The following is a 134510-nucleotide window of genomic DNA, read 5'->3' as shown; positions in this document are numbered from 1 at the left end:
GATCTGCTCCCGTACATGTGCAAGCAGGTGGAGGCGCTGGTCTAACAGGGATCTACCCACTCGGGCTGCAGCGTCATTCTCCCTCTGCAGCTGTTCCAGGCGTCTCTGGGCATCCCGGTGGTCTTGTTCTACCCGCTCCACAAGACGGCGCTCCTCCCTCCGTGCGCCAAGCACAGCCCGCTCTAGCCCGCGGCTCACCATCTCAGCCTCGTCCACCAGACGTTCCCGCAGGCGTTGCAGCTCCCGCTCAGCCTTATCCAGTGCAGCAAGAGCCTTCGCAGACCAGCAGACTGGTGTGCAAGGTGGGACAGTGACCCTGGGGTGCAGAACAGCAGCACGTGCTGGTCGAGGGGAGGCTGAGGCCTCACGAGGGGAGGATCCATCACTCAGACGTAATCCTGCCAACATCATGGTGGAATGAAAGGCAGCCTTTTCGGTATCTCCCGTTCCACACCTCCACTGTCTTTCTCTAGGTGGTTTTAAGGTAAAAGAAGAAAAATCCAAAGTTACAGTAGTGTAAGATGTAGGATATCATAGTGGCAACACTTCACACATAAGCCCGGTCCCTGTGGTAAACTGTTGGTTTTGTCATATATTTCCACTGGCTTTTGGAGTACATGTTGATAAGATGCCCGACACCTGGTATTGGCACAAGTTCATTTTCTAAATGGCCACAGAAAATGGTCATTGCATACAATAAAGCAATAAAACCATTTAAGAGAATCTAAAAGAGCACGACAAGTGTTTTGGCTGTTTGAAAACTCTTTTAAAGAACCTGAGGTGGTGGGATGGGTGCCACTAACAATAGCAGCCTTATGTTTGCTGAAAGTGGTCTGATGTTGGGAGACCTGCAGCAAAACCAACCATCCACTGTAGATGCAGACATTGCTCTGTTTGCTAATGGCAGTACAGTGTCCCAGAGCTACAGTGTAAGCAACCCTTTCCTGTACACATGGACACCTATTTCACTCTCATGTTACAGCCTGAATTTTGAATGAAGACCTTGTGTGCAATGCATTGTGTGGCTCGCACGGTGTCATCTGTCAAAGGCAGGGAAGAGGCAGCTGAATTCTATTAACATGACAAACACCAGCTGCACAAGATCCTTTTTTAAAATATATAAACTGCAAAATTCTTAAATCTCTCATTTTTGCAGAGACAAAAAATTACATAATACAAAGGCTTATTCAAATTCTACCAACATTTCATTATTCAAGGCACAGCAGTACCATATAAATGATATTTTTCAACATACTTACTGATTCAAGGTCTTTCCATTCATTTATTTAGACTTTAACAAGCACAGTATGGTTTATACATAAGAACCTCTAACTAATAAGCAAAAAGTCTTACCTGTCCTCAGGTATCCACACCTGCTATACCCTAGAGACTCTGCTCAGAATGCCTCATCTACCCTTCCCTGCCTCTTCCTCCCTTTTCCCTCCTCCCCCCATCTCATGGTTTGTTCTGTCTTGATACCATTTCTCTGGTCGCTAATAAACTCTTTTCTACACTCGTTCAACAAAAGCTAATGATGGTGCTGGACTTACTCTGGTCCTCTCATTTTAATTTACTATGATTAAATCAGTGATGCTGAATTATACCGTCTTGGAAAAAGGTTAAGGAAATTATTCACCTGTTATTAAATAAGTAATGTATTATTACAATACACAAAGATGAATTTCAAAGTTTAATAGATTTAAAACTTTTACTGTTCTTTTTAATAAAGCCAGGAGCACAGTAATTAGGCAATCAACGTCATTTATAAATCTTGAACGTGACATAAGACGTGTAACAGCTTAATTATGAAGAATAGACTACAATGATAGCTAAAGTGGAGAAGCACTTGACCTTTCTGGAGAGTTTCAGGGGCACACTATCCACATTATGCATTTACATTTATTCATTTAGCAGATGGTTTCTCCAAAGCGACGTACATCTTATAGAAAATACAATGTGTGCATTACGTTAGCAGAGAGAGAGACTTAGATCCGGACGTGTGATGCTTAAGCAGAGTTAGTTTATTTCCACAAAATACATCACATGAATAGCTGCACAAAACTTTACCCATGTTCTTCTAGCTGTTCTAGCAGGTATTGGTACTTTTTCCTTATAATGCACTGAGGATTCAGGCTTTCCGCTTGTGCTACAGTTTTCTCTAACACTTCTCTTAGTACTCAAGAAGGAAACCTTCCATAGCAGGCAGCACTGTGCCAACCGACTAAGAAAGGCGAACTAATGTACATGGTGCCAGATCAATAGACCAAGCAGTGTGCTGGCTGGGGAAACCGGTGTCGACGCACGTGCCACGCTGCTCAGGTGATACGTTTCAATGCAGAGTGGAAACTTGGGAAGGTAACATAACACAGGCCAGGGAGAGTGAGTGCGCCAGCGTGCAGGTGTACAGTATCGGTGTCCTCCTTCCGCTGACTAATCTTCCTGCTCTCCATACACACACATCAGCCGCAGAGATGTAGTGAAGGAAGCTTCTTCATTTTGCCTTTGGTGTCGGTGACCTTACCGGCAGGATACCACATTACCTGACGGACGTGCGCCATTACAGCTCAAGGAGAGTCGGCCGAGTCGGGCACGCAGCAAATTCTTCCTCGGACGCCTGGCAAAGTTGCCTGAACTACAGGATACGTGCGTTTGTCTCCGTGGAGGTCTCTACGGAGTAGAAAAACATCTCCCTGCGGATCCCCAGCTCAACCAGTTGGGATGGCAGGGAACTGACGGGACCTCAAAGCATGGTGGGCAACACGTATGACGCTGCCCAAGCCAATGAGGCATCTGTCCAACCCATACATGTGTTCGTCAGCTTGGCCACATTCTGCCTCAAGCTATTTTATGTGCCACTGATGATGAACTAGTGTTTAGAAACACCCTCCAATCAATGGACTCCAGATAGCTGTAGTACCTTACCCAGCCACTTTCTACACTGTTCGTGAAACATATGTACGGCCCCATCCTCCGTAGTACAGCAATTACAGTTATCCTGTGCTGCTGCCCACTCTCTCCTGCCAGGCACATGGACATGACTGCTCAGAGCATAAAGAGGATAGCTCTTTGTCACCGCTGTAAGACGAGGGGAGCATTTAAGATCACCGAGTAAAATCCACCTTCTCGTCCAAAATGTAGTACTGGAGTTCAAAAACAAACATGGTAGCAAATATGTTGTTTTATTCAATCAGTCCTGGACTGCTTTACTTACAAGCTGGTAGAGCCTGTGCCTCTTCTGTCTTTTGAGAATGCATACATTTATAATTCATCTATCTTTGGAACACTTTGTTATTACCCTAACGGAGCTAATTTTGCCACATTGATTAGAACTGCTTTATAAGCAGAATTAGAAAATGTGAACACAACATGAGCCTCCAGGGACAGAGGAAGGTACTTGGAGAACATTTTCAACAATGGTAGACAGGTAGAATAAAATGGAAATCTATCTTTGGTTCATAACTTGTACTGATGAGTCTAGGTCGTCATGGTTACTATATCCCCTCTATCTTTGTAACCGCACATATTACCACCCACAGCTGAAGGCTGAACCTCTGTGGAGCCTACATGCGTTTGTGCAGGCAGCACAGACAGACTTGCAAATCATGCAACCGCAGGCCACCCCACACACACACACACACACACACACACACACACACACACACACACACACACACAGAGTTTATGTTGGTGGCTGAAGGCTACTGCGTCAGCCAGAAATGACTTATGCATGAACACCGGAGCTCACAACCATAGCCCCCTACACCTTTTCTCCTATCTATATGAAGTCATACAGTACCGTGCAAAAGTTTTAGGCACTTCGGGGAAAAAAAAGCTGTAAAGTGAGAATGATTCCAGAAACAATGCTCTTAATAAACTTCCTACGAAGCTCAGTAACCATCCATCGTCAATGAGCGCTTGTCTCGAGGATGACCACCTTGTGTCTTGTTGCTAGACCCACTCTTGCCACGGTTTAAGATCTGAGAGTTAAACTGCCACATCTGATAAAACCTCATTTTCAGTATGGTTGTCCCTCACCCAGTTTTATTACCTCTATACAGCTGTTTCTGCTTCAGTTAATCGGTGTGCCATACAAAGACCTCAAGTTCTCTATTTGGAAAGTGGTTTATTACTGTTTTACTTTGACACACGAAACCCTTACTGTGTAATACGGTAACTTTTTGCAAAAGGAATTCTTGAAAATCTAAAATATGCTCTTTCCCATTGACACTAATGCAGAAGACATTAAATAACCATCTAAAACAAATATTTCTGTGAAACATCGAAGTGCCTAAGACTTCTGCGCAGTACTATACATGTGATGCTCAAATTGAGTCAGTACTATCAAATAGGCACAATGTGCGAGGAAGCATCAGATGCTGGAGATGTTCTACCACCACAGAATATTGCAACTAATCAGCTGCCTCCAGCAGACCAGTATCTGGTTGGAGTACCTGGTTTGATGTCCATCTCCCAGCGACAGAAGTCATTAGTGAGAGCGGAAGGTCAGACAGCCAGCCTGTGTCCGACACCACCAGTTAAACTCTACCGGCCCATATAATGCAATGCAGAAACCCGCAGGCATGTCGTCGCAAACAATCCAGGCACTGATCTCTCTATCCTGTTCAGCTGCAACAACTAGGTCATACATAGTGACGAATATCAGCAACGCACCCACACAGCCAGCATGCTCTTACATACCACACAAACAAGAACACAGGCCTGCGGGAGAGAGAAAAACACACCAGGACGCAGGCAATATTGCTAAGTCAAACATTTATAAATTAATAAAAACATTCCCTTTTTATTACAGCTTTTCCCACAAGTTGTTTTTGTATTTTTTTTCCCAGTTTTAAATATAGAAAAATATTTCCAACAACATTCTTCATTTTCCAAGTTTCATTCAGTTCTGTTGATTCATTTCCCATTGGATTGTTCTTTAATCCACTTGTTTACACATTATGTACAATTTCCATAGCCATCCAATGCATCAGCATAGATGGAGAAACAAAAACAAAAGTTGTTGCATAGATTTCAGGGGAGACACTAAGGAACAAAGAATCTCCTCTATATAAAATGGAAAAAAAAAATACTGGAACTAAAAATGCAAAAAATGGAAACAAAAAAACCATGCAAGCCCACCATCTTTTCTCCTGAAACACATACACCACATGTAGGTCTCAGCAAATCCTGTTTTCTCCCAATGAAGACCTCTGGTGGACCATGAGGACCAGCCACACCCACAGCATAAACAACCTGCCTGTGGCTGACACCTGGTGCCGACCCCTCCTGGTACATGGCCCGGTATCAGAAAAGCACAATGCAGCTGCCCTGCTCCAGCAGTGGTACAGTACATGGTACGGACAAGGTACACTCTGCACACTGGTGCTTGCATTGGCGTTCGAGTCTTGAGCACACATTGAGGTTTGTTGAGCTATGAAACAGCTTTTGACCAAGGCCATTTCCCTCAAATTTCAAGACCAGGAGATTTCAATGTTATGCTGTATTAAATAATAATTAAAAAAAGCAAAAATGCAACTGAACATAGGCAGTGAGGTAGGTGGTCACCTCCTGGTGGGACGGCCATGAAATTTTTTTTGGGACGGGAGTGCTGTGTACAAACAGCTGGGTGACCACTGACAAGCCTGAGGGGGGAAAAAAAAAACAATCCCACTAAAAAAAAAAAAAAAAGCCTTTCTGCTGTAATTTTCACTTACAGCCACACACACACACACACACACACACACACACACACACACACACCTTTACATTTCCCTTGCTCACTGGTTCATTCCTCACTGAAGTACTCACAGCAAACAATCTTCCCCAGAAATGTCATTTGAATATACTGTAATTCACATATGCATGTTCGTACAAGTGGGGAGAGCAGCTACAGAAGTGTGTTATTTACTGCATGTCTGTGTACTTGTTTACTTGTTTCTAAAACCTTCAGCACACGAACACCCCCATACCCCCCAATCCCAGCAGAATAACTCCAAAGAACACCTACTGTAAACCCATACAAAGTCAGACATCTTTTTCTCATCTCCACTGGATAACCAACAACTCCTGGGGCTCAACAGGTGCAGGGGACTGCTGTAACCGATGGCAGTGTTTCATGGTGTATGCGATGGGGGCACACCACCAAAATGAGTCATACAACTACGTTAATTTAAACATGATTACAAAAATCATTTAACAATCTGGCACATACAACAATCTGACACAAAAAAAAAAAAAAAAAATCATCCTTAAAATGTGAACAAATGAAAATCAAGTCTAAAAAAAAAAAAACAACTTAGTAATCAGTTCTATGTTGGTTTTGGACACACAAAGACCATTTCCTGTTCCTAGCCATGATCATCATTTGTTTTTACTTAGCCACTGGATCCATGTACTCTATAGACTCGCATCCTTCAGTAATTCATCCAAGGCGTCCAATCAAAACTCTTGAGGTGTCACCCAGATGGGTGACGGACATTTTCAGTTGGAACCTTAACATTATGTACAACTGAAGGAAGGACCAGTAGCGAAAATGTTTAACTTTATAAGACAGCACAAGAAAAATCATTATCTAAAAATGCCTAATTAATAATAAAGAAAAAACAAAATGATAATGATGAGCTGCTGGGTGTCTGATTAACTGTCTGTTCAAACATTTTGGCTGAGAGGTACAGTAAATATTAAAAAATGAAGGAGCAGGGTCAAAACGGCAACAAAAAAAAATTGTTCAACAACCTAACGCTGTAGAGCAGTTATATGACGATGTAGTGCAAATGTGTTCAGCAAAAATGAGCACTGAAGTGTCTTGGCACATCATAACACTGCTCAGGTGTGCAAAAAAGGGGGAAATAATGACACACAGGGACAGAAAAACAACCCCAGCGTCCTTTTTGGTGACTTGTGTAAGAGCTCAGCACAGACTGAGCTGCAGACTACCCATGAAACAAGCCTGGAGAGGGTACCTGTTCCCAGTCTAGCAGGTCTAAAAAGAAAAAGAAAAAAAACCTTGTGTGGGGGGAAGGGGTAGCTTTCTCTTCAGGCACAACACAGTTACAGTAATGGCATGACAGGTCACTTTAAAGCACACGTTCACTAGCTGTTTTCATTAGATACTTTCTCAGTGAGCACTTAAGAGTTTCTGATTGACAGTCAGTACCTGTAAGTGGGACAACGACAATGGCTGCAGCTCAAAATTGAGAAAGTCACCGAGTTGGACTTCAGTGGCACTGGACAGAATTTAAAGACGACTAGAAAGAAGGAAAAATATCAATGGGGAATCCATAACCCCTCAGCAACATCAAGTCCATATAGCCAGCTGTCCTCAAAAACAGACTGCAACCAGGAGGGTGCAATTTACAACAAAAATGTGCAATGTGATGCAAGCAATTCTAAGTCACCTTTAACAGAAAGTCAAAGGCAAAGAAAGAAACAGATACTAAATCCTTAACCGGCAACAATGTCCGTCTCCTTTATCTGTGTAAAATGAGTCATTGGAACTAAACAGCAGCACAGGCCGGGAGGCAGACAAAAGCCAGGGCTGCGGTGTCCTTCACGCCGCCCATCAGACATGCTCTCCAGGGCAAGCAGCATCAGGTAGCTGGTTGTCTGACACCACTAGCTAACAAACTGGGAAGACTCAGATTCCTGCACCCAGTTTATCTTCCTTGGTGTTGATATGTATTAAAATTTCTCACTAAAATGGTAAAAACACAAGCGAGACCTAAAAACAGGTTAAAAAGCCAACAATACTAAACACATTTTCCAGTCCCAGTCCTAAGGACCAGACAGTCAGCGTGAGGTCGAGATGATGGGGGAGGTAAATCCTCCCTACGTGAACACTAACTGCCAGTTTACAGCCATCCGAGTGTTTCGGCCCTCGTCCTAACCACGTGGTCTGCCATGTTATTACATTCATCCTCTCTCTTAAGAGTTGTTCGGCAGATTCCCTTAAATCGGAACCCAAAAAGACCCACCTCAACACCGGTCTGCCTGAGAACTGTATTCCTCACAGGACATGAGAGAACCCTCAGGTATGGTCAAAAAGGCCAACTGGAGTGGGCTGGACCTTTGACTGAGGCACTGAAGGCCTGGCTTGTGTGGAGAGTGTGTGCGTAGACATCTAAGCAAATTACACAATGCTGCCTTGCTTAAGCCTAGGATGTGGCTTCACAAAATCATTATCCTACTTTGACAATGATAGGTGAATATACAGGACTGTTTCCCTAACTCTGTATCTACTAAGCTCCAGTGTGTACTATGGACACACAAATATTTACACGATATGCAGAATTTCCCCAAATTGTAGTTTACCCACTCCACATAACGCATACTACCACCAGTCTCTCCTCCGAGGCAGAGACTTTTCTCAGCGCTCCATGCTGCTCTTCTCATGGAGCACCACGGCAGCACCTGTCTCACTCTTCTGCCCCCTGGCTGCGGGGAAAGGGCATGGCGACTGCATGTTCCTGTGCAATAGCAGCCAGCTCCTTGAGGAATTCTGGGAAGATGACGGCACAGTACACGGCATTCTTCACACGCAGTGCCTCGGCCTGCTTCTCAATACCCGTGCTTGTGCCTGCTCCGCCCCGGAAAAGCGCGCTGTGCAGCGATTGGCCGCCATCACGCACATGGGCCAGAGCAAGCTGGGCAGCCTGCCGTGCCCTAGTGGGGCTGTTGGTGTGGCGGAGGATGAGGTCACCTAGTGATGGCTTGCGGCTCTTGACTGCAACACAGGAACGCAGAGGTGGTTAGGACACACATCTTGCTACAGCTCACTCTTCCTTTCTTAAAGACACACACTGCTCAGAGAAAGCTCAAATCTGCTGACACGAGTATATACTGTCCGTAACATCTTCACGCTCGCTGACAGACACTGAAAAAACGCCATGCTCACAGCACACCCCTACATACACGGACACTCACGCATACACACTCACTATGCTGCTACATGCACTCTAATCAAGACCACTGATGTAGATGAGTTACACTGATGTCTAAGATGACATCTAACCACTAGTTAACCTCCATCTACGCTCTACTCACACACAATCAATGCTCTGCCAACCTCCCAATTACCAGCAATACTGCACCCACCGAGGGAGTCAGAACGGCGCAGGCTGGGTACACTCATGGGCGAGTCGCTCCAGTCTAGCTTCCCCCGAGCAACCAGGTATCGTCGAGCCTTTCTCAACATTCCTGGGAAGTCCTCTTGGTTGGATGCAAATGCTTCAATGCGGTTCTTCACAGTCCCCAGAACCTATGGGGCACAAACATAGCTCAATACCGGCTACTGATAATGGTCTAAGAGAGGGAAACACCAGGAGTTTGTACCTGGATGAGCGACTTCACACTTGGTTGGAAGACCATGTTGGTGTTGAGGAGGAAGGATCTCAGCAGTGGCTGGGGGTAGTAGGCCAGTTGGGCCAGGATGCCTGTCAGCAGAATGTTTACGTACAGCGAGTTCTGCAGCATGTTCTCCAGCTTTGCAAACAGCACCGCAATGAAGGGTCCTGTGGTGGGGGACACATGGGGTGAAAGGTGACATCATCGAGAGATTAAACTGATAAAAAGAATTACTAAATACAAATTACATGTAAGATTTGAAAAGAGGAAAGCGTGCTCTGACAAGCCCCTCGTCCTGTATTCACCTGTGTATGGCTGTGGGAGGGGCTGGCCGATGAGGCGGTGAGAGCTGAACGTTGCCTGACTCGAGCTCTCAGCCTTGGGCTCAGTCATATCAAGCTCTGCCTCAGTAGGGGAAGGTGGCCGAGCAGGAGGATCGGGTGGGTCTCGAGGGAGTTCTCCCTGGCGGTCCCGCACCCTGGCCTCCAGTTCACGCAGCTCCTGATGGAAGGCCTCAATGCTGATGCCTTGACCTCCAGTCTCCTCAGCCTGAGCCGCAGCCGGGGCACGCTCCAGCAGCTCATCAATCAGGCTTTCCACCGACTCCAGCCTCTGTTCAAGAGGACCCGAGACATCAGGTGGTTCCCGGCCTTGATTCGAATTCAGTCCCCGCACATCTAATGGCGGTGCTGGTGGGGGGTTACAACCCTGTGACAAAGTTCTTTTCTGAATCTCTCCCACTGATGCCACCATCTCTGCATGGCCAGGTGGATGGACCTCAGAGCAATAGATGCCCACCCCATCTGCAGCAAACACAGCTTCATTTGAGTCTCTCCTAACCTTCTTCACCTCCATTCCTCCTTCCTGACCTGCCCCATTGTACAGGATCTGCTGCAGCCCCTGAGGACCAGGGCAGGGGAGTGGCTGGATGCTGGTTGAAGAAGGGGGGCGAGGACAGGGAGGGGGTGGGGGCATGGGGGTGGGAAGTTCCTCTCGCTGCAGGCTACGCTTCTTGGTGCGGGGAGTGAGGCTGATGCAGTTCTTGCTGATAGTTACATCCCACTCGCCGCTGTCCCTCTCCGAGCTGCCCCATTCTGCTCGGGCTATGCCTGCCCTGTGCTGGACAGGGACAGGGGCACTGCTCTGAGAAGGTGGTGGTGGTGGCGGGCAGGGGGCATTATGTGGTGAAGGGTCCTCTCCATCATATGGAGCAGACCAGTCCCGACAAGCCCAGGCACATAGCTCAATGCCCCGCCGTGCATCTCGCAAGTATTCCAGGTAGCTAGACTCCCAGTCTCGCCCCTCCCCCACATGGTGTGCAGGGCTCTCTGGGGACAGGGGCGTACTTGGGCCCCCACGGGGAGACAAGGGAGCTGCCTCGGAAGCAGACGAAGAGGACGTGCCCCCTCCACTGCTCTGCTGCCGAATGAAGAGTGCCAGACGTGATGGTGTGCTGGGTTTGGGGTGTAGAGGGGATTCCGTGCTGGGGCTCCCGGGACCTGGAAGACAGAGACTCACAAGTTCACTGTCACTGCTGATGCCAACAAATGTATGTCTGCAATTTAAACAATTTAGTCTTTTTAAAGAATATGACAAACTTAAACACAAGCTATCAGCTTTGAAGTCTTTCACAATTAGGCTCAAGTCTCAACCTGAATACTGATCTAAGCCTTCATGAGTTAAACTAACAACAGACCTTCATGGGAAGTAGGAAAATAGTCTTTTTCTAGGATCACGTCTGCATTCTGGATTCTCACCTTTCTCCCAGAATGTAGAGTCATCCTCCCGGTCCCCTGATGGCGCTGTGTCAATGTGGCAACACTCCGGGATGAGGGAGAGGAACTTTTCAGCTGACTTGCCATAGAGGTCGGTTTCCCTGACAGCTCGCCTCTGACTCAGCATGACGTGGGTGCAAGGGAGCAAGTACCTGAAATGCATAACATGACATATTGCATTATGCTCATGGCAGACAAGATTCATGTTTGCTGGGACTGACTTCTGAGATCAGACCATGAGCCAGGGGAGGGTTCTAGTGGACAACCCCAGACCTGTTAGCAGGAGCAAATGACATTTTTGGGTATACAAAAGCAATCTGATGGAGCAGTTTAGAATGGTAAACTGCCCATTTGCGTTGTATTAAAGAACAATTTCTTAAACTGACAAGCATTACACTCTATGAACTATTCTCGAATCTAATCGTTTTCACCAATCAGTGCCAAAAACTTGTATTGCTATCTTCTTGATTCTGACCTTCAGATAAAGAGACTTACAGTAACTGACACAATTATACAGCTGGGTACTGAAGCAATTCAGGGTAAGAACCTTGCTGAAGGACAGGGAGGTCTGCTTAAAATAACTAACTTAGAAGTGCATCTCATTAACTAGTGTAGTACTGCCCCATTAAAGTAATCACAACATGCATTAAATGGCACTTTCCAAATGGAAAAAGGGTGTTAAATATATTTTTTCCCCCTCAAATGCCAAAAACTTAATTCACTGTATGCCAGTGACTACTTTTGGCCTATACAGTGATGCCTAAAGAGCACCAAGTCAGCATACACCTCTTAAACTTTAATGTATTGTGTTCGGGAAACATGTTGGGATCCTGCAACCGGAGAAACATACCTGAGAACAAGCTGCAGCATGAGGTCTTCACAGTTGAGGGAAAGCAGAGTCCGAAACAGGCCTAGGGACACCATGCACAGCTGTGCGGAGGAAAAGCGCCAGTGCATTACACAGATAAGCATCAGTCACATTCCCCAGAACATTCAAAAGATGTACATCAAAGCAATGAGGTCTAGCACCTCCAGCACCCCCTGGCACCCACTCACCCTCGAATTGCTGCTAATGCGAGTGAGCAATGTGTCCAGAATGGTGTCATTATCATGGCGATGCAGCAACACGAAACGCAGGAAGGTCTTAAGCAAGGCAGTTTCTGTGATGCTGCGGAGGAACAGGTCTAGGTAGGCTGTGCTGGCGATCATCTCCTCGACAGATGACTAGAACATGCAAACACAGTCAGTCATGCTTGTACGTTCACCTCTGATCAGATGATCACATTCAGGATGCTGCAGCAAGCTGTACCTTGTGCAGGGCTGGGCCCATCACTGGCACCAGAAAGCCATTGTGCACATAGTCCAGCAGCTGGCTGCGCACCAGTGGATGGGCCACTTGTACCACGGCATTGCAGAACTCCAGGGAGTTCATGAAGAGCACCAGAGAGGACACGCCCACCCAGTCCTCAGGCCGCAGTGCGTGCCAGTCGTCTCCCCGCACCTCAATCTTCCGCGGCAGTGATGAGTACAGTGCACTCAGACCCGTGGCTAGCACCTGCGTAGGGAGTCAGAGGGCAGGGGTCAGGGAATAAGGGATGCAGGCTTGGAGACATCACTGATGTGTTTCATTCTAGCAGATCATTTCCTCCACTGGATGGCAAACCTCCAGGGGTACTATGAGAAACCAAGCACTGGCACTGCAAAAGGAAAAGGAGATGTCTGAGAAGCCTCCCAGAAATCAAGGCAGCCCTAGGCTAAAATGAAGGCCATGGTGTGGTCAGAGACTGGTATTCATGACAAAATTAGTACAAGGCCACTCTCAGAATTAGACTCCACCTTCAGAGCTTTTCAGAGATTATGTGTTTGATTGGTTTGAAACACATTCAACGGGAGAACAGAACAGACTGAGGAAAACAGCAGTTACTGCATCTGCACACAGCCGTGGGCGTAGAGGTACAGCATCGTATGGCAGCGTTAATATTCCTCTTCCGCTCACCAGCTGGCCACGTTTTTCAGTATCGATTTCTGCTCTCGCAGCTACGTGGGCGTTACAGCGCAGAGGGCAAACTCTCCATGCGAGAACAGTGTCTGAGGGAACAATAAACATTCTGGATACGCCTTTGGCTTGGGATTCATAGTTATGCAAGAAGCCGAGCTTGTGTTTAGCGTGCCTTTTGAGGGCCAACTACGCTCCTTTGGAGATTAGTTTCGTAAAAACAACAAGAACTAGGCAAAGTGAGTCAGAGACTGGAACAAAAAAACAATCCATGCAAAAAAAATTAAAATATGCAAAAGATGGGAACACACACCCAAGATGCCTTTTTTCAAAAACCCAGTTTGCTTCTTCGAAACAGCAATTGCATCAGGAGCAGTTCTCACTCCAAACAGCATGAGTCACTCTCACTTCCATTCCCAAGAATGGACAGGAGAGTCACATACCGACCAGACAGTCACTCACTCATAAAGCAGGACCTCCTCTTTCGATCATTCACCACAAGGAGTCATGCATGCCCTTGAGGAGCAGTTACTCTCAGTTACTCTCACATTCACTCCAAGAGCAGCTTCTCTCATTGAAACAACAGGGGAACACAACAGAAAAACAAACCAATGTGGTAGGAGACAGAAAGCAACAACAAGTTGAGAGAGCCAGAAGCATGAAAAACACATTTTTCACCGACACACATGGTATGCAGTCATGGGATTGCACAGGCACAGAGACAGACCAGCTGAGAGAGGTAAGCAAAAGTACTTGAGGACAGACAGTTCTTCAGCTGAAACCTTTTGCATTAAAACAAGAGAATTGGGGGAGGAGACAACACAACGGAGACAATTCAATCAAACTGTTGAAACATTAGCTGCGCAATGCAAGAAGCCATTCTTCAGTCCCTCTGCTATACACAGATCCCCTCTTACCTGGAGCACACTGTTGTACAACAACTCTGCACTTTCTTCACTTTAATGATGCTCTGAGCTCAGATGAGTCACATCATTCAGGATGTTCAGACAGAGGTCACTCAAATACCTGTCTGAAAGTGTATAACCTCTCCACTGGGAATCACCAAGACTGTGTTGGGCCCTCATTGCTCTTTGGATCTCTTCACTCAGCCCCTCATTATTTCTCTGAATGGTTTCTCCTACCACTTATGTTGATGATGCCAATATCTACATCTACTGCCCTTCCATAAATAGATGGTCCTCCCAGAACCTACATCTACTGCCCTTCCATAAATAGATGGTCCTCCCAGAACTTAGATGGGCTCCGTAACATCTTGGTACAGACAAAATCGACACCACCATCAAGTTAAGCTCTCCAGAAGCACTGCTTTACATCTCAGCCAAGTCACCACTGCACTGCAAGCTCACCATAACCCTGAGAACTACAATACTGACCAGATATAAAACTTTCAAGAATAACAGACAGGTGCCTTTCACCCACAACTTAATTCCTTCTACCAGGACTCCTAGACTGTGCCACAAATGTACATCAGTGCACTCAAAATACAGAGGCTCAGCTAATCTCCATTACACCCCTTTGTCATGATCTCCCTTAAACTGGCCTCTCATCACAGTACCATTGTGATACCAGACCCAAGTGCTGGTGTGTAAAGGGGCTGGGCAACTACACAATCCCTCAAAGGCATTTTTTTGAGTCCTCAGGCAGGGGTTTGTTATTGCTTCTCTACTCTGGCCGGCCACTGGTGAAATCACCTTTCAACCCATGTGAAGAACTGCCAAGTACACAAATGGGTACTAGAAAAGTAAAAGGCGCAAAAAAAAAGTAATGCAACACCAACGAAATTATTTAAATCGACAGCGACTAGATGTTACAAGTGTTTCAACAGAGAGTTAAGCAGGTATGTTACATACTGTTTACAAGCATTTTAAAATTAAAATACACAGGCATACATAGGAGAAACAAAAAACAGGCAAAAAAACACAAACACACACCTACACAGTCACACTTACACTGTCACTCACCGGGCAGAAGTAGGAGTTCTCTGTGATATAGCGTGCTACACCATCATTGCTGGCAGAGGTTGCCATGACGAGCAGAAGTGCATCACGGGCTTGCTGGCCCAGGGGGCCGTCGCGGTGTATGAACGGCACCAGCAGAGAGAAGATAAGCAGATTGGTGGGGCCTTGGGGCTGGGCAGCCTGGAATAGCAGTTCCAGCACTGCTGGCTGCTGTGCCATACATACACACACCTGGTTGAGCAGCAGCACCAGACTGGGCTCCAACGCAGGGGGGCAGCCTGTGGAGGGATCTGCACAGGCCCCCAGCAAGCTCAGCAGTGGCTGCAGCACTGCCTTATGCTGAAGTAGGGACTGCTGGGAGCGGCCGATCAGCATCTCAAACAGCTTGAGCAGTGCCCCTTGGCTATCAGGGTCAAGCCCTCGTCGCAGGTGCCACTGTACCAGCCGCTCCAAGATGTTCTGTGTGGTCACCAGTTCTAGGATGGGGCCCATAACAGGGCCGGACCCCTTCTCATCCTCACCCGGGCGCTCCTCTGCGAGAAGGCACAGCATCTGGTCCGTGTGGTTCCGAACAGCGGTCAGATCATCCCCTGCGGCTGAGCCCGAGTCACCACGCTGCTCCAGCACCCACGACACCTGAGGGCATAGCAAGGCAAGTACTGCTCAGGACTATGAGGGAAAAGGGTAACTACAGATGTGTAGTGAGAACCTCACTTTGAAGAGCACCAACTCCATACTTGTGTAATTGTACATGTTCGTCACATATCATGCTGCTGTCTTTACATTCCATACTGATTCACTCCAATGACAGCATGGACAGTGAGTCTCAGTCTGTGCATCTATGTCTAATTTAGGAAAGGTGGGTAGTGCTCTTACCTGCCTCCAGTGGTTCTCAAACACCATTAGGCACGTCTCGGGGTCAGCCATCAAAGGGGGTGGGGCCACCGTGTTACGACCACTCCTGCCTCCCGAACCCCGGGGATTCAATCGACTGAGCCAGCTCATGGTCCAGATGGGTGCAATGTCAAGGGTCAGAGGCTACAAATACTGGCACAAGGAAGGGATAAAACCAGGGGACAGTGGGAATGGCAAGAAGTGGGGGAAGAGGGAAAGGGGAGGAAAGGATGGGGGAGGGGTGGAAAGGGAGGAGGAACCCAAGAAAGGTGTTGACAGGCGGTAGCGGTGCTCTCAGGCAGGAAACTGGAAGCAAACGGTTGAAGCCCTCCTGCTGTCTCGCTGTCAGCAGCTCACAATCCTGCCAGCACAGTCAGTCAGGTGTCCCACACACAGCGGCCACTCGTCAGCTCTCCGGGTAGTCCCTGTCATCCAGTTTGCAGCCGACACCACTCCATGCCCAGCTTTGGGATCCACGGCACTGCAAACGGATAACTCGGATGAGCAACAGCTGCAGCCAGAACCAGACACGCAAAGGGAGCCTGGGTAAGAAATGGAGGCAAAGCACAGCTGTGTTTCCACAGATCATGACACTAAGCACAGCAGTGCACACAGAGTACCAAGCCTCACAGGGGCAGTCTCTGAAGTCAGGCCCAGCAGCACTCTCATACACCTGGCAGAGGGACTGGAGGGCTTTAATCCTCTGAGCTGAGCATGAAATAATAGCACAGCCCACAGCAATCTCCTCTTTAATGTTGTTCAGAGAGAAACACACACTATGTAAGCAGTAAGCAGGTCCATCTAAAGTGAAGAGTTAAAGCAAACACTTTAAGGTGAATCCCTACGCCCCTTCGGTCCAATGGCAAAAGATTTAACATCATACTAGGCACTTTTTTGTTGTGGTATTTTTATCATGATCCAAGACAGCCCTTTATGTATTATTATTAACCAGGGTCAGCAGGGAGCATAGCAGTTAGGGCTGTTGCCCTCTAACTGAAAGATCTGGGTTTGACCTTGGATTAAATCCCACACCTGCTGCAGTACCCTTGGAAAAGGTACTTACCTTGAATTGTTCCAGTGACAGTTACCCTGATAATTAGGTGAGTTTTTATAAATCTCTTAGTGTACAAACCTGACACTGCATTGGACGAAAGCATCAGCCAAAAGAATAAGTAATAACCATTATTTAGCTTATGGTTTTAACCAAGGGAACTTACAATGTTAAGTAATGGTATAAGATACTTAAAATTACTTCATACAGCTCAAGCAGGGATTTGAACCCGAGTCTTTGATTGCAAGGCAACGGCCGTAACCGTTACACTAGATGATGTCCCATGTTGTCTTACATAGAATTTAAAACATCTGAGTATTTAAAAAAAATCTGAAGGAAATGTATGATTAAGGTTCATTACTTTCTCTATATTCCACAAAAAAAATAAAGAAATATTTTGCTGCGAACGGCAACATCTTTATCGACTGTGACAAACAGAGATCTCCACCTGTCCCGTTACGTTCCCAAGGAGGTCCTCGCGCATCGTAGGGCCCCAGCAGCGATGGACTCATTTCTGTGCTTCTTTAAAGATCTGCTTCAGCTTGCTCAGCCATAAGAAACTGGCTGCTCAGGAACAAAAGGTGGTTTTGTTTTGCATAGAAACATCACTTTTGGATTACACATTAAAAAAAAAAAAAAAAAAAAACTGCTAGACTTAACACAAAGCATTTTACTTTTGTATGTGCCTCACAAGCACTTTCATCGGCAGGTGTTCGCCTGCTGTTTGTTTCATGCTTTTTCTATTTATACAGAGAGCGATTTAGAAAACTAAATAAAGGAAGGTTAAATACCTGGGTTACCCAGTCTGGAACACAGTCCACCAGGTTTTTGCTCATATTGAGAATTCCTTGGCAAGTATCCCATTTACTTATTGGCTAGTTTGCCCTTTGTTTAACATTCCCATACGAAAGGATTTCCAGTTTATGCTTTGGTCAGCAGCAGGGAGTTTATTCATTAGCCAAAATGTGGTCAGATCTACACTACTATAATACCCAAAATTGGTTTCTAATGCGGCAGTGGCAACAGTTGGCATCTGGGTTTGAAAGGAGTCTGCACGGAACATCTTTAGATTGTGTCTCCACCTGCTGGCAATGTCCCCCCTACACGAGCAGTCTCAGAACTACAGTCCACAGCAGCGGCACCGGAGCTAGCGAACAGCACTCGCGCAACCCGCCCTTCTGCTACGTCTTAGAGCGCTTCTCCTCTTACACCTACCGTGCCGAAACAAATGGCACTCATTCACTTTGCAAGTGTCTCCATCATCACAGAAGCTCCCGAGTCTCCTTATGAAGCAGGCTAAATGTGGTCAAGATGACACAGTTATACATTATCCTTTTCACGGTCGCATTTCAACATGGCAGTTACATCACAAGAAGACCACAGAGACTTCTAGCAGAACATGAGTGATATTAAACACTGGAAAATGACATTGTAAATGACTGTAGTGAAGCATCGTCAAGTGTGGGCTGACACAGGAACTGCCGTTACGCCCCAATGAAATTAACAAGTGTTGAGGTCAGTTATGATAGGTGAAAGTCAAACACTGATTTCTTGAAAAAGAAAAACAAACAGAACAGGGCCAGATCGGGGGGGGGGGGATTAGAAAAATGAAAAACCCTAACATGGAGCCATGAAAAATATGTACCTCTAAACAATATTAGCATGGAACACAAAGCTAAAATTAAATTTTATAATGAATGAGAAAGAGCTATACGGTGTACATTGTTATATCAGTTTAAACTGCTAAGCACCTGCTCAATGTTTATATCACAAAATATTTAAAATAAAGCCTTCGGAAGCAAATGCATTCCAGCCAAAATTAGTATACTTCGTATATTCTGAATTGTATAGCAAAGGTTGCACAAGTTTTATTCAGCACAGAAGAATAAATAAATGGCAATTTCTATGTGTTTAACAAGAAAAAACATAACACCTGGTTAAAGTAGATCTACTCATCAAATGCAAATAGCCAACACCCAGAGAGCAAAAAACCTCCAAGACGAGAGGACTAAGCTGGGGTGCCATGGTACAGGGTGACCCAAGGGAACTGGACATACGTAAATAGGCGATCTCCCCCCTCACCGAAGTAGACGTGGTATGAAACCAATTAACATTCACACTAACAAGCAATGCAACCAAATGAACAGCACATGGTGGGAGTTCGTTCTGGCAGATGCCCCCTCCTCAGAGGGACGCACTTTGCTGGCTGATGTGCCTTCAGCACCTCTTCAAAGCCCTGGTACACGGCAGCAACACACCCAAGCTCTTCTGGGCTCCCGGGTCCACACACACTTATTGGTATAGTGGTAAAACAGAACCCAGGCTGCCCTGCTCATCAGATTATTGTGACTACCTGAGTCACACTGTTTATTAAATGCTCATCCTCTCATTCATCAGAGATGTGCAGGACTTCATGCAGTATTCAACATAGTATTGTATTATGGGTGTATAACTGTGGATGTGACAAATAAAATCTTGAATCTTAACGTTCTTCCAGTATACACACTGAATAACCACTTGGCTACTGCTGTGTATCTGCACTCCACTAAGAGGACATAAATACTATAAATGAATGAAAGATTTACATTTTATGTTATTCAAACCCAACCGTAAGATACAGACCAGCTACCCGATTCTGCTGAAATCACATAGCGGGGGGAAAACTATCCCACTTAAAATATCTCCTTTCAGATGAAATCAGCATTGAGCTCAGAAGAAAAACAGTTCCATGTTATATAACGGAGAGAGATGACAAGACAACGGACAATAAATCTGAACCAGTGGTCAGGAGACATCTAATGTCACTTCCACTTTATTCCCCAGGATCCAACCAGTCCTAGACCATGACAGGTCTGCACCCTAATGATTCACTTTATTGAGCTCCTGTGCCAACCTAGCCTGCCTCCCAACAAAAAGTACACCTGTAAAAATGAGGGCACTGCAGAGCTTGCAGTGTCTTCAGCAAAGAAAAGCCACTGGTAGGACCCACTGGGAGAACAGTCCCCACATTGACCTGCAAGGACACTGGGCTTTTTAACTCTTTCTAAAGGGCTGCTGCAGTACAGAGCCACTGTTGAATTTCACACCATTTGGAACACATTTGTACCACTTTCATGAATAAAACAGCTTGTACATGTGTCTTGTCCTAAAATGTGGATTACATGTTACATTAGGGGTAATCGTACTGTCCCTCAGTCTCACTGAAGCTGAAATCATTGCTTTTCTGCAATTACTGTCTCACAGTCACAGAAAGCACATTATTTAACGAAAACAACGCTGACGTATACGCTGCTTATGCATTTTCATTGATATAGATATTGGAACTCGGTCAGAACTCTGAAAATGTTACTTCTGTAAATTAACTAAAATATTATATTATATTTACTCACTTAAAATTCCCAGACTTAAGTTACTGGGCTAAGTTCTCCAATGACCGCAGACTTTGAAGTGTAGAATTCTGAAGTTCTCTAACCATCGTATCAAAGCAGCCCACGTCAACATATAAACTCAAAGTAAAAGCATTCTGAAATGCCTTGCGATCAGGGCAGCAGAGCTGGAAAACAGGATAAAGGAGACTCTTTGAGAATGCATCTGAGAGGAGCTGTGTAGGAGCGGAAGTGGATTTCAGTCTTCCTAACAATTATTACTGGAGGCAGCATTACATCATCCTGATGATGATTTACATGTTATATCACCACATTAGCACATCGTCCATGGAGAGCATTCGATTTCCTAAGCTAATACAGGAACAGGACACTCTCACCATGATCTGGTGAAGCAGAGAGGATGATGCATCATTATCCAGAACAGAGGCATGTTTAACTAGAGTTGGATGCATTTTTTTCCCCGAAATCTGTACTTTTGCAAGACCTCCCATGTGTGATCTGAGGGAGAAGGTTTTGCTGACAGGAAGCCATCAACTACCGCCTTTACAGGGTGCTACCAAGCCTGCGTTTCAGCGCCATCATTAGGAAGGGTGTCATGGTACTCTACCTACACCGCGAAGCTCACCGACTGCCACCTAGTGACTTGGATGATTCACCATCACACTGAGAACGTTCCAGAACTAGAACAAACAAGAGGTACTTAGTGACCTGCTCAGCTGCAACTACAATTTCCTCAGGGAGCTGAAATAATCACACGTCTATTAGTGCTTAAAAACACACCGCGTAAACTACCAGGGGTCAAAACCTTGGTTAATTACTGAAAAAAAAAGGGACGCTTTCTTTGGTCACGTTCACTCCTGCTTCATCAATCATCAATTCTCTGCAACGGTAAGAACTTAGGGTGAAGTTAGATTGAAATGCAGTGAACTTCAGACACAGGAGCGCAGAGGTGCACGCGCGTATCCTAGGTGACGCGCGCTTGTGAAGTTAGGAGGAGCCGTCTATGACACTTCACTGAGGAAGTGAGCCTGTGTGCACAGACAGAAGCCAACTGGCAGCACACAGCTGCGGAAAGAACATGGGTGGCTGGCATGATGGCAGGTAACGAAGCACACGGCAGCCTTTCTCGTTGACCTATGCACAGCCCTGACACGGATCACAAGCGCTCTGGCACATTATCATCGGCAGGGCACTGCACCTGTTTTACACTCCACCTGTCCTGTGTCACACCGGTCAGACGGATCCTTCAGAGGGACGTGGCACCTTGTCTGAATACACACAACACAGTGAATGTATGCATTGCACACACAACTATCCGCTACAGATTTTAATAGTTTATTTTTTTTGTACTGTGGGTGTGTCTTTTCACTGATTTTTTTTAATCATTTACCAATTAAAGCTATAAAATGCCATACGAATAGATCGTTCATGTCTATTGTTATATTTTAAAAAAGTTGTCTGTTTTTATAGTTATTGAGCTGACTTTTCTCTCAAAGCAACTTACAATGATTTAACCATTGATGCATCTGGGTAATTTTTACTGGAGCAATTTAGGAAAAATGCTTTGCTCAAGGGTACTATGGTGGGATGCAGGGTATGAGCCCAAGTCTTATGAATGTAAGGTGGCAGCCCTGATCACCACACCATCTGCTTTTAGGCAAACGCACTTCAGAAAGTAATTACCAAGGCACACGCACCACAGATAGATAAGGAATTTGTAAGGCTATACTATAATGAAGAAAAATGTCCAAAGCATCATATTTCGCTTTTGTCTGCTTAATGTACATATTACTGATACAAATGTGTACATCAGGGCAGAAAACATTTCGTAATTATTGTCATTAATTCGCAGATTACAAGATCTAAATACGGCTGGCTGGTTTTAAAACATCTTTTAGTAAAGAGGCACAATTTCTCCAGCAGATGAAGCATTAAGGAGCTTTTCACGTAACCGGGAACCACGTGCAGTTTGCGAGGGCCGTGGATAACCTAGGCCGCACGGAAGATGCTACTCTTGTCACGGACCTCAGAATTCCAACAGAAGGTACGGTTCCTTGCCATTCAAGTTCAAGCCAACTGGTAGCTATGCCTTTTAACTGGGCCATGTTGTCTCCACGTGCAGCTGTTCCAGTAGTAACACTCTGCGCCAGCAATGCTTCGGGTCTTCACGTCGCCAAGCGAGGATGATGCCTGCACAGCAGCACGAGACCCAAGGAGATGAGTGCGATATCCTCCATGCCATTTACTCAGACCTGACAGGGCCGGAGGCTCGCAGGAGAACACCTAGATCGTGGATCAGTCCATTTGGAGGAGGACGCCTGTCCACTGAGACAAGCAGCGACTTGTGGGAAACCTTGTTAGTGCTACACATATAATATGTGCATCCCCCATTCTCTGAATAGCAAACCACAGCACTGAACCATGATCCAAACGAGGTCCGTCCTCTCGTACCCCCTCTCCTGGGACTACCAAAGATGAAGCCATGAGTTCTCCCGTCTGTACGCCGATGTCTCCAGATGCGATCGCCTGGGCGTGCCACGTCCACGCACCGCGGCGACCGGGCAGCGGCTCCACACGGCGCTCGCGCACCTCCATCGTGACCTTGCTGAACTCCCACCAAGAGCACAGCGCACCGTGGGCAGGGGTGTCACGACACAACCACAAGGTTTCTAAATCACACACCCGGGCCCTGCTTTACGCACTCTCGCCGGAAAAGGCATCCTTTTTGCTGACGCCGGTGCTGAGCTATTGACAGAACCTGGGGAAGACCGCAGAATGGACCAGCAGCCAGAAGGTGAGCACACTCCCACCTTCCTGTTCATACCGGCGATGAGTGCAGTCCTGGTCCACGTCCCCATGATCCACGTCGCGCAATGTGGCGCTGAAGGATGCAGCTCTCAGGTGACAGCTGTGCTATGTGGGCTGAGGGGGATGTCACATGGTGCTGCTGCGCTACAGCACAGCGCGAGGTGGATCGGGTCAGATCGGAAAATAAGAAGGAACATGATGATGAGAATCGTTCAGCACGAACAGTGAGGGAACATCGGCCCACACAGGGCCTGGACACGGAGCACATCCATCGCTGCTCGGATCACGTTCATAAACACACACAGCGCTGCGTCGATGTGCAGCAGAAACAGGCCCGAAAAGAGCAGAACTGGTTACCAAAACGGCACCCAGCGGACCCGATCGGCCGCGGTTCGGTTCGACTGAGTGAGTGAGACGCCACCGCGCGCGCCCGTGGTGGCGTTTAATTAATCATTAACCTGCTGGGCTTCCTCTCCGGGACACGACGGAAGCGGCCCCGTTCCGTCGTCTATGTCAAAGTCGAGGGTGACCGTAACTTACGCCTTACCGTAAGGGTTGGAAAGACAGCACAGCCCCACCGCGTGACCAGAACGGCGCGGCTGAGCCGAGGACCGTTAGATAGATGCGCACTGTGTGACACCCAGGCAGGCAGCAGCAGCAACCCGCACGCACTGACTGGTCTGGAGTAAGTAAACAACGGAGCCGAACGCGGGTCGCTCCTGAAGTGAAGAACGCCGGGCGCTACAACAACCAACAATGTCGGCGACACCGCTGTCTGAGGTTACTCACCTGGCAGAGCTGCGGGCTTTTTTATTTTTATTATTTTCCCCAGATGGTGAGAGACACTGATTTTTCATGCCACAACACTCATTTTCGCGCTAAGGCGTTCGGCAGGTTCTCGTCATAAAACACGCGACATTACAAGGCTGACCAACCGCAGGTGGATAATACCATCCTTCGTCGTCTCGCCTAGATGATTTGGCTCGCATGCAGACGGACGCTTTTTCTCCATATAAGATCACTTTGACTCCGAGCAGCCATCTTACTCGCATTCCTCGCGCACACGCCCTCGCGCAAGGGACGCTGTGACGTCTTGCAGGAGCCTCGGTCTTCAAGCGCCGCACCGCCCCGCGCCGCCGCACATCGCGCGCTGCTCCCGCCCGCGGCGAAGCTCTGTGGGACAACACGTCTCGACTTGTTGGGCTCGCCGAGCGCCTTTCTGACGTTCATATTCGCATAAATTTTGCAGAAATGTGTGTAACGGACCACGGGCTCATGATAATGACACTACTGTTACTTTAAGCACTGTTCCCTTCGTGTCCAACCACTTCCTTTCCCGCCCTCATTTGCAACTAAGACTGGTGGTGGTTCTCAGCAAATTTTACTCACGGGAAGTTGCATTAATTAAATATGAATTTCCCTTGCAAACATACTAATGTACCATATATATATCATAATAAAGGTTGTTTCAGAAAATGCAGGTGGCTGTGTGTTGTTTTTTTGTTGGTGCCTTTGCTTCGGATGTATGAGGAGCACTCCGGGGGCCTGGGATTATACCCTGGTTTGTTCCCCCCGAGGGGCTCACCTGTGCTGGAGATTCACTGCCATGGAGACAGCGCTCCGCAGGTGAACGGGTGAGATGCGCTGTTGTCATGCGCACCCACGTATGAGGACAAACATCCTCCAGGCAAAGCGAGCATTGCCTACCAGGATCACCCCGGAACGGCGAGGCCCGCTGGCACACAGGTGTGGCGGTTAAGGGGTCACCACGGTGCATTTGCGAGAGGACCCCAGCAGGGATGAGTCGCTGGGCTGGGTTACTTCAGCGCGTGCAGAAGGAGGAGGTCGTGAAAAATGAAGCAAAGAGTGGGAAGAGTGTAGCGGAGGTGAAGAAGAAACTAAAGTGAGTGGCCAAAACTATCTGCGTCTGGCCCCTGTTTTTTAACGCACTCTATTAGCACGGTGGCTTCATGAAAAGAGTTCACCGTGAATATAGAAGCCCTTTTTGCTTTTGAATACCCTCTGGTTTTATGGTACGTTTCTCTTCCTCTTTGTCTCGCTTGCTCTGGTCAAACAGGCTCTCCGGGAACAACAGGCCAGCGTTTATCACACAGAAATATTTCACCACAACTGCAATGTATTGGTTTACGAGGAAAAAATCAGAAGCAGTGAACAGACAGTGATTGTTTATATCTCTCTCTGACTAGCTGGAAGGAGTGGATTGTGGACCCATCGGAGGAGTTTTATTACACGTGGTTGCAGCTGATGGTCTTCCCTGTGCTCTACAACTGGGTGATGATCATCTGCAGGTAGATGGAGTACAGAGTCCAGCGAGTCATTTACAGTACAGCTGTCACATGGGCACTACAGTCCTGTTCACAATATGTAGCTACATTTGACCGTTATGGTAAAGTTCTTTGAAAATCATAGTAATTTAATACATATCAACATTTTTGTTACATTTCTTTTACACTTCGTCTTATGGGGAAACAACAGCCAGAGGTAGTGTAAACGTCATGCTTTGCAGTAAGCATTCAGCAACAAATCTGAAAGAGATTGACTAACACTGGTATTTAATTTTGCTGCCCAGGACCTGTTTCTACGATACTGAGAAAAACTATCTGGTGCTGTGGCTTACCATTGACTACATCTCAGACCTTCTCTATGTAGTTGATATTATAATCAGGTTTCGCACAGGTAAGAGGCCATCCCGCATATAGTATTCATGTGTGTCTTTCTACATTAAGTAGGGATTGGTGGCAGATTTTAACAATAGCTTCTCTATGAAATAGACGTGCAGTTAGCGACCTTATGTTATTAATCCATTACATTTTATGTAGTTAAAACAGTAACAAGCCAATATATCTCTAACCAGGAAACTGCCATCTCGCTATTCAACACATGGGCCATAGTGTCTATGGTTGAATTCATCAGCCTGCTGTTGTACAAAATTTTTCATTTTTGCAAATATTCTTTTCATTTATCTTCATGAAAAGTAATGCCTATAGCCCTATTTGCATAATTATTCATTTGTCATGATCTGGTACAAGATTATTAGATATGATTATTATTGTTGTTGTTGCTATTATTACAGAAAATGTATTTTCTCAGCCGTAGGGCAGTAACCTTGGTAACCGTGAAAGCTGATGGGTGGACACAGAAGCGCACTGTAACAGCAGTAATAAGCCATACATGGACAGGGACAGGGAGAAACAGCATGTGGGGTTACACCAGGAGGCACTGGACTGGAGTTGAGGAACGAGCTGTAGCCTCCCCATGGTGCTGGACAATGTCCCAGTCCCCAGCAACCTGGTCGAGCATGTGGTGGAGGCCAGCATGGGTTACCAGTCACCCATCTCTCCAGTACCAGCATTTATGTGGACGTGCTCATCAGGCCTAGATTACATGTGGGGTCAAAGTATAACACTATGCTAACATATGCTAACACTACCCCTGGTAGGTTTTCTGGAGCAGGGCATCCTGGTGCGAGACCCTGCTCTTCTGCGACAACGCTACCTGTGGTCCTCCCAGTTCCTGTGGGACGTTGTGTCCGTCCTGCCCACAGATCTATTATACCTGTGGCTTGGAATCCACTGCCCGCTGGTGCGTGTCAACCGCTTCCTGCGTGCCCCACGGTTGGGAGAGGCCTTCGACCGCATGGAAACCCGCACCTCTTATCCCAACACCTTTCGTATTTCAAAACTCATGCTCTACATCTTTGTTCTCATCCACTGGAACTCCTGCCTCTTCTTTGCACTCTCGGGCTACATCGGCTTTGGTTCAGATGAATGGGTTTACCCCAACATCTCTGACCCTAATTTTGCTTCGGAGCGTCGGCAGTATTTCTACTGCTTCTGGTTTTCCACACTCATCCTGACCACAGTGGGGGACACACCGACCCCAGAAAAGGAGGAGGAGTTCCTGTTCATGGTTGCTGACATGCTGATTGCCGTACTGGTGTTTGCCTCTGTGGTGGGCAATGTGGGAAGTGTGATCAACAACCTGCGGGACCGCGATAATGTATTCTTTCCCAACCACGAGCTGGTCAGGAGTTACCTAAGAAGCCGATGGATTGACAGGGCCCTGCGTGCACGAGTCGACGGCTGGTACCAGCACCTGCACATCAACAAGAAGATCACCCGAGAGAACGAGATCCTGCAACAACTTCCTACCCGGCTCCGCACCACCATTGCTGTCAGTGTGCACCTTCCCACCCTCTCCAAGGTCACCATTTTTCAGAACTGCGAGACCAGTCTCCTGGAGGAATTGGTCCTGAAGCTCACACCACAGGTAGGAGGAGGTGCACCTCCAGAAAACACCTTCTGGTGATAGTTGTACTAGTGACCCTGTGTGATGTGCGCTGTGTCACTGACATAATGCATCACATAGCAGGTCACATAGCTATTAAAGACATGCATTTGTCACCTAAGTGCCCTTTAGCAATGTTCTAATTTTAAGTTGTTCGGGTGAAAATTCCCAGTCTTATAAACAGATAAAAATTTGAGTTGCTTTCAACAAAGCTATTAGTAGTACATTTAGCTGACACTTTTCTCCAAGGTGACTTACAATGTTAGGTTTGTATAAGAAGGTACTTGCTATGACTTCTCTGTTTATGCAGTTGTGTAATTTTTTTCTAGAATTTTTCCAGGTAAGTACTTTCCTAAAGGGTACTGCAGTTGAGTGGGGATTTGAACTCTGTGAATTCAAGGTGATGACTCTAACCACTATGCCACTGGCTGCCCTTGTACTAGCTATCATTAACAGATCAGATGGGACATGACATCTAACATGACACTGGCAGTAGATGGCCCTACTCATATAGCTCTGTCATTGTGTGTGAAATTAAGTCCCTCTTCTTTACCGCAATTGTTGTAGGTGTACAGCCCAGGTGAGTATGTGTGCAAGAAGGGGGACGTGGGACACGAGATGTACATCATCAAGGAGGGCAAGCTGGCCGTGGTGGCTGATGACGGGGTCACGCAGTTTGCTGTCCTGGGTGAGGGCAACTTCTTTGGAGAGATAAGCATCCTTAACATCAAAGGTAAAACACTTTTTAAGAATGTGACATGTTTGGCTGATATTACACTTTTAGTCATGACATATTACGGCAGAGAGTTCTCAAGTGTTTTTAACCATTTTATAAAGGTGAAAAGGGCTTTGCGGTTTTCTGTGTGATTATTTATATTTTGCCAGTTGTTATTTGTCGTTTATTGTCACATATGGCTTGTTTCTTCAGGGTTAGATTGAATGTGTCTTTTCAAAAACAGACAAGCCAAGGCCCAAAGGGTGAATTTTTAATTCTGTTGTTAATTTTCCTACAAATAAACCCAGGGAATAAATCAGGGAACCGCCGCACAGCAAACATCCGCAGCATTGGCCACTCGGACCTCTTCAGTCTGTCCAAGGAGGACTTGACAGAGGTGTTGGCTGAGTTTCCTGCAGCCAAGCGGCTGCTGGAGGAGAAAGGCAGACAGATCCTCATGAAAATGGGAATGTTGGAAGAAACAGCTGGGGGAGATGGCGCTCAGGAGGAAGAGAAGATGGAAAGGAAAGTGGAGCGCATGGAGAACAGTCTGGAAGCACTGCAGACAAAGCTGGCAAGGCTGATGGCTGAACTGGAGTCCAGCACTCACAAGATGGAGGCAAGGGTGCTGCTGCTAGAAAAAGAGATGGAGGAAAGGGAGGCAACGGCAGAGAAGAGAAAGGCCACGAAGAGGCAGAGTAAAGGTGGCGTGAAAAAAGAAGCTGCGGAGCTTCCGGACGGAGACTGCCATGGAGAGGCAAGTGAGCAAATGAAAGATGAGGCCTCAGTTAGAGCTGCATCTGGAGGTGTTGTAAGGTATCATGGAGAAGATAGACACTGTAAGAGCATGCACCTGGAGAACGCAGCGGAGAATGGAGGAGAAACAGAAGAGGAACCCATAGAAGAAACTAAAAAGGAGAAAATGGCATAAACAAGACAGAGGACAGATGTAATACTGAATACGGTGAGAGAAAAAAAACAACAAAGTGATGATTTCTAGCATTTGCCAGTGTTCGGGAAAAGGCCAGGAGCCTTATGGAACTATACAGTATCCATGGAGAGGAAGGAACTAGAATCCTGAATTGCCCAAGCTGAAAAGGGGGGCAATAAATGTAGTGCATCTTTTAAACAGAGAATTACGGGAAGGTGAGTCAGAGGACAAAAGAATAAATGCTATGAACCACTTAATGGTTTGAGGTTCTCTGCAAGAGAAGAAATTTGCTATGGTGTGTAAAAAGGCCACTTTTGGAACAGATACAAAACTTATGTTTCAAAATACACACACTGTCTGAAACCACTTGTCTCAAGCGGGGTCGGGGTGATCTGGAGTCTAACCCGGCAACACAGAACGCAAGGGGACACACCCAGGACGGGACGCCAGTCCATCACAAGGCACCCCAAGCGGGAGTCGAACCCCAGACCCACCAAAAAGCAGGCCCTGGCTAAGTCTACTGCGCTACTGCATCCTTTGTTTCAAAACATCTGTCCTTAAATGTCATTCTACCTTCACAAGAACTGATGCGTGTCTGTCTAGATCCCAGCGCTGCACCAGAATGAGCAAAGCACTTTCACACTGTTAGTGTCTGTTTCCTAAAGGCACCGTAGTGATGATTTCAGCAGGAAGTCAGTAGAAGTTGAAGTTAGAAGTAGTAGCTCAGCACAACTGGAGGTTTGGAAGATGAACAATTGCAGGTTCACTATCACTTTTACAATTTACCCACCAGATGGCAGCAGTTATTAAGTGCTGACAGGTGGAGGAACTCACATGCTGATGAAAAATTGTGTTCCTGTGGTTTGCTTGTTGAAAACTTCTCATTAAGTAGGTTCCATACAATCAGCTCATCTGTGGATGTGTTTATAGCAAATCATTACGGTATGAGTACTTGATATATTTCATTACCATGTTATGTACTCTGAAGAAAATACTTAATTCATCAGATGTTCCAGATTTTTACCATGTTACTGTTTAAAAGTGCTGTTAAAGAGGCACTGGAAATACCATAAATGTTCAAACACCGTAAGGAATTGCCTTTGTGATACATGAGAACTGTGTGGATGTTTATATTACACATCCTAGGATACACCTGGATACATCATCAGTGATGTTACCTAAAGTCACCTAGTGTCTGGGGTCTTTGATCATCAGACATCCTCACCCATGGAACCCAACCAGGATGGATGGCACCCCAGCCTGCCTCCAGTAAACACTATCTGGAAACCATGGCTTTCCTCTCCTCATCCACACCTATACAGACGTCCTTTCTGCAACCTCAGTAACATCTTTCATTGCCTTCCCCCTCTGGCTGCCTGTGACACTCAACATACTACAGGTCCATCCTGGCAAAGCACCTCCTGCACAACTTGACGGGTTCACACCTTGCCCTCCAGCCTTCTGAGCAGCACTGCTCCACCAGCAGCACTTTCTCACATTGGTGTTTTCCATCTGTTCTTCCTAAGAACTGCAAAGCAGCACAATTACTTGCTTATGGGTTTCAAACTGCAGGATGATGTTTGACCTTTGATATGTCTCTGTGATTGGTACTGGAAACCTACTCTGCTTTCCTCTGTCAACCATCAGCTGCCAGTTTGAATTTTACGTTATGTCTTGTTGATGATGTTATGCATGCCTGCAATTTCTGGGTCCTGTATTAGATTATCTGTCCACAGGTGTGATGCCTAAACTGCACAAAGCCTTGATTCACTGAGCAGGTTCATGCACTAGAAGAGGAAATGAGCCATACCTAGATGGACTAGATTTCAGTGTGTTATCCCAAAATTCTGAGCCATGGCTTTGGATCAGTGGGGTCTGGTCATACTACTGCTTATGCAGGTGGTACCAAAGGGATCTGAAGAATGTGCAAGCCAGAGCTTCCAATCTGTGTCAAGCAGATGTTAGGTTATGGTCACATTCACATGACTGTGGTGAGCTGGCTTTGTAGGGCAAATGGAAAAAGTATATATTTAACCCAATTAAACTCTTAATGTTATTTATAACTTCATTTCATGTTTTTCTAACATGACTCAAATGGTACATCTTGGACATGATTCAATGGTTTGTTATTTACTTAGGTGCGTAATTTTGAAATCTCCTCGCAGCCTCATATTCAAGGGTGGAAAACACTTTTTACATCAGATATAGAAAGTATGATTAGTATCTGAACAACCAGCTGATTTGGAGAGGAGTTGCAAGAGCCTAGACTAACGAAAGATGCTGCTGTGTTTGTCCTGCCAGTCTCTGACTGCTTTCTCACTGAACTTGCTCTCTTTCGTTCACACCATCCAAAGGTAACTTGTTTCCTGGGTCTGGTTCTAGAAGGGAATGTAGGATCTAAAGCTCAAAAAATAAAATTTTGCAAATACAGGCAAGAGAGAGAACCACAAAAGAAAAGCTTTCTTTTCTTTTCACTGTTTAAAAATGCATTCCATTTTTTTTCAGGGCCAACATGTAACAGAGAGAGTGGAGGACTTGAACAAGCCTTATTTGTCCCCCAAAAATTTGTGCAGAACTGCTCTGAGTACTATTGCTAATATTTTTTCCTCTCCCCAATACCTGACAAGTTGTTACACCTCTGCTTCAAGCGATTCAGTCTAGACTTTAGTTTCTGCTGTTTAAAAAAAAAAGGAAATTGTACAAGAAGAAATTAATTTCATCTAGGATTTGCTTCAGTCCAAGGACAGAAACTGCATGATGTCAATAACTTCCCTTTTAGGCCAAAAGCTGAGCTCATGTGATATCGCAAATATTCGGGGACAGTCAACTTTTTCCATTCATTCCCTTCATTATACTCTCAAAATCAGAAGAAATATCTAAGTGCTCAAAGTGCTGTTCATTTTTATTATTTATTGTATTTTATTGTGTATTGTGCCTGTTGCACCACCATCATCAGTCTATTTGACTGTACGTGTGACATCCCTGAAGAAAGTTTGGGCTGTGCCTTTCTTTCGTACCCATGTCCTGCTTTGTCTTGAATCTGTATTAGGCATACAGGAAAGTGGAAAAAGACACACAGCTTGTTTCCTCTTTATGAGTCTTTCTGTCCTTGTAATATCTTGTGAAAATTAAGCGCGCATGAAGCATCCCGATGAAACAGATGCGCCATTTGTCCGACCGCTGCAGTCGACGGCTGTCGGTGCGAGTGTGCGGAGCCTTCGCCCCTGTGACTGATTATAGTTATTGTTTGTCTGTCAGGTGCTGTTGTAAATTATACACATTCGCAATAGATCCCAGTTTTATTGGGATCCAGCTGTCCGAGGGCCTCGAACCATCCCAGAATTAAATCAGAGCTTTTTCCTCCGTGTCCCATGTGACAGAGAGTAATGAGACCAATAGATACTGTAAAAACGAATAACGTCCCTCATATCGAGTAGATGCCGCGCGTTTTGTCGTCATGGGGCCTGCGTAATCCTCTTATCACCTGTCACAGCAAACATACCATTTTTCCTTCATAAATATATCCTTTTAGCAAACAGTCCAGATGGATTCGGAAAACTGGTTTTGCAGTGCAAACTGTGAGCGGATCTGCCATTTTTACTGTTAATCAGAGTTTTAAAATTACAGTCAAGTTTTTACTAAGTGTAACAAGCATCACGAAAATATCCGTCTGTCTGTCTAAGATGCACCGTCATCGCAGTTTTCTGCCTCTGAAATATTTCTGATGCCTGTGTATATTTTGTGATCGCTGCAAAAGCAAGTGGTGCGTTTCACATAATGCATGTTTTGTACAGAATTATTATTACGCTGACAGAAGCAGTGAGAAACAAGGGGAAGAACACACAGATTCTCCAGCACAAGTCATGCTGGTGTCTGTCTGTCCATCCATATTGCTGCCATTTATGTATTTATATTTATCCAATTTGCACAATTGCTAGAACCTTAGAATTCCGTGTAGTCACATATCAAAGGTAGCTTGCTCATTCATTCATTCATTCATTCATTCATCCGTCCATCCATCCATTTATTTAGCAGCTGATCAAGAAATTTTGGGGGGTTTGCTCTACCGAACGGGCTCGATTCGGCTGCTAGATTCGATTAATTCCCCCTCTATCACTCTTCATTCTCTATACCCAATAACATCAATTTACACAGTCTAATATTATCGAAACAATAGCAGAAACAAAATGAGTTTGAGCGCCAGGAAGAGAACAGATGGCGCATAATTGCCTGGCGGAGGAAGCCAGGGAGTCAATTTTTACAGGTCTTGGGGGAGATGCTATTTCAAAAGTGCAGGTGCATTTGTTTTGATCAGAAATGGCCTGAAGGAACCATGCGAAAAATATTCATCAGACGCACATTAGGGAAGAGTTCCACAAAAGCTCGATTACTTTATTAGCGAGCCGGGCGCACGCGCGGCCACATTCATTATTGGAGCAGACGGAGCGGCGGCGCGCGGAGCGGGAACGGGAGCGGGAACCGGAGCGGAAACGGGGGCGCGCGCGCGCGGACACCGACGCGGACCGCCGCCGCTGTGGGCAGAAAGTCGCTCGGCGCCGCCTTGTCGAAGGGTTCGCATCACCCTCACTTAATCCTGTGTCAAGTTAGTAATCGGAGTGTTTAATCTGAAATATACAGTGACAATAAATTATGTGTGCGAGAAGTATAAATAAAGTTACAGTGGTAAAAGCCATGCATGTAGGTATTTCACTTCAAATAAACTTTAAATAAAAGGTGCTGACGGACCCGACTCAGCTCACAAAAACAAGACTGAGGGGGGGAGAAGAAGGGCTTTTGAAGAGAAAAAAAGTTTACGCGCGGATACCATATATTGACCACTCGATGGCGCTAAAACCGTTCCCCTCGTTCAGAATTTCCCGCCTTTACTGGCTCCCTTTTAATGTCGGCGACGGACGTAGTTTGAGCGACGTTCGAAATTCATTTTACTTTTACATTTCCACACTCGCCCTGCCATTGCCTCGCAAAAAGCAATTCAACAAAGTGCATCCTTTGTTCGTGTCGAATGAATGTTCGTACCTCGCCGGAGCGCGTCGGGTGCGGCACAGGGCCAGCAGGTGGTGAAGCGGTTAAGGAACTGCACTTGTAAAGTGAAGGTTGTGGGCTCAAGCCCCACTGGCTGCTGCTGCTGCCGCCACCGTGGCCCGCAGCCCTCTGGGTGCATGTTCAATAGCTTAACCACGCTACTCCACATTGCTGCCTCCTATATCAGACTAATAAATTACAGCCCATCTCACTCATAAGTTAGAAAAAAAGGGTTTGATTTAGCTTGCAGCTGTGACCCAGGGTTACCTAGCAACAGGTCCTGCCCAGATGAAATGCATAAGGTAGAGGAATACCTCATACAAGTCTGATAGGACTATGGATGGGAGGAGGGAGCCGAAGACTGAGAACATATAAGGTCTGAAGCATCCTCTCTATTTTCAAAACTTGATAGATATAGAAAGCATTCAGATTGAATATGATTTGATTGACAGGTGAATATACAGGATCTGAAGTATGCTCAGACTATTTCATGTTTGGCTTCGGTGACCTCATTGAATCAGTAGCTAGATGGTGAGCTGGGAGAAGGTGGATTCGTTCTATAAATGCACGTTCAAAAATATAATGCCGTAAATCCAGCAAACAGCAGGGAAAAAACTTGCTTTTTTACTCAACACTACATGTTTATCGTTTACATGGGATACATTACTGTTAAGGGAAAAAATGCAAATTCTTATGTCTTGAAGAGGTTGTCCACATATTTTTTTTCACCTTCTGTTCATGACAATATTGCTATCTTATAACTACAACTATACGATGCTGAATTGTTGTCTAATGAGCTTGAGGACTGCATCCAGTGTGTGTTTGGAAGAAGAACAGGGATGAAAACAGGTGAATACAGGTGTGTGACTGTGTCGGTCATGCAAAGAAACAAAGTACAGCACGGAGAATTTAGTGTATTATGTGCTGCAGTTACTCACCATGAAACTGAAGGCCAGAATGACCACACCTCCCCTTCATTTCACTGATATCTTTGAGTGAATTGCTACCATTCTTTACTGTGGTTCAGCGGCACAGCGACGGAGGACGAACAGCCGCATTCGACCGATGGGCTTTCGGCATCGCAGCATTTCTTCTTCCTTTAGACCACAAAACTGCACCGATTTCAAAGCTTCCCCATAACCCTTCATTTTTCTTCCCTTAACTGGAGGTGAAATAATTTGGAACGAATCCCAGCCGTATCGCAGGCAGGAAATGACAGCATTCCCACTGCACGTAAAAAGAGGAGTAGGCAAAGTTCAAGGTGTCTTGGAAAGCTGGCCTCATAAAATGCCAGAGGATTTTCTCATTTTATTTATATCAAGCAGGGATGACCTTAGAGGCCCAAAGCGTGGTGTGCAGCGCTCAGTATTAGAGCGAGGGAACACGCTACACACACACCTTTGCAATGCACAAATCATGGTGGCCAAGGCTGTCGGACTACTTCTATTAAGTGCTACAGTAAACGATGCGGCTCTTCGCCGCATTTTTTCATTTTGTCCCGAGTCCAGAGCCATTTAAAGAGTTGGCCGTAGCAAGGCCACTCCGGCACACATGTATGCGCATACGCGCATGGTGACGTGTGCACACAAACAAGGAGTGCCATTTACTTACAAGGTTCTATGAAGGTCACGCTTACCTGTACGCCTACACCAGCACAAATGTGTATGTGTGTTTCTGTGTGTACGTCTCATACGCCCAATAGCTAGAAAAACTTCCCCCTCTGCTGCTCCTCCCTCCCCCCTCCCAAAAAACACACCGACACACAAACACACACACACACACACCATTTCTCTTCCTTTGTTGTTGTTCTCTTTTTTTTTTTTGAGGGTCACAACTGCTCGGTTTTGAAGAACTTCTCTCTCCACGGAGCACTCCTATATGACCCTCAGGCTGCAGAATCCTCTTCCTCCATTTTTATGTGCCATTTTCTGGCGAAAATATTGACAGCATTTCTCCGAGTCCCACACACAGCACACACACTTACCAGGAGCATAACAGCAAGTGGCCATTAAGCCCTGGACCTCCAACCCAGGGGTCTCTGCAAGGACTCCCTCCCTGTCGGTTCACCTGGGGCTCTTCACTATCCCTGTGCTTTTGGCTTCTCCAGCTCACGCTCAGGTGTGTTCGCCTGCAGCTACTGATTGGCTGCGTCCCCTGCCCCACACACACCTGCCGAACACACCTGCATCCTCACAGAAGCCAAAGCTCGGTGGTCACAGACGGGGTCTCGGAGTACCTGCCGACTGACATCTACGCACGGCTTTGCGGAACATATAAAAGTGATCCTGAGGATACGATGGCCCGCCGCCGCCGAGCCCCTCAGTTTGTCTACGAGAAGCGGGCCTGTAAGCGATCTCCGCGGTCGTCCAGCTGTCCGAGGTCTGGCCTCCTGTGGTGTCTGGTTGCTCCTTCCGCTCGAAGCCGTGTTTGCGCAGTTAATCAGCACGGGCTGAGAGGGATGTGCTGCGTGAAGCGCGTCGTCGGTCACGCCTGCCGCTCCGCCGCTCGTCGCGCGAGGAGAGGGCCACAATTCAACGGATAAAATATTTAGCTTCTTCAAATTGCACCCCGTTCAATTTTCTAATCCATTTCCAAGTCCAACACGCCAACGCGCCGCAGCGGCAGGTGGGGGCAGAGAAACGGAAGAATCAATTCCCGAGCGGTAAATGTAGCGCTCCTGGCTGGTCGACATCACCGAAAACACCACGTGAAGAAAAGCGCGAGAAGCTGTCAGTCTCCTGGAAGGGTTCGATATTCATTCCGAAGTCTTGGTGGCCATCTCGCTAACGTGAGCTTTCTACCGCGCTCTCTCTCCCCACTTCATTGTTAATCAGATCACTTGTAATTTCCGTTCTATGTTGAAGGGGTCCGTTATTGACAAGGACATATGTTGGGTTGGGGTTGCCAAAGCACAACTGCCAGCAAATCGCAAAATTCTCTCCTTCTCTCTGTCTCTCTGTATCCCTCCCCTCTCTTGCCATCTTTGCCACATTTGGTAACATAATAGGAAATCCGCGTACGTGAAACTCTGCCCACCGTGCGGCTGGGGGCTGCTGCCCTTTCCTGTACATTTACGTTCCTCCATGTGGCAGGGGCCAGGGATGGGCTCCGATGACTCTCACATGTATGTGTCTGAGCTCACATGCGTATGTGCTCGAGGCCTAGGGTTGTTTTTCTGAGTGCGTTCCTGCGACAAGTCAACGATGATGTGAGAACGTTACTTCGTCTTAATGCCGGAGTTGCACCGCGAACACGGAGCCACGCTGCCTGTTCCAGGGAAGAGCGAGTTTTTTTTTTAAAGTTCATTATTTCTGTGCCCATCTGCTAGTGTTGCGGACACAAAAGAGTGGCAGTCAGCAGGGGATGGTCTGATCCTGCTCATCGTTACGGCCATGTCCTGCTCGTCTGGGTGAGGAAAAAGCCTAACAGCTTCCCAATTCATAAACAACTGCAAACAATCTGTAATCATCTGGAAGGATTCAGTTTTTCATGCGCAGTATTTATCGCTTTGACAAATCACGTCTTCATGGCCTGTAATGTTTTAAAATTTGTTTTTGGTTTTCTGTGTATGTTCGCAGCGAGCTTGTGTTTGAAATGTTCCTTCTCAGCAAGACTGTCTGCTGCCTCGGGATAGTTGTTCCTTCGGAGAGACCGATATCTGAAGAGCGAATCATCTGTCATTGCAAAGGAAAAGCAGAGGAGGGTGTAACTCTTGCCTTGGTCCAAGATGTTAGGAACAGGTACACGTGATCACATGCATACCTGCAGTGAAACATACTAAGATAGAAACGCAAACACGATCCCAGGCCAAATTCTGCCACTGGAAACTTTCAGGACCTGCAGTACAGTGGGCTCAGTTTTACCCTTTTTACCACACTTTGGCAGTCATATTGGGTGTTGTTAGCAGCCTCGGTGGATGCGCTCACTTTGTTGGGCTATGATGCAACAGAGCTTTTACAGCAGGGAACCTGGTTCCTTCATTCTTCACCCTTTGTGTGCACATGTGTGTGTTTCTGGGTCTGTGTGCGTGTGTGAGTGCATCTTTGTCTGGGTACGTACATTTGCGGCTGGTGCACTCTAGGCTCTATCCTTGTTTCCGATTAACCCCTTTTTGGATACATCTCATCATTCTGCTTCTCCCTACCGCTTAACAAGAAGGGAGAGAATGGAGTCCCTCTTGTGTGTCCTTCACACCCGCAACCGACCTGGTGCGGGGGGGGGGGTCGTAGCATCTTGTTTCATATAGTCTCCTGCACTCACTCACATTCTCAGCTATGAATTAACTAGTTGCCCTCCTATGATTTGCAATGCTTGTAATGAAGCCAAAGATAAGCCACTAAAACAAGGAAAACTCTCTCCTTCCAAATGAAATGTCAAGCCCATGGAGAAGAGTCTGAACCGCTTGTTCCATACAGGGTCTCGGGGAGCCAGAGCCGAACCCGGCAGCACAGGGCGTAGGCATGGAGAAGAGAAAATTCAAATTTGGTAATTTGCTCATTTTTCTGTTTCTTGAAGTTATAGCTGGCATAGGTGTATAGGTCTAAGGCAAACATCAGGAGAACTGCATTATTATTATTATTATTATTTAGCTGATGCACTTGTCCAAGGCAACTTGCAATGACAGAGACACTGAACTGCTTATATGTTATTTACTTATCCACTCCAAGAGGAATGTATAACATGATCATTGAGGTATACGTTATGGGCAATTTTGAGACACTTGTCCATCTGAACCACACACACACACACACACACACTCTGAACCACTTGTCCCATATGGGGTCGTGGGGAACCGGAGCCTAACCCGGCAACACAGGGTATAAGGCTGGGGGGGGGGACACACCCAGGACAGGACAGCAGTCCGTCGCAAGACACCCAAAGCAGGTTTTGAGCCCCAGACCTACCGGAGAGCAGGACCCGGCCCAACCCACTGCGCCACACCCTCTGAACCATGTGTTTGGAATTCGGGGGCAAACTGGAGCACCGGAGGAAACCCACTCAAACACACGGAGAGCATGGAGACTCCACACAGACAGAGTCGGTTTCGGACCCGCATCGGACCCAGAGGCCAGGAGCTGTGAAGCGCTGCGCCTCCCCGTTAGTAAGTCCTACCGAGCATCCGAACTCAGAATGCAGAAAACTGCAGATTTTGACAGCATGTGTGGCCAGCAAGCATGTCAGCAACATGTTCCCAGTTCAAGTGAATACTCAGTGACACGCAGGTGGGCGGGCGGCTACATGTGTGTTCCAGCGGTAAATATCGGCCAACTCCTACGCGGCCAATGCGAGTAAATGTGCATCCATAACGGAGGCTAACAGCTCTGATTAAAATGCATTCACAGCAACTGGCCTCTTGATGACTTCACATTGCTTCAGCCATAATTACGGCAGGGAGCAGTTTATGGGAAAAGGCAAGTCACACCTGCTGTCCGTTAAATGATATGTTTCGATTATAGCGTTGGCATATTTTACTCATGCCAAATTAATTAAGATTGGATAGGGTGTGTTTTTTGTATATATTGCCATCAGAGGATTCATTGTTCTACTTTTTTCCATCCCGTTCTTTTTCTCTCTCTCCGTCACCCTCCTCGTTCCCTCCGACACAAACGCACCGAGAGGCACTGAGCTCACAGCAGTAACTGTCTCCTGTTCTCCAGATGTTCTCTCATCCTCAGCAAAGGACTCAGGGAATGTTGGAGAACTCTGGAGAAATGCTGGAAAAGTGCTTCCACGCATTATCAGACATAAGCTGAAGTGAATGTATACGTGTTCATATACAGATACACATATTCCTGCATGCATACATGCATACGTGAAGCTAAAGAGAATATATTCACATCCATATTTATAGACGTGTGCTTACATGCACATGGACTGCAAAAAGACATGTCTGACTGGCTATTTAAACTGAAAAATTGGGAAAAAAGCAGAGTTAATCTGCTTTGCATGTGCAGTTAATTGAAGCGTCTGAGGCTTTTAATAAAGCTTTCTGCTTCAGCAGCTGACAAATGGTAACTTATTCACAGGTGAAATTGCATTTAACAGAGTCAGGTACACACTCTGTCAGAAATCACTGGTATTTTCTCCTCTTTTTATTCTTTCTGACTTGAACTGGGTACACTGTGCTGTACCTAAGCTTTAAATTGATGCTCACCTGTACTATGCAAAGGACCATACTTAGTTTGGCAAGTGATGTCATTTATTTGCAGGAAAACTGGAAAACTCTTACAAGTCAATAATTTCATTTACAGTCTTAAAGTCCCTGGATCAAATCCCAGTCCTACTGTACCATTAATCATGTTCATCAGGGTACACAACCTGAACTGATATAGTAAAAATACCTTGCTATGTAAACAGGGTTGACTATAAAGTTGATTATCTAATACTGTTAAGATAAGATAAGATAAAACTTTACTCATCCCGAAGGAAATTCTTGTGCCAGAGATTGCTCAAACAGATTAACCACAACAATTAAACATAAAAGAAAAAAAAAAAAAGTACACAAAGTAAGAAAGCAAAGTGGAAGGTTGAAAGTGACACAGCACACGATATTACACCTTATATTACATTATTATATCAAAATTTAAAAACAATTTAAAACAATTACACATGATATTAAATGGTTATATTGCTAGTAGTGTTGAAAGAAGTAATGATATTGCACATAATAATTATACAATAGTCACTTTGGACAAAGGTGTTAAAGGTTAATAATAATAACAATAATAATAATAATTTTATCACGATTATCAGGTAAATCAAGCAGCTCGTGTACAAAAAATTACATTAAGTTTAGACAATTACACAAGTATGGCATGTCTTGGCTCCTGTGTCCCAAGAAAACCAATGGTCTGTCTACAGCGGCCTCTCCGGTCACTCAAAGTGAGGAGCAGGAGGGGACACGGGGACGGTGGAGGGGGTGACAAGGGGTGTGATTTCAGTTCATTTCATATTCAGACATCTGAGAGAGAGGAAGCATCACCTCTTCTTGAAGCAGATCGATCTCCGGGACAGCTGTCAGTTTTTATTAATGAGACAGTGAAAGCGCAGCTCCCAGGTATGAGGGAGTCACGGTGGCACGGGAGGGTGGGGGCAATGGGGAGGGGGGGCAGGGCAGGGGAGCAAGCTACAGCTGCAGAACAATGACAGGACTGCGTCCAAGGACCCCCCCAGGCAATACACCAGCTCCCGGCCGCAGTAGTCATCAGCGCTGTCCCTGTTAGAGAATCACACACATGTCAAAGTTACACGGAGAGAGTTCTCCACATTCCTTATACACACAAAACGGCACACGTTGTGTTACACCGAATTCTTCACGTTCTTCACGCTCTCAACCCTTGCTTGTTCGTGAGAGCTCGACTCGCCTGGAAGCTGTTGTTCGGTTCTCGTTAAGCATTTCAATCGCTGCTACATAATATTTCATATTTAGCGCTCTTAGGTCTGCTAGGCGTGCGCTGTGTGTGAGACGTTCGCGCGGTTCATCTCGGCAAATCGGCCACGATGCGCTTCTGTTGCGGTGCTTTTCACGTTTAGTCTCTAATTGCCCAGACTTACGAGACAAGCGCCCCTGTGGGAGGTTTGTCCTTGCAGCGTGTTCTCTTAACATTTTAAAGAACAAAATGTTGATACACGGCATTGGATCGAATTCCAAGCAGGGCGGAGGATTCCAGAGCGGTGCAGGGTCCAAATACTCCTTTCTTTGTGCTTTCGGAACGTATGTATTCATACCACATTGTCTAAATTGGGTTGGTTTTACTTCTGCTGCAGTGGTTTGTGCAGCTGGGGATTCTGCTGCAGGGATAAAGCTAACATACCATCCCTTATGTAGAGCCACACCAGAGTGGTGTTGTAAGTTAAATCTGAGCAAATATACAGTGCCCTTAGAGGGGCGTGGTAGCGCAGCGGGTTTGACCGGGTCCTGCTTTCTGGTGGGTCTGGGGTTCGAGTCCTGCTTGGAGTGCCTTGTGATGGACTGGCGTCCTGTCCTGCTTGTCCCCTCCCCCTCCAGCCTTACAGCCTGTGTTGCCGGGTTAGGCTCCGGCTCTCCGCGACCCCACATGGGACAAGCGGCTTCAGACAGTGTGTGTGTGTAAACTGCCCTTTGTGCGTGATTGTTTTTTGAGTGCCTTGCGATGGATTGGCATCTCATACAGGATGCAGCCTGCTTTTGGCTCTATGCTTCCTGGCTGAGGTTCCAGAGCACCACATCACTCTACCGGATAAGCAGTTCCTGGAAATGGAGGGACGGATGACCTTCATTTTGTCATCGTTCTGATGGTGTAAGAAATTCCAAACAACCTTTGCTGCAGTTTTGGTGACCAGTATGATCAGCAAGTAACATTTTAACATCATGCTCCTTGCATCATATATTCCTACTAATTTTGCTCTCTTGGCTTGTAGCAGTTTCTTTTGACCGACTCCTAGTATTGCACCTCATTTGAGCAAACAGATACTTGCCCCCAAACTCCTTCTTTCATTTTCACACCATTTCTGTTCAGCTGTCAGCATCCCTGAAAAACCGTAATAAGCAAACGCTAATATGTTTCCTGAAACAGTGACAGCAATTGCAACACAGTGAAGGCTCTGACATAGTGCAATGCTTGAGCGGTTTCACATTTACGTCTGGATAACAACGTAGTGCGTTTAATAGCTTAGTCAATTATATCCGTACACCAGCTATATTGGCCTGGTCAAATATAATTACTGATTAGAGGCACTGGGTGAGTTAATTATAGGTGCAGCTGGCCACTGACTCTTTCTTCACAAGATGGATAATATCCATGGGTGAGCAGTGATTGCAGAACAAATGTATTCTTTTGTGTAGACTGGACTGTGTGACGGACTCCTGTGATGTGAATAGAGATGAATATGGCAGGACACAGACTGGCTTGGGGCGGGGGCAGAGGGGGAGGTGCGGGGAGAGACGAGGCGTTAAACGCCTGCGATGTAAATTTGGTGGGCGGTCGATCGGTGGCACACGGCTGCTTCACTTAAAATAGGAGCCCTATTGGACAGCAAGGGCCCCGCCGAAGATTGGTGTTCTTCACATTATTATTCCGCATCACACTGGAGGAGGACAGGAACATTACACCGGTAAAATCGGTGGAGACTAGGACACTGCACTGATGCAGCACTGATATTAGAATACATGTTCATTCGTTCAGCTGATGCTTTTCTCCAAAGCAACTTACACTTTTGTACCCATCAATAAATTATGGTAATTTCTACTGGAGCAGTTCAGGGTGAACTCGGGACTCGAACCCGGGTCCTTTGAGGGCAAGGCAGCAGCTCGGATCATCACAGTGCTAAAATAAATCAATGCATTTCTCCAGCGCTGCAAATGGAACAACGGAATGAGACAAGCTTTGCTAAAACACTTGCAGCGCAGGAAATATCACGAAGTCGAATGATTTATTTAAACTGAGGAACACGGGTCAGAACTGAGGGCACCAGGGAGCCCACACTGACACGCACTGTGTACTGGGTATGTGTTTGCACAAGTATTTCAGCAAGGTACTATTTGAGTCGACAGGCTTCGACGCTTCGGCAAACAGAAACACGGATTTCAGCTGACTTGAAGTTCTCGGCTTGTTCTTTTACTTTTCTTTAAACGTGATGCCTTAGACACTGTACGATCTACGCAGAGACAGAATGTTTTTACTCTGGGAGTGAAGCTGGAATGGAGATTCCAGAAATAATCTATTGTCTGCGGTAAACAGCGGAAAAAAGATATATTCCTCAGGTACCCCGGAGACAATCAGCTACTTCCACTTCAAGTCTGAGTGGAGAGAGGAATACGGCAAAGCTGAGTACATGGCAGTGTAGACGCAGCACTCGGCGTCTCTCTTAAAAAGACAGACAGATATCAGTACTGGGGATGAAATTGGAATAATTCATCTTTTGATTTGTGTGGGGAAGCCAGGCAGCCGCAGGGCAGAGGGGTGAATTATGGACTGATTATTCAGTGTGTTTAATCAGAGCCTGGAGCCTGGGCGGACGGGGAACAGCTGGCTTTGTGTGTCTGAATGGACCGGCAGATGTGGCGGGACGGGGCCGCGCGAGCCGCGGTTCAACGCCGAGGACCGGGCTTCGACAGCTGGCGGGTGACATCCGTCAGCACGGGAGACGACTCGTCCATTTACTGACCTATCTCTTTTCCATTGCCGTGCCGTGTCCAGGGGCAATTACAGGGGGAGGCGCCATCGCTGCGGCTTCAGTGTCAGCCCTGAGCATGTAATTAACAGGCGTGTTAACGTAGTCACTTCTTGTTAGGTCTGCGGAGGACAGGCTTACATATCACTGACATGCCGAAATAAACGCCCAGGCAAGTACGTGCTAATTCCGTGGTATGTATTTTACCATTCTTCACACGAGTTGCACTTGATCATCATTTGAGCAAAAATTAAAGTATATTCCTGTTTTCCCAACTTTATTTGTGAACCCGTCCAACCTTCAGCAGGATCAAAGCCAGCGAAGAAACTAAATGTCCTCCTCCGTCTTACTCCAGCCCTTCCTCCTACACGACTTTCTACTTCATTGCCCTCTTTGAGTCTCCGTCACTTAATCCTTTGCTCTGTCACTTTCTCTTCCTGTTCCTCTCTCTTTTATTCCCACTTTCCTTCTCTTTTACTTCTCTTCCATGGCTCTCGTAGCCATGGCGACGGCACCGATCGATCCGATGCCACCTGATTCCAAAACCTCAGAGAAAAAGATGACAGCAGATGGTGACCAGGCTGGAAGGTCTCTCTCCAGAGGGAGAACATGACACAGACAGAGGAGGGGGGGGGGGGGGGGGAAGGGTGGCACAGAAATAAACAAGAAAAGGGAGAAAAAGAGCCAAGGAAGCACACGAGAAAAAGAGCATTTTATTGATACCGAATTACCAAACATCCAGATGGATTAGGTAGCTCATATGCACACACTGACACGGACGTAAAACACACAGATAAACAAGAGCACACACCGAAACAAACACAAGCACAGAGGCGCTGAGGGACAAACGGAACCTCGGCGACCCTTCGGCGCGGTGTCGGACAGCTGACCCGCTCGCTCACCTCGCTTATCAATTATCCAATGAGGCCCCCGGGTGCTGATGGGAGTTCCAGTCAGGGTACAGTGCGCCACGCTGCCACGGCGATTAGCGCTCGCTGCCTCCTTGTTTACACAGCTCTTCTCTCCAACACCGAGCGGAGGCAGAGAGCCGTCTGTTCAGATGGGCGAAAGGGCCATGCTTCGCCAGGGAGCAGCCAGCCCACATTGCTCGGTACTCATTTGCAGTCCTCCAATAGCGTACACAGTCATCGGACGCGTCCAGCTCACGCAAACATTGCGGGAATGTCAGTGTAATGCGGAGGAAAATTCATCAGCGCATTAAGGAGGTATGGGCTCAGCAGCTGCTCCGTTTCGCGGAGAAAACAACGATCATTGGAAACCCACGCGTAAGCGGCGTGTACGAGTACAGCCTGCTCTTGCGGCTCCATCAGCGCCTATTTATTTTCCTGAGCAGGGCGTCATGCGGTCATGATCATGACCGCGCCGCCGGGACCACAACTGGGACTCGCTCCACGTCAGCCACACCTGGGTATGAGGAGGGCGCAAGTGTGTCTGTTTATGCATTTGTGCACTGATATGCTTCAGTCTGATTTCACAATTTTTTGCTTCGCTTCGGGCCAGAGAGGTGTGGAGCATCCACATTCTTGTGAGTTCCTGCAAGAAGAGGCAGACAAGCAAACAAGCTGAGAAGATAAAAGCGGAGGTGACGGGTACACATATTCGTACGTCTGTTTATTTGCATTACTGAGCAACATGCGCAAAATGAGCCAAGGTAAGTGGAAGAAAAATTAAGAAGAAGGGAGAGGAGAGGAAGAGGAGTTAAGGGGAGAAGAGTTGCTCATTAGTACAAGCAGATGGCTTTCATGATGGCCCTGGGGAGCACTGGAGAGCAGGGAGTCGTCTCCCTACCAACGGGTGTGAGAGCTGAGCGGGAGTGACCCCTGCGCACCGCCACGCGGGAGAGAGCAGCCACTTTCAGCATGTCAAAGGCACAAGCCGAAAGGATGTTTCCGCGAAGTCCCATTACTGCAGACGGCGGGCCACAGAACGCAAGGGGAAGAGTGAGTCGCACATGCGGAACCACTAGTAACTGATTCCCACCACCGCTGTGAGCTCGAAACCTTGGAAACAACAGGCGGAATAGGTTCATAGTGAGCATCTCTACAGCTTTTAATAGTGCCTGTGGGCTCAGACAAGTTGGTCCTGCAGCACCAATACGAGTCTGCCGCAATGAAATGTGCCTGTATGTGACTGTGAGATCACTGGGCAGTGCCTTTAAAGGCTGGAAGTATCTGTCTCACACACACACACACACACACACACACACACACACATAAAGATGACAGGCTGTGAGTTTAGAAGGGGAATCTGGGGTTCCATCACGCTCCATTATGCAGCAGATGGTGTTCAGGCCCAGCCAGACCAGCCTGTCCCAAGAGTACATCCAGGAGAGAGGTGGGGGTGGGGGTGGGGGTGGGGGTTGGGAAGGGGGTGGGGGCTGCACTCTCTTCCAAACAAATTTACACTCTCATTGGCTTGTTGTGTGCTCTGGGACTGCTTATGGGGCATCATATCCCCTCCAGCATGCAGTGGGTTGGAGCAGAGCGTCCACGGAAGCAAAAGTCCCGCCCAGGTAGAGTTTGCCCCTCCTGCCCGGCAGCCGGGCTCAGCTGGGTCCGCACCTGAACCACGTCCCGACCCTGGCTGCAGCAGCAGGGAAGGCTGTGTGGTGTGTTCTCGTTAGTGCCTCTTAGTACAGTTGTTCCAGCATTTAGTGCTGCACTGATGGAAACCGTTTCATTTTACGATCGCTCCAGCCCAGCGCTTGATTACTCCTCTACCTCATTGTGGTGCGCAGCCCTGATTTCTCTGGACGGCCGTTGCTCTTCGGTGGGATTTAAAGCCGCCTCTGACAGTAAGGCTGCCTCCGATGGGAGCCCGCAGATGTCTGCATGCCGCAACCAGCAGCGGCCTGTTACTGACACACACTAAATGAGATTTTCCTCCTAAGCCTCCAACCCGACATGCACAGCGGTGGGGAAACACACCAGTTCTCCTGTGAGCTCAAGTCAGTACGGGACTGGGAATAATATGATTCACATATCACTCAAATGTAATTAGTTATTATTATGCTGGATAGTTCAGTTGCTTAGGAGAGTACTGTGAATGATCCCCACATCACTCATATGTAATCAGCTATTATTATAGTGCATAATTTAGTTGCTTAGAAGTGAAGTACACAGCATGCAACTTTTAGGGTTTAGCAGCACTTCCACTCTCCCTGCTGAAACTGACCTTGCAACTTCTCTCAGCTTTATAAACACCGTGCCACAGGGGGCTGTAACGTGGGCATGAGATCGGTTGAGATCCCCTCCCCCCCCCCCCACGCGTGACTCCCCTTCTCCTCCACACCCAGAACTCCCCAGGGTACATTCACACACCTGGCGTGTACAGCGCCCCCCCAGACGGCACCACGGTGAACCAGTACGATAAATGTTCACCCCTTTGCCTATCAGAGGCCTCGACAAAGGAGTGCTTTTGCAATCTTATTGCAGAACCCGTACCGTAGCTCTACTCTGGAAAAATCTTAAATTCTCACATGATTTTAATCTGTAAAAAGCAGAAATAAGCAGTAAAAGCACCCATGAGGAGTGCTGATTGCAGTCGGTGTGTGTGAGCGTGTGTGATTTTCTCTGGATAATAGTGTAACTACCGCGTGATCAAACACGCAACAGCCATTTGCTCGGCTCCTTTTTAATTAACGGGATGGTGCGGCGAGCGCTGTGCGATTCCCCCGCCGCGTTACGGCGTCTCGCCACCGCTTGAGTTTCTGCGGAGAAGATGGAACGCAGCTCTCCGGAGACATATATTCGTGTGGAAAGGCAGCTTCTGCCCCTGTTATCACATTAAGGGCAACCCAGTAATATTCCCTGTGCGGTTGACTGCGAGAAAAACACCTTCCGTTTCAATCTGCCTCGCCCCCACTTAAGTCAGGAGGAGTTGCGCTGGGAAGTGTGTGCATGTTTCTTTTAGTTGAAGTGTCTGTGCATGAAACTCCGCTTCCATAGGCGTGTGTGTGCGTGTGTGCATGTGTGTGTGTGTGTGCATCAGTGCTACGTGCAGCATGGGCATGTTGTGTCAGTGACAGTCCTGGGGACCCAGTCCCCCACTAGTAGGAAGAATGCCCGAGGTCACGGACACACTAGGGAGACATCCCCTGTCTTGGACGAACCCCAACCCCCCCCCTCCACCCTTCATCTGAGCGACAGCCCATCCCAGTGTGAGCATGACGGACCCCGAAGGACTTGTGCCGCCCATGCCTGACCGCAATCCGCTGAGGACAACTCCCTTGTAGGGACAGACGCCAGTCGGTGAGACCTCCACCCCGTCTCAGGGAGCGTATGTGTTTGAAGGACCCGCAGAGGCCCTGTCCAGCCCTGCCTGGCAGCGGGAGAGTGTATGCGAAGGCCCTGGAGGACCATCCAGCCCCAAGCCAACTGCAGCATGGCATGGACAAAGGGAGCAGATGTCTGCTAACACCCTCCAGAGTGTGTGACAGCTAAAGGGCCGGCAGGGAGACAGATCTATCAGCTATTCATCTCCCTTACATACACACTTACACTCGGACACTTTCGCGATACGCAGAACGTCCGTGGGCATTTCTCTCAAATTCATGAATAAAATGTTTTCTGGTTCTATTTTGAACCTTAACTAATACATTTTATCTCCTGGGGACAGCCATGGTGTTGGGGTTTCCTGTCCTTTCAAGGTCAGAGACAAAATGTCCATGCAAACTCATACACACGCTTTCTCACACACAACCTCACACATGCTCACAGCATACATACAAACACACACCCTGCTGCCTCAGGCAAGCCTCTTTGTTTTGTGTTATTTTAATTAAATGAGTCTTCACTCCCAGTGTAACTCCCCCAGCCAGGGAATGCTGGGCCAGATGTCATGCTTCCTCCAGGGAATCGGGAGAAAAAATCTGTCCCATCTCTTGTTTTCTCGTGCCTGGAACTGCCGCACCAGAGGAAGCAAGGGAGATGGTTACAGGTCAAAGAGTGAGCGAAGCAAACAGGAGAACTTGTATGAAATGCAGCTCAGAAATATCTAATCTGGGCTGAGTCATCCTGAGTTTCAACACCAATGTCCACTGATGGACAGAGAATCTGATACGGCTTAAGCACAAAGTTCTCTCTCAAAACAAGGTAATATGCTCATAATCGATCTGATTTCGTTTTCTAACTGTGTAGTGAGGCATCCTTCAGAAGAAATTCTGCTAGCACATTTGTTTCTTTGGAGCCACCACCTCCTGCCCCCAACACACACACACACACCTTGCTTCTTGCTCCTAATTTCCCAAAGCTTTGTTGGTCAGACAGAGCAACATGTCATGTAACGGGGATGAGATGCTGGGAATCTGAAGGCTGGGAATGGGTTTACCCGTAATGGTGACGGACTCATGGACAGGGCTTTGAAAGGTAGCTGGTGACTGGGGTAAAGAGGACAACTTGAGGAGGAAAAAGAGAAATGGACTGCAGAGTAAGAAGTGGTCAGCATGTGGAGGTCACTGGAGGCTGCTGTGCTGCCAACTAGGCCACAGCACCCACCACACACATGCACACACACATACACACACAAACAGACACACACACACACACACACACACACACACACACACACACAGCCCTCTGCAGCATGCCATCCACCTCCTGACAAGGTGACAAATTCTCCCTATTTCTCCGATGCGTCTCGCCAACGGCAGGACGTGCTGGAGGAGAGGCCACGCTCCACTGGGCCTGGGAAGGAGAGCAGCTGCCGGGGGGCCAGGGGGCGGGGGGGGTCAGGCAGAGAGACAGACAGGCCGACACAGAGAGGACAAGGGATCATGTACAGTACGGACAGACATACACACACCTTTACAGACACTTAGGGGAGAAAGAGGCGGCTGGTATGATTCCTGGTGTCACACCATGTGACACATGTCGCCAATTATGTCCCAGCAGAGGATGCAGAAGAACAAGAAAACTCAACTTCACTGCCTAATTCTCAAAAGGTCTGCAGAATAAACAGAATGATTATATGAAATTTTCTGGCATATTCGCTTACCTTAAACTTTTACACTGGGGTAAGAATAACTAATAAAATTAAAGTAGCATCAATAATGTCACAGTAAGAATCAGCATAGCAGTATTATTAGACTTTTATAAAAGCAGGAGAAAATTCCGTATGACCCAAGTGCTAAATATATTAAAACATTACAGTCGACTTGCAACCAGTCCTACCAGTCCTGCTAAATACTAGAACGGTGCATTGGGGGTCACATTTTTCTCCCAGCTTGCGCTCATCACTTGCTTGCAGTATCGATTACTATTGATCCAGCAATTAAGCACATTAAGCTGTGAAACATACTTCCTATTTGTCAGCCTGACAAAAATCTTGTTAGTGGAATAAAGAAGATCAATAGCTCCGGTTCTTCAGTCAAGGATAGTTGCAGTTTCTATGGTCTTTGCAACAAAAAACTTTTTCTGTCGTAAAGGATCACAACAATTGAAAGGAAAATAATCCAATTTGCTGTTCTTTTGTAGGGGTGTGTGGTGATGCAGTGGGTTGGACCGGGTCCTGCTCTTGGGTAGGTCTGGGGTTCAAGTCCCGCTTGGGGTGCCTTGCGACGGATTGGTTTCCCGTCCTGGGTGTGTCCCCTCCCCCTCCGGCCTTCTACCCTGTGTTGCCGGGTTAGGCTCTGGCTCCCCGTGACCCTGTATAGGACAAGCAGTTCAGACAGTGTGTATGTGTATGTGTGTGTGTGTGTGTGTGTGTGTGTGTTCGTGTTCGTTCTTTTGTACACACACCTAGCTGGGCACCACTGCTACCGCCTAAAATGTCAGTAGTGATGTGCTGATACCCTCTGCTCACTGAGCAGTGGAGCACTGATTCACGACTTTAGTTCAGCCCTAAAACACTGAAACCTCCTATGCACCCATAACTGAGGCAACTAATGTCAGAGACAAACTTAACTGTGGGCCACCAAAACCCCTCTGTAAACCTTGTTGTCACTGTGGTCACAGATGAGAAGCAGCCCTTGGGACTCTATAACAGACAGCTGGCAACATAGTGATTAGAGCTGCTATCTTTGGACCCAAAGGCTGCAGCTTTGAATCCCACTTTTGACTGTAGTACCCTTCAGTAAGGTATGTATGTACCCTAAATTGCACTGCTGAACATTACCCAGCTGTATAAACGGGTGAATGATTGTAAGTGCCTTGACAACGTAAGTTGCTTTGGAGAAAAGTGTCACTTAAATGTAAATGACACACCCTCAGTGGACAGACACCTGTTGTCCTCTTCATTACTCTCATCACCTTACTAGGCAGCTTTGTGTACATTATAGTCATCTGTGTTGTCTAGCCGAATGTCCACGAAGCCTCGATCAACAGTCTTTGAGATGCGAGCATTCCTCCTGACATACACACCTGCACATACGTTTCACTTCTGACCTCAGGAATGAGGGGCTCTCTGTTTCCTAAATTAGACATAGGCCCAGCATGACAGCTCCTTTTATTGATGACTGCAGAAATGGAAGGGACCCACAGACAGCCCTCTTGGCACATCACTGCTGCTATAACCAGACTGGTTCCCACATGGTGAGGGGCTTAACCCTGTCCCCTCCTCAGATCCCGTGGCCTATGGAGAGAAGGTGCCACACCTTCCAGTTGATGCAATAGATAAATAGATAGATAGATAGAAACTTTATTGATCCAGAAGCCAAGGACTGGGTATACTGGCCTGAACGGAAAGCTAATTTATTGTTTTATTAACAACGTGACGAGGATATGTGTTTTGGACAGGGGAAGATGTGTGGCTGCAGGAGATACCAAACAGCAGTTCCTCCTAAAACTTAACAGCTGTGCTGAGAGCTCACCCTGACTGCCACAGTAGCACTGCTCTTGGTTAATTATTCGATTATGCTTTTTTGTTTCTTTATTAGCTAAAACATGTATATAATATAATCTGACAGGTTCATTGCTGTATGGTTTAGTGCAACCGCCCAACTTGTTGTATTGCTAAGATTGTTCTCTAATCTGAGAATATTCATTCGGTCCGGTTTTACTCGTTCACCTGTATAACCATAGTCCCGACGCAAAGTTAGGGCTTTCAGACAATAGAAGGAACGAAGAGGCGAGCGCTTCTCGGACACAAAAAGCATCTGGAGCGCCACCTTCTGACCGCAAACGGAAGTGGTACCCCAGCACACTGTTCTGAGGGCTGAATGGCCGGCGTGTGTGTGTGTGTGTGTGTGTGTGTGTGTGTGTGTGTGTGTGTGTGTGTGTGTGTGTGTGTACGGGGTGGGGTTTAGTTACGGCGCCGGTGCCTCTTGGCACCATAATTTGCAGATATGATTTGTGGAGAAAATCCGCTCAGTCCCTCATGTCTCCCTAACTAAAGCTGTTTTACCTTCATATACAGAATAATACTCGACTTCTTCTCAGACCCCCAAATTCTTCCCATCTCTGACCAAGAAAAGAGGCTTTCACTGAAATATTATTCTGTAGAGCCATAAAACACGACTTTTTGATGTTACTCCTAAGAAGCCTCCAAAAAGTTCAACAATAGAATAGTGAGAAAGTTAGACAAAAACTAGACATTATTGTAGTGAACTTCTAAACAAACTAAATCGAAACACTGACTATAGCTCCTATTGTATAATTATAACGTTATTGTCCGTTCTCTTTTTACATATTAAATTATTCTTGTTAACACGATATGAATAAAATGTGAATAAAATTGCACATTGAGATATGTACATGCACAGATTCATTAAATATCCTTCGACTGAATCACCTTTCATTCAATTTCATGACCGAAGAGAAAAGAAGTTGGTTTCATTGGGGGACTTCTGGGCTAGTTTGGATCAGCAGGTGGTGTCCCACTCTGAAAGTTCCTGGTTCGAATCCCACTTGTGATGTAGTTCTTTGATCGAGGTACTGTACTTACTCTGAACGGATGCAAATATGACTACTCCGCTGTATAATAAAGGGGTAAATCTTTGCAAAGTTTGTCATGTAACGGTAGTAAGTCGCCTTACGGTGGAATCAACTATATAATAAAGGATGATGGTAATATTAATAAGGATGCTTATACTGTCTCGCTGCGTCGGTGCCGATTCTCCCCATAAGGGTGGAGGGGATGGGGATGGGGATGGGGATAGGGATGGGAATGGGGCGGGGGGGGGGGGCTGCTCAGAGCGCAGACAATACGACTGACTGCACAAATGTATTCCCTTCCTTCCTTCCTCCGTCACTCGCGCAGAGCTTTATTAGGGAGCAGCGCTTCAGAGCGTCTCCTGCGCGCGCACGAGCGGCCGACACGAACACCTGGGGCAGCGAGGAGGGCGACGCGCGATTCTCTCCCAGAGCCTTTTTTAAATGAGATCTTCTCCGTCTCCCGGCCGCCAGCACTTTGCTCCTGACCTTATCTCCTCGGCCACCTCTATTGTTTTCACTCTCGGAGGCAGGAAGAAGCACTTTCACAAGAATTTGCGTCTCCAGCCGACGACGGACGACGTCCACGCTTCGATTTCGCGCGGCAGAAAATAATACAACAACAAGAATATTGAATAGGACACTCGCAACAAACCACATTAAAATAAACGTAAATAACAAATCAGTATAAAAAAAAATAAAGAAGTTTTTTTAAAAAAAAAAAAAAAAAACAAATACTGTGGTTCATATTTAATCATTCACGATCGGGCCTTAAGAGGAAGCTAATTTAGCGTTTCGTTGAGCGAGCGAAGAAGAGGATGAGGCGCGCGGGAGAGGAGGTATGACTGCAGGAGACACCAAAGAGCGGCGCTCGGTTCCTCGGAAGACCTGTTGTCTATGTAACTCCTCCGAAGAACCAACCGCTCTCTCCCACCCACACCTGACTGACGGTGAGTGAGTTCGAGGAATCCCGTACAAACAGCCGCCGTGTGTTGAAGGCGCTTTGTGTTAAATGTTACAGCCGCGTTAAATGTTTCCGCCAATAATAAGAATCGTAAGCTTTTGAAATCATGTGTATTGATAGAACACGAAGACGAAATTAAGATCTATGATAATCCGTCACTGTGCAATTAAGGCATGTGCTGAAGGCATAAATCTCATACTTTTATTAATTAATTTTCCGTTCGAGTGTGTGGCGCAACAGATTGGTCCTCGTGCTTTTCGGAGCTCTGTGGACGAACTGTGATTCAGAAACGGGTCATCCTGTGTGTGGTCAGCTGTCAGTGCTAGTAGGACAACCCTTCCCTGACATTTTGTTTGTTTCTGACATTTACTTTGGCTTTCAGTCACATTTGGGACGTCTTGCAATGTTTGGTAATCAACTTTGCGGTGATTTACCCATCTAAACAGCAGGGTATTTTTACTGTTACTCAGCTGAGAATCTTGACCGAAGATCCTACACCAGGACAGGAGTGGGATTCGAACCAGGACCCAGCCCTAGCTACAGCAACTACATTCTGTGAAATTTGATTGTGTCTTCGTTTAATGTTTGATTATTTATTTAGAATTTTGAGCGCACATCAACAATTCAACACATCCGAGCATATTTCAGAAGTAATGTAAAAGTGCTGAATGTTTGCGGCGTTACATGTAATAATAACAGAAGGTCGCAGATCTGAATACGAGGTGAGCAAATTAATCCTGAAGTTTGTAATATCAGGACGAACAAAAGTGATTATTGGATTTTTACACACACACACACAAAAATCCAGTTCTCAAATTTGACTGGCACATTTCTTTTCTGTACTCTCAAGTTTAAAATCTTACATTATCGACAGCATATTTTAAGATGCAACCTGCTGTAGCAGCACAATATTTTTTAAATGAAACCAGTTTTATACGTTGTAAAATAATACAAAGCACTTCAACATCAGTCTGTGACAACACGACGCTGCTGATATATAACCTGTTGACAAATTATTAAAGCAAAACTTGCTGATAAAAATGACAAGTTATTACGACGTTGATGTGGAAGGTAAAAATATGGAAAACAGGCCTAAAAGTCACCATATGCTGATGCTCCATGCTCGTTTTGCCCCTTTCCACAAGAATACCGCGCTGAAACGGATGAATCACTGTAAGGTTGGTCATTTACCACCACTGTAACTCCACTCGGGCAGCAAAGACTACGAGTGAGTAACGATACTATAGTATAGGGGTCCATGAAGCTGCGGTGTTTTCACTCTCGATTGCGTCGCGTGTTTCTGCTTTACAGCCTTTTCACACTGAAGCTGGCCAAAAGCTGAAAATGATGTTGAGTCCAGATCAGCCCGATTCCGACCTGCCCTGGGGACAGTCCGACGCCGAGTCGGTGATGAACGACATCAAGGCGGGCTGCGTTTCCGACGAGGCGCTGGAGACCGACGGCAAAGCGCGATCGGCGGCTCCTCAGGCTCTCAGCAGGGAGGAGAAGCGCAGGAGGCGACGCGCCACCGCCAAGTACCGCTCGGCCCACGCGACCCGCGAGCGCATCCGCGTGGAGGCCTTCAACGTGGCGTTCGCCGAACTGAGGAAGCTGCTGCCCACCCTCCCGCCAGATAAGAAACTTTCCAAGATCGAAATCCTCAGGCTGGCGATATGTTATATCTCGTACCTGAACCACGTCCTGGACGTTTAGAGCTCCGACTGACGCGACTCGGCGACGCTTGCTTCCCTTAAGGAGGAGACTGGAGTGGAAAAGTGTAGGGAAATATAATAATAATGTCGACATGTTTCGCAGCGGGAAACGAGGAGTGGGTGTTCGGATGCTAAAATTCCTGTTAATAATCTTTCTTGCTCCTACGGGGACGGGAGGCTCTGGGGGTGGGGTGGGCTGGGGGTGGGCGGGGATCCTGGAATTTAGTCGAGAGGAGTAATAGTCAAAACGCAATAATTTCATGTGAAACAAAGGGAGGAGACAGATGATGACAATTAATTTAATGAAAAAGAACAGCAGCAGGCTATGTCCTGTCGTCCTGTATGCTTTCATAGTCAAAAATAGGCAGAAGAAAACAAAATAAGGAATGTTCGTACAAGAAAGCTGTACAGTATAATAACGCTGATACTATATAACTGTAATCGTTTTGTTAAATCGGACTGTAATTTGAGTGACAGACCCCTGAGGACGTTGTGTCCGCTACTGAACTTTACTAGCTGCTCGAGTATGTGGTGATTTCCGTCATTAGGGAAAAAATAAGTACGTATAAGTGCCACTTCTTAAAAAAAAAATCTTCAAATCGTGACCTTAATTATCAATATTTTTCTTTACGTATTTATTTGCTTAAGTACTGCTATTTATTAATACATGATTTTGTTTTTCGTTTCACTTTCGAGATGTTTGTTTTATTTATGCGTTGATATATATGGTGTGTCTTAATAGATTAAAGTCCACTGTTTACGTATAAATGTATTGTAAAAATGAATCATGAATAATTATTTATATTTTAGACTGTGATATTTGTTTACAAAGTGACGTTTTGCTCTTCGATTGCACTTTTTTTGTGATACATTTCTGTTCAGTGTATTCTGTGAATGGAATTGTACGTCAAGCAGTTTATTATCGGTTATTCCTATTTATTTGTCTTTTTTAAATGTTCACTGAAACGATAAGCACTTCACTTTGGGTAGAGCCCTTAGATCATGTCTTGTATTAACGTTTGTAGTTTTATGAGTGTTAAGGGGGGAGTTGCTTGGAATTAAAAGAAGAAACTGTGGATTATTATTTCAAGGTCAGCCCGATTTTCCGGTCGGTCAGAGACCTGATGTAGGTTGGGAAGGGGGTGCAATATGACACCACGTAGCCCGTGTGAGAGTGAATAAAAAAGTGAAGTAATAAAGTAACCACAGTGTTCTTAGACAACGTGGTGATGCCACAGTACATGTTCCAAGGCTCACTTCCTATGCTGCGACCAAAAATCATTTATCATTAGATTTAATATTTTTGCTGTTATTAGAAAGTGTTTTATGTACCTGTCTCTGCTTTGAACTTCTTAATACAATAACTAATTTTTTATAGTGAGATGAACATATCCGGCATCCAAAGATTAGTCTTTTCAGGGTTTTTACCGTGTATCCGTTGCTCTATAGCACACATTTTGTAGCTGAGTATCAATAAACTAGTTTCTATCGAACACAGTTTTTCATATCTTATTGGTGATTTGTTTTGGAAAAATAAATATTGAACAACTAACGGTCGGTGTGGCGTTCGTTTTCATTTCGTTTTACACTTAGTATGGAATGCTGACTTGAAATAATATTGGGCTGATACATTTATTGCGGTTTCTACAAAAGCAACCAATGAGCGACACATCCGAAGAACTTGAGCTTTTTTGCTACGAAGGAGTTGTTGTTGGGCATCTTTTTCTTGTACCGCAGCACAGACTTCGAGAAGTCATGTCAGAACACAAGCAGCAAAGGCAGAGGGGTGAGAAACGGCACAGACGTCAAATCAGAGGGGGGACCCAGTTCATCGGGGCAAAATCTGCTCTTTTTGCACCTGTTCTCACTAGTATCTGTCTGTTTCGATGGCTCTTCTCTTCTTGCCTCCAGTGAAATGCCTTAGGAGACGTTATTCCCTGAAAGACATCAAAAGTTACGTAAGTGATAAAGCAGCAAATAAATAAATAAATAAATAATACAATAATACAACTTTTTAGCCAAGTGAAAGTCAAAAGTCAGAAGGAACCCTTTAAAAATCCTGCCCGGGGCAACACGCTTAAGCAGACAGGCCATTATGATTAACGCTGCCAGTTTAAAAGCGCGCGATTGCGCCTTTCACGCGACAGATGTCACAGCACACTCCACGCGCCGCCTACTTGTAAGTAAGCGCGGTTCGCGGTTCGCGTTGCCATTCCGGGGAATTCACCACGGAGCTCCGTGACGTCATGCTGTGCCGCGCGGCCGTGATGGACGTTCCTCGTGACGGCGCCTCGCACAATTGGGCTCGTTCCGGCGTCACTGTGTCAGTCACACGGAGAGCGCTGCTCCGCCCGTGTTCGGAGCTCCGATTCGCTTTTGGCTGAAAGGCGCTTTCCCCCAGAGAGGGGGCAGGTGTTGGTCCAGACGAGCCAAGACAACCAAATTACTGTCCGTCTGGCACCTCCCGTGGGAAAGAAAGAGAGCAGGGAAATGGAAATTTATGCCATGCAAAATTTCCAACCGGAGCTGAGGAAAAAATAGGAATCGGGGAATGAATCAATGATTAGTCCTGTATTTTCGAATAACGGCAGTGTCAGAAGTAGCGTTTACTGTTCCGGGAAAATGCCGCTCAGCTTTAAATCAGAGCGGCTGTGCTGGAGGGGGGCAAAAATATTAGCAATGGATCAATGATGGAGTTCGCCGCAATTGCTGGTTGGGCCACATTAGTCTTGCTTGGACACTGGGAGTGGGGGGGAGTTCGCTACGTTCGTAGGCCCAGCGCACCCTATGCCCTAAAATCACAGCACCCGTTGAATACAAGAAGCCAGTTCGTCCTCCCTTTGCCCGAAGGCAAACGTTTAAAAAATGCGGGGTGACTCTCTCCTGGCCTCGGAAGAAACCGCAGATTTCGCACTGCAAAGGACACCGCTCTCTCTGTGTCACTGCACTCCTGAAATTATTTACACCATAATCTGACTGTGGTTTTTATCAGCACGGCCACATCATGCAGCTTACTAGGGATATACTACAGGAGTTATTAATACTGACACCTTTGCCTGAGGCGATGTACACTGTTAGATTGGCAACTTTGAATCACTTCTTTGTTGCATCATATTCTTACTGTATTAATTTGAAGTAAGCACCTTGACCAGGGATAGTAAAGGAGTCGATTCAAACAAGCAGGCTTAAGATCACAAAGCGACAGCCTTAAAACTACTGTTTGCTGCATCTGACAAATAAATATTAGAATATTTTTTCTGAGAATGTGCAGGCATATATCTTGCGTAGTTTAAAAAAAACTGTGGTACATTGGTAATGGTGGAAATCATACTTCATGAAATATTTAACTCATAACCAGTTACAAACAAAATTTGCAACTTCAACAGTGTAAACTCACTCACTTCTTTGCTCGCCCACTATCGTTAACCACTTGTCCTGATCAGGGTCCCTGTGGACCAGAGCCCAGCCTGGAATCACTGGGCACAAGGCAGTGGGAGGTACACTGTGGAGGGGATGCCAGTCCATCGCAGTACAATGGGAACAGATACGAAATAGAACTACAGAAGAAGAAGAAACATGATTCCAAATCAGGAGATTTGTTTTTATGATGCATTCATGAAAAACCACATAAAATCACAGCATATATGTTTCCTCTGAATGCTGAGCATTTTAAAAAGGGATGTGAACTATTGTGTTTATAATGCAATAATAATTCAAACTCAGCAAAGACCATCTGATGTTCCTCTGCCTGCACTAGGTGAACTGAAAGAGTGCTGAAGAGCTCCGTTCTGTGAAAAAAATTCATGATGCTGCCTGTAGGCAGAACAGATGTACTTCTTCACTCAGATTCCCACAATGCAGTGCGTGACAGCGTCCCAGATATGACTGATGACAGGTATCTATCCAGTCAAAATTGCATCCTCCCCAGGAGCTGCTGTGGCAGCAGAATGACCCATACAGGCTTGTCTGTCAAGGTGGCCACCACCTATTTAAGGGTTTCTTCTTGTTTGCTTGCGTGTGTCCATATACATCTTAAGCCTAACCCCCACCTGAGAAACTGGACTGAATCTACCTGAAAACTGATTTTCTGGCATCTTAACTGAACTGTGTCTTGTTGGCAAAAATAGAAACAGACTCTCCGTTTATTGCCTGTTCACCGTTGCACACTGATGTCTGATTTATTGAGGTTTCCATCAATGTCAAGATGGTAGTGTAGTCTGGGTTGCAAATAAAATGCATGAATTATAAAATGTGTATCTTTACATTTTTGTGTTTTTTCCTTCTTTTGTTTGATATTTAGATTTTTTTTTTTTTTTGAAAACATACTGCATACGATTACAGAATCAATTAAAATGTGCATCTAGAGCTCCATTACTGAACCACAGAGATTACAGTGAAATGGGAGCTTTATCACAGTGGAGGAGTGTGAGCAATATCAAAATTTAATTGAATACCTTAAAGTCTAGGAGGGGCAGTACTTGTGCTTAGAATATCAACTGAAGTTATATATAACAGCCGCAGACCCATTAGATTTAATTACATGCTCAGTGAATTAAAGACGGGGTTAGTCTTCTACATTAGTGCTTCTCAAACTGCTCTTTGGGGATCACCAGCCGTTCTATATGTACTTGGTGAAGACTAACATTAGTATGCCTGATTCAGCAGATACAGTAATTATCAAAACCTTGATTAGAGCAGTGAGTTTCACTGGTGGTGGGAAATAATAAATATATACAATATATGCCTGGGGGTCCTCAAAATGACCTTTGAGAACCCAATTCTACACGAGCAAAGAAAACTTTGCACCAGCAAGAAGGACCTCTGTGAGCAGGAAATATCTACATAACCAGGCAATATCTGCATGAACAGGAAATGTCTGTAGAAATGAAATGATCAAAGGCAGGCTCACTGGAAAGCGCTGCTCATTTACAGCAAGGCATTGTTCGAAAAAAGCTATTATCATAATTCAATTATCCTTCATGCTTACTTCAGTCACGTTACAATGGTGTTTCTAATTGACTTTGCTGAGCACATTTAGCCAAGTGTTTCTTAATTTCATTTGATAGACAATATTTATGAGAATGCTGGTAAAACTGAGTTTTTCTTTTTTTTTGGAAAAAAAAGCTTGTTTACATCAGTACTCGAGTGGAGGCACTTAGATTAAATAAAAGTCTTGTCTGGGAATGCTTTGTCCGCTTACTAATTGGCCGGCATTTTCTCTTGAGCTGTTCTTACTGTAGTTAGTATTTAATATCTAGATCGGTCTAAATTGGACGTGATCTTTTAAGGGACTGTAAGAAACTATGCAGCGGACCGCAAACGAAGAACCTATGCGCTGGCGCCACGCGTCCAAACTTTCTTCAGTAGGAGGTAAAACCCTTTCACACTGCCCGTTCGGGTTGCAGATTTTCATATCGGTTTTTGCTTATCGCCTTTGCATTCATTTCATTCTTTGCAAACTGAAAGAAGCACGCGAACAGCCTGTATATAAAGAAAGATCCAAACAGGCGGACTGTATGACCAGCACATATGTGTTTGTGTGTGAGAAACAGCCATATTGCCTACACTTGATGCAGGATTATGCAATGCCCAAGTCCCACAAGAGACCATATGTCATCATGTACACAAAAGGGCCTGGCTTATTATTATTTGGGCATTTCCCCCCTTTTTTGTTTAAACTGCAGCGCTGAATACAAATTATACTAACGGTGCTTTCATTCTAGGTGTTCCAGCCATATGTCCCTCGCACGGGAAACACAAATAGGGGTAGCAGCCTTGCTCTCGGTACATGTGCGTGTCTCTCTCCTTTATTTTATATTTTTCCATTCTTGCCGTAACCATGACGGGTTTAAAGAACCATTCCCAACTATACACTTCCATTCTCCTCCTCCTCCTCTTTGCCCTGCTCCACTCCCGAAGGTGCGCTGTGAAGGGCCCGTGTGCGCGATACAAGCTGGGGACAAAAGAAGGTCCATGTGTTGTAATGCAGCCCAGGGAAAGGCCACATCATGCCTGCCCACTTCACCAGCAGGGACCCCGACACACCCTTTGTCTCCCGCAGATGGACGGGGGCCAGGAACAGAGGGACGGGGAGAGGGGGGACAGTCGGTCTGTTCTCATTAACTCTCACATTGAATCCAGCACACTCCTTACCCTGCCCCGCACCATTCACACTCACGCTCCGGCCATCTGCACGCAGCCGGAGACACGGGCCAGGCTACGCGGCGGGCATGCGCCGGCCACTCACGCCCACTTCCTTTGCGTTCCCGCTTTCTTATTTTTGTTTTCCGCTGTTTCGCGCAGTTCAGTCAAGATTAATCACATTTTTGCGCTTTGAGTCTGAAAGGTGCATTCAGAATACAGCCTTGTGTTTTTTTTTTTTTTTTGGTTACCTTGAGGAGAACAAAATGAAATATTTCCCCATGTCTGGTGGGGTGCGGAGCAACAGTCTGTCAGCAGGAACCGGCTACAGCAGCCTCAATAGCCATAATGTTTGTTTTTCTTTATTTTGTTTAATCTTCTTTTTGTGTTGCCCAAAGAAATACCCCTTTATGCTAGATGCAGAAATAGCCACACACACAAGGTCCGGCAGCATGTCTTTCGAAACTGTCTGGAGAAATGGACAGGCTTACATTGATTGAAGAGTGAGGTAAAAGTTAAGGAGTGAAACCGTGGCAGCTGCGCTGAAATCCTCCAACCCTTTAAAATGAAATAAATGTAGCGAGATGAGTAACGCATTAGCATTTAGTGTGAAATTAATGAATAAACTGATTAGCCACGGCTCTACTGTCAGACATAATTTGAAGCATAAACGCTAAGTAAAAAGATTACAGACAGTTTTAATGCAGAGTGCAAGAAGCGCTTCCATGATGATATATTGTTGTGTGTTTGTGTGTGGGGGGTGGTGCTGGGGTGTGTGCTTCACAGTGTTCAGGCAAACCTCAAATGTCCTCCAAAATGTGCCTAACTCCATTGAACGCTGTGGAAAATATTATACTGTTCCCGACGCATGAGAATTTATGACGCCACGATATATTTCTGTTCACTTCCGTTTTATTTTTCTCGGAAGTCGCGCTCTCCTCAGCCGTAAACCTCCAAGTCCGCCCGTACAAAGTCCTCAGGGAAGGAGCCCCATCCATCTCAAGGACAGAGACGTTCGGCGGTCCCACGAGCCCGCCTCGCGCCGCCACGCACGGCCATCTGCACCAACGAAATTCTGCCGAAATCCGTACGCTTCGCGCCGGGCACGCGCGGGTCGCGGCGCGTGCCGGTGTCCCGCAGCAGTAATCCGATTTATTTGATCATTTACACGTGATGTATTAAAGCGCAGAATTCCGAATAGGCGCCATTGATACAGATCACGTCGCGTTTGCCCGCGCAGGATGGAGTGATGCTTCATAGATGTTTTCCCTCGTTACTGTGAAAAATATGAGAGTGTCGGTCCATTTCCTCAGAGGACAGCGGCACGAGCTCGATATTTTAGAGCGCCTTTTCCCTCATTATCTTGTCTGTTGTGGTGCGGCGGATTATTAAAAGCACGACGATATTAGTCACTGTTAGGCCCGTGTCAGGTTAACTTGAAGAAACTCATTTGCCCGTATGGATTTATAGTCAGCGGAGTAGTTGATTAAAATGAATGCGTTATTTTACGAGCTTATTAAGGCGCTGACACGAGTTTTAGGTTACCGCGGAACCTTCAATGAAAAGATATTGCATTTAAACAAACTTTACTGGACTCGCATTTCCGCAGAAACCCTTTAAACGTAACAGAATTTTTTGATGATTCGTCACTCAGCCGTTGCTTTATTAAATGTTTGCTTTCATCAAAGCGTCGCATGAATGGCTTCTGAGATGAAAGCGTGCACATTTAAACCGGGTGTATTTTTATTTTAAGTTAACGTTTTCATTTAGGTCGTCACTCGTTATTGCTGAAAACTGTAGTCTCCTGTTTTTTCTAACAGCAACACCGGGTCACAGCCATACACAGAATATGGTAACAATACAGAGTAACAGTTACAGTGAAAGTAACTTTCAAGCCTAAATGAAGGGAAAGGAACAATGTGTCAGAGAAGTGACCAACAGCCACTAGTATCTACTGTAAGTCAGTAGTGTGAGGAAGTTTAAGAAGAAATAAAGAAAACAACTAACCCTAACCCTTCAATATTTCAGTGAAACTATGAACAGACTGATTTTACATTCAGTATATTTCTGTATAATAAGAACCTCGGACCCATAATTATATTACTATCCCAAATGTTAATTTTAAATGGAAACTAAAGTTTACTTCAGCATAATTACCAAAGAAGTAGACTGTCCAACTGTCAGACAACTAGAACATGTGACCCAGTGAGGTATAAAACAGAAAGAAAGAAAGAAAGAAAGAAAGAAAGAAAGAAAATAGATGACAAAATATGAGACTGTGAAATGTAGTCTCCCTTTCATATGTATTGGTAGAAAAAAGTGATAATGTGTTAGCATGTGTTAGCCATTAGTGCATACCGTTTTTAGGATACTGTGCCTTTGGGTTACTGCATTAAAACTTTTATTATTATTATTATTATTATTATTATACACAGTAACATATGATTGCCCTCTGACAGAGGCTCTGTTGGTTGCATTAAACTTTATCGAATACGGCGTTGTACTTTAAAATAAAGAGTAATAAAATAATTTTTTAAAAAGCGCTGTTAAGCAAGTGAGTTGTAGCCTGGTCACATTTTAATCCATTTAAGCCACATATTCATATTGTATACTTTTCCACAAGTTATCATACTCGAGATGTTCGTGCAATAAATGCACAAAAACTTTTTCACAGTTTCATTTTCGGCACCGCCAGCAATAGCACACTCTGCATTGTTATGAGCTTCTACTACAAATATTGTACAGTACTCAGCACTGAATTCTGAATCGGGGCCAGAAGTGTAGTACAGCACTGTTACCACAGGGGGCGCGCTATTCTTTCTGATACACATATTGTGGCAAAAACGAATCATGCTCAACTTAAGGAGAAAATGCTGAGTCACTGCGAACGTTAAAGTTGTGTTATTTATGTATTTTATCATTTCTAAATGACGCTTATTCAGTTAATGTTTTTCATTGTTTGTTGTGTTTGTCATTTCAAAAGTGTTATATGAGGTATGTGTCCATCTTGACTAAAAGCAAACCAATACTACTTTCATACATTCTCGACACTAATACTGTACCTCTTCGGTTTTGCAAAAGGTCCCATTCAGAGTATATTCGCTAAGCAAGTGGTAATAAAGGTTCGAATCTTTCACCTCTGCTCCCTTGACGATAAATAAATCATAACAAGAGACCAAATTGTACCTGAACCTGAGCCTGATAAGCTGCTTAAGACGCACTTATGTTCTTACATCGCACCACCAATGCATGGGCAGCTTTTGGATATTTTCAGTTTTATTTCCACATTGACATTTTTTAACATACCCTTTTTTCCAAAGCGACTTCCAGTGAACACTATGTAGTTGTATCAGCCCACGCTTACAATGCTGGATACACTACTAACAATGAGTCACTCATCCATACCCCAGTGAAACACACTTTCTCTGTCACTCACAGACACATACGCTAGGGGTGATATTGAGTCAACAATGCACTGGAACTGCATGTCTTTGAACTGTGGGTGGAAACCAGAGCACCTGGAGGAAACCCATGGAGACACATGCAGACTCAACGCAGACTGAGTGGGGATCAAGCCCACGCCCCCTTGCACCAGCCAGGTACTGTGCTGTGAGACAGCAGCACTACTCACTGTGCCACTCAATATTTCTGGCATATTTTATTACTAAAAAGTCTCTTGATTACAGCATGATCTCTCCTCACCCCATCACTGTTTCTTTAGCAGAAAGAGAGATTTACAGAGACCATCACAAGTAAATCACCATGAAAGGGAGAGAAACTGGAAAAGGTGGAATTTGGTGCTATTTTTAAAGTTAATGAACAGCTAATTACATGAAACTGCTGGAGCACTGCACAATACTTTTGTACTTTTATTAAACATCATTTACTATCTAGAGCAGATGCTTTAATCCATGTGGATTTCCCATTTAAACATCTGAATAATTATATGTAAGTCAGGTTAACTACATGGCTCAGGGGCACAATAACCAGCCCTTGGATTTGAACCAACAGACTCCCACACACTCACTGAAGACGTCTGTTTGCATTCGTCCACATCGCTGGTGGCGATGGGTAAAGGGGGGGGGAGTGACCCGTAACCCATGCTGGCCTCCTCAACATGCTTGACCAGGCTGCTGGGGACTGGGACACCATCCAGAAGCATGAGGAGGCTACAGCTCGCTCCTCAACACCAATCCAGCACCTCCTGGTGAAACCCCACATGCTGTTTCTCCCTGTCCCTGTCCATGTGTGCCTTATTACTGCTGTCACTGCACTGCTCCATGTCCTACTCTCCACTTACACCGTTACCAAGGTTACCACCCCACAACCTGGGCCTGGTGTCATTTCCGACATGCCGCGATAGTTCCTGCACATTACTGTTTACATTTCCGCTGTGTGAAGGCACTACTTTGGTGAGCAGTTTCTCATTTGTCCTCTAAATTGCCCCAGGTTTCAGGAGTGGAGCTTCATAAATTTTATTTGGGGATATTTTTTGCCGTAATTGATAAACTCTGTGTTGCCTTTCCAGTTGTGAATGTTAAGTCTGAACTAGGTTTATTTAAATATTATTTTATTATGGCAGCAGGGGAACATGTAATTATTGGTGTGGGATGGTAAGGACCAGGCATAGGGGAAGCAGCCTTGTAATTCTGTTCCAATAAACACATGGTGTTTGGAAAGGAAATCCTGAAGAGTGACCGAATCCTGCAGTGTTGTTATAATGCCTGTCACATTTATCACCAGATTGCTTTTCTTCCAATATCAGTTTTATTGTGGAGGAGCAATTCTCAGGTGTTGTAGTGACCTAGAGTCTTCCAACAAGGTGAACATGAAGACGTTTCTTTATTATCGATACATTTTGATAATCTAAAACAATAGACAGTCTTATTGTAATATAAATGAATAGATGAGTTACCTCTTTTCTGTAAGTTTTTTCTCAAAAAACACCTTTTGCAACACAATCACCTTCATCACAATTTTGTTTATCAACACTTCTTCTTCAGCAGACCCGTAGTTTAGGTGAGACTGTTGTCTTCCGTTCACGTTTCGCATTTATGTTTATTCAAATATGTGCAGGGTGCTTCAAAGGAAGTGTGGGGTTTCCTATATTACACGTGTGTAGAAAGTGGAGATTCAAAGTCAGATTGAAAGAGAGAATAATTCAATCAATGGACAGTGACGTCGGTTGACATTGTCTCCCCCTGGTGTTAACGCGTGGAATTGCACCCTCTCTCTCTCTCTCTCGCTCTCTCTCTCTCGCTCTCTCCCCCCCTCCGCACGCAGTGCTGCCCCCTGTCTGCTGCCCACGGGGTGACACCCGCGTTACTGTCTCACTGCGAGCTCCTGGAGCTCCGCTGCAGGAATTGCATGTGCGTGTCGTCTTGAGCTCAAATCCATGGGGACGACACTGCTGTGAAGAGGTGAGTCTTAACGATCCCTTTTCGTTTCATTCTTATATCAGGTTTTCTGACTCACTGCATTAGGAGTTAAAAAATCCAGTCATTGCGAGAACCGCCCGATCCGGGTGGTTAAGTTGTGCTCTTCCAGCTTCATGATGTCTGATGATGATCATGTGCTTTTTCTCTTCCACAAAAACGGGCAGGTCCGCTGCGTCACTTTGGTTTTTCACACTGGACCCACGCACGAACTTTGTCGTCCCCGTTTGCTCAGAGGGCTTTTTTTGTCGCCGAGCGACGGTCATAGATAGCGGAGATGCGGAGATCGAGATGTCGCGTGGACACCTTCGGCGTGGGTCATTCCGCGTGAAAATCGCTCTGCGCTCCAGGAAAGGCTCGTCCACCTTTCAGTTCACTTGTCATGATAAAGTAATGGGAATTATTGAACGTGCTCGTCGCCCAGCCCGCGAGTCAGTGCCAGCAGCAGCCTCTGTCTGTTTTGTTTCATAAATTCATTTCTTCTTCTTTTCCTCAGCGCACGAATAAGAATGAATTTATTTTATTCATGCCGGGCATCACAGATCACTGACACACAATGTTGGCGGGGACCGTTAGGAAGTATGAATCGTTTCGGTCATCTGAAAAGATAAGACTCCTTTATTATTATTGCGTGCCGGGCTGCGATCGCGTCACCGCCGCTCCTTCCCCCGTGAACCGCGCGCGACGCGCTGCGCCTGCTGTCCGTGGGCTCCGTCCGTGGGCTTCGTCCGTGGGCTCCTGCGAGCCAAGACAAGAAAGAGCTGTGGAAAAGGCCTGCAGGACGACAGTGAGTCTCCTCCGCCATTTGGAATGCGGTCGCGTACAGGGTTGCGTTGCGGGGACGTTCATGATTAATCCATCTTTTTTGTATCGGTTTGCTTTTGTATCGCCTCGCAGGCGTGACGAGGGGGGCGTGTCCGTGTCCGTGTCCCTGTCCGTATCCGTGTCCGTGTCCCTGTCCCGTGTCCCTGTCCGTGTCCCCGGTGTTCGGGGAGCCCCGGCCGGAGCGTCCGCAGGATTTGCGCGTAACTCCCGTGACGCGGCTGTTTCAGTGTTTGGTCCCCGACGTCTGACAGCTTGTCAACTCCGTAACTTACACGTGTCCCTCACATGATTTAATCAATAACATCATTCCACCAGTTCCAGGTTGCTCGAAGTGTTTTACTGCAAACGTGTGTGAAAATAGAAAACAGAGAAAACTGACACAAAATGACACAATAATATAGACACAACGAATGAACTTTTCCTCATTTTTCCCTGAGCACTTCTCTCAGCATCAGGTCGAGACAAAGTGGTAGAATTGCAGCTGTTCTGCCCACGACAGTGGTCTTTTGACAGGCTCTGCCATCGAGTGGGCGCCGTGGGCCCTGCCACACTGTCACCGTATGTCCCTTGGCCGCTGGCGGCGATTACTGTCACACCCAGCAGGGATCACCAGGTCTGACGGAGACTTCGGTCGTCAAGTAGACTCCGCACCGGTCCCGTCAAGGCGCGTGCAGATTACACAAGGAAGTCTCGCTCTGACTGAAGGGGTCACCGTGTGACAGGCATGTCTCAAAGTTGAGCAGTCCTCACTTTGTCCTTATCTCTGGACAGCACACGGGTAATGGTCTCGGAAGTGGAAGAGACCCCAAATACAACATGTATCATATTCTGTATTTCTTTTGCCCTGTCCTGTGTGTGATGAGTTCCAGTCTGTCAGTGTCAGTCCCAGAGGCCTTTCATTAAGCCAGTGAGGGCTCTGTGTTTGTCGATCAGAGAGACAGAATTATTGCCTTATTATAAATCTTTATTTATAATATAATAAACTTATTATAAATCTTATTATACCATTTTTTCCTCTGAGTTCAGTATTGGGAGCGCAAACATGCACATGATTCCTGAGAAGTGAGTCAGTGAATTTATGGTGTTGCTGTGTTTCAGTGTTTCATGGTGTTTCGCATGGGCCTCAGTTGTGCATTGTTGTGAAACACGGTATTGTGACACAAAAACAAAGTGGGAGTGGGATGATGACAAAGCTGATGCTCAAAAACAGATGCTCTTATGCTGTCTGGCTGCTGCAGAGGGTGTGGAGGTCCACAGTGCAACGGCATGTGCTCTAGAACCCCCTCCCTAAGGGGAGTGCAGTGGTGGAGCAGTGATTTCTGGGACTTCCATTTGTTGCACATCATGCTCTGTGTCTTTGTCAGGGTTTTCGACAAAAAAGCATCGCTTGCTGTTCTGTCCCAATGAATAATTCAGTGCATTCCTTCTCCTGTCTTTTACCTGGATACCGGATCTGTTTTATAAGTTCAGCAAAATATGTTGTCGGTAAAACCAACCCTGTGGTTTCTGACACCCCAACTTGCTCCTCTCGGTGCTGAACATGGCATGTTTTCACACATCTCCGGGAAGGGTGGAGAGGAGAACAGAGAGCAGGAAAGCAGCTGTCTGACAATGTAAATGTAACTTCAGACCTGGAGCAGACAAACAGGTCAATGTGAAGAATGATCATTTTTGAGCGTTTTTTGCGGCTTCAATCTACGTGTGGTTTGTATTAGTAGCTCTGATTGCAGGCAAGCACTTTTTTTTATGAGCAATGGTATTTCAGATCAGCTCCAGCGTGACTCCTCTCTCAGTTCTGGCTTTGTTCGCAGTGTTCTACGACGACACGTGAAGATGTAAAGCTCAGTTTCATTCTGAGGCCTCTCTACCTGGAGCTCTTTCCAAGAAGAGTAATGAACACTCAGGCAAACTATGCCGTTCCAGAATGCTGAAGGATTATGTAGGAATTATAATGCCAGTAGGAACACGTGTGGAGTTGGACGCATCTCTGGGACACATCTATGAGACATGGTCACTCAGAAAGTTCTCTGCACCATAGGGCTGCAGGGATGTGTCTCATGGACACATACTTGAGAAGCTTCTGTGGGATGAATCTCTGGAATATAGTCCAGCTAGGACACATCTCTGGGAATTCTCCAAAGGACGAGGGAGAGGCTGGGACATGTCTCTCGTACGCAGGACTGTTCAGAGGTGTCGGCAGATTGAAGGACCACTTGAAAGTGTGCGTTGGATGTAGAGGGTTGTTCAGGCACAGCTTTGGGAGTTCCCTCTGGGAAGTAAGTTAGGTGGCATATATCTCTGTCCCATAAGCATTGGACTATTTGGACAAGTCCCTGGGACACGAATTCTCTTGGGTGAGTATCTAGGACATTTAGATGATGGTTTGCTTGGAGAACTGTCCATGTTTTAGAGTGGTTTTTCCATGCACTCACCAGTTAATGCTATGCCTGACTCCTGTGACTTACTTTTGTTGAAACACACACATAAGCTCTGTTGCCACATTCACAGCGTTGCAATGATTACCAACCGAAAAGAGTACAACAGAAAAGCCGCAGAATCGATCCATCAAGGCGAAAGAAGCCAACGGGGGAGCAGACAGTAATGATCACAGTTAAGGAAGTGTGTGATTCCGCTGGCTCTGCTAAGGGCCACTGTAAGTAAGACAGATGGCTGGTTTTGAAGAGAATGGAGGCTCACACTAAGAAAGCAGCTATGGTTGTGGTGTTGTAGTACTGAGGCCAACATATGTGAGGTGTCACTAGTTCACTGGACACTGAGTTAGAACTTGGCCTTCCAAGCACTGTGCAAAGACTTGGATTTGTTGAAGGTGCTAATCTGCCAGCCTTTGGGTGGTTGATTGTCCAGCTTGTTTGCTTGTTTGTTTGGTGCCTCCCTCAAGCTGTCTTCACAGAGCCTGGGGAGGCAAAAGACCTTCTCAGCTTGGGTGTTTCAGCAGTAGAGCACAAGTCATCATGGGAGGAAAAGCCTGGCTGCAGTGTAGTGACCATCTATGGCCTCCTCGTGGATATAGAGGTTTCGGGAGTTCCAGTGTGTCACTGACCACCTTACCCTGACTGGTACCAACCCGGATCCCTCCTGGCACATAGCGTCGTTCCGTGGAACCAAGTAGAACCTAAGCACGGCCCTGAATGCTAAAGCCCTGTCATTGGTTGTACACACCAGGGGAACAACCACTGGGGCGTGGAGAACAAGCGCTAAAATAAATAGTCCTGAGGCAAAGGGTAGAATGGTGACCTTGAAAGGGTGCTGTATGTTGACTGCTCTTCAGTTGGGGGAGGGTCACCCCTATGGTGTCTTTATAAGATTCCAAAAGATGCTCAGCTTTTCATTTTAGATGGTACTCTGTTGTTTGTCCATCTCTGCGTATTACTCACTGGTTATTTTTGACATCCAAAGCGTTATCTTCAGCTGAGTGTGCAATATTTACATTGCTAAAATCTGTGGTAACCCACAATGGCCCTCAGGGATCTTGAGCGTTAAGACACTAATAGTTGCATTATTCACACCAAGAGTCCTCCGGCCATTGTTTCCTCATAGAAATGTGGCTTTCCATCAAAGCGCTGGTTTGCACAGGTACAACTCAGCAGTAAAGAAACACAATGCAATGTTTAGCTTTTATCTTCTCCCACCTCAAAACACACCCCCAAGCAACAGGAGACTGTTGCTGCTCTTCCTATTTGACTTCACAGTATTCTTTTCTGAACTCTATTCGCTTCAATCCAACATGAATCTGAGTCAATTCAACAGCTGGACCTGAGGTGCACTTCCTTAAGATGGGTCACCTATTCTTGGTTTTTTTCTGTGCGACAATCAGAACTTTCGCTGTCAAAAGTAGAGCACACAGAGGCACATAGTAGTGGTCTGAGTTGAATTAGCGTGCATCTCGGATGAATGGTTTCTTCTCAGTCAAATGGCTGGAAATCGTGGTTATGAAAGCAAAGCAGAAGCCCGGACCCTCAGGAGAAATGTAATGCGCTCTACTTACCACTGGTTACATGGACAGTTCACTGATTAGTCACCATAGCCCTCTGTTTCTGTAAATGTCCAGCTTCTCTGGGAAGTCTGGATGACTTAAGACATTTAAGAATGGATAATGGATAAAAGTGAGCAGCAGCAGTGAAGTGAGAGAAATTACCAGTGGATGGCCAGTGTAAAGTAGGACAGTCCAGCGTGTGTTCGATGCGCCATCGGTGCTAACAGGCTTTTTTCATCAAAGCCAGAACCTATGGAAGCAGTTGGCTTGCATGGTGGTGATCTCCAGAATCATCATGGCCTTAAAAACAGCAGTACTCTGTACTCTAAGACCTTCACGTTGAAGTGACCTGCAGCTCCATGCTGTATCTGAGGGCTCTGTCTCGGTCAAGAATAAGGCAGCAGGTGGTTTGGTGGTTAGAGCCATCGCCTGCTGCTCGAGGATCCCGGGTTTCCCTGCTTGCGAGGCAGAACACCTGAGTAAAATATTTACCCCGACATGCTTTAATGGAAATTTTTCAGCAAATAAATGGGGAAATTATTGTCGCTACCTTACTCTGCAAACCTAACATTGTAAGTGACTTTGGAGAAAAGCATCAGGTAAATAAATAATTATAATAAGGTTTGATGAAACACCAAAATGAAAAAAAAATGAAGAAATAAATTTATCTTAATAGGATGGAGTACCACATACTGGTAAATTTTTGTTGGTTTATGTCTTGGGGGTCGTGTTTCTCATACCTTTCATTCCAGTTTGTACTTCCTTCCACGTGTGTGTGCATGCAGGCACGTATGCTGCTTCTGTTCTATGTCACCTGTAGCTCTCCCTCTCCTCCTGGCCATCCTAGGTTCACATAATTCACAGATTTTCCCAGCCTGTTGTTGTTTGCTCAAGTGTGTGATTTAATTTTGCATTTACGGTGCACTGGGTATTCACATCTCTTACTCAGTTTATATTTTTAGAAAAGTTGCCTTACATTTACATTTGCATTTATTTATTTAGCAGATGCTTTTCTCCAAAGCAACTTCCATTGAGCTCTATGTAGTGTTATCAGCCCACACACCTTATTCACCACGGTGACCTACACTCCTAGATACACTACTTACACTGGGTCACTCATCCAAACATCAGTGGAACACACACACTCTCTCTGTCACTCACACACTATGGGGAACCTGAACAGCATGTCTTTGGACTGTGGGAGGAAACCAGAGCACCCGGAGGAAACCCACGCAGACACGGGGAGAACATGCAAACTCCACACAGCCTCTGCAAAGCTCCTCTCCTGTAGCCAAAGACAAATGTTTGTATGAGGCCCATGCAGCTTCTTAATGGAGCCTTTGAAATGTCTTTTCAGAGCACCAATGAGAACTTCAGCAGAACCAGATAAGTGGAGACATGGATCGGATTCATATCGACACGATGAATTTGTATGTCTCTGACCGTTGTGAGGACCTTCAGCCGAGCTTCTGCCTCGCTCCTGGAATGTCTGTCTAGTTTAATTTTTATGTGGTTCTGATTGCTGCAAAGTGCTGATGTCACATCGCTGGAATGCTGGATACAGCTCTGACTCCACATGGAGATGACTAACTGATAAGAAGCCATTTAAACTTGGGGTGTAAGGGGTTGTATACATGCTAAGAAAAGTTGGTGTGAATTATATAGTGAATTGGTCTCTGTCTATGTGTTAAGCCTTCATGAGTGTGTTTGGTTAACAGCTAAGCATCCCATTATGGAGACTGAACCGTGAAGAAGAACCGTGAAGAGATTTTCCATGCAGTATTCTTATGACTATAAACTTTTTGGTTACAGTGACTATGAAGGATCCCTTCAGCCTCACATTTTGCACAATGTAGGGCTTTAGTTCTGAATTTAATCCCGGTGTCTTCTTGACTTGTCTGCTCATTAATGAAGGTTTACTTCTGCCTGAACAGCCAGCTGAGTGAGTCATTATAGCAGGGCCTGTCTTCACATTGGAGAAATATGTCTATTGTACAGGTTCTTAGAAATATTACTTTTTACATTTTTGTGTTATTTAGATAGCCATGAAATCAGTTCATAAACTGGAAACGTATCTGTGCGCACCAAGAGAAGAAAATTCAGGATTTGCATAATTGTACAAGTTTTTTTTTTTTTAAAAATCTCATTGACCCAAAGGATTATTAATGAGCTTAATATTTGCATAATCCTTTAAGTTACAGAGAACGGGGAGTTCTGCAAGAGCAGCGAGCAGTCAGGAAAGGCGATGGAAGTACTGGCGCCTCTGATTGTGGAATGAATTGAGATGCTGTATGCAAGGATTTTTGCCGCAAGCTGAATGATGTTGCGTTTGAAGTCATGTTTCAGTTTTATTCTGTTGTTCATAGTTGTCTGCCTCAAACCTTTATGAGTAAAGCTATGATTTTCACAGTTGCTCGGCTGCTGTTTTTGGTTTGAGTGTCAATGAAAGGATCAGCGGCAAGAGGCAAGCAACACCCTGCTGGGAGCGTGTGTTTTCGCAGCAGGAGAAAGGATATTTACATTTATTCATTTAGCTGATGCTGTTCTCTAAAGTGACTTGCAATGTTAAGTTACTTATCATGATTACACTGATACAGTTGGGTAGTTTTCATTGGAGCTATTTAGGATGTTATGCTCAAGGGTACTACAGCAGGATTCAAACCTGGGTTAGTTGAGTCGAAAGCCACTACACATCCTGCACTGTCCCAGTGGGTGTGGGGGAACACATGCACTCAACGTGAAAGGTAAGGACGGCGGTGGGATGGGATGCTTTCTCACAGCCCAGTATGGGTGTAGATAGAGCAGCTTTTTGCTGAGCCTGTATTTTATCTCCTCAACGCCAAGCCTTTTTGCATGGTGTTTAATTAGGAGTTGCGGTTGTAGTTTGCTTGTATTTCTCACTGCTGTTAATAAACTGGGAGCTATGAAAGTGTCTTCTAAGGCCAGTCCCATAAAATGGTGTTTTGTTTAGTGTTGCATATTGATCTTTGCAGCGGATGAAGAATGAACCTCAGATTTTACTATATTGCATTTATTTTACCGTACTACAAGAGAGACCTTGTGTATAGGCGGTGTGGTAGGAGGCGGTTTTGGAGCCGATCATCATTTTTAAAGGAGTGCCCTGTTCTCAGTGCTGTGGACCCAGCTGTAGTTATCCTTCTTGTTGTCCATCTGCATCTTCCCCCATGTTGCCCTCAGTGTAGAGGTTTCTGCATGTCTATGTGGCATCTCAGGAGCAGATATAGTCGCAAGAAGGCATTCATGGCAGCCAGTTAACGTGTTCCTGTACGTGACAGCTCCATCTTGCAGCTCTGTGAAGCACAGAGAAGAGGGCAGCAGGTAGCATAGTGGATAGAGCCACTGCCTTCCAGTGGAATGACCTTCATTCGTTTCCTCGCTCCTTCCGTGCTACCCTAGTGCAAGGTATTTACACTGTATTGGTCTAGTAAAAAATTACCTAGCTGTATAAGTGGGTAGCTTACTACACTTGCTTAACATTGTAAGTCACTTTGAAGAAAAGTATAATCTAAAAGAGTAAATAGTGAAAAAGTTGCCTTCCCAAAAGCTTTCCCCAATACACAATGCTATAATGTGAAAATTCCTCTACTTGCCACCTCATGTCATCCCTGGACGCTAACCTGGACACTGTTCCTCTTCTCCCTCCAGTAGTCAAGCCTAGTGATTCTACCCTACGTGTCCCCTGTGTCCTAACTGGGTGTCCCCTCTTTATCCTTTCACAGGTAAACGCTGCTTTGTGGGGAGCCCTCAGGCTTGTTTACCATGTAAGTGCTGGATGGCGCTAAACCCCTTCCTGTGGGAAAAAGTCATCCACACAAATCTGCTGGATTTGTCCGACACCAGGCACCTTGTTCCCAAAAGGCACCTCAGCCAACTGCTTGGACCATATTGCCATGGACACGGAGTCAACATATTCTGGATACTCGCACTACTCCGGTCGCTCCCGAGGGTCCCACAGGCATGGGTAAGGAGGCTGCATTTCTCTTTGTTTTTCGTTCACCAAGTTCTGTTCTTATAGCCTTGAGCTCGTGTTAGCTAAGAACTGGCTGGTTCTGTATTTATAGCCATAGGCTTGTGTTAGCTGAGAACCGGTTGGTTCTGTGCTTGCAGCCCTGGGCTTGTGGCAGCTGAGGGATGACTTTTAGAGGAAGGATTTACAATGCACTGGAGAAGAACCTGGGTTTGTGCTACTGTTGGTGAAGTGAGCATGATCCACACAAAGAGATTGTTTCCTGTGAAAGCAGCTGGACAAGTACTAAATTGGCGAACCTGCATCTAAAGAAAGATCCATAACTACAGGTGTCCCTTGCATAACAAATGTAATTTGTTCCTGAAAGTCTGCTCATGAAGTGAATTCTCATAAAGTGAGCTTTTAATTACCATCAACTTAAATGCGAAACAAATGACGCATTCTTGAGCCAACGCGCAAAATTCCCGACTTCTATCTTTTGACAGAGATAACCTAATTTAATACCAAGTCTAGAATATCAGATCCACTCTGTACTCCTGTTAATCCAGGTTTAAGATCAACATTTTCAAAACTGGGGAATTGGTGATGCTAAATGGCCGTAGTGAGTGAGTGTGAACATGTGTGGCTACCCTACGATGGACTGGTGTCCCTTCCAGGGTGTACTCCTCAAGCCTCGCACCAATTTATTCTCAAATAGTCTCCAGGCTGCTGCAACCCTGACCAGGGCAAGCAGTCAATGTGAGTGAGTGAACTTTGAAAAGTTGCTCTTAAATAGACTATATTTACTACAACAGTTGTGCCCTTCGCTGCTGAACTGATGAATCGTAAATGAAATCATACAAAGCTATTTGTAATGACACTGCCTTTCAAGAGAATTATTTGTTTTATCACTTTAAGTTTAAGTTGATAGGTAAGGCTTTTATTTATATTTTCTGAGATTACACTTGCGATATATTTCATTACTTGCATTACATTTGAATATGGATTGTAGTAATATGAGCATTTGATATGAGAAGCAGGGCTTATACTTCATAACTTGTCACAAAACTACGTTCCACTATTACATAAGATTTTCTTGGTCCATTTTAGGCACACCGTCCAGAGAGGAAAGTGATGTGTAACTTTCTTTTTAATTAATGTCATTTATGTCCATGTCATTTGTTCTTCACACCTGTACACATATGGCTGATAAGGCAAAACCACTGTAGAAGATGAGCCCCCTGTGAAAACTGGCATAATACAAATGGACGGGGTAGAAAAGTTCCACAAAACCATCTCCTTTATATATCTTCATGTGATACAGCGCTCTGACAGCCTGAAGAAACACCCATAAATGCTCAGTGAAGAAATATCTGATTAGTCATGGTTGTGAAATTGCATTCAGCTTCACAAATGATCCATTATCATGACAAGACTGTGAGAAGAAAAGAGGATTTCACTGATTCTGTATAAGAAAATATCCCTTGAACTACATGATTTCTGTGCAATTCATTAATTTGCTGATTCTTTTGTATCTCTTTGAAAGACAATCTAATCTTGGCAGTGACGGCCTAACTAGAATACCAATCTTTTCCCTGCCTAAGGGCCAAGTCTTGCCTTTTCTGTCCTGAATCCCCACTGATGGTTTGCGTAGTTAGGGTTCCTGGGCAGAAGGTGTATGGCAAGCAAACACAAGCAACTGTGGTCGTTTCCATGCTTGAGTTGTCCTGCCTCTCCATTCTCTCTTTTCTATTCTCCGAATCCTCCCCCTCCAGTGTAGGATTAGGATGTTTATGGCTGAATGAAAGGTCACACTGGAATTCAACCATGCAGTGGGAAATGATATTCGGTAAGGGCGGTGGGAGTCCAAGTTCGTCAGCATCTGTCATTGCTGGTGAAAAATACACATACGAGTCGACAAGCTGCCCTGTGTGAGTGTGTGTGCGTGTGTGTGCGTGTGTGTTTATGTGTGTATGATTGCATATTTGTTTGCGCTCTGCTAAGCTCTGCCAGCCATTTGCTGTGGGGGGGAATGAGAAGATAAAAGTGAAAGGGGGGAAAACCCACGAGGATTAAGGTCGTTGCGTCCGATGGCATAACCTGCTTTGTTCTGGCTTGTTCGGCTGTTTGAGCCGCCGAGGAGAGAAGCGACGATGACTCCCGTGGAGAACCGGCCTTCCTCTCACCTACGCTGAGTCAATACCTTCCTCACCATGGCAACAACCCCCGCCTCACCTCTCGCGTGCGCCTGTCTGTTTTGCAGGGAGCGCAGCCGTGAGCGCCGTAAGTCCCGGAGCAAAGACAGTAGTCGCTCGGAGAAGTCGGTCACCATCACTGCCTCACCTGGCGCACCGCTCGCAGAGCCACCTGCACAGGGAGAGGAGGTCCAGGTGGGTCAGAACTAAACCTACTTAAGCTTAGCTACCTGGTCAAAATGGAACCAATCTCAGCTCATCCCTGAGCCCCATCAGTGGGCGGTTCCTTCTGCTACCTCGTGTTCACTGCTGCTCTTTTGCATGTGTCCTAGTGTAGCTTGTTCTCTTTTACATTTATGTTTAATTTCTTCTGCATTCGCTTTATTTATTACATTTGATTAGCTACAAATTGCTGTTTCCTTTAAGGCCATTGTTGCTTGGGCACTATAATGTACAGTATGTGTATATATACATGTGTGTCTATATATATATATATATACAGTACATATATATATACACTTAGTTGTGAGTGTGAAAAGCTGAGAGTTGTGAGAATATGTGAGGTGGCAGTGGGATGTAGGAGATGTAGGGTGGGATGTAGGAGTTCCCCTTGGCTGAGAAGATGACAATGCCAAGTGACATCTCGTTTCCTTGAGAGTGGAGATATTTGGTTTGGCAGCATCTATTCAAAGGGAAGTAGGGCAGGACACCGATGCATGCAGGGTGCCGCAGTCCGCATGTCTCTGCGTGACCCTGGCCTACCGTAGCTAGCACCACTTACTGCATTGCTGCACAACTCTGTGTGACCGTTGGGGTTTGGTGAGAAGCTCGCTACTGAGAGGCAGGCATGCAGGGACAGGGCACGTTGGCTCCGGATGCAACAGCTGCTTCTCACGTCTGACCTACTGGGCTTATTCCGTACACCGAATTGGAAAAGCCGTCTTCTATCTTTATCCTGCTTTGATTATATAGTCTTTAGCTCATGGTACGGCTGAGCCAAGTTAACGTCGTTGCTTCTGTACAGTGTTGTGGCTTGTTTCTGAATTAAATCTTGGCTGATTTAATTCGTTCCTCTATTTTTTCCTGCGGTACCAGTTGCATTTAGCCCCTGGTCATATTGGAGAGCCTGTCGCATGTCACTGGTAATCCTGACCAGATTTGTGCTCACCTGCAGAGTTCATGGGTTGGTCCACCTACCCCTTCAAGGGCTGGACAAGTAGATAAGGAGAGGTGGCTGGAATCACCATAGACTCAGTGTAATAAAACAGTTGCCACAGTAACCGTTAGGGTAATATTTTCCAGGGTTGGTGGACACCTGGAAAATGGTGAAGTCTCACTACAGTCTGTGTTTTCAGAAGAAACAGCGGTGGTATGAGCAATTCTGACAGCTGTGTGTGTGTTGTCCGTACACGTATCATCCCCTCCCAGTCGGCGGAGAACCTGCTCGCCTGTGGTCAGAGTTTCGGTCAATGGGAAAAAGATAGATTAGAAGCTAGAGTGTAATGCATAAATTGTATTTTTGCTGAGATGTACGTCGCTTTGGACAAAAGCGTCTGCTAAATGAATAAATGTAACTGTAAATGTAGAATGGAAGGCTTCTGAGATCAGATGGTAAGAAATCTTACCAACGCAACCCTAGGATATCTGAGGTTCTGGCCAGTGAAAATGGTAGCTAATCGAAACTCGGGCTGGAGCTCTGGCCAAAACAGAAATCCCTCTCTTGTATCCTCCACACATAACTGTCCTTTCTCAACAGTTATTTTGTATTATTGGCCTCTTTTCCTGGTCTTGTCTGTTAGTTATCGTTTCTTAATTAAACTGATGGTACAAGCTGTTTAGGTATTAAAGATGGCTTTTGACCTCTGAAGTCTGGACTCACATGTGGGTCTCGGTTTCTTCCCAGCAGGAAACCTGAGTCAATGGATGCTTTACGTACCGTTGAACTCGTACTACATCGGGCTGCTTAATGCAGACGGCAGAGTTATTTTTTTTTTAAAAAATCTACATCTGTCTTGTAATTCATATTGAATACCTGTAGTGGGGTCAGTGAGAAGATGCAATGCATCTGAAATACCAGTTTTAAAAGACTCTTGAAGCTGGGATTCCCAGTAGATTGGTTCTGTTGTGAAATGTTTAGATGGGAATAACTGAGTCATGCAGTGCGCTGATCCCTCAGCTCTCCTTTATGCTAGCAGTTTGAAAGAAAGGAAGAGGGTGAGGTTCCCGGAGGTGCAGGAACTTCACGCCCCAGTCCTCCCCGGCGGTGTTATTTTTGCCCTGCTGACTGATTCCGGTACAATTGCTTCCGCCGTATGTGTGGAAGTTGGGGGATTTTTGAGTAATCAAATAAAAAACATGTTTTAATTCATAACACCATTTCAGAGTTTGGGAGAGAATTCACTTTCTTTTAAGTTGGCCTGTGCTCTTCTGTATGATCGACTAAAATCTCTGGGGAGAGGGTAGTTCATTTGCTGTTACGGCTCTGATTGCGGGTGTATATCTGGCTGTGCGAGTTAAGCACGCGCTGACCGACAGGACCTGGGAGAAACGACCTTTCTTTCGGGTGGTCCGTTTCTCTCTTCCATGAGCCATGTCTTGGCAGTGTAGAAGGCTGGGAGAGCTCTTCGGCATCACTTCGGTGTCATGAGGTGTCTCCGTTCTATGTAATACCAACCCACAGCGCCTTCACAATGTCCTGGCTCATTTCTGTTACCCATCCCCCATCCCAAGTAGCCCCGTTTCCTCTCCTGCCTGTCCTGGGCATCTTGGCACAGTCAGCCCACCAATAATTTCACTTTACAAGCCAGTAAACTTGTTGAACTTCTTCTTCACGGTAATGACCCTGCTATTTCTCTGCGGCGGTAAGGAACTTGAGTAAGGAACTTCAATTAGGATTGCAGATGTCATTCATCCACCCCCCGGGGCCCATGGTAACACACACCTGGAAACTGACAGCAGGTGGAGTGTCTCACCTGTCACAGGTGGCAACACACAAGCACTCTGTTTGCGGCAGTGTTTTAAACACTGCGGAAGTGGTGTCGGGACAGCGTCATACGCTACAGCTGATGGCTCTGGGTTTCATCACCGCTTTGTGTTATCTTCGTATCTGGCTGATGGTAGATCTCATTATTGTATTAATCACATCAGTGCCAGTGAATCGTTGGTCAGCGTATCCATTTTCCAAATGCCTGTTGAGCAGATATCAGCGGCTTCCCTGCTTCTGGTGATCCCAGGAATGGCTGTTTATGGATCTATGAATTGAGTGCTGTTTATTTTGCAGGATGTTTAAAAATCAACATGCAAATTTCCACATTCAGCAACACAGCCTGTTAGTGCCAGACCTATTCAGTCAGCCACACAGCTGGATGCAGACTTGCTCCAGCCTTCAGGGGCAGAACAGGCAAACAGATACTGCTGCTGGGGTCATGTGATGAATTTGTTGTCTTTACTCTTCTGGGAGCTTGCTTTTTAAACACGGGCACTTTTATCTTTACATCTGGGCCAACGGGCATCGTCGAGCTTCTTGCCTAGCTTGCGGTTCCTTTCTCCGCTTGCTCTGCCCTGCATTCCCTTCCCTACCCTTCTCTGTGTGTCTGGCTGCTGATCTCCAGATCGGAGCACATGTTCTTGGTCTTGCACAACTGTGGCTCGGAGGAAAACGGTCACTGGAACAAATTAACCAAATTCAGATCGTATAACTTGGTTCTCTACCTTGATCTTAATGTAGTGGGAAATAGCTGAACTGCTGCGAGGCCTTATTTGGTCCTGTCACTAGAGGCTCAATCGCCCAGCTGTATGTTTCTATTTAGATCACAGTTAGCATCCTGGATTAGTGAGCTTTACCCTTTCTCCTGCATTGTCCCAAATCTGTGCTAACAGGCTTTATTCACACTAAAGGTCATTTTAAAGCAACAAATAGTATCTGTTGATACTTGTAGAAGACACAAAGTAATAAGGTAATGAGATTTGCATTATCTGAGATAACCTGGAAGGCTCTTGATTTCATGCTGTGGTGTGGAGTACGGTATCCAAAGTGTTAAATGTGAGTTTTGCTCCAGTTTCCTCTGAGTGATCTTGGAAATGCTGTCATTTTGATGTTCTGATTTGTGTACGATATTCCTGGAGCTCCTCCTTTCTTCTGGGCTTGAGGAGCATGAGGGGCCGCCAACATCCAGTGTGGTTGAGCAGGGCCGGCAACCTCTCACCTCCAACAGCCACGTTTTGTACAGATCCTAGTGGCGACTATTACCGGAAGTTTCAGTCGCCTTCTTGCAGCTAGCTGTTCTCCACTGTTCTCTAGTGGCTCAGCAGATGCAGTCAAGTCAACTTGTGAAACAGCCAAACACGTGGCTCTTTCTGTCCCTCAGGATGACAACTGGGGTGAGACCACCACGGCGGTCACAGGCACATCTGAGCACAGCCTGTCCCAAGAGGATATTGTGCAAATTGGGAAGGACTTGGAGGTTCCCGGAGGGAGGGACTGTCGTCGCTACCTGTCTTTGGGGCTGGCGGGGTCATTGGGGCTGCTGGTGTTCCTCACACCCGTGGCCTTCCTCGTGCTGCCCCTTGCGCTGTGGACGGACACTGCCCGGCGCTGTGGCACAGCCTGCGAGGGGCTGCTCATCTCCGCCGTCTTCAAACTGCTCATTCTGCTGCTGGCCGTGTGGGCGCTGTTCCTGCGACCGCCCCGTGCACGCCTGCCCCGGGTCAACGTCCCGCAAGCCCTGCTGTTGCTGCTGGCACTGCTGTGCGTCATCAGCTACTCGCTGTTCTACGCCGTGCGCGTCGTGGACCAGGTGTGTCGCCGTGTGTAATAAGCAGCAGGGAGCACAGCGGTTAAAGCTGTCACCTTGCACCCAAAGGATCCGGCTCTGATTTCCATTTCCTGCTCTAGCAAGACACTTACCCTGAATTGCTGCTGTAAAAATTACTCCAGTAAACAAATACAAATACATATACAAGTGGGTCATTCATTGTAAGTAGCTTAACGTTTTAAGTTCCTTCATATAAAAGCATGAGATGAATAAGTGAAAGTGATCCGCGCCTCACTATTCAGTACCATGTAGATCTTAAACTGTGTGTTTGTTTTATTATGTCGGCGTGTGATTTATTATAGGGGGTGCAGTGGTGCAGTGGGTTGGACCACAGTTCTGCTCTCCGGTGGGTCTGGGGTTCACATCCTGCTTGGGGTGCCTTGCGACAGACTGGCGTCCCGTCCTGGGTGTGTCCCCTCCCCCTCCAGCCTTACGCCCTGAGTTGCCGGGTTAGGCTCCGGCTCCCCGTGACCCTGTCTGGGACAAGCGGTTCTGAAAATGTGTGTGTGTGTGTGTGATTTATTATTCGCTATTTTGCACCGTGTGTGTATGTATAAGTGCACCTGGCTGTCTAAAGCAGTGCTTATGTGTGTTACAGGAGGACAAGAACTACGAGGGAATCGTTCAGTATGCTGTGTCACTAGTGGATGCTCTGCTCTTCATCCACTATCTGGGCCTTGTGCTGCTGGAGCTACGGCATCTACAGCCCACCTTCTCTGTTAGGGTCATGCGCTCCACCGATGGAGAGACCCGCCACTATAACCTGGGCCAGCTCAGGTGAGGGTAGACCTGGGATACCTCAGGTAGTAGTAGAGACAGGACCAGGCATAAATGGGACAATAAACACTCAGGAAATCCCACAATCCCAGAGCCATCTCTCCAGCGTCAGTGCAATAATCACAGCGCACATTTCATCCCTTATCCTATTTCTGTTTTTTTTTTTTTTTTTTTTTTAAACTTCCTGTGTTCGTGACAGGAATATAAACATTCTCAGTAATTACTGTTTGCATCAATCTCGCACTGATGTGGTCAAGTACAGTGCATCCGCTCCTATCACACCCCAGGTCAGGGCAGCCAGGGGGCTGGCGTGGTTAGGGGCATGGGTGTAGTCCCTCCTACCATAATTACCAGCTGCAGGCCTGGGATTGGTTTGTCTGAGACCAAATGTCTGTTCAAAGCAGAAAGTTCACTATCAGCACATAGCCATGCTCCTTCAACTCCTTCCCAGATCCTCTTGCAGTGGATCAGCTCTTCCTAGTCGACCCCACCCCTCCACGCCTCCTCCTTCTCCCTTCAGCAAAAACAGGATAGAAGGAGCCTTCAGGCCCCCAGTGTAGTCCCAGCTAAGAAGCAAAGAAGCGCTGGGCTGTTCCCCCTCTATCTGTTGAACGTTTCATCAAAGCACTTCCTGACACAGCAGAATTGCATATGAATCTGCCTTTGAGACATTGTTTTTTTTCCAAAAGTCTTCTGTCCTGCTTTACTTTTTAAAACCATTTTCAATTTTGTGTGCAGTGTATTATAGGTGTGTGGCATTCTGTATGTGCGAAGGAAAGTGTTTGCGTGTGTGTGTGTGTGTGTGTGTGTTGAATTCTGACCTCCTCCCCCATTTTCCCCTGAGGGGGGTTCCATCCTACCCTGGGATGGCAGGTGACTGCTTATGTGGACCTGAGTTAATTATTAACAAATGGGGGGACACGGGGCAGCTCATCTCCAGCCCTGTCAGAGCACATGGGCCAAGGAGGGGTTGGGGGGATGTTGCCCCTCAGGGGTCCCTAGGGGTTGTTAGGCTGCACGCAGAGAGAATTTCTGATCACAGGACAAGCCCGTGAGGCAGTACTGAAATTAGGCTCTTCTGCAGTTTCTTTTGATGCCCCTCCTGTAGATGACAGGACTCTTGGCTGGAAGACAGAGTCCCAAAACAAGCAGGACTGTATTGAGCTTATCAGACTTTCAGCAAGTCTTTTTGATACAAGAAAAAAGGAGTTGGGATAACCGCAGGTCTGGCAGAGCAGAGCAGAGTGGAGTAGAGCAGAGCTTTGCATGCTTTAGGCAGAAACATACAGGACAGTTGACTTTCCGTGGGGAGCTCAGGATGCTGTTTCCCTGTATCTTCCTTGGCAGGATAAAGCATGCATGCCAGACCTTTCAAGCCAGATGTAATCTGTGGGGTCAGGGTGGGGTCGGGGAGTGGCTGATAGAGGTGACACAATTGAGAGGCCTATGTTTTACAAACAAGACATCCTCATGCTGTTGGCAACATGCTGCTTGGGGCAGCCAACCTCTAAAATTCATTAGCGCTCAGAGAACTCCCGATGCCTTCCGGGAAGGTGGATTTCAGTGGCATTTCGTACAGTTCAGTGCAGTAAGTGTCCACCTGCCCTGAAACACATCTCTAGTGAGGGCTGCCAGGCAACTAAAGAGATCATACAAAGGAGTGAGAAGCTGTGATTCATCTGGCATTTTTAGTGGCTTCTGGATGGTGTGAATATCACTTTTCCATCTGAGAAAAGGTGCTTTGACCTCTCTCCCTCCCAGCATCCAGCAAGCAGCCCTAGTCATTCTGGAGCACTACTACCGGGACTTCCCTGTCCACAACCCCGCCCTGCTGACTGCCTCCAAGTCCAGAGCTGCTAAGCACTTGGCTGGGCTCAAGGTCTACAGTGTGGATGGTGAGTTCTGCTGTCAGCATGGGTTCTGAAGGTTGTAAGTGGTCCCTCTGGGGCTGGACTTCTTTCTCTCTGCTGTGCTCCATGTTAGTCAGCAGCAGCTCTGCAGGGTCACACACATGTTGCCGTGGTGATATACTTGTCGGCAGGAGGTCTTGTGTGCACTCTGGCATTTGGAAACAAGGGTCAAATTTCTCTGTCTTAGTTGTCGGGGTTGTCTTTAATGCCAGCTGCACACGCGTTGGCTTGTCAAAGTTCTGATTCTGCACGACAGGCCTGTCAATTCTGCTGCTGTGCACAGTGTCTTAGTTCCATCTCAGCCCTTAACAATGGAATTCGACAAATCACCTCAACTAAACCTATATTCCTGAGTTGTAGTGACGTAAGGAGAGCCGGAAACCCGCACCGGCTTGGCGCGTTGAGGAAGAGACAGCGAACAGACAGCATACTGTCTCTTGGACACCCCTTTCCCTCCGTTATCTCTCCAGAGTCTCTTTGTATAGTTGCTAGCCTCACACTATCCCCTTTAACAAGTCGGACTCTTCGGTGTTTCTAGTCATCGAACGCGGGACCTGGTGTTTAGCCGTCCGGCAGCTTTGAAGTGTCCATTGGCACAGCGGAGTGATGAGCGCTTGGGCCATTGCGTGTGTTATTCATCCTCAGAGGCTCACTGCCAAAGCCATGAATTATTCACTACAGCTGACATACTTAAGCTCCGTTTGGGCCCAATGTGCAACCCTGAACTTTAACCTGCATTGCAACAAACTCAAGTAAAATCAGGATCTGCTCTGTATGAATACATCAGGCGGGGCCCTTTAAGAGCAGTTAGACAACGATGATGATGAAACTGTGGATGATGCTTATTAATGCAGATGCCACACGCTGCCTGAAGACCAAATACTGTGAAACAAACATGAGAAGGCACGCTCTTAGAAGCTGTAAGGTGCAATGTGTACTGGCCTCTTTTGCCAAGATTGTAGCGTTGCAATCAGTTGTTTTACTGTATGGGCCACTTAACTGTTTGTGTGGTACTGGAGGATGCCAATGCAGCTGAAGAAGTTTAGAACTCATTTATCGTAGAACCTTGTTTTTAAATGTCAGTCTGAGCCAGAGGCAGAATTATTCATGAAATGGTAGTTATTTTAAGCAAATGCTTCTATACTGCTGTTACAGCTGAAAGATATATATTAATAAGAGACAAGGGCATCTGGGGACCAGCGCTCGCGGAGTAGCGGCAGTGTACCATGCGCTCCGTGCCAGCTGTGTAAGATCGCTGCCTGTGTGACCTCTCGGCTCTCATGTTGCCCCTCTGACCCTTCAGGCCCAGGAAACAACGCAAGTGCCGGCCAATCACAGGCCATGATGGCGGCCGCCGCCCGCCGCCGGGACAGCAGCCACAACGAGCTGTACTACGAGGAGGCTGACCACGAACGGCGTGCGCGAAAGCGTCGGGCCCGGTGAGAGAGCATCGACAGCCCCGCCGGAGAGCGGGGGCTTGTTGGAGAGCATGCGTTCATATGCAGGGGGGCATCGGCTGTGGGCTGTCATCCAGTGGGAAAGAGAGGCATGTGGGCTCCGTTTCTGCATTTCAAGGAGGCTGTGTTGGTTCTTGTCCACCGCTCGCTGAGGTCCGGTTGTCGGGCGGCTCCAGGGATGACGCAATGTTGGCCTCGCTCCGACAGGCTTGTGGTGGCAGTGGAGGAGGCCTTCACGCATATCCAGCGACTGCAGGATGAGGAGCAGAAGAAAGCGGCAGGCGGGGAGGTGATGGACCCCCGCGAGGCCGCCCAGGCCATCTTTCCCTCCATGGCGCGTGCCCTGCAGAAGTACCTCCGTACCACAAGGCAGCAGCACTGTCATAGCATGGAGAGCATTCAGCAGCACCTTGCTTTCTGCATTGCCAACAACATGACGCCCAAGGTGAGTTTCCATACAGGCGTGTGTTGCTGCAGACGAGTGTAGTTCCGAGCAGGAGGGAAACGGGGAAGGAACTGGCAGGGTAAAGTACTCGGCCGTCCTGCCTTTTTGCGTTGTTGTGTTGACACGTCTCCTTATCCGCGCATGCCTCCATGCACGTGCAGGCCTTCCTGGAGAGCTATCTGACCCCGGGCCCCACCCTGCAGTATGGGCGTGAGCGCTGGCTGTCCGCTCGATGGAAGCTGGTCAGCGAAGAAGCCGTAACCCGTGGGCTGAAGGATGGATCTGTTTTCTTACTCAACAATGTGGATTTTAGCCTAGTGGTGACAGTCACCAGGATCCCCTACATCAGCCTTGCGGAGGAGTTCATTGACCCCAAGTCGCACAAGTTTGTTCTCCGGATGCAGTCGGAAACCTCTGTATAGAGGTGCTTAGGCTCGCGCGCTGTTTTTTACTTTTACATTTTCTTTTTACGTTTTTACCATTTTTATATTATATACAAACACATATTCAATATTTATGCATCACTGTTTGTTCCTTTTGGGATTTTACTTAGAAGAGAAAACGTGAGCATCAGCAAGAGTTCACATCTAGCCAGTGAGGTGGCCATATCTGAATCTGTGTGGTATGGGAATATCGCACAGGAAGCTACCTTTTTTGTCATATGTCAGGTGTCAGATGCCAGGGCAGGGTATAGGGACATCCTGATTTTGTGACCAGGCTTGGAACACTGGTGCTTACCAACTGGACAACTGGAGTACTACTGGCTAAAGAGTCACCAGGAAAGCTGGTTCTTGCCAGTTGGACCGGTACCGACCGCAAACTCCGATGCCTGTCTACAGGATCATCAGTGACTGACACCGCACACTCATATCCAGGCGGAAAAACCACAGCTGGGACAATTGTGTTACGTGTATCTACGTATGACGCTCAACAAGACCGCTGAAATGGTCCAGCTTTTCAAATTAATACAAATTATTTAAATTGCCGGTGCAAAATAAATTATCGAGTTAATTTCCAGCTCTTAAGGTGTTCCGACTCTCTTCGTTTTTGTTACAGTTGTTATGGTTTCTTGCTGCGTTGATTCACCAGGGGTTGTCATGCCAACAGACACTGCAGAGTGCAGCCCTTAAGACTGATCGGCACAGCGATCCTAACCAAAACAGCTATTCAGGTGCAACAGGAGGAATTGTTTCATTTTCTACTAAGTGTTCATGTTTGTATTTAAATAATATATATTTATACTATGTGTATACAAATGTATAAAGCTGCCACTTTTTACAGTTTAATTTTGTACGTAACCAGGCTACACAAGGTGACCTCCTGGTTGTGCAACTGGACTCATACAGTTGTTTTATACCGTCTTAGGGGACATGCGACCACTGTTTACACACATGTACAGAATTCAAGCAAAGACCGTGTTCATCGTTTTTTCTGTGGTTTGGTTGAACTTTCCCATTCCGTATTACCCGGTATGAGCTGACCTTTGTCATTCTTAACCATGTGTAAGCCGAACAAATATGATGAAATGAAGGTTTTTAAGTACAGTACTCTAAGCCAGCGGTAAAGCACTACTTTAACACATTTCGGGGACTTATTTCTGTTTGAAATGTTATTTATAGATCATTTTGTGTTTTTGAAAAAAATGTAAGAATATTATGCCCGGAAGATGATCCAGAAAAAGAAAATTCTTCAGTATATGTAAAATATAAAAGCAAACTAATGATATTTGTGGCAACACTTCAGCCTTCAAAACCCAGGAATGCAGTAAATTTCTTCATGCAAGGAGTCCCTTGCTCTAGAAAAAAACTATTCTTGCTTATATTTGTGTAATTGTATGGCCTCCCGTGAACAGCCAGTAACACACAAACACGCACTGGCTGAAGCCACTTGTCCCGAGCGGGGTTGCGGCAAGCCGGAGCCTAACCCAACAACACAGGGCGTAAGGCTGGAGGGGAAGGGGACACACCCAGGATGGGATGCCAGTCCATTGCAAGGCACCCCAAGCGGGACTTGAACCCCAGACCCACCAGAGAACAGGCACACGCCAAACCCGCAGACCACCGCACCCTCCTTTATTCCCCCCCAGCCAGTAACACAAATTTTTAATATATATTTGGGTGATTTATTACCCTACAGGGGGGCGCGGTGGCACAATGGTGCAGCGGGTTGGTGAGTTCAAGTCCCGCTTGGGGTGCCTTGGGACAGACTGGCGTCCCCTTCTGGGTGTGTCCCTTCCCCCTCCAGCCTTTTGCCCTGTGTTGCCGGGTTAGGCTCCAGCTCCTTGTGACCCTCTATGGGACAAGCAGTTCAGACTCTGTGTGTGTGTGTGTATTACCCTACACTTCTGTAGGTGATAATTTACCCTGTAAGTAATTTCTTCAATGGCAAGGATTAATTGGGAGCTATTCTATAAAGTAACAACTATATATTCCTTGCTGAAATATTGTGTTATATGTATCTGCTGGCGTCCTTCAGTGTATTTTATTCTCTGGGTTTGCCAAGTAGCAATTAACTGGGTAGGTGAGAGAAACAGAGAAATGCGCAATATGACTATAGTTGAGGGGTCCAGTAAATTGAGTTCCTTTCAAAATTTCTAAATTGGGAGAATAATTTCTGTTAAGGTGCCACCAAAGAAATAAATCGTACACTCAGCGGAGATTAAGAAATGACCGAAGGGACTGTGTATCACTACTTGGAAATGGTAGGCTGGAAAGTTTAGAGAAACAACGATCAGGCTACACTTGATACGTCTTCCTTTTTCTGAATGATTGTAAATGTTAAGTTTATTTGTTTTATATTCTTTTGCTCCTTCGAAAATATAATTTAAATCATTTCTACTACATAAAGAACAACAGAATTATACAATGTACTGTTTGGATTTTCTCAGATGGTTGTGTTTTGTATACATCTCTCTTAATGTGAATATGTGCCTGTTTTTTACGCAGTATGTTTGTACACCGCTGTATACCTAACCTCCCCGGTGTTTCATACACACAACATTCTACCAACTGGTGTTTCATAACTTTATTGTATTGAGGTGTTTAAAGACACAAAACATTTGTATGAAATAAACATTTGTATAACAACCTATGTCCGGTTATCAGAACTGACTTTCTTCCTAACAAACAGGTGACATTGTGTGATCGTGTCTCTGAATGAAACTACAGTCGAAGGTGGAATCAGAAATCCTATTAATCTTCATCAGTTTTTGATCGAGCGTGTTTGTCTACGTATTAAAGGTAGTTGACTGTGTCCAGAGCATGCACTGCACCAAGACTTAGGGATACGAGCATGGAGATGTCACACGTCCTCTGTGACGTTCCTGCATTTGTGGTCATCGATCTGCTGAAAACCGTATCCCACCAGAATCTGCCGGACTGTGGAAAAACCAATTAAATGTGCTTTTTCTGTGGGCGATGACATGCGGCTACGACGTCGGAGGCAAAGACGGAGACTGCGGAAGTGCTGGAGGAAAGAGCAGCATTAGCATGCAAATGGTTTTCTTCGCCTCCGCCTCCGTCCCTTTCGCTCTTCCCCTGCCGCTGCCGCTCCCGTCAGCCCAAGTGGGATGACCGTTTAATTCAGATTTTTCTGGCAGGGTGTGAAAAGGACTGTGGTTGTAACTTCAGAAGCGACACCAGGAAGCTGTCCTACATACATCTTCAGTGAGGTTCTGACTAAACAGCACAATTTAATGGTGAGTTTGATTAATTACTATTAAATTATGTAGCTGACTTTCATCCAAAGCAATTTACAGCATCACCTTTGTACAGAAAGCTGTTTACTATGATTTGTTATAGAGCTGCGGAGGGGGGTGCAGTGGTGCAGTGGGTTGGACTGGGTCCTGCTCTCTGGTGGGTCAGGGGTTCGAGTCCCGCTTGGGGTGCCTTGCGACGGACTGGCGTCCCGTCCTGGGTGTGTCCCCTCCCCCTCTGGCCTTATGCCCTGTGTTGCTGGGTAGGCTCTGTTTCCCCACGACCCTATATGGGACAAGTGGTTTCAGATGGTGTGTGTGTGTGTGTGTAGAGCTGGGTCATTTTTACTGAAGCAAATCAGTGGAAGTACCTTGCTGAAGGGTATGACAGCTGGAGCAGGATTTGAATCTGGGTCCACTAAAAGGGGCTGCTTCTCAACGCTGGGGGGTGCCAGCTGAGTGATGAGCCTGTCTCAATCTGGAGAAGTGTCCTGATGCTTTGCCATCCTCTGTTCTCCGCAGCGCATGCAAAGCACAGCTGCCTGCTCTGAAAGACGAGCACAGCTTCCACGACAGAAAGCCTTTCCGCATCAGTGGGAAGACCTTTGCCAGGTCCACTTTTGTTCCTCAACGAAATGCGGAAAGAGCATGTGAAGAAGATGAAGCTCCAGTCTTTGCCCGCTACACTCCCATTGGCTTCAGGAAACAGCACGGTACATCACCCCGTTATACATCATCCTTCTCTTCCAGGTTCACATTAGAAGACGTGCTCATCTTGAGGTCCGCGAGGGCCGAATAGCCTCAGCAAGCGCAGCCAGAAAGGCTGGGATTTGCACATAATTGAAGCGTGCGGCACTCCCCTGACGTGGGAATGGGGACGCTGTCTGGTGACAGCACGGCGTGGCGTTTGTTATCTGGGCCATAGGCATGGGCCCGAGTCCCAGATCACACCCGCAGGGCTGCTCTCTTGTCCTGCCCCCAGCTGTCCACACTCGTTAAATCTAATTAAAATGCCTCGGAGCCATGCTTGGGGCATGCGGAGGAGAGAAGGAGCAGGAAACAGCTGGCAGCAACAACAGTACCCTTTCATGTGGGCCCAGTCTGACCTTTGACCTCCTTCCAAATCCTCCATTATACATAGCGAGGACATTGCAGAAAACACCCACGTCACCAACCGGAGGACACCCTCCGTAGCTGCGGGGCTGTCAGTAGTCCTTATTTGCCAAAACCAGCACACATTCTTTCCCGCCCATCCCTGACTCCGTCCCCCGGCTGAATGCGGACGTGCGTTTGCCACAGGGGACGACTGCGTGCGACAAATGGCACATTTAGGCATTCCTGGTAAATTAGCAGTTCGCTACGCAGCCATCGATCACTCCTGACATGATCTATCGACCCCGTGAACGCAATGCGATTGGTTCCAGCAGACATCTGTGCTCTGAGGACCTGTGAAAAGGACACACAGAGAGGAGCCGTTTAGGCACTCGGGAGCTGTACATCTGCTCAGGCATCTTACCGGATGACGTCGTGATCGGCAGGCCCGGCTTCAATGGCTTTGTGGGCCTGGATGAGCATTGTGACTCTAACAGTATGTGACATCGAGCTCTGACGTGCAGCGGAAAGCGGCAGCTGCGGAAGCTTAGAAGAGCAGAACGCAAAGGCGGCGCCGTCTCCTTCCTCCCCTCCGCAGTGCTCTCACAGAGGCCTTTCATGCGTTTCTCTCGCTCCCCGCTGCGTCCATCTGCAGCGCACCGCCGGACCTGGGGTTCGGTGCCGGAACTGCATGTGTACCAAGCGAGCAGCGTGTGCGCTGCCTCTGCGCCGCAATCACAGTTCAGCCAATTCGCCCAGAGAGTCAGTATTAAGAGCTAGAGCAGAGAAGAAAGCACATGGTCCAAATATATGTCACGCAAATTTCATTTTCTCATTGTTTTCACGCGTGATGCTGGCTGGTGTTGCGGAATCCTTTAATTGTGTTTTACTGGTAAATGTGGAACAAACTCTGAATTGTGTGCTCCGGAGAAGCACCTTGGCTCGCTCTCAGGAACCCGAACAGCCGTGCACTGACACACGCACACTAATTCATGCTCACATGCATATGCATCGATTTGCTGGAACTCCTGAAAGGTTTGGATCAAAGGCATTAGCCAGTCTGCTTGAAAAAATATTGTTATGCTAGATGGAGCACAGCAACGTAACACACACACTCACACACTCTCATACTGCAGGCAATTTAGAAATTTCACAGGATGCTCTTAGCTGTGTCCACAGCCACGTTTAGGGCTCCCTGAGAATCTGGGATAAAAGTGACTCTGACTTGGTCCTGTAACCTCTCCGTCTATTGGGTTTGGGTCAGAATCAGAATCAGAATCGGCTTTATTGGCCAAGTATACCTGAGCATACAAGGAATTTGTTTCCGGTTTAGAGCAAACCTACAGTGCACATTCACACATACAGGCTACATACGATACGCACATACTGAACTAGACATAGACTAATACAAGCATGATTACAGATAATGCAGCAGACAAGAACATAGTACAATGCAGACAGAAGAGAACAAAATGACAGAACACAAAACCATGGGAACATAACACAACTAAATGACCAAGCACAGAAAAAGTACGCGTTGACCTGTATCGTAAAGTGACATCATAGTGCAGTGATTGTCAGTTATTTAGAGAACATATTGCACATGGCACAGTCCAGTGCTTTTCCAGTACAGCAAAACAGGACTCGTGGCCCTTTGTTGCCCCTTCCATGGTGGACACACACCTGCACTTTAGGGGCCCCCTAACAGGGACAGCTTGTAGTATAGTGTGTAGCGCTGCTGCCGCCTTTGGACCCAAAGGATGCAGGTTTGAATCTCCTCTCCAGCTGTAGCACCCTTGAGCAAGGTCCCTACTCTAAAGTCACACACTGGCTGAAACCGCTTGCCCTGAGCAGGGTTGCGGTGAGCTGGAGCCTAACCCACCAACACAGGGTGTAAGGCTGGAGGGGACACACACTCGACAGGATGCCAGGCCATCACAAGGCATCCCACGCAGGACTCAAACCCCAGACCCGCCAGAGAGCGGGACCCAGCCAAACCTGCTGCGCCACCACGTTTGCTATGGGGGGAAAAAGCTTTCTGCTTAAACTTTCAGTATCACATTGTAATGTTCTTCATGTAAACAAATGCAAGTTGCATTAAAGTAATTTACAGGGTTGATTCACTATGTATTTAATGACACCACTGAAACACTGCGGCAGGCTGTTCACTTCCACAGCAGATGCAAACCACAAGTCCATCACTACAGCTTGTGGTTTTTAAAAAAAAATAACTACCCAGTAACCTAATTAAATCAAGTAAATTGATTCAGTGCATCTGAATTGCGAAACTGCTCTCGCGAAACTGTGCTGACGCAGAAGCAGCTCCTTCGGAAAAGCAGGCAGACACAGGTATATTTAAAAATGCTTCATTCGTTTCAAGTAAGGAAACGGAACTAGAGGACAAAGTTACGGCGATATGATTTTTGAACAACCTTTCCAAACCCAACGTCTTTATCCTCCAGAAGCTGGGCTGCCAACCGAGAAGTGGGTAGACCGTGAAATGAGACCGATCGGGAGATAGCAGACAACCCACGAGACAGGGGAGAGCCCGGAAGAAAGAGGACAGGCGACCGGAGAGAAAACGACGCACCAGGAGAGGGAGAACAGACCCTGACACGGGAAACACCCGGACAGGACAGAGAAGAAGACAGGGGACGGGCCACAAGGACATGAATGTTTACGTGCGGTAGCACTGCTGAAGGTAGAGCACGGTACACTTTGCACACTGGTGTTCTGTCAATGCTTTCAAAGCACGACCTGTCACTGCAGGGATGGGAAAGGGGTGTTAAACATCAGTCTACACAAGTCTCATTCTGAACGCAGCTGCTGGGCTGTCTTATAGCACTCCACGCTACCGTCAGCCCGCGTTTGAAACGTATCCAAAAACCCTGCAAAAACCCTGCAGCGGCAGTGAGAGCCGGAGGGTTTGAAGAGACCCAAGTCTGATACGCTCTCCCTGACGTGAAATCTGACTCCTGCTGTTTCTGTCCCTGTTAATAAACTATTGGGAAGATGCTGGAAGTTAAACCCCGGTGCGCTGACTGGTTGCTCTTCGTGTTTCTTACAGCATTTCAGTAAGATGGTTCACTCGGCATGAGCAGTTTCCTTACAACCTATTAAAGGACCTAGCAGCAGCACTTTGGACTACTTTGAAACACAAAATATCGATTAATCCTTTGATGATTTGCGATAAGGGGGGTACGGTGGCGCAGCGGGTTGGACTGGGTCCTGCTCTCCGGTGGGTCTGGGGTTCGAGTCCCACTTGGGGTGCCTTGCGATGGACTGGCGTCCCGTCCTGGGTGTGTCCCCTCCTCCTCTGGCCTTACGCCCTGTGTTGCCGGGTAGGCTCCGGTTCCCCGCGACCCCGTATGGGACAAGCGGTTCAGAAATGTGTGTGATCTGCGATACAAAAAAGGTACCGGATCATGGCGAAAAATTCCACAGTCCAAAAAAAAAAGTGCATCTAAAGCCTTGAAGTTCAGTGGACAATCCCTGACGTTTCATCTGCAGACACCATGACACCTGATCTCCAGGACGATCAGGAAAGAGCGGAAGCGGAAAATGAAAGAGCGAGGAGAAAATGGTGCACGATGCGTAATAATTTCAAAATTCAGTTGCTCTACGCACGGTGCCACTCCTTCAGCGGTGAAACTAGTCAGTGAGGCTGCGACCGATAACAGAAATTAAATGCTGGAGCAACAAAGGAATCATTTAAATCTCATCAATCCCAATATCGGATTCTGAAAGAGGGAGACTTCTGGACGCAACCTGTTCCTTGAACAGACGTTGTTTCGGTACGATGGGAAACGCAGGATTTATTTGTCAACAAGAAACCTTCTTCGGTTCGGAAATATATGACAGCAATACAGCGTCTCAGGTCTACACCTGGACGACACATTAAAGTGCCAGGCCTATTTACGACAGCACCGTCCACGAGTGAGTGACATACTGCTGTTCACCAGTGGAAACTGAATTATTATAAATAACCCGGCACACCCAACCAAGGAGTCTGACCTTGGAAATAATTCAATGATTGCAGCAGAGTCACATCAGTGTGACCCACGCACTCCGCTACACGGCCCTTTACCACAATGGGTGATATTTCACAGTGTAGTAAAGTAAATTATTCTGCACAGTCACTTTAGCGAAGTCCTTCCTTTATATTCACCTTCAGCTCATTGGTTCAAACAGATACGAATTCAATAAGGTGCACAAGCCATTAACTGCTATGCCACTTTTGAAGAATATTTAGGGGGATTTAGAGGACAGCTGGTAGCGTAGTGGTTAGCGCTGCTGCCTTTGGACCCGGGAGGTTGCATGTTTGAATCTCCGCTCTGGCTGTAGTACCCTTGCGCAAGGTACCAACCCTAAGAAACTGCTCCGGTAAAATCGCCCAGCTGCATAAACAGGCAAAAAATTGTCAGTAGGTGATTATTATTAGATTAGCTGGCTGTTATTTGCTCGGTAGATTATATTATTAATCAGTAGATTATTACTATTATTTACACATTTATAATTCTTACATGATTAATCTAATGTATCGTTAGTAGATTACATTGTACAGCAAGTTCCTTTAGAGAACAGCATCAGATAATTGAATAAATGTAAATTTATCCCTGCACTACAGTATCAGTGAGACAATGTTTCTTGCTTTTTCATCTCCCAAACACTCATCTGCGAAACATCTCAGTACCTTTGGTGCCCTTCAACTGAACCAAGTATAAGCAAATGCTAATGTCACAGACTGGGTCCACTGCTGAGATTTGTTCTGCAGCTCCTGTGCCTCTACCTTCACCTTTACCCTCAACGCCCTCTTACTTCCAGGAGCAGCTCTGTCTTGTGCTGTTGCTTGTCCAGCTTCTTGCTGGTGGACAAGGGCCGATGGTACAGCAAGCAGAGCATGTCGTACTCCTTCGTGGCCTTCTCGTCCTTCCTTGCATCGATGTCGATCACCCTTTGCTTGTCATCATAGCTGGGGAAACTGTAGCCTCTGCTTTGGCCAGCAGGATTGTGTCAGGTACAGGCACTGCAGAAGAACCAACCAAAGAACCATCATATTCCTCCTGGGAGACATTTTCAGGAAAGAAGCAGGTAGAAGGATAAAGAGCACCCTGGTGTGATGACACAGCAGCCTTTTAACTGTTAACCAGATAAAAGATGTCTGAAAAAAAGAATTTAAAAGCTGACAGCAGCACCATGAAAAGCAGTCAGTCAGTCAGTCATCTTCTTGAACTTCTCCTTTCCACTCCAGCAGAGCCTGGGGGGAAACACAGCCCTTTAGGGGCTCTCTTTGACTAAGGCAAAAAGAAAGACAAGGAGATGACGCGAGTGCTCCAGAGTCGTACCCCTTACACAGAGCTGCCTTCCGCCAGCCAGTTCAAAGCCATATTTAGGAGGCTAGTCGTTCTTGGTCTGCCAATAAATGAGCACTTTAAATTATAATTTAAAAAAAAAAAAACACAGATAACTTCATTATTGACAGGGTCAGGGCTGTAGCCTCACTAAGCCCAACAGGAAAAACCAGAAGATCTACTTGTCAAATTAAATAATCAATGAAAATCCCTCAACAGGGGAAAATAATTTTCACTGCATAAGCGAAAAGTTTTTCTTTGTTTGTATCTCTTTTTTTGCCTTATGTCTGTGTTAAAGCGCTCTGTGTCACTGCGTGAGAAGAGCGCTCTATAGAAAAATAAAATAATAATAATAAAGTTGAAATTTATGCAAGGGGGAACTGACCCCACCCCAACCTGTTTATCACACCTTACAGGTATGTATACATTTTTTCGATGTCGGCGCACATGTTTAACATGTTATATTTTATTAGTTTCTTTCACATGGAAGTCGGCAACTAAAATGTACTGTCTTCTTATTCATTTATAGTTCAGTTTTACTTCTACATTTGATTTTTATAATTAAACAAAAATTGTGGAGAAGACTTGCAAACTCCACACAGACCGCGTGGGGACTGATCTCGGGTCCTCTCGCACTTTCTGAGCACTGGGAGACAGCAGCACTAGCCGCTGCACCACCGTGTCTGTCCACACACTGGATAAATGAAATATAATGCTTAAATTTATAAATTTTTATTGAAGTGCAGCATTGTTGCTGCGAGTCGCACTGCCGCCTCACAGTGTCTGGAAGACTAGGATGTGATTTCCAGTCTGGCTCAGTCTGTATGGCGTATGCAAGTTCTCTCTGTGTGTGGGGGTTTCCTCCAGATGCTCTGGTTTCTTCCCACAGTCCAAAGACATGCAGTTCAGGTGAACTGGTGATACTAAATTGCCCACACTGTGTGAATGTGTGAGTGTGTGTGGCTACACTGCAATGGATAGGTGTCCCAGGGTGTACCCCCCCTCAGCCTTGTGTCCAGTGCTTCCAGGATAGGCTCTGGACTGCCGTGACCTCTATCAGGATGAGAGGTTTTTGAAAATGGATAAATGAACATACATTTAGCTACATGTGTGATCATTTATATTTAATTTCACCCACACCTCTGCAAAGCAGCTGCAGCGCTGACATAAACAGTATCTGTACTTGGAATATTTGTCATTGGCCCTTCAGCATTTTTTATGTTAAGTCCAAGTTCATGCAAGTCACGTATTACATAAACTAGAAACCATCTCTAACAACAACAGTAGCAGTAATAGTGATTCTGCTCTTTCAATTACATTATATTTACTGTAATCTATGGTTGTGATACCTTCAGGCTGTCAACGTGAGAGAAGGGAAGTAGGAGCAACATATTTATATATTTGTTTTGCTATGGAGGATGTGTGACCCTGATAATAACTCAAATGGTCAATGGTAGGGTAGTGGTTAGAGCTGCTACATTTGGACCCAGAGGTCACAGGTTTGAATCCCACTTCCAGCTGTAGTAAGTGGGATACTTCCCTTAAATTGCTGCAGTAAAAACTACCCAGCTCTATAAATGGGTAAATAACTAAGACTTAACACAATAAGCTGCTTTGGAGAAAATGTGGCAGCCAAATAAATAAAAAGTTGTTTTTTTTTTTTTTTTTAAAAAAAGAAAAGGGATACTATGTCCTCCACTGCACAGCTATATGAAGAGTCCAACCAGCACCAGTGGAGCCCTAAATGTACACTAGTGCTTTTTTGTTTCCAGGGTGATACACAAATTAACCCAAATCCCAGGGCAACATTGTCTAGTCCAGTGGTATCTAAAATAATTGCACAAAATACCATCCATTAATATTTAGAGGGGTGACTATCTTCTATCCAAATTTTAACTCCACATTATCATGCTACTTTGCAACATCCGCCTGGAGAAGATTAATGCATTAGATTTTGCTAGATTGACACCACTGCGGGCCAAAATCCGCCTCTTGGTTTTCAATCAATCAATCGGTGGCTCCTCGGAGTGACCGGTCTGCCACCGTGACTCCGGACAGCACACTGGACACGGAAATACGCGCTTCTCTACCACTCTGTGCAGAAAAGCTTTAAACACCTTTTCTCCTTACACCTCTACTGCATCGACTGAAACGGTTCGCTCCCTCCCCAGATGCTATATTCGAGAGATTACGGTAGTGTTGCAGCGACAGAAGAAACGTGTTCAGACCGGACTAGCCGCTTATCGAGTGCGCGATTCAATCAGCAGCTCTAGAAAAATGAAAGAACAGTGGTTCCTACTTACTATGTTTATCCTGCATTTTTACAACGTTGAATTCATTGCTGCCGAAACAGGTAACATAATCCCAGTAACGGCAATAAAATAATGGAATAAAGTGGTGGGATGTACGTTTTACATCATCGGGGTTCTTAAAGTTTGTCTCCGAAGAGGAGTCCTGTCTATTGTGATGCAGCGTCAGCCTCGTAATAATCATGAGCTCGATACATACGGTGGTGCGCGGGTTCGGGCTTCTGTGGCTCTAACTTACAGTACTAGGCAACAGCAAGAGGTAAGTGCCGGCGTGCGCGCGAACCACGCGTGGATGCCGCTCGCATTTTACCCGCTTCGCAAGGACCAGCAGCACTGCAGCAGCACGAGGCGATCCCGGTTTGTTCTAAGACACTAAGTTCTAGAATTTACCGGTGCCGACCGGTGTGCGGGTGCTGCTGCAGACCTAACAATGAATCCCTAGGCCAACGTGATGCACATGATGATTACAGTACGGCTTACACTTCTTCAACACGGTTACATGATTACTTCAAGTTCAGCGGACGCTTTTGCTCTAAGCTTAGCGACTAATGTGAACCCATGGAGTGTTAAAAATCAGCCCTCCCCGCGGTGACTTACGCTGGGTCACTCATCCATACATCAGTGGAACACACCCTCCCTCTGCCACTCACACGCTATGGAGGAACCCGAACAGCATGTCTTTGGACTGTGGGAGGAAACCGGAGCACCCGGAGAAACATGGGGAGAGCGTGCAAACTCCACAGCACGAGCGAGCGGAGATCGAACCCAAGTCCTTTCGGTTTCGCACCACCCGCTTCTGCTTTCAGTGCCAGGGGGGTGGTCCTGAGTCGCGCGACATTGCCCCTCCTCCAAAGACGCACCATCCTCACCGCCTACGGTACCTGTACCGGGAATATGCCAGCTGTCCAGCTGCCTTCGGCTTAAAGAAAACGGGTCCAGAACGCTCAGCACCGGCGACCGGGACAGAAAGAACTTCAGTGCAGGGGATGGGACCCGGGACCGAGGCGGCCTCCCCATCCGTCCTCCATCAGTCGAGCCTTATACCCAGCAAGGCTCCTTAACCGCCCGGCCGGCGCTCAGATGCTCATTCTCCCTTTCTGTGCGGGCAGTTGTCCGCAGCACCTCCCGCTGCTTCGTTGCCTCTCCATGGGGACCCAAGCGGGCGGACGAGGGCATCCCCGTCGCTCTAGCCGCTTCGCCGCACACGTTTACGTTTATTCTTTCAACAGACGCTTGTCTCCGAAGCGACGTACAGTGGAAACGTTTCCTACAAGGCGACTTATAATGCGGATGCACCAATTCAATTGAAACGCATCGTGACTTGACTGTGGTAGGAAACCGGAGCACCCGGAAGGAACACAGGAAGGACATCTAAACTGCCCCCTGAGCGGGGATCGAACCCGTGTCCTCTACCGCACCGGTGAACTGGAGCCAACGGATCACTGCAGTGTAGTGCCCGGGGTTCTAGACCGCCGCCGCGGTGCCCCGTTCCACGTCTGTGTCACTCAGGAGCTCGTGTGGGACCGTGGGGTCCGTTCGCTCCTCTCTCCGTGGCGGCCACATGCTCAGCAGACGCGACGGACAACTGAAGCGGGCCTCGGCTAGAAATCTATGCTGTCAGGGAGGTTCAGCGGCGGTTCCCGGCCCTCCTCCGCCGCTCTGCTCCCCGAGTGCGGACACACCTGGCCACCTGGTCACCCGCCTCTGCCCCGATTGCCTCCTGTCCATCGTCTTTGGGAGAGCAAACAATTGTGATCGTCTGGAGTTCAGGAGAGGCAATTTAGTATCGTTACAAAGTGAAAGATCGTGATCGCTTCACAAAGTGAAGTCACTGCCACATCGTAGCGGAAGAATCGCTAAGTAGCACATTGTCGCAAACACTTGTAAAACGACTACGCAACGGGATGCCCTAACTAAGCAGCAAGGGATGATGGGAAGTCTCCCCCCCCAATACTGAACAATATTTACCTTCAGTGCTTAACATCAATTTTGCCAAATGTTTTTGTGCATTTTCTCATATCCAAAGTATGCATAATTGTGGTTGAATTTAAATAATTAAAAATATACCTTGCAATGTGTGTCTAAGGAATTTTCGTTGACTTCAAATTACCAAAGAAGATGTGACTTGAACTTGTTGATTTTTTTTTTTCTCTCTCTTCTCGTGCTGCACTAAAAGTTTTGCCCAACTCTCCTGTGCTCAACAGACAATATGACAGTGCAGTACATGGACATAAATGTGCACGTGCCTGAAATACTGGTTACTTCTTGTTTTTCCTCCAGCAAAGGGTGGGCAGTGGGAGAAGTACCTGAATAAGATCTCCAAAGCCAGCCGAGTGTATAAGCCTTGTAGTCCCCACAACTGCAGCTGTCATCTTAGGTGGGTTCTGGAGAATGAATGAATGAATGAATGAACGAACATCCTTCTGACAACAGTTGACCACCTCTGTCCTCTTAATGGTTATGGGTTTCTGCTTATGATGTGGGGGCACGGTGGCACGGCAGTTTTGGGCGGGTCCTGCTCTCTGGCAGGTCTGGGGTTCGAGTCCTGCTTGGGGTGCCTTGCGATGGACTGGGTGTGTCCTCTCCCCCTACGCCCTCTGTTGCCAGGTTAGGCTCTGGCTCCCCACGACCCCACTTGGGACTGGCGGCTTCAGCAACTGTGTGTGTGTAGTTGTGAAGTGGATCAAAACACAGAAGTATTCTGTTTCCCAGGATGGCCTGCAGGCTTTTACCATCTTCAGTAGTGTGAGACGTATCCACGCGTATTATTTTTAAATGCCATCACTCGCTCAGTTAAGACAAAGCATCTTTCTGAAAGCACACGGAGAGGAATGCATCAGCAATGAGAGCACGCATGGATTACAGCAATGAGAACTTTAAATGGAAATAATTTAAAATGACATTAAAGCATGAGGCCTATTTAGGAATCTTCAGTAGCTCAGTTGAAGACACTCAGGAGGGATTTCACTGTCCAGCCCCACTGATCACACAGGACAAAAGTTTGGCAAACTCTCGTTGGTGACCTACACCCCACCCGGTGTGATGGGCAAAACTAACTAATCAAGGAGACTCACTGCTCTTTCTCTCTCCTCCTCAGTGTCCTGCAAGATGACCTGCAACCCTTCAGGGCTGGTGTGTCGGAGGAGCTGATGGGGGAGAGCGTGCGCCGAGGTGTGGGGACGCATTACCAGATTATAGATCACAAGCTTTACCGCGAGCAGAACTGCATGTTCCCAGCACGGTGAGGAGTGGGATTCCTTGGCTAGCTGTGCTTCGGCACCTTTTCGGCACCTTCCGGTCACTTTTGTGAATGAGAGGAACACGAAGTTTCCCAAAAGTGTAGCATTTGCTGTTGCTGTTCCGACTCGGCATGCAGCAGCGTTCAGGTGTCTCTCATTCCTTTTTTCCTCCCATCTTTGCTCTTGTGCAGATGCAGCGGGGTGGAGCACTTCATCCTGGAAGTGATTGACCGCTTGCCGGACATGGAGATGGTGATCAACGTGCGCGACTACCCCCAGGTGCCTGGCTGGATGCATCCAGTGCAGCCGGTGCTGTCATTCAGCAAGGTTAGTCCAGATGCAGAAAACAGAAGCGCGCACTCGTGCCACATGCCAGAAATACCTATACCCACAAATTCCACATCATATCCACACTTTCTTCTGTGGATTACTGTTAGGTTTGCAAAGTCTCTAAAAACAGGTTTTGCTTTTCTTAGACTGCAGATTACAAGGACATCATGTACCCAGCTTGGACTTTCTGGGAGGGTGGCCCAGCAGTGTGGCCCATATACCCCACTGGTCTAGGGCGCTGGGATCTCATGAGGGAGGACTTGAAGAAGTGAGCAATCAGAGATCCCTTTCATACACACTAATGTCCCTTTGGATGGATTCAGACTGAGCCAGGGGGGCGCGGTGGCACAACGGGTTTGACTGGGTCCTGCTCTCTGGCAGTTATGGGGTTTGAGTCTTGCTTGAGGTGCCTTGCGGTGGATTGGTGTCCTGTCCCGGGTGTGTCCTCTCCCCTTCCAGCCTCGCACCCTGTGTTGCCGGGTTAGGCTCCGGCTCACCGCGACCCCGCTCGGGACGAGCGGTTTCAGCTAGCGTGTGTGTGAGAATTTAGAGTAGGGATGTTGCTCAAGGGTGCTATAGCTGGAAGTGATTCAAACCTGCAACCTTTAGGTCCAAAGGCAGCAGCACTACACTACAAGCTGTCAGGGGGGCCCCTAAAGTGCAGGTGTGTGTCCACCATGGAAGGGGCAACAAGTGGTTTCAACCTGTGTGTGTGTGTGTGTGTGTGTGTGTGTGTGTGTGGACTGAGCCAACAGTGGTGCAGTAGTGACCTACACAGTCCATCTGAATGCACACACTCACACTGTCTTGGTCTGTACAGGCCAGCTTTGAGTCACTGAGACAGGGGAAGTTGCACCGCTGTGCTCACGTCAAGGTGACCTTTGTCATAGTGCTTGTGCTCAGTCACCGAAGCTCTCAGGGATAAAGCTCTTTCCGTCTCCAGATCAGCAGCTCGATGGCCATGGAAGAAGAAGGACCCCAAAGGCTTCTTCAGGGGCTCCAGGTCAGTCCGCTTCTTTTAAAAGATCTGATGTGCTATTAGTCATAACCCCAGATACTGCCATCCGAGTTATTAGAATTTATGAGGACCTTCGGGTATTACCCCAGCTTTAGCTTGCAAGGTATTTCTTTGCATTTACGACAGCTGAATTTAGATTTCACGCACCTCCGGACAGCTGAACGGTGCAAGACCAGCAACACCATGCGGTCTTCTTCGTGACTGTAGTTTGGCTCACGCAGCATTATGTTCTCAGTCTCCGTTAGCCTTTGTTTGCTAGTTTCTTTTGTTATTATCTCAGTAATCATGGTCCCCGTTTGGACTATCCAAAAGATGTCAGCTTTTTCTGGGTGAGTCCATAAGCATTGTTTTCATTTATATTTTGTCTTTGCCATTCAGTTTTGTTAAGCATAAGTCAGTGCCAATTTTGGAGTTCAGAATGCATAAAAATCTTACTATAAGAACTAATTGTAATTACGTTCTTGGTTTATGAGAATTAACCCTACGAAGGGCTTTTCAAGAACAAATCATCTCCGTAAGGCAGGGAAAGACTCTACCTATGTTTCACAGGCCTTGAAGCCTAACGTGCTTCATATGCGTCTCTTGTATGTTACTGCAGCCTGTCTACAACAGCCAGCTTACGAATGAGCGCTTGTGGGCTGGTCAGCGCTGGTTAGGAGGTGATGTGAATCCTGGAGCGTTGCCCTCAGCTGACCTTTAGGGCGATTTGTCTTTTCGACACCGGACTGATGTCTGGCCAATGCTGGCTGCTTCTTGTGCTGCTGTCCGATCTTTAGGACCAGTCCAGAGCGGGACCCTCTCATTCTGCTCTCCCGGGAAGCTCCTGAGCTTGTTGATGCAGAGTACACCAAAAACCAGGCCTGGAAGTCTGAGAAGGTCAGTCCCTTGGCACCATGGCAATAGCAGTCTCCTTGACAACAAAACAGCAGACACCGTCATTAGGGACAAGCTCCTGACTTCCACATCCCTGATGAAATGAGTGTGTAGATTTACATTTTACATTTATTTATTTAAAAAATGTAAATCTATTTGCCATTAAAGATTTACTTATTGTTTCTATATCTTTTTCTCGAACAGGACACTCTAGGGAGACCACCGGCCAAAGAGATCCCCCTCGTGGATCATTGCAGATACAAGTAGGGATCTATCAATTTAATGAATATGCCTATTTATTAAGTAGTTGTTGTACAAATATAAAACTTTCTATATTATTGGGTTTAAATAATGTAAACTGCCCGGTAGCATTACTGTTCCTATGGCTTACTGTCTTTTTAACTCAGGCGTTTCAGCGGAAGCTCATTTTGAAACCATACTCGCAGTCTGAGAGGTGTCGCAGCTTTAACACCTGTCAAGTTTTGAACCACTATCCCCTCCTGACCCATCCTGCAGGTACCTGTTCAACTTCCGAGGCGTGGCTGCCAGCTTCCGCTTCAAGCACCTTTTTCTGTGTGGCTCGCTGGTGTTCCATGTGGGTGATGAGTGGCTGGAGTTTTTCTACCCTCAGCTTCAGCCCTGGGTCCACTATATCCCTGTAAAGGGGGACCTCTCTGACCTAAGGTGATGTCACCTTTTCAGCCCATTCTAAGAGTCTTTGCTTGACCTTACCCAAGCCTTACTTTTACTTCTCATACCTTTATCTGCAGGCAGTTACTCCAGTTTGTAAAAGAAAATGATGACATTGCACATCAAGTGGCTAAAAGGTAGAAATGGATTCATTTCTGTGGTGAGGCTAGAGTTCTTGAGCTCATTCTTTGGTCCCCTGCTCCTCCATGGCTTCGTTAACAACTGCTGTGTTCCTGTCACTGTCAGAGGTCAACAGTTCATCCTGGATCACCTGTGCATGGAGAACGTGTCCTGCTATTGGGAGAAGCTGCTGACCGAATTTGGCCGGCTGCTGAAGTACAAGCCCAAGAGGAGAGCAGGATACATCGAGATTGTTCACAAGCCTGCAAGGACAGAGCTGTGAGCGATGCACTGCAGCGTGGGGCATGGAGGGTGGACGGAGGCCAATGTCCAGAGTTTTAAGGCTGTCGGTCTGGCATATTCCAAATATTGTTGACTAGTCCTGTAATTTCAGGAAGTTGGCTCGAATTACATTCTCCAAAATTCTCTTTCTTCTAGTAGTTTTACTTAGTCTCTGTGAATTAACTTGATGATGAAATTAAATTTGATGGTGTGCTGACCTCTTCTGGAAGACAGCAGGAGGAGCCACAGTCTTCGCATTGAGCCTGAGATCCGTTGCCAGGTTTTTCGTGTTAAATGTGTACAAGTTACACTGCTAAACTTCTGAAACAGAGTGCACAAACTGGCTCTATTTTCAGCCTTAACATGAACTGAAGGTTTTACTGACCCGGCTCATTTTGTTAAAAGCTGGGAAAGGCAAATTGATATGCTGGTATTAGGCTGCTGGGTTCTTGAATGTGTTTGGTTGCCATAATTGTGCTTGCTTTGTGACATTTTAGCTCTGGACCCACTGACGAAAGTGTCATGCCATACTCTGAAACTGCAGATCAAAAAATAAGACCTCAGCTTTGCAGTGGACTACATTCACATTCACTTACATATTCATTTAGCAAACAATTGTTTCCAAAGTAACATACAACCCAGAGGAATATGCTGACTTGATGAACTTATATCATAAACACAACTTGAATGAAATCTGGACTACAGTTCTTAATCTTAAGACTCGCCATTTTTAGTGTCATGAACTCTTCAGCTGACACTGTGTATACTGTATTCAGTTGACTGAAGCAAATACAGGACAAATTCCTGAAATTTCTTAAATAGATAAAACATAATGATGATGGTCATAATTTTTATTACTAATTATTTCTGCTCTTGTTCTCCTTTGTTCCATCCTATTTGCTTTTTTCATTCCCATTCTTACTGTGTTGCTGTCAATGTGCCTTTGATGGTAACCAGTTTATTTGCCCCATCCTCTTCTTTTTCCTTCTTCCTTTGCTAACTGTTTTTCTTGAATCTCATGTGCCCTTTTCGCCCTTTTCTGTTTTTGTATCTCAACACTTAACATCTAATATACTCCACTGTCCCAAGTACTGCCTCATCTCATTACTGCTGTCTCTACTGCCCCTTCTCATTTTTCCTTCTTTTTGCTCCTCTTCCGTTTATTTTCATCTCTTTCCTTGTTTCTCTTAGTGCCTCCCTTGTAGTTTTTGTTCAAACATACCAGTGTAATTTTTTTTTGATGGTGCTGCTGGCTACTGGAGTCAAACACAGCAGAAGAACAAAACAATAGGACTACAGGGCTAAGGATGCAGGGCTGAGAAACGCAACCATTGCACAGCCGTCCTGCTCCAGCTCACAATGAACAGAATATGGTTTACTGTTGTCATTACATATTTTTGTGTCTTTGAATGTAGGAAAACAATGTCAACAGTTGACAGGCAGTGCCAGAGGATTTTATCCACTGAGTGTTGATCAAAACAAGAACATGATGACCAGAACAAGGTTCATCTGTGCTTCATGACCTCTTCAACAAGCTTTGTGTGTCTCACCTTCTTCATAACTGTAATGCAGCTTTCACACATTTTTCTCTTCTACTGTTTAAGCCTCAGGCAAAAGATTTAACAAACGTACCGTTGAGAAAAGTTTAATACAGCAGCTGTTGCAGAGCTGAATATTGTTGATGTCAGTAATTTTCCGCTTGTATCGTTTCCTTCACTTCCGCACTGTCTTGTCTTGGATCCCGTTTTAACGTTATGTAGCCCTGTGTGTTTGTGACGGTGCTTTTCTATAGCTGTACGTGACACGATCCAACTTTAACAAGCAGCGGTAGTGTGTGTGGAGGGTAATTTTCCGCTGTAACGTTTAACCGCGCAAGAAATCCCACAAACGATGTGTAGTGTTTTACGTTAGGCTGTGAATTAACTCCGACAAAGTATGTAGAACTGTAATTGTCCTGTTACAGTGACCTTTTTTAATGCCATTCTTCTTAATAAAAAGTTTTTTAAAAAAAAAAAAAAAAAGCTTATGGCTGTGTATTTCACTTGCTCATTGAGGAAATATCTTATTTTTCCCTTTATCTGCTGTAAGGTGGAACACTGAGGGGTCTGGCAGCTCCTCTGGTGTTTGCAGCTGCTGGCCTGCATTCTGCACTGTTGTAGATCGACGTATTTACCCTCAACTGATGTATTATAAGAATACCAGGCTGTATAAGTGTGTGTCACTATGGGAAATCGCCTTGGACAAACATATGCTAGTTTAGCTACATAAAAAAGCTTTACAGGCAGAGTCCGCCATGTCTTGTGGGGAAGTTGTGCGCATTCGGTCCTCCGCCACTTGGCGGCGCTCTATGTGTAACACATTAGCAGCGGGAACATGAACCGGAAGTGCGCCCGTGTGTACATGTGGGAAATGGAGGGTTGTAATTTTCTCAGCACTTACTATAAACAGCGAAGAAGGCAGTGTGGAAATGCTGTTTAAGTAAACTTAAGGAAACAACCTTACGGAAAACAGTAGTTAAAAGAGCTACGGGAAAGAGGGAAGCGCGCCGGTTTTTTCCCGCGCTGGCTGGGTGGTGGTGGTGCGTCTCGAAGTGAATGAATCTCAGGCGAAGAAGTGTGACGGTTGAATGAACTTTAAGACGTGACCTTTGCAATACGTCAGGTAACGGGTAGTACTCGAATGTCTTGAGAACCTGTTGCAAAAAGAGCGGGTCGAAACCTTTTTATAATGGTGCTTGTGGTAGTATTATGTGACGTTACCGTCCTCAACGAGTCGCCGCTCGCGCGCCCCCTACAGGATGTGTGTGTGATAGCGACGACACCTGTGGTGGCGGAACTGCCCGCTTTGACCAGTTTAACTGAAATGATGACGTCATTTGTACATATACGGTAACAAGCCGCGCCTTTATCATTAGGTCCTTTTGTATTACCAGAGAGTGTGGCTTTCATGTATGCTGACTGGTATTACCGTGATCATAATCCTGTAACCCTTTGGCTGCTGACAGTGAACAGGACGAGTCTGATGGCCCCTGACGTGCTCCCCGAGCGCTCAGCCCCATGGCGGTGGGCATGCGGCAGTCTGCCTTCGCGGTGTCTCCTCTGCCTCCCTCGGGTCCACGCCACTGATACACCCCCACGGGAGGCTCCCCCTTCCTCCACCACCCTTCCCCAACACCTGCGCAAACCCGAGTTCCCGGATTCAGGCTGGGAGCGCATCCAGGAGCTCTTCCACAGGGAGTGAGTGACCGGCGAGCCGCGATCCCACACGTACCATACAGCGATGAACCTGGGCTCTGGGTTATTGCTGCTGATGGCACTTGGGGCACATTTGATCACACCTGTGAACTGAGCCACTGCCCTTCTACCCTTGGTGTCGGCCCAGAGAGATGCAGCCGTACTCGGAGGAGGTGACCAACGTGGTGAAGAGCGCGGTGGCAGCGGCCATGCTGGGCATGGTATACGGAGGACTACCGGCAGCCCGCCATGCCCGAGAGAGGTTCATTCAGCAGAGCCACGCAGAGGTGTTCCAGAGCCGCATGGATGCTGTTGTCAGTATCTATGAGTCTGTATTTATTACCAACATCACGGGGGAAAGATGTGTTTATTTATGATATGAACAGCACTGCACCAGGTACACAATATATGTAAGACTGGGGGGAGCGATGGATGAGTACCCTTGTTAGAGAGAATACCATAGTACTGTTATTGTTATCCATTATTTTTCTGACTCCTTTGCCCAAGATAACTTATAATATTAATCACTTATACCCATTTATACAGGTGGGTAACTTTATTGAGCCTTGCTCAGTAGTTTTTACACAGCAGGGATTCAAACCTTGGTACATCAGTTTCACACCAGCAGCTCTACCACTGCCTGCTGCCCAGTGGTACAGAAACACTGTGGAGACAAGTAATTGTATTTGTACCATATTAGCAACATTGTAGTGAAAGTCTGTGGTCCAGCATGCTCATATAGAGACTGGGAGGTTCAGGGCCAGACTATTAAACACTGGAATCTTTTGTTGAGAACAGTGTTTTGCCACTGCTGAGTGTCAGTCTGGTCATCTTGCAGATAATCTAACATGGAAGGACAGTGACCACTTTGTGTCTTTGCCGTCTTCCAGCGCTCCGCTCACAACGCTGCCATCCGTGGGTTCATCAGGTACGGCTGGAGGTGGAGCTGGCGTGTTGCAGCTTTCGTCACCTTGTTCAAGTGAGTTGTGCTTCTCAAGGGTGGGTGCTGTGCTGTTCTGGGGGGTTATTACCATGCTCACAGGTACAGGATTAGTCCCCCTCTTTGTGTTTGAACCTGCCATTAACTGACTGACAGGCCAGTCATCCTTTCTGTCTGTGGCTCTTAACATGTCTCTGTAGTGTTAAGCTGTTGACAGAACTATGTGCTACCTGTGTGTGTTCCACCAGCACCATGAGCATGGGGATATGTGTATACAGAGATGAGTATGCTGTCAGCCACTACGCAGCTGCTGGAGGTAAGTTACCCGCAGCATTTCGTTGTGTTCATCCCTGGACTCCTGGTTTAAGGTCTTGATTTGTTCTCCGGGTCCTTTTGCGATCCACAGCAATCACCGGAGGCGTGTTCAGACTGAACCTTGGTCTGGGAGGAGTAATGGCAGGATCAGCCATTGGAGCAATGCTGGGGTGAGCTGAGGGATGGGCAGACGGGTGTGTTTCTGTCTGTGTGGGAATCTATCTGTGAATGTCTGTTCTCTACCAAAAATGTGCTGAACTACAGAAAGGAGACGAGTGTGGGCAGCAGCAGTTCTTATTGGTTTTGTTCTCCGTTTCACTCGCTTGCGCATACAGTCCATCCTCACCCCACCCTGACCTTGTTTTGCGTGGTTCTACGAACAGCAGGTCCAACTGCTTTGAGCTGTGCTACTGCTCAGAACCTCTGTGTAGATGGGTTGGGCCTGATCCCAGGTTGGACTGGTAGTTATACCACGGGAATGAATGGCCAGGTGGGCCCTGTAGCCTGTCTCATCCATGCAGCAATGAGGGTTCCTGCCAACACACCTGGAGCTGTGAGCATGAACACCCCGACGCTCGAGCAAGGGTGATACTCAGAGCTAAACCCGCAATATTACCTCTCAACTAATCCCCGCAACACCAGTGACCATGAGCGATCCAGTGTGGTTACTCTGCCGTCTGGCTCACAGACAGGTGCAAACCGCTAGAGACTGATTGTCATCTGCGCTCATTGCAGGGTGCCCGCAGGAGCGGTCATCATGGCCATGCAGAAACTAGCAGGCGAAACCATTCGGGAAAGGAGGAGGAGGGAACGACGGGAGCTGTATGAACTGAAGTTGGAGGAATGGTGCGTCTCTGTGCCGCGCCACCACTGCCTGTGCAGCTGCTGTTGGTTAGGAGAACTTCTGTTTGTACTAGACCCGTGTTCATCAGTGACTCCAGTGCTGTGCTGGTCCTTCTTCACAGGAGTGCCCGTCTGCAGGTGACGGAGGATCTCATTAACCAAATGAGCAGCAACAACCAGGACCCTGACTCTGATTCGGAACTGCAGAAGATCCAGGAGCTGCTCAGTCTGCCCAGGAACGAGGGTGTGGCCAAGGATTCGGGTGGCCAATGACAGCGCTGACGCTGACAGACTCATCGCTGTAATGTAATCATTTGGACCCATCAGCCCAGCAGCTGGTCTGGTTTTCATCCTGGACGTTGTGGGGCTGCTGTCTGTTGATGTGCTGTTTCTGATCGGCCAACAGGCCTTGGAAACGCTGCAAAGAAGTGCGTTCCTGTGCAGGATGTCGGTGAGGGAGCTGATCCAGAATGAGTGACAAAACCAGCAATTCTTTCACACCTAGTGGCACCTCTGGAATTATTGATATCGTTGGTTTCTATGTCCAGATGAATGTGCAGTTTTTCTCTGAATGAATTTCAAGCTGGAGAGTTTGTTATATTTGGCTCACAGTGTCTCGAACCGCCATCCATCCATCCATCTCCTGCTTGTGGAGCAGGTTCCCGGTTACAAGGCTTAGCTAACCTGTTTGTTAAACCAAATTATCCCATTGGATTAATCAGTGTTATGTCTTTAAATCCTCTCCCAGTGGTGTCTAAACTATTAAATTAAAATTCTAAATAAATTAAGATGTTAGATAAACTGTGACACATGTAGGGTATTAGTATGTTTGTGTGCATGTGTGTCTTTCATTATATGCAGGTGTGTATGTGAACACATAAGTTTCTGGCTTTGTTGTTGGCCTGTCAGCTGCTGGACTGCATACTGACTCTGCCCTGCTGAAAACTAGATGTGACACAACAGCTGCGGCTCAGTTCTCCCCCATCACCCACTGGAGAAGGGAGGGGAGAAGCGCCCACTCGATCTGCAGGCATAGAGTGTACCCCAGAGGAAACCTCAGGAACTACACCCTCAGTCTAACTGTGAAGTGTAATGTACACTTTCTTTTTTGCAGTTCTTGTATTTATTTAGAGACTGTAAATCACAAGCAAGATACATGGTACAATAAAATAGATCCGGCAAGATTTAAAGAGCAAACCACTGTTATAAGCCACATTTCTGATATTTTCTGTTGAACAGCAAGCACCTCTAGGTACATAAACCAAGCTGATGAGGAACATGTTTTTGACTGAGCCTTTGTTCAAGCAGTACAACTTAACCTCATGGAATAGAGCTTGTGTGTCAGACATACACTAAAAGTTTACCAGAAGTTTATGATTTAGAAACTGACCAGAGCGGAGCTTTTGTGATGCAGACATGGTCAGACAACATGTGACAACTTGTAGTCAACAGCTGAGCCCTAGGATCACGTGGCCATGGGGTTTGGAATGGACACAGCATGTGAAGTGTGATGGGGTGAGGAAACAATCTGTTTAGCTTATAGAGCTGGGCTGCTCAGGGAAATACTTCTTTGCCCTGGGGTTGGATTGGATTTAGCTGTGAGTCTGGTTCTTGAGCTTGGCAGTCCAGTCCTCCTCGATGTACTTGTGGTAGGGGTCACCAGAGTGCTCCTGGCGTTGGGACTTGACCGTACTAACCAGCATGGCAACGATAATGAAGGCCAGCATTCCGATCATCACCATCAGGTACCAGATCACGTCCCGGAAGTTCTCTTCAGCAAGCCTCTGGTCCAGCGCACGCTGTGCCTGTGTGCTGTTCTCCTTCCAGCGATCCAGATACTGACCCAGCACGTGGCTCAGAGACTCCCCCAGCTGCTGGGTGAGGTTTGCTAAAATACCCATCATCGCAGCTGGAACACAGGGATGGGGGGCCTGCAGGGGCCATGAAATTTTAAAGAAGCTCAATGATACTTTATAGACTAAACTGATTACTTTGAGTAAAAAGAGTTTTTTTTTTTTTTAAAAAGCAGCCAGTTAGGGGGTAAAAAACATTGACAAATATTTCATTGCAATGTATATAACAAATTACTTCATAACTTTTGTCTTTCTGTTTACATTGTTTCTGGTATTACCGCAACTAATCAAGCAAGTCCCCACAGTGTCATTGAGCAAAATAACATATGTACAGTACCAAATAACTGACATTATTAATTTAAGAAAACTGCATAATTTTGGCACATATAATACCATACTTTTACTTCATACTTTACATTTGATCACCAGTTGCTTTAATTTTAAATGTAACATGTTAAGGCTGTGACAGATTAACACTGTTCTCCCTTATGCTTGACCACTGATAACCAGGGATAAGCCACAAGGTCACTGAGCTGGAGCAGAACCCAGGAACAGAACTGAAATTCAGGTTTGTACCGTTCTAAGGTTTAGATGCACATCGACTTTATCACACTTTTGCAGTTTCCTGTGTTGCGCATATTGTGCAGCTGTAAAGTCTTCTGCTACAGGTCCGTGGAGATAAACTCATTATAAACAAGTGAACAATGCACAACATCGTTCTGGGTAAATCTCACTTGTGTTTTTATGTCGCACTTACAGTCAGAAGCTCAGGGGGAAGCCAGTATTGGGTTCTTGGAGCGGCGTTGTAGTATGTCGACCGGGTTCGAACTCAAGCCAGGGTGGTGGTGTGCTGCTGTTTATTGGTGCACAGCTACCTTCGACCAGCACTGTGTTTGTACAGAAACGTGTGCATGGAGATTGGAGGTCTGTAGAGCGGCCGTGCCCGTCATCTGCTATCAGTTGTCGTGGCCCTCGAAACTTGTTTCCTTTCCTCAAGGTTATCTGTCCCAGACACCCCCCATGTCCCACTGCCCACACAGCAGTGACGCAGGCTACCTGTGTCTTTGTGTTTCTGTTTCACGTTTTCGTGCATTTCACTCCTTCCATGACCTGAGCGCTGTTTAGGGTGTCACTGTTTCTGCTGCCTGGTACCGCAGAGAAACTTGGAGCTGAATTACACCAATTCTGTGCCTGACACATATGACCACCATGTGCGTCCTGGGTTTGGGACTTTTAAACACCGCATTAAAAACCCATACTTCCCTGTTCAAGAAATTCCCCTCTACTGCCCAGCTTGGCTATCCCTCATTGTATGAACTCTTGCCTAATTCATTTGCGCTTTAGCAAACCACTGAGATTTAGACATATTTTTTATTTACTGTATACGCCACATTTTTGGTTCTACGAAGACAATGTTTAGAATAAAAAAATGCCACTGAAAAAATGCCTTCAAACTGTCTGTGTTAATTTTATGTTGGTTTTTACAAAGAATATATTGTAGAACTACTTGTATGCTAATCTTTATGCTCTTTGTCATTGTCCGATTTAAAAACACAATGCCCAATGCTCTCAGCAGCTTTTCACCATTATAAGCTGTTTTTTGGGCCCGAATAATACAACTATATACTGTACGTGATGTGCAATGTCACATGAGCATATTATGTATAATTGCGTGATACACAACAGATGGTACCTGTCGGTATAGATTATTTTTTATCTTGCTTGGATACTAATTTTGTCATGAAGTGAGTAGGAAATACTGGCGTTTGAAAGAGCCTCTCGCTAAGCCACTGAAAGGGCTGAATGTCTCTGGACAACCCACTTAAAGAGAGGCTGTGCTTCATTCGTTGTACTTTTTGTACTTATTTGCATGTATGTATTTAATTTATTTCATGCAATTACCATAAGCACTTTTGGAGAAAAGACTTAAATGAATAAATGTAAATATAATGGAAATGTTATGCAAAACTCAGAAGAGGGTGCAAAAGAGGTCAGCAGCAAGATAGCAGGCAAACTGCAGTGGTTCTGCACACCTTTAATTGAATAACTGCTAGCACAAATAAAAAAACTGGTTATTTCAAATGATCTTTTAATCCTATTATTTATCAGCTCAGATTTTTTTTTTGACTTCAAGAGTAATTTGCAGTTTTTCCCATTTAAATGTATGGGAAGTGGGTGTTTGATTCACAGATAATTTTCAGCTCAACTCATATTTAGAGAAACAGAAATGTTCATTCAAAGCATGGGCCTCAGTGATATGAAACACCACACAAAGTTAATACTCTCTGTATATGGGGTGGCTCCTGTACAACTCCAGGTCTCATTCATACACACAGTAGCTGAAGCCACTTGTCCCAAGCAGGGTCGCAGCAAGCCAGAGCCTAACCTGGCAACACAGGGTGTAAGGGGGAGGGGACACACCCAGGATGGGCCACCAGTTCGTCACAAGGCAGCCCACGTGGGACTTGAACCCCGGACCCACCAGAGAGCAGGACCCAGCCAAACCCGCTGTGTCACCACACCCCCTCAGGTCTCATTTGTTTATGACAAATGATACTTTTCAAACGGTTCAAACACAGGTTCAAACCTTTATTAATGGCTGTAGTATTACAAAAAAAAACAATTTTTGTTGTATAGCCCCTTTCATGGCAGTTTCTCAAAGTACTTTACAATAAAGAAGAAAAAATGGGTTATTACTATACAGCAGAGAAGTTTATTGTCAATATCAATATTTTAAAAATTACAACAGTAAAAGAACAACAGAATAAAACAATGCAATGAAAAAATTACTGGATTTCCAGGGTAGGCTCTGACCATTTGGACCTGTGCTGCACAAGTGGTTACTGATGGATGGATGGATGGATGGATGGATGGATGGAAATTACAACAATAAAAGACAACAGAATCAACCAGTAGCCAATTATAATGCAGGGTGATGGTGATCTGGAGCCTATCCTCAAAGCATAGCGAGTGATGGTGAGATGCCAGTGTATTGCAGGACAATCACACACACACACACACACACACACACACACACACACACACACACACACACACACACACACACACACACACACACACACACACACACTACAGGCAGTTCATAGATCCTGGAAAACATCTTTTTTATTTGTTTTAAATGAATGGTATTTAAAAGCTTCTTTTCATACATATTAGGAGCAGATTTTCGGGAAGAAAGATGCTCCTGAATGGAGGGAAGCCTGTGCTTTATTGCTCCAGGAGGTGGCAGTAAAGACCCTGTGTCATGTGTCCCTTTCTGTCTGCCATAAACAAGCTGATAGTGTTCAGAAAAAGACATATGGCTGTTCATGTTTTTGTTTGTGCAGCAGAGGAGCCTGTTTTCCTGGGGGTGTTTTACAGCTCTGCGTACCTCCCCAAGCAGCCGAGTGGGGGAGAGGGTCCCCTGAAAGTGAAGGACAGGGACCATTGTTCACTGTCCTCCTACTCAGCTGCTATGCTGAGAGAACTGACCGCGAACAAAGGGAGGTGTGTGGTCATTCCGTGCCACGGTGTCTCCTCTCCTGAGTGCAGCGCATCTGAGAGCGCTGCCTTTGTGGTCCGAGGACAAACCCCTTCTTACTGTAACAGCAGGACATAAAGCTAGCCTGCCATCTCCCATCTGACCCCTCTGAGATCCAGTTTCACCCTGTCGACATCATTGTCACCATCTTCGTCGCTGTGGCTCCGAGGACAGAGGCCTCTTTGTTCCCGTCCCTGACGGATTGACACCTGTCATTTGTGGCCATCGCTTGACCTAAGAGACACCTGAGGATGGAAGAGAGGGCCGCAGATCTCAGGGCATCTGAAATCTTGCAGACCATCACTCTGCTGGAGGTGCGTGAAGCACAGCTAGCGCTGGAGCCGAGTGACGCTGCGAGCGTTCGGGCGAAAACGGGGCAGCCGTGGGGTTGACGGAGAGCCCACAGCACAGCCCTGAAAAAAACCACTGGTAGATCTCTCTGCTCTGGAACTTTGTGCCCCCCCCCAGTCTGTTTCCAGCTGACATGTCACCCAAACTCATCTTCACTTTACTGCCAGTCACAGGCAAACACAGGCAAGTGTGTAACCTGCCCTTTGCGAGATGAAGTAAGGGACAGCTGGTAGTGTAGTGGTTAGGGTTGCTGCTTTTGTACCAAAATTGTAGGTTCAAATCCTATCTCCACCTGTAGTACCCACCAGCAAGGTACTTACCCTAAATTGCTCCAGTAAAAATTACCCAGCTGTATAAACGGGTAAATAATTGTAGGTAGATTAATGCTGCAAGTCACTTTTGGAGAAGAGCGTCAGCTAAATGAAGTTATGTAATTTAAGGCCCCAGCTGTGCTAATAAGGAGTCCACCAGGTTAGAGGCCTGTGAAAACCAGGCGTGTTTCCACAACAGAACCCTTCGGTGCGGGACGAGGGACCCGACGCTGACTGGGAGTGTGCGCACCGTGCTCGGAGAGCGTAGACCCAGCTGGATCACTGTAGTAATGTTTTTACATTTACATGTATTCATTTAGCAGACGCTTCTCTCCAAAGCGACGTACATCTCAGCGAAAATGCAATTTGTGCATTACCTTAGGAGAAAGAGACATAGCTGTAGACGTGATTCTTAAGTAAACCTAGTTTGTTCCTTTCCACCTGATGCACCGATGTTCATCACTCAAGCAGGTGCATAAAACGCAAGATAAATGAATCCTGATCACCTTCCTACAATTTTTTTTTTAAAATAAGGTACATAAACATTCACATGCAATACAGGAATAGCGGCTGTGTAAAGGCTTATCTGGGGATGATCATAAAGTTATGGTGCATGAACATTTACACCATACATGAGCTGGAGAGATCTTGGGCGAAGTGAGTCTTGAAAAGGTGAGTTTTCAGACCCTTCTTGAATGTAGACAGAGTTTCAGCAGTTCTGAGTGAGAGGGGAAGGTCATTCCACCACAACGGAGCCAGAACCGAGAAACTCCACGTTTTGTTTTTATAGCTGCTGTTACAATGTTTCATTGTAAGATGTCAAAAGCAAACAACGCAGGACCTGCTGGACTTTGCTACCGTCAGGTGATGCACGCTCACTTGTAAAGGAACCACATTGGTTCTTAGTTTGCCATAAAATTCCATTAAGGTTTTGAGGGGATGAAAAGAGTGGGACAGCTGTGATTCGAAACGTGGCGTTTCCCACCCATCATCTTTACAGCACCCAACGGCACTACTGGGCATAATAAGAGCCAAGGCGTGCGGCTGACAGGAGAACAGGTCCGTCTGGAAGTTTCTTAAGTGTGTCATACAGTATCTGTATATCTTGCAGTATACCTGGTGTCCATAACAGTGCTGGTATTTAGCACTTGTCCAGAGATGAGCCAGACTCCTTCCTTTTGGCGGCAGCACAGCAGCCAGCAGGCTTTGCAAAACAGCAGGAAGTTTAGTCCCTCATGGGCGTCCAGACCCCGGAGCCCACGCTGAATGGCACTGTGCGGTTTTCCTCCCCTTCCACTCTCCTGTAACACGGTAAAGAGCTGCAGGGTGAACTCAACAGCAGCTCGCCGCATCTGCATATCGCAACGATCGGCAGCCAAGGGCGGATTCATTTTCACAATGCACGCTCTCTAATAATGCCGTTCAGGAATCTGTTCTGAGAATCCTTAAATGTAACCATTGACCTTGTTTGCCGTGGGGAGTGGCGGCCGCTGTTTTCACCTTGCTGTCTGAACTTGTTCAGCTGCCCAGCCAGTTGCCAGCAGCCATTCTTGAAGCCATCAAGTTTACTAAAAGTATTAGAACAGCAGGCTTGCTGTTAAAATCCTGCAAAAAACACAGATGAATTTGCATTAATTGAAAGAAAGAGTAAAGGACAACAAACACCTTTTCAAAGGGTTCATACTTTCTTTATAAGAAGTAATCTCTACAGAACTGTGGGCCGGGATACAATAAACTGAAGAGAAGGTTGTACAACAGGCGTAATAACTCAGTGAAAAAATATATTTGCAGGGGGGAGGTGCGGTGGCCTGCTCTCTGGTGGGTCTGGGGTTCGAGTCCTGCTTGGGGTGCCTTGCGATGGACTTCTGTCCTGTCCTGGATGTGTCCCCTCCCCCTGCAGCCTTGCGCCCTGCGTTCCCGGGTTAGGCTCCAGCTTGCTGCGACCCCACTTGAGACAAGTGGTTTCAGATGGTGTGTGTGTGTGTGTGTGTGTGTGTATTTTCAGGAGGACGCAGATGTAAGTTAGACAAAAACAAGATCATTTTTGGACAGGAGGTTGTTCTTTCTATCTGGTTCCGCACCAAACTATTCGGATCGGACTCATTGCCGCAGCATCCCAACCACGAGGGACAGCGGCGGCACAGGAGGCCGCGACCGACTCTGGTGAGGAGGGGGCATATTTCTGAGCAAGTTTACCTCCAAACAAGCAGGAATGCGGTAGCTCGTCCAGAACGTCTATTTTAAGGAGGAAACAAATTCCTCCATTCCCTGCAACTGTGTCTTGCCAAGACACAGGGAATCTTGCAATCACAGACCAGAGAAAGTAAAGCTGTATTTTATTTTTATTGGGAGTGTCATTTAGAAACAACATCTCAGCATGTAGTCTGGATTTATTTCCCTTTTATTTACCCTCCCAAACCCGCAGCGTGTCCACCAGGAACCTACGGGGCCTTTGCACGGCAAATCGTACAGCTCAGGGGCTTTCACTGATGTCGGAAGGGTACCGTCCTGCTGCGCGCGCGTGTCCGAAACAGATCAGATATTGCAAAGGGTGTGCGAGGTGGCAAGAGCCACTGCCGACCGGCCAAATTCAGCCAACCGTCTCCTCGCCGAGCCTCATTACACACATAGAATTAATAAATAACTGGCTTCTGGTGGAGGCACAATCTAGTTGCTGAATTACAGCCCAGGTATCGCCTGTGCGCGGCGAAGAAGTACGGTCAATCGCGGCACTAATGCACGTGAATCCGCAGAGGAAAATGACGACCCTGATCGAATATGAGGCATTGAAAGGAATTTAAAGTTCTTGTTAAATAAGTCTTCATGATGCTATGCGAATACGTTCCGTGATGTTCGTTAAAACACCTTCAGGCAGGAAGCGGCGTTTCACAATTTGTGTCACATGTGTCTGAGAGTGCGTACATGTGTCTTTGCGGCCGGAGCTGCGCAGATGCGATCTCTGGAAAAGTACCAGCTCAGAAGCAGCTGTGTTGGCTCCTCATCGCCGCTAGGGGCCCAAGGGAGTCCCTTCCACTCGGCACAGCGGCAGGACGACGGGAGACAGATGGACAAAGGAGCGAGCATCCAGGAAGAGGGACAGAGTGGGGAGGGCAAGGGCCAAGCAACACAGAGCAGCAGGACATGTGATCGTATTTGTCCACTTTCAGACCTCAGAGATACACAGCTCTGTGTGTGTGTGTCGGAGAGAGAGAGAGAAAAAAACAATTGTAAAAGAGGAACTTAATTTCACAGTAAGCTGAAGGCAGTTGGAAGTCCTTCAGCTCCGCTTGCGGACTGTTTCTACAGGGGATGAATAATCGGACATCATCCCCATGTGACCGTGCGAGACATCACCATCATTCTAATTCGTGTTTCTCTTCTTGCGTTAGCCAGAATCCACCCTCGCTCGGGCCAGGAGCGATACCTGCGATACCACCTCCCTTTTGCTGCAGGGCAAATAACCAAACAATGAAACGCTGCATGAAACGTTACCATCCCTAATTTGATGTTTACCTGCGTCTTCTAAAGACAGAGCGGCCAAACACAAACACACCCTTATTAACAAATGCTTCACGAAGCACGCTGGAACGAGGATGCGGGATGGAGGGGAGCGGAACAGCGCTGCGATCCCTCCGAAGCAGGGACGAAAGCGAGGGTCACGGTCCTGCCACAGAGCCGGGCTTCGGGGGCAGCGTGGGCCGTCACACGCAAACACGCAAGCGAACACGTTCATCAGCGCACAGCAGGCTCCCTACGCCGCATTTCCTTTTATTTCTGCGTCGCAGCGGTTGCGTTGAAAAGCCGCTAACATGCGCTACGTTTGTTGACCCGCTAGTTCGCCCACAGCTAACGGCCTGTCGCACATTCACGGTTACAGAGCCCCTTCCGCCGGTCCCCGTCCTTCTCGCTTTATCTCCCCCGGCACATTCTCCGGAAGCCCGCGCGTGAGATTAGCGATGACATGCGGTCCAGTTTTATCATCTCATCGTCATTTGTGAACTGAGCCAGGTGAGCCTCGCCGAGAGGAGGGTGCCGCACTGGCAAACACCGACTTGATCCTGTTTGCTTGGCCCTAAGCGGCAGTCCGCTCGGTTCCGCCGCCCCTCTGGACACGCCGCACGTTTGCACAGCCGTCGATGGCGCGGCTCCGCGGCGTACCGTCACAGATGTCGTCGTAAGGTAGCTCGTGCACCGATGCGAAACTGCGAAACGTGTCCTTGTGCACTTTGGCACTGAAACAACGGATATTCTTAGAGTAACGCTGTCAAGGACAAGAGGAGCGGGCTGCGGCCGTCACAAAGACCGTCTGTTGATCGCGGTGTCCAAGTGGCGCTTCCACCCCACCAGCTCTGCTGTTTCACATGCAGATATTGCCTATTGAAATGATAATGAGCAAACGCTGTACACAGTGTATGCTTTGTCTTCTCCTCACACTGACACCGGTCACCGAAAGAAGCCTTTTTGGAAGTGATCGCTAAAATATGGTATATTTATTTTCAAGCGCACATCAAAGGTTGCCTTCGTTTTTCGTGTATGTTTGCGTTCGGTTCTGCGTTTACAGCGGTACGTGAATGAAAGCCTCTTGAACCACACAGAATTAGGGAAGAGATAAAAGACAGAAAGTGAAATAGGGAGGGGGGGGGGGGCAGGAGGACCGGAGGGTTAGAATGAATCATGGAATTTTCCACCAGCGCATTAAATAGTCACCAGGGCTAATCTAATATTACCAAGGCCAGAAAAATAACCCGAGTAATCTCCTCTTTCATGTCGTCCACCGCTTCATAATTTATTTGTGTTTAATCTTGGTCTTCATGGTATCACAATCAAGGCAAATCTACGTCGCTTTCTTCAAGGTGATTTCAGAATGAACTGTCTCCCGTGCTGTTATGGACACCGGCATCCATGTGGCTCATGCACCAGACATGCAGCTTCTCTTGTTTCCATTGTTGTTGTTCAGCCTTCAAAGTCCAAAGCGATTGTTCATAACACTTTACATTAACCCTTATGGGTACAACACCACGGGTGCGTCAGTGCTGTCGCATTTCGAACTGAATGAACGGGGATTGGTGGTTAAGGGTTATGTTTTTGACTTTCCTTCCACAAGAGCGAGCAATCGCTCGACAGACGTGGTTCTGTTTGTCTGCGTTGATATTCAACATTTTTCTTTCCTTCACACAAGTATTAGAGACACCGGACGGCCCTCCTGTGTTGCAGGCCAGCAGGCCCTTGTCATCACGATGTCGCCGTGTGTCCATATTAATGTCATGCTTTGTGACCTATGGACTCCCAACCATCCAAATTTCACGGCGTCTGTCACACAGCACGTACCGGGAAACATCCTCCTCTCCCACCCCTCTGATGGGGGTGCTCAGATGAGGGCAAATATTGCAGTCAAAGGCACCCATGAGGTCTGATGTCACAGGTAAGCAAAGGAATTGCACATGATCAGTGGAGCAAATGAGGCATGACATGATTCACTGCTTGCAAAATACTCACATGTTACGTAAACATGTCTTAGGGCAAGCCAAAAATAATGAACACGCAACAAATTAAACATCTTCATTTCAAGAAACATCGCAAGAATCGCAGAGCAGGAAGAACTGCTACTGTGATCAGTTAGAACGGTCACTTTGTCACACGCCGAGAACCAAGTACTCGATCTACAGTATTAGCTGCTCTAGCTCTAAGGATTCTTGTTATGCTAACAAACTAAATATGATAAATCGAACCTATATCTGAGGAAGCATTTCAGCTGAAACACATTTTACGTCGCACCATCGCCTCTGGCCGAGAGGAGACTTTGACAGCTTTTTTGTGTACGTGTCAACAGGGAAAAATGCTTTGAGGCAAACCCTAGGTGTTCTCTCTGAGGTCTCTTTGAGGCACGCCTTGAAATACCGGTTGCGAACCTTATGACCATCCGCAATTTAGCAAGCAAGGGCTTTGGAGGCTCAGTTCTTTTCCAGCCACAGAGAATAGTCACATCTGATCGCCATTGTGCCAGTTTAGAAGTTGGGTGGCACTCAGTACCCCACCTTTGTCTTGTGTCTCACCTGCTCCTTCAGACACACAAAACTCACCAAAGGACAAAAGAACCTTGGTTTGTTTCCAGCCCCATTTTCTCCTGTTAGGTCACAGAGGTAACCTCCCCCCCTCCCCAGACCCCCCACCGCCTCACCTCCCACCGCTCCTCCATCCCCACACCTTCGCAAAAGAAGAGGCTGCTCTAAAATTAGGACATCATGATATTATGGAAGGTCTTCCTATGCTTCCTTGCATAACAGGAGTCAGTAACTGGGCAAGAAAGACAGACATACCAACCAACCAACTTCAACAACTGCTCATCCCAAGCAGGAACACAGCAAGTCAGAGCCTATCCTGGAGACACTGGACACATACCCTGGATGGCACACCAGTCCATTGCAGGGCCATAACTAGGTAACCGGGCACACAGCCGGGTGAAGGTACCGGAGCAATCGCAGGGCAAGCGCCTTCCTCAAGGGCACCACAGCCAGATCCGGGATTGAACCGGCAACCTTCGGAGCCAAAGGCAGCCGCTCCAACCACGATTCCACCAGCTGCCCTATGGCCATAAATATTTGTTATCTGGAAAAGTAGATATTATCAGTCCTGATTTCAAAGTACTGTTTCTCAAAGTAACATTAATGAGAATTTTATTTAGCAGTTATCCCCCTGGCCACGACTGAACTACTTTGTGAACCAGACTCTCGGTTTGATAGCCTGGACATATATGTGCTTGTAGAAAATTAAAGTTAAAATTTGTAAAACTGCTTCAAACACAAAAAAAAGGCTAATTTGGTTTGGAGTGTTAGCTAAATTGATGGTGAGCACAAAAGGCCTGGGCCACACAGTGAACCAGAAGGATTAGATTCACAGCCCAGGATCATTATGGCCAATTTGATTTTGTTTGCTTTTCTCCTTTTTCATTGCTGCAAATTCCTGAGTGCCTATTGCATTTTTTGAAACATTTGATCCACTGCTGGAAGTAAACACAGGCTGTAGGTGTTCTCTCAGGCAAAGCTACCCCAGTTCAGTTGTCCAGTCCATTGTTATTCCATGACTTAATTGCCTCATTTGACACTTGCTCTGGATGGATGCTGACCTCTGGCTGTTTTCTCAGTTGGGGTAAATATTGCTCTTTGCCATTGAAAGCTTCTTCTGCGGAATAATGCAGTAATGTGAGGCATCCCGACCGTGCCAGCCTCAAATTTACCAGCCAAGGTGGCATCTGTGGAATGCATCTAGTCTGATGTGTGCATTTCACTGGGTGCCCTATTGGACCACATGTTGTCACAGTTTGGATCACGATGCTCACTCCTGCTTTGCCCGTAGTCTCTCAGGCACGTAAGAGAATGTGACATGTTTGCATTCACAAATGACTGCTTAAGAACTTGCTGTGTACACTAGCCCTGTGGTTTGGTTAGGTTCAGAAGTTTCAAAATAAAATGCCATCCTGAGTGTTCTAACTGTAGGTCGGAGGTTGACATGCAAGCCCTGGTGGGTTTTAAAAGACTCGCTACACTAGAGAAGATTGCATGGAATTAAGCACAGCGTTTCAAAATACCATGTTCACCAGTGGTCTGCTGTGCCAGGTCTGATATCTTCTGGTGATCACTGATGGATGGTAGCCAATGCATGCTGCCTCCTACACTGCTGGGCTGCAGACTGGGATGAGATGAGAAAGGATGCTGCCTATAGGCGAGAGCAGCCACCACTGCACCATGTCCCAGTTGTGCACCTCAGCTCCACATAAAGAAAGCCAAGCATCTTGCAGAGGCCCATTCCATGTCTTGTCATGGCCCTGTTGTTGTCACGTGTGGCTGTCTACTTATACTGCTGTCCTTTCTCGTCTCCTTTTCTGCCTTTCTTGCTATGGTCACCATAGCAACCTGTCAGGGCATGTACCGCTGCACAGCAATTTTCTCAGTAAATTTCCATCCCTGAACTGCTGGGTTTTTTGTCATTGACGTCTTGTTTTCTTTCCTTAGAGTAGGAAGGTCATTCAGGGTGAGAGACAGCGTGACCATTGTCCTGGGCTTTCATGCAGTTCTGGTGTTGTTCTCATTGACTGCATGCCCAAGACCAGTGTCAACCACAAAGGGCTCGCTTCAGAACAGCCTTTGGCTTCTCAAACGCAGCGCAAATGATTCCACAGGTACCTCTGAATATCAGCCAGACTCTCAAAATACCTCTTAGAGCCACAAATGTGTTTGTGACTTGAGGACATCTTGAAATTGAAGAAGACATAACAAACTTCCCAAGACACAGTTCCTGTCAAATCACACTAAATCAATAGAATCATCCTTACGACTCTACCCTGGTATTCCCATGTCAATTCTCTGCACATAATGAAAGAATTATATTAAGGCCCGAGTTCCTAGGGGCATTGAATAAAGACTTTTTTGTATTTGTGCACACCTGTGTTGTATTTGTACAAAAGAACTTTGACAATTTAAAATGATCTCCACCTACCCATCAAGCTCGATAAAGTTCTGTACCTATGGTGGAGATGAATAAGAAGATGTACCCATCCAAGGAGCAACCCGTATCCATCCACAGGCTGTATACCTACGTAGAGAGGAGGAATGAGCCACTTTCTCAACCTCAGAGCGAGAGAGGTCCCATACCTGTCTGTGGAGCCTAGCAAGCGCACACGCCCATCTATTCTCTGTTAGTCTCCAAACCAGCAGGTGCCTGCTGCTCAAGGACTAAAAATACATTTCACACTCCAGCAGCATTTCAGGGAAATGTGTCCACATGAACCTGAAGGGGAATGCATCTGGCCCAGTTCCTTTGCCACAGAGCACCAGTGGAGAGACAGAATGTCACGCTAGGATTGAAACTGGTAGAAGCAGCCTCTACTGGTAGTCCATTGCATTTCTAAACATACACATGTGCAGCCTTCAAGTCACCACAACCCGGCTGTTAACAGACAGTACACGTATTACAGTCATGAAAACGGCTTTGGAATCTATAGATTCTATAGAATATCTATAGGGATCGTTCGCTTGTCCTGAGAGTTACTTTAAGGCTTCTTCTTGGAAGTCGTATTTTAAGAATCGGTTGTTCTTCGAACAACAACTCGGCATGTATCCTATGCGCCCCCTTACCTCGTGGACCACTGGAAGTCAGATAAAGCTGCCATATCTTCTTCCAGAAACCACACGTACCTCCAGAGAACCAGGCTGCCACTAAGACAAAGATCAGGAACTACCAAGGCGCTGTGAACTTTCCGAAGTCACGGATGAACAAAATGTCCCATACATCACAGGAAAGCTTGTGGTACCTTTTATAGCTTTGAAAATCTAATTCAATGGCTGAAATGTGTTTGTAATAACAAAAACCTTTCATTCAGAAGATGTAGCATGCTTTTTGAGTGCCGGTAATTCTTATTGCCCAGATGATTCTTATTGGCCGTCGCTTAGTAACGGCACCTGTAGAAGACGGCTTGTTACAGCAGGACTTACAGAACTACAGTTCAGATCACTGAGAATAAAGAAGGAGCCTTTTAACTGTCAAAGCTGCAAACATCTCTAGAAAATATGTGAGAAAGCAAATGCGTTATCAGCCTAAATTCATCTTTGCACAGACTTCTGTGGGAGACGCAAGTTAAACAGACAAAATCATCATCATCAAAGTGTTATTTTTCAGAAGAATCTTTAACATGTGTATAATGTTTTCAAGCGTCGAGATGATCCCGCAAGCAGACATCGAGCAAACTGCTCCTCTGCCATGAGCTGTGTTGGTTAGAGCTTTTGTGTCCTTGCATAAACAGTGTGCTTTTCCAAAGTCTACCATTTCCTGGTTAATTAAATTTTCAAAATGGGTTGCTATACACCCTAAATTACTTCTGTTGGGAACATTTGAGACTGAGAAACTAGGCAGAGCGCAATTTGTGCTCATTTATTTGCTTCTTTTGTTCTTATGAAATAGATTTAATTGGGCTCTAACATAGGCCAAAAACTTTGACCCATTAAATTGCTAAGTAAATAAAAGCTCAAGTCATATTAAGGAGGGAAATTACTGAAAATAAAATTACAATAATGCTAGATCGCTGGCGTATTTTTCTTTAACGAGCTAGAATGTGAAGCAGATGGACAAAATTCGAAACAATTCTAGGCTGTGAACATTTGGCCCTCAGAATACCAATACATGCCTACTGCTGTACACCTCATCTCTAGTCATCTTTATACATTGGAGAATGAAGTGTAAATCTACTCTTACTATAAAAATCGACTGTTTTTACACCAGGGTGACGCTCACTTGGCATTTCCAAGAGTGCAAACAGGCTTGCTCATTGGGCCATATCCTCATACCAATGGAAAAGTACCAGGCAAAGAGCACGTTGCAGAATCAGAGCACACTCCCGCGGAGACACGCGAGATGGGGCGTTCAGCCTGCTCAGATACTTGCCTCCTCGTTCGAAGGAGCCCAAATCTGCAACCAGCCTCTCATCAGATTAGATGGCTGTTGTACATCAGTTACATAAGAGGATCAGATGATTTGGTCATCATGCCCCCCGCGGGGTCCTTGCCAAATAATAAAGTATCAAGAGTAAAATTGCAGGGCCAGTAAAACGTGTCTGCTTTTCATGTTGCTCACGGCAAAATGTCAAGTTAATTCACCATGTTTTCGGACTAAAATGAAACTCTAAACGCATATAAAAGAATTTGTGCTACTTCTGGAAATTATTTTTGTATGAGACGTAATTCAGTGCTGAACAGAGCAGCAACGAGTGATACATGACTGAAGAAATATGCAGAGGGATTAGGTCCTCATTTCATGATTAAACCCAAAGGGGTGTTACAACACCTCAGTTTAATTTTCTATTTTAATTTGCAATTCTCTTTATAGACCTTGACTATAACATCTCAGAGATCTACATTGTTTCTGCTTGGAAACAACTGGTTTGTGCCATCTTTCCAAGTGCTGCTCTGAGCTTGTAGCCCGTGTTTGGGCGGCATTTATGCTGGGGGTGGAGGATATCACTGAATTACCTACTGAATTAGACGTGTCAGCAGGAAAATTTCTAACATTATTTACAGCACTGCGGTGTGTACGTATAACATATTTTTGCTAATGCCATGGATGTTGAGTGTTCTTGGTTTAGGTGGTTTTAAACTTGACGCAAAATTGTACTTTTTAGAGAAATGTTTTAGACATCGCTCGCTTAAATTCGATTTTAAGACTCGTTAAAAGGTTAATTTCTGTTACCAAAACGGGCATCTCAAAAATGGCTCAAATCATAGGCTGAAGGACTGTATTCTTCACAGAAAAACAAGAGCTTTTATTGTGATAGAAGGGAAGACAATGAGGTCATGGAACATGTGCAAATCTTTGTGGTGAACAAATTTTTATATTTATTTTTTAATTTCAACAAAAGAGACAAAACAATATACACATAACAGACCGCCACAACCACCCTTCCTCCCCTCGGACCCTCAGCATTGCTTCATTTCGTTAAAACAAAGACCCCCAAAACTAAAATCTGGCAACGGCGCAATGTCCGCAAGACCTCGACTGCATCAACAGCAACCAAAGCCCTCATTGTTACAATGTGCACAGCTGCTGTAATCTTCCACACCAGTGACAGTTCAAAGTGATACACACTTACACACTTCCAACTGCTTCAGTTACATGTGTAAGTGTGCAGTTTATTGTGTACATGTATGTTACACATCTTCGCATTTTGTCTTCCCATTTTGGGAAAGTATGTTTACGTGACAATGTTTGCTTGTGAGAGCTGCTGTCAGCCAAAAACTGAAAATGATCTCTTGTCTAGATTTAAAACTCCATAGCAATGTAACCTAAACAGTGCACTGAACACATAGAAATCAAGGTTTTATTTCCATTTATTTGTACAGGGAATGATGATTGACAATACAGTAAAACAAAATCACAAAAGTGTTAAAAAAAAAAAAAAAAAAACTTGTAAATCTGATTTGTTTGCAGTGGCCCTTCACTGCAAGCCCAAACCCACCTGAGACTACAAATAGCTGCTTATGCACAGCCCACAGTTTAAGTCTCTAATGGTTCATAAAGTAAGCCGGATAGACGCTACAAGTCCTTTTGTTTTCATCTTCTTAAATACTTCAAAACCGATGGCTCCCCCACTTACATGCATACATTCATACAAGGGCGACTCATTTCAGCTTCTTCCACAACCAACCCACAGAGAAGAGTCACCTGAGAACAGACTGTTTACCATACCTTTCGGAGCATTGCTTAAACCTTCACTGTACCCTCTAAGCCGAAGAAGTGCCACTGCAGAGACCTACAGCAACCCTAAAACTCTCAAGTCTTCCTACAGAAGAACCTAAGCTATTTGCACAGCAAGTAAAGAGGGCCATCCCAATCCACTGATCTGGGATTAAATGATTCCCACTTCAACTTCATTTTACTTGCTCCGCACAAAAAGTGCCAAGCAAGTTAAATAAGCCACTGAGAGAAGGGTTTGATGCAGCTTTTTGCAAACACCTTTTGTACAATTTTATTACTTTTGAAATAAGCCAGATTTAGGTAGCATTGGAAGAAAATTTTTTGAAAACAGCATCCTCAATAGAAATTAAAAGTTGTTCTGCTCATTTAATTTATAGCCCACAACTTCATAGCCATTACTATTTTAAAACAAAGTATTTTTACAACCAAACAAATCTGAAGATTTTTAATCTCTGGATAATGAATGAAGAAAATGTATCAAAGTACCCAACCCTGCATTTGTTTATTATGACTTTTTTGGTCATAGCCTGCTGCCCTACCATTATCATCCAGAAGAGGATTTTCATATCAGACAATGTATTCAACACTTTCTTTGTTCCAAGAGCTGTTGTACCATCTTTAGTCTCATCCCTCCAGTTAATTCTATATCTCCAGAACTGCACTATCCAAGTGCGTTCAAATAAACCACACACAGGAACTGGCTGGTGCACAGCTAACTCAAAAAACACACATACCTGCCCCAATAAAAAAAAATAACTAGTGCATAAAGGATTGGTTAAAAATATAAAAACAGTATTAAAAGATATGACAAAAACTGAACATTTCAGAATAAAATGCCAGTGTGCACAAATGCACATATAAATGCAAAAACATTGCAACTCCACTAAACTGTTTGAGAGACAACTTTTTGGGGGGAAAAAAACACAAAGTACTAAAACAGGACCTTCATAGTGAATACATTAAATAAGGCATATTTCACAAAATCACTTTGTACAACAATACAGCTCTATTTCAGTATATTCTGTCATTAAAAATAAATAAAATTTCCAAAATATTTTGGTAATGGTAGGTATCACGAAGTATTGTCCACCAAAAAACTTCAGAGTGATTTCAAAATCATTGTTGCATTAAGCATATTGCTGTACATGATCAGGGAGTTATAGTTCTCAACAAGTATGCAAATATGCCCAATAAAACCTTCCACAGTACCTGAACTGTAAATATTACAGACCCAGCTAGCTTTCCCAGGCAGTGCAGGAGTAGGGCAGAACTACAGGGAGAAGTACACAAACATGAAGATTCCCAGCGAACAAACCACCAGCAATCCCAGGTTGAGAATGACCTTGGTTCGTGGTGACTCATACAGTAGCTCCTCAATAAGCTGTCCTTCTTCTTCTGCACTCTTTGGCTTGTCCTTTGCAGCCTCCTCCTTATACCCACAAAACCAGTCGACTATCCTCAGACACCTCCCGCCATCCCTGCTGCTGCAGCCCCCTTCCTCTGTGCTCGCCTGGCGCACCAGGTTCACGTGCCCATTCCCATAGCATGCTAGGGGTGTAGAGGTCTCAGAGCTTGGGGCTGCGGGATTATCGGCAGGTGGAACCAGAAGCTTCACTTCTGCATTATCCACACGCAACTCCTTCTGTAGGTCCAATGGTAGCTCCTTGCAGAGAGAGCTGGTTCCATTGCAGTGGATGGGGCTCTTATCTGTTAGCTTGTAGGCTTCTTCCTTGGATCCAACTGGCAGTTTTTCCCTATGTCGCAGGCCCCACACGGTTGTTTGGGTGACTTTATCTTGGCTTGGTGGTGCAGTAGCCAGGCTAACTGCAACAGCCACCAGCCCTGAAATCCAGAACAGAGCTGCTGCAATATACATGTAGTGGACACGGGTGATGAAAGCTGGTCTGTCATCTGGGAGATCACAGCGGGGCTCCCTGTAGATGAAGGCAAGGATGAGGCGAGTGGTCCCCAGCACAAAACCGGTCATGCCTCCCCAGAATGCACCTGTTTCATTGCAGCGTGTCCAGAAGATACCGAGGAGGAAGAGGGCAGCAATAGGTGGGGTGAGGTAGCCTGCAACCTCTTGAATGTACAAGTACATCTGTCCGCCCTGCATTTCAATGATAACAGGGACCCAGGCGATGCTGATGGCCACCATGAAGATGACAAAAAGCCTCCCCACCACCACCAGCTCTCGCGAAGATGCAGCTTTCCTCAGCATCTTGTAGATGTCCAATGTGAAGATAGTGCTAGCACTATTGAAAATAGAGTCTAGGTCACTCATCAGAGCTGCAATCATCACAGCCATCATGAGGCCCCGCAGCCCCACAGGCATAATGTTCTTAACAAGATGAGGGTAGGCAATATTAGAGCAGCCTGCCTGGCTGCCACACACCTGCAAACAGTGTTCTGGGCTGATGCACACCAACTCATCTGGGAAGAGGATTCGGGAAATCATGCCTGGGATAACAATAATGAACATAGGTAGCACCTTCAGGAAGCCAGCCATGAGGGTTGACCCCTTGGCATGTGCAATGTTCTTGGCAGCCAGCACTCGCTGGACAATGACCTGATCTGCGCACCAGTACCAGATCGAAGCTGGGGTCTGGCCCAAAAGGAAGCCCGGCCACGGGATGTCTTCGTCCAGCGGCCCTCGAAGGAGCTTCAGCGAGTTGGGTTTTGGATAGATGTGGCAGGAATTAGTGTAAGACAAGTTGTAGCGAGCTGTGATGGCTGTGACGTTGGGAATTGCCTGCATGTACTTGGTCCTTACTCCTTCCAAACCACCAACTTTCACCAGGCTGATGATACTCAGGCTGAGGGCACCAGCTATCATAAGCACAGCTTGAAGTGTGTCGGTGTAGATAACAGCCACCAGCCCCCCGGTTACTGTCAACAGTGCAGTCATGCCAATCAGCAGGATCACAGACAGGTACAGGTTCCAACCCAGGGACTCTTGGATAAACAGTGCCCCAGCATAGAGATCCACTGAGAGCTTCGTGAAAATGTAGAGCAGGAGGGAGAGAGCTGCAAAATAGACCTTGAGCCGCTTGCCGCCATAACGCTTGGAGAGGTACTCTGGCATGGTGTACACCCCAGAGGTGATATAGACAGGGATGAAGACCCAGCCCAGAAGCTGCAGCAGCAGGAGAGCATTAAACTCCCAGGCACTGACAGCAAAGCCACTTGCAGCCCCTGATCCTGCCAGACCGATAAAATGCTCACTGCCAATGTTGCTTACAAATAAAGAAGCCCCGATAACAGCCCAGTTCATGGACCGTCCAGCAAGAAAGTAACCACTTACTGTGCTTCGGTTGGCTTTCCACATGGCAAACAAGCCAACAAATAGAACTAGAACAAAGTAGAGGGCGACAACAGCAATGTCTGCTGTTTCCATGGCAGACCCCATTTTAAAGCCACGTTTTTTTTTTCTTTTTTTTTTTTTAAAAAAAATTAAAAGTTTGAACCTGCTTTTGAAAATACTACAGCAAAAGAAATCAAAATCAGACTGGATTAAAAAAGGCTATGAAAGATCAGATTATAGCTGAGCAAATTATCCTTTGGTTTGCTGTCAGGATGGAAAATGGTTCATCCACAGGTCAAATTCACTTTGTTAAAAAAGGGAAAAAAAAATCCAGCATCCATGTACTCAGAAGGTACACAGGTGATTATGTGGAGAAGCTGTCCTTCACACTTCTAGAAATGGCTAGAATAAAATTCCTGCAAAACAGCAAAAACAAAGACTACATTAGATTCAAGACTAATGGGGTAAAGAAGTTAAATGGGGAATTGCAGAGTCAGTGTAGAGACAGTCAACATCCTGGTTCATTTTTTTTTTTGGGGGGGGAACAGAACCAGGTTTTTTCAGATACAAACCTTTTATTACACCCAGAGAATATATATGAAAGTGACTATGAGGACAGAATACCTGATAATTTCAGGGTACAGTTGTCAGGTACAACCCAATTGTCAACAGCTAAA

General features: G+C 46.3%; 8 protein-coding genes and 1 long non-coding RNA gene across 13 annotated transcripts; 6 read left to right on the top strand and 3 right to left on the bottom strand.

Annotated features, from left to right (window-relative positions):
* Positions 1-5717: 5717 nt before the first annotated feature.
* Positions 5718-24483, bottom strand: fhip1b (FHF complex subunit HOOK interacting protein 1B). 3 transcript variants are annotated; one of them, XM_018758923.2, is made up of 11 exons: positions 24021-24483; positions 15969-16467; positions 15096-15728; positions 12427-12672; positions 12174-12341; positions 11968-12047; positions 11100-11269; positions 9648-10841; positions 9331-9509; positions 9094-9256; positions 5718-8722 (listed from the first exon to the last, which is right to left on the bottom strand). In XM_018758923.2, exons 2-11 carry the CDS (start codon positions 16095-16097, stop codon positions 8415-8417), a joined length of 3270 nt encoding a protein of 1089 aa, XP_018614439.2. In that variant the 5' UTR covers positions 16098-16467; positions 24021-24483; the 3' UTR covers positions 5718-8414. The 3 variants fall into 3 exon arrangements, with proteins under 3 accessions (XP_018614439.2, XP_029112628.1, XP_029112627.1); XM_029256795.1 differs by having other exon boundaries at positions 24278-24293; XM_029256794.1 differs by lacking the exon at positions 24021-24483 and adding an exon at positions 17486-17840.
* A 547-nt stretch (positions 24484-25030) lies between these two features.
* cnga4 (cyclic nucleotide gated channel subunit alpha 4) lies at positions 25031-29185 on the top strand. The gene is made up of 6 exons (XM_018758007.2): positions 25031-25134; positions 25439-25540; positions 25822-25928; positions 26692-27521; positions 28107-28272; positions 28563-29185. The coding sequence occupies exons 1-6, from the start codon at positions 25031-25033 to the stop codon at positions 29183-29185; spliced, it is 1932 nt and encodes a 643-aa protein (XP_018613523.2).
* Positions 29186-53591: 24406 nt separating this feature from the next.
* Positions 53592-56108, top strand: LOC108937962 (helix-loop-helix protein 2-like). Its single transcript, XM_018758210.2, has 2 exons — positions 53592-54218; positions 55544-56108. Exon 2 carries the CDS (start codon positions 55577-55579, stop codon positions 55943-55945), a length of 369 nt encoding a protein of 122 aa, XP_018613726.1. The 5' UTR covers positions 53592-54218; positions 55544-55576; the 3' UTR covers positions 55946-56108.
* Positions 56109-67226: 11118 nt separating this feature from the next.
* LOC108937500 (vang-like protein 1) lies at positions 67227-89814 on the top strand. The gene is made up of 9 exons (XM_018757500.2): positions 67227-67505; positions 76080-76321; positions 78570-78696; positions 82869-83297; positions 83914-84092; positions 85854-85987; positions 87306-87441; positions 87667-87904; positions 88066-89814. The coding sequence occupies exons 2-9, from the start codon at positions 76251-76253 to the stop codon at positions 88324-88326; spliced, it is 1575 nt and encodes a 524-aa protein (XP_018613016.2). The 5' UTR covers positions 67227-67505; positions 76080-76250; the 3' UTR covers positions 88327-89814.
* Positions 89815-100265: 10451 nt separating this feature from the next.
* Positions 100266-108870, top strand: poglut1 (protein O-glucosyltransferase 1). The gene is made up of 11 exons (XM_018757765.2): positions 100266-100394; positions 102631-102727; positions 103448-103591; positions 103781-103916; positions 104066-104187; positions 104863-104922; positions 105714-105813; positions 106015-106073; positions 106327-106494; positions 106581-106637; positions 106747-108870. The coding sequence occupies exons 1-11, from the start codon at positions 100319-100321 to the stop codon at positions 106901-106903; spliced, it is 1176 nt and encodes a 391-aa protein (XP_018613281.1). The 5' UTR covers positions 100266-100318; the 3' UTR covers positions 106904-108870.
* Positions 108871-109285: 415 nt separating this feature from the next.
* timmdc1 (translocase of inner mitochondrial membrane domain containing 1) lies at positions 109286-113462 on the top strand. 3 transcript variants are annotated; one of them, XR_001966356.2, is made up of 9 exons: positions 109286-109563; positions 109907-110138; positions 110284-110449; positions 111026-111114; positions 111324-111391; positions 111482-111560; positions 112126-112236; positions 112356-112684; positions 113183-113462. XR_001966356.2 is itself a non-coding variant. In XM_018757695.2 (9 exons), exons 2-8 carry the CDS (start codon positions 109924-109926, stop codon positions 112504-112506), a joined length of 879 nt encoding a protein of 292 aa, XP_018613211.1. In that variant the 5' UTR covers positions 109286-109563; positions 109907-109923; the 3' UTR covers positions 112507-112539; positions 112640-112991. The 3 variants fall into 3 exon arrangements, 2 of the variants coding, with proteins under 2 accessions (XP_018613211.1, XP_018613206.1); XM_018757695.2 differs by lacking the exon at positions 113183-113462 and having other exon boundaries at positions 112356-112539; positions 112640-112991; XM_018757690.2 differs by lacking the exon at positions 113183-113462 and having other exon boundaries at positions 112356-112991.
* A 285-nt stretch (positions 113463-113747) lies between these two features.
* LOC108937668 (potassium voltage-gated channel subfamily E member 2-like) lies at positions 113748-114906 on the bottom strand. The gene is made up of 2 exons (XM_018757706.1): positions 114844-114906; positions 113748-114164 (listed from the first exon to the last, which is right to left on the bottom strand). The coding sequence occupies exon 2, from the start codon at positions 114135-114137 to the stop codon at positions 113826-113828; it is 312 nt and encodes a 103-aa protein (XP_018613222.1). The 5' UTR covers positions 114138-114164; positions 114844-114906; the 3' UTR covers positions 113748-113825.
* Positions 114048-114904, top strand: LOC108937675 (uncharacterized). The gene is made up of 3 exons (XR_001966363.1): positions 114048-114111; positions 114597-114654; positions 114846-114904. It is a non-coding gene; the product is annotated as an uncharacterized LOC108937675 (long non-coding RNA).
* Positions 114907-129655: 14749 nt separating the features above from the next.
* LOC108937491 (sodium/myo-inositol cotransporter-like) lies at positions 129656-133981 on the bottom strand. The gene has a single exon (XM_018757487.2). It carries the CDS (start codon positions 133936-133938, stop codon positions 131800-131802), a length of 2139 nt encoding a protein of 712 aa, XP_018613003.1. The 5' UTR covers positions 133939-133981; the 3' UTR covers positions 129656-131799.
* Positions 133982-134510: the final 529 nt, after the last annotated feature.

Source organism: Scleropages formosus, chromosome 12 (assembly GCF_900964775.1).
Source record: "Scleropages formosus chromosome 12, fSclFor1.1, whole genome shotgun sequence".
Taxonomy (NCBI): Eukaryota; Metazoa; Chordata; class Actinopteri; order Osteoglossiformes; family Osteoglossidae; genus Scleropages; species Scleropages formosus.
The sequence above is the reverse complement of the archived record's forward strand: the minus strand, read 5'-3'. Positions and strand labels throughout refer to the sequence as shown.

Coding starts and splice junctions, on each gene's coding strand:
- poglut1 (XM_018757765.2), top strand. CDS start 100,319: ATGAAAGAACAGTGGTTCCTACTTACTATGTTTATCCTGCATTTTTAC. Junction 104,188..104,862: donor ATGAGGGAGGACTTGAAGAA/GTGAGCAATCAG, acceptor TTCCGTCTCCAG/ATCAGCAGCTCGATGGCCAT. Junction 106,495..106,580: donor GGGGACCTCTCTGACCTAAG/GTGATGTCACCT, acceptor CTTTATCTGCAG/GCAGTTACTCCAGTTTGTAA.
- LOC108937500 (XM_018757500.2), top strand. CDS start 76,251: ATGGACACGGAGTCAACATATTCTGGATACTCGCACTACTCCGGTCGC. Junction 84,093..85,853: donor TATAACCTGGGCCAGCTCAG/GTGAGGGTAGAC, acceptor TCTCCCTCCCAG/CATCCAGCAAGCAGCCCTAG. Junction 87,905..88,065: donor CCAACAACATGACGCCCAAG/GTGAGTTTCCAT, acceptor ATGCACGTGCAG/GCCTTCCTGGAGAGCTATCT.
- LOC108937491 (XM_018757487.2), bottom strand. CDS start 133,938: ATGGGGTCTGCCATGGAAACAGCAGACATTGCTGTTGTCGCCCTCTAC.
- LOC108937962 (XM_018758210.2), top strand. CDS start 55,577: ATGATGTTGAGTCCAGATCAGCCCGATTCCGACCTGCCCTGGGGACAG.
- timmdc1 (XM_018757695.2), top strand. CDS start 109,924: ATGGCCCCTGACGTGCTCCCCGAGCGCTCAGCCCCATGGCGGTGGGCA. Junction 110,139..110,283: donor CAGGAGCTCTTCCACAGGGA/GTGAGTGACCGG, acceptor GTGTCGGCCCAG/AGAGATGCAGCCGTACTCGG. Junction 111,392..111,481: donor CCACTACGCAGCTGCTGGAG/GTAAGTTACCCG, acceptor TGCGATCCACAG/CAATCACCGGAGGCGTGTTC.
- cnga4 (XM_018758007.2), top strand. CDS start 25,031: ATGAGTCGCTGGGCTGGGTTACTTCAGCGCGTGCAGAAGGAGGAGGTC. Junction 25,135..25,438: donor GAGGTGAAGAAGAAACTAAA/GTGAGTGGCCAA, acceptor CTCTCTGACTAG/CTGGAAGGAGTGGATTGTGG. Junction 27,522..28,106: donor TCCTGAAGCTCACACCACAG/GTAGGAGGAGGT, acceptor CAATTGTTGTAG/GTGTACAGCCCAGGTGAGTA.
- fhip1b (XM_018758923.2), bottom strand. CDS start 16,097: ATGAGCTGGCTCAGTCGATTGAATCCCCGGGGTTCGGGAGGCAGGAGT. Junction 12,673..15,095: donor AGAACTCCTACTTCTGCCCG/GTGAGTGACAGT, acceptor CTCCCTACGCAG/GTGCTAGCCACGGGTCTGAG. Junction 10,842..11,099: donor CTCTACATTCTGGGAGAAAG/GTGAGAATCCAG, acceptor TCTGTCTTCCAG/GTCCCGGGAGCCCCAGCACG.
- LOC108937668 (XM_018757706.1), bottom strand. CDS start 114,137: ATGATGGGTATTTTAGCAAACCTCACCCAGCAGCTGGGGGAGTCTCTG.